Source organism: Hemitrygon akajei, chromosome 4, assembly GCF_048418815.1.
Source record: "Hemitrygon akajei chromosome 4, sHemAka1.3, whole genome shotgun sequence".
In the NCBI taxonomy this organism is placed as follows: Eukaryota; Metazoa; Chordata; class Chondrichthyes; order Myliobatiformes; family Dasyatidae; genus Hemitrygon; species Hemitrygon akajei.
Window position 1 is genome coordinate 118,395,956 of NC_133127.1, and position 144,179 is coordinate 118,540,134.

At 44.8% G+C, this 144,179-nt stretch overlaps 2 long non-coding RNA genes across 2 annotated transcripts; one reads left to right on the plus strand and one right to left on the minus strand.

Moving 5' to 3' along the window:
- The first annotated feature begins 7,882 nt into the window (after window positions 1-7,882).
- Window positions 7,883-36,895, plus strand: LOC140725950 (uncharacterized). The gene is made up of 3 exons (XR_012098542.1): window positions 7,883-7,997; window positions 36,102-36,217; window positions 36,803-36,895. It is a non-coding gene; the product is annotated as an uncharacterized lncRNA (long non-coding RNA).
- Window positions 21,652-102,354, minus strand: LOC140725949 (uncharacterized). The gene is made up of 4 exons (XR_012098541.1): window positions 102,226-102,354; window positions 101,897-101,950; window positions 22,918-23,012; window positions 21,652-21,893 (listed from the first exon to the last, which is right to left on the minus strand). It is a non-coding gene; the product is annotated as an uncharacterized lncRNA (long non-coding RNA).
- Window positions 102,355-144,179: the final 41,825 nt, after the last annotated feature.

Consider the following 144,179-nt stretch of genomic DNA (forward strand, 5'->3'; position numbering starts at 1 on the left):
ACGTCCTTCAGCTGAGGAGGAAAAACAAATTAGCAAGGGTTCCTGATCTCAATCACTGAGAGTGTCTAGGAGCCCCTAGAGTGAGGGATGACTTCATTCAGTCTGAACCTCATATCTGCATCGAGGCTGATGCAGTCATGGCAGAAGATTGAAATGAAATAGGGTGTCATATGACATAAAGAAAAAAAAGTCAGAAATTGTATTAATTTCATTCTTGTCATGCCTGTCTTGATTTATATATTGACTTGGTCCTGAAAAAAAATCTGACAAAATGTACTTTTCAGCACAAATGGGCAGCCATAATATCTCATTCATCATTATTTCATTTGAACCTTCGGAAAACAAAAATTGCAATCAAGATGCATTTTAACAGCCCTACAAATCACTGGCTGGTCATTGTTATATCAGATAATATCCTTCGCTGTATGTTCAAAACAACTCCTGCATTTTATCCTTTGTTAGATAGCAATCTGTTTGATTATCCTTTATAGTAAAATCTCGAATTAATAAATGCTTCGCGCAGAAAGGTAAGTCAGTAATAATGAAATTCTTTATTATGACATCTTCGTCCTGCAAACATATTCTTTGTGTCTAATCAATTACAAGCAGAAAGGAAGACTTCCATTTATATATAGTTTAGACATTGAGAATTATTGCTAACTGCGTACATATTTTAGTCAACCTTGAATCCACCTCTTGAGAGAAAATAAATCTGAAATCTTTATGCCTACCATTAGAAGGCTGTGCAGTTTTATTATCTGAGTGACTCATTCTTTTAATTTTGATCATTATTCCACTGGGATTGTAGTGAAAACAGAATCATGTTTATTCATCTTACTTCATCAGACGTAAACCCTACAGGAAACTTTTGAAGAGGGAGAAGGACTGTAATGTGTGGTATCTGTGATTTCCTGTGGACAGACACAATGCTCCCAACCAATCCAATATTCCTTTGATAACTAAAAGCTGCATGGTGGACAATAACAAGATTCCTGAGTATCTGGAATGAAAATAGGGAAGAAAAATAGTTCATTAGGAGCTGGATATTTTATTAGGGTTTTTATTGAAAGAGAAATTTAAAACAACATGCCCTGAAGTGTTTTAAACCAACAATTCCTAGAGCTGTTGGCATAAAAATAACTCTTCTTTTGTGAAATCAACTTATCTTGAGTTTATATAGCGCCTTTAGCATAATAAATCATAGCAAGGTACTTTACAGGAACAAAATCAAACCAAGAATGTTCTCCATTTCATCAATACCATAGGCACTTTATTAATGCAATTCTTTCTGGGTGTTGCAACTTATTCAGCAATTGGGCCAGAGGAAAAACAGTCTTCGTTAATTTTTTTCCAATTGTTTGTTTTCTTGATTTTTTACATTTTTAGTACGTTCAACTACCTCAGCTAATCCATCCACACCTGCATTCTGACTTTTGCTCTCTGGGTTCTCAGAAGGACCTGAGAATGGATTTCTCCTTGCCTGATATAGCGTATCAATATGTTCACCATTTTAAACTCTATAATCAGTTTTGATAGAACTCAAGCTGGCTCAGATAATTCACTTTGAAGAGCTGAGGCTGCTAAAAAAATGTTGGACAGAACTGCTCTAAGTTATCGTACAATTAAGGATTATTTTCCTGAACACCAGTGAGAACGACCCAGAGAAAAAGTCACACAAAATAAACTGTTCTGTTTCTTTTTCTTTATATGATTTTATTCATAAAATATTTCTAAAGGGGAGAGAAAGGCTAGTTAACTTGGCTGGCCATTGGATGATTGCTCCTCCTTTTACAATCTTTATTCCCTCCAGCCTGTGCAAACTAATATCCCCAAATCTATACAGTACCTCTGCCAAGTTCCATTTACTTCCTTTTGTTCCAGAATACCAAAATGACTGAATTTCATGATCGGTGCTTAAATCTCTCTGTATTGTGTTTATGAAGTTCCAGTTATCTGTAACTTCTGTATTACAAGAACCTTGGTTCACATTTTTTAATGGAAGTGTCTAACCCAGTAGTTGAACCTTTCATCTATAATCAGAGTTATCTGGACAATTTACACTCACGGACAACATTTAAATCTTTTTACCTCTGCCCACTCCCAAATCCAATAAGAATGATATGGTGGTATGTGGGTACACAGGGTAAAGTCATGAAAAGTTAAATTCAGGACTAACATGTCTGTACTTTGTTTATGGCCTTTTTATTATTCTTCCCACTCTCACATACATATCTGTGTTACATTATTTCTCCTTATTTACACATTGGCTGTCTTTCCACCAACCCTGATCCATAACATATTTATGTTTACAAGTTGGAACCTATACCCTGACCCAACACCTCCATCAAATATCACGCATTCATTCCCCATGTCTGTATTTTTATTTGGAAAAAACACAATTTAATGTTATTCTGGGACCAAATCCAACGGGATCATATATACATATCTTCTGGATTTAGTGAGAAAGCCTGTTCCATACCATTACAAAGCTGTCCCATAATGTTCATCATAACGAGTAGTGATAAGCACTGAGAACTGACAGGTGGAAAACAAACTGATATAGGAACCCAGTGGGTAAAGATCTTCTCAAAGTGTGATCTACAAGATTATCTCCAAGGTCATTTGCAAGGTCACTCAGTGTCACTACCCAACACTAACACACTAACAAGCATTCTATTCTCCACCCTCCAAGTGATTGTGATGTTATAATGGACATGATCTCACACTTACAATTCACCAAAATTCTGTGCAAATTTGTACTTGCAACAGTTGAATTCATGGAAAATCGCTGTATAAACAAGTGCAGCCTTTTTCATACTGGTTGCCCAGTGCAACTTTTTGCAGTGTACTTTCATGTTCCTGTTTTGTTCTTCAGGCTGACTTTGGAAGCAAGTGATAATTAACCTCTGGTTGTATTAAATTGACTAATGAATTGTTAAGGTGCATTTGTGATAGAAGGGGCAACAAAGTAAATTCTGGAAGCATTTCACACTTATAATTATGAGGAAACAAAGACAAACTTGAAGACGGGGTAATATTTCAAATGTCAGTGGGTTCTGAAGCAACCATAAAACCAAATGTCATTTGTCATTATTTATAGTGCAGGATCAGCTCATCAAAAGTTAAAATATCAATATTTTAGGTTTGCATATAACCCCTACAGTCTTATCCCAAAGTAGACATCAGCAAAGATCTGATTTGTAAACACTGTAGGTTCTCTCCTGCTAACAGTACCTACACTTTCTGTGATAGAGATCAGGGAATATTTGGTATCATTTATCCACATGTCTCCACCTGCTAAGGTTGCTAACTTTTACCAATTGTATAGTTAATTTAAGTCACAAAAACTTTTAGTGTATTGTTACAACAATATCCTAAGGCAACTTCTCAAGCTGCAAGTCAGCAGATACACCAAAAGAGCAAAGAAAATCCATAAATATTTTGGGATTCAGTGGGATGATAGAATATTGTGATACTGAATAATGAGCCTATAGTGTGGACCTGTAAGGACCCTGCAAAACCGAAAATGATTGACAAAATGGAGTGCATTTGTTCAAGAGAGTGCAAGCAAATAAACACCTGTATAAGGAAGAGATAAATTTGTGATCTATCAACCTTAATGGGTTATTTTGCTGAGGTGCATTTAAATCTTACCGACTATAAAACTACTTTAAAATTCTGGAGAAGCACTTGAATTTCCAATACATAGAAGGCTATAGAACAAGATCTGATCATTGGTGTAAATATGGATAGGTGTTTGATGACTGTCTCGGTTAAGAGGAGATAGCAGGGGATTGGGGGTGGTGGTGAAAGGCCCATTTCAGTGCTGTATGACTCTGTGACACACACCATGGCCTCACCATGTGACACACACTATAATGTCAAGTGCCACATGCAGATAGATAGATAGATACTTTATTGACCCCAAAGGAAATGACAGTGTCACAGTAACATTACAATTGCACAGATGTATAAATATTAGAAGAGAAGAAAGAAAAAATGTTATAACGTTAGCATTTTTCATATTTGGTGCATGTGGTTTCTGAAGGGCTGCACTCACTGAGAGACTCAAACGTTGATGGATCAGTCCCTTTAGTATTTAATTGTGCACACCTTTCCTTTCAAAAGGGAAACTAGGGACTGCATAACACTCAAGAGTGGGTGGAGTGGATTGTAGATGAATAGGAATGTGTATATACTATTCTCAGTGCTTCTTTAATATTCAAGAGCCTGGCCTGCTCCGATTTCACATAGTTAGCTGCGCATTTTTTCTGCCATTGTCTGAACAGAGCAAAAAATGATTATGTGAAACATTGATACTTTTTGGGAGACAATTGACATTGAACTTTTTCTTACTGCTGATCCACTTAAAGGTCTGAATAAAATAAAGGCAGTTTAATCAGACAAGCTCAGCAGCAAGGAAACTTTCTTTTGAAACGCTTCAATTTTTCAAGCTGTTTGAAGGATTGTCACAGATCCTGAGGGCATCTCTTTGAAAGCTGGGTCATAATTCAGCAGTAGGAGGCCAGCTTATCTTGCACTGCAGTGAGCTAACTGAATACAGGGGCTTGTTGTTCCACTAGGTGATAAAGAATGCACCTGTTCCCCACCCCCATCTCCACCACACACATACACGTCGATCACCACCCCACCCCCTCCACTACCACAGTCGGCCCATGTTGCAATAAACTCAGTTTGACTCTCAAAGGGGAAACGTACTGTGTATTCCGATGCTTCATCCAGTATTAAGGTGTCCATTAACCCCTTTGTTAAAGCAATTGCATGTAGATTCTATTGAAGCATGGGCCTCTGAGGATGTCTCACTTTGCTGGATATCTCAGTCGGGAAGTGAGATGGGGGAAGGGATTAAGGGACAGCTGGGAGGAGAAAGAAGCAGAAAGTGAATTGAAGTGAGAAAAGTAAACAAGAATGGCTCAGAGAAAAAGGAAAAAGCACTGATTTTTGTCTCACCATAATTAATTCAATGTTATTTTTTAAAATTGTTTCTGTCAGAGGCTTGCTAAATCTTGATATAATTAAAATTACATGATCTAGAATTACAGTATCTATTTCTTCACCAAGTGATTATAAACTTTTTATTCTGCTATTCTATTCTACTATTCCAACCTAAATATGAAGGACCAGCCATAAACCAGCAATGTTCATTCATAAAGCATCTTCAATGTAGGAGAGCTTCCATGGCATTTCACGGAGATGTAACGTGACAAAAGTGGAGGCTGGGCCATAAAATCAAGATATGTAGCTACAACCTTAGCTAAAAATGTTGAGTTTAATGAAAGTGAATGTTTTGAGAAGGAAATCTGAATGTGTGCAGCAGAGATCCAATGAACCTGGGGCTGAAATATTGCATACAGATCTCCAAAGGTTGCACATGTAGGGAAGTTCCATGAATGGGCAACACCAAGGAGATGAGGAGACAACAAATGAAAGAGATTTGGAATTAAAACAGACTCAAGAATTAGTGTCAATATAGGTTAGAACTGAGCAAAGATACATGACATAGGAATGGGATGGGCAGTGGACTCTTAATCAACTGGAGATTTTTGGAGAGTGGAGGATAGAAGATTGACCAGGAAGGCACCAGCAGATCAACCAATGCATAGATAATGATTTCAGTGGCTGACTATAAGGCAGAACCAGAAACAGGAACTGTCAAGGAACTGTAAGTTGCATGCACAGTGGAGAAGAGATTGAAAATTAACATCAAACTCAGAGGATGCAGAGGTTAGGTTCAGTCATAGCTAAGATCTGAAGAGGAGATTGAAATGGGTGACAGTAAAACATTCATAATGAAGATCAAAGGCAATGGTTAACTGGATTAAGTTATGAGCTGCCTTCCAAATGTGGAACTGGATGTTGTCAGAAAGCATGTGGAAGTTCATCCCATGTCAAGGGTTGACAATACGTAGGTCAGGACATGAAAGTACATAAGTAGTGGTGAAGTGACACAACAAGAAGCCAATTTCAGAGCTGTTCATGCTAGTGAAGTAAACCACTTCCACTCAGAGCGACAACGTAGAAGAGAAGCACAAGATGGTTTCCCTTTACCTCCGGAGATACCGCACGACTCGCTGAGTACTTCCAGCACTTTGATTTCTTGCTATGGTTTCAAACCGGGATTACACTTGTGGGTGAAAGTTAGTCCAACCTGCAGTTTTAGGCTCATAATTGACAGCATGCATGATGAATCTTGTAAAACAGGTCAGGGCGTTGTCACCACAACATACACTGGCAACCAAACATGGCTGAATCGGACACTGACTCAAGATTGTGTGAGAAGCATAAGGACTGTCATAAAGTATTACAAAAAAATTACACATGATATCATGCAGATACTGTAGAGTTTATGCTTCCTTGCGTTCTACTTCAGCTTATTCATTTTGGCACAGCCTGAAAGAGAGGGAGAATGGTCCAACATGAATAGGGTGAAGCTTCAGCATAATGTTAGCCAATCCCAATACAAGTCTTAAATGGACTAATTAGAAAACAAAAAGGCATTACATTTAAGTTAATATGTTTCTCCTTTGCTGAATAGTCTAATGAATTACAACAATAATTTTATTTATATAACATCTTTCATTCATTAAGATGCAAGTTCAAAATGCTTAACATAGATTGTAAAGATAAATATATATAGTCACAAAAATACAAGGCAAATTAAAAGTCATAAGACAAACATTATATAGAATAAACTGTAATAGAATATACAAAATTATATAAATTCAATCAACATCAACGGGCATTAAGTAGGGCAAAATAAAAAAGTAGTTTTTAGAGATGTTTTGACACATTCCACACTACTAACCTGGCATGTCTCAGTCTGTAGAGTATACCAGATTTTTGGTTCATTAGAGCAAAAGGCAGCAGCACCAGTTCTTATATGGTTGGCAAAGCAAACCAGTATTCCTGGACCTAAGGGATGAAAGAGGATTTACACTCCAAATTACACAGAGGTATATTTTGACTCCTAAAAGGTCAGATATTATAAAAACAAAATATTCCTGGTGTTAGAAATTTGAAATCAAAATAGAAAATGCCGGAAGTGTCTGTGCCAATTTCTGTGAAAGACAAAATATATATTTAATGTTTCAAGCTGACTATGATTCGAAAAGAAATCTAAAACAGAATGAGTGACCAGTCTTTATGATAATGATAGCAATAGGAATGTCGACCAGAGAACAATGCAACTCAGGTTAAGTTTTTGAAAAGAGTCAGTGAATCTCTGAATCAGCTGGGCAAATGGGATTATTTTAATATTTTGTCTGAGAATCAACAAATCTGAATTAATGTCAGTATCCAGCAATTAGCAGACATGTCAAACTGGATCCTGTGCTCTACACCCGCAGAGGGCAGGACCCTGAACACACAGACTTCCAAAACAGAAGCAAACGTCCTACCAACTCCACTACCTAAGTCAAGAGAGTGCTTTCAAACATGGTGCTATATCCATGAGCGACACTGTATACGGAATCAGAGTTATGTTGAGTGAATGGCTGCCTGCGATTCAATCTGTCTCTTTTTCACTAACATCTTCAGCAATGCATTTCAGACCCAATGTAAAAGTCCTACTGCTGTGATAGGGTTCAAGGTTATCTCTAAAGATGGAAGGAAATGGTGAGGAAGAGACTCAATTGTTTCAAATACACACCATCTTGTGTTAATAGTTTGTCATTATTAGGACTTTTCTAGCAAATATTTGGAAACAGGGTGTGTAGCACCATTCCAGCCCAACCATGACTATGCTCATTAATCACTCTCCAATCCAATAATCTTGTTTCTTTTGACTATAAGTTGTGCTCGTAGTAAAGAGAGAAATTACAATGCAATCAACCAGAAGTAATGAATAATACACTTTCTGAATGTGAGAACACTGAACAACTGCTTCCTTTGCTGTTGGGAAGTGAATTGCAATGCGTGGTGTGCACTGGCACGCAGGTGCTTGGTGGGGCTGGGAGCATGCTGCCTGGTTACGTGTGGTGAGTAGTTGCTTTTGGTATCTGCTACAGCTTTGTGATTCTGGGATTCAATCTGCTGATTCCTGCCTGAAATTCCATGTCCAGCAGTCCCAGCTTTAAAACAGCGGCGTGAGAAAATCCTTTAAAAAAAATGCAACGGTAACATTCAATGCTCTGGATTCTGAATCTTATTCCAAAACAAAACAAGAACAACATTCATGTGTATGATCCGGCAGAAAGCTCAGCAGCTGAAGCAACATTAACCACAAGAGCCTGAACTAAAATGAAAATAACTTCTTTGCTATTTTTCATCATGAGTTGCCTTTTTTTATAAGAAAACTGAATTCTGATATATCATAATACAAGAGCTAAACCCATGCATGCAAAGTAAGTATTGTAGTGTTGATGAGATTTGAGCCCAAAACAGTGAGTAATGAAGTGAACCACACCATAGAAGACTGGTTCCACTCTGAGGACTACCATCTCCAGAAATGGTTCAGCTGAACAAATTGTGAGAAACAACACATCACAATCTGAAGAGCTTATGGAGCAAAATGGCATCAGACGTTTCAAGTCAACTCCTCACCGCCCAGCAACGAAAAGGTTAGCTGAAAAGTTTGACCAAGAAGTCCACTAAAGCAATGGATAAGGAGGACATTTCCCTACAGCACAAGATGGACAACTTCCTTTTTGTGTATCGGAACTCTGTTTATGTGATGACAAATCAAACACTTGCAATGCTGTGCATAAACATGACTCCGAGATCTCGCATGGACCTCCTGAAACCAGATCTACTGAGGGAAGTGCAGAAAAAACAGTTCAACCAGTTACCAAGTGAATCAGCATGGAGCTTCGAGGTTGGACAGAAAGTCCTAGTGTGTACTTACCGAGAAGGCAAGTAGACACCTGGTAGGATAGCTACAGGACTGGACCACTGATGGACATAGTGGATGTTGGAGATCAGACATGGAGATGTCATGTGGACCAGCTACTGGATGCTCAACTGCGAACACACCTGAATCGACTGTGTCCAACAAGACGGACACATTACAGCCACTGGACTTACCCCTCAGTGAGGATCACATGACACCTACAACAGAGAAATTTTTTTGACAAGACACCTGCCAAACCTGATGCCACTCCATAGATCCAGAGGCACTATCCTGAAAGAATCAGAGCACCACCCAAAAGACTGAGTCTTGGAACTGTGAAGTTAGTTATGGACAGTTATTGTGAAAGCATTTTTATTGAATATAGTCTGTTAAAGGAAAATTGAATGTTTTGTTACATATACAGTTTTATGTTACATTAATCTAAAGGGGGAGGATGTGCAGTGTACAAATCTATTTCTTTTAGTGCAATGACTCCCTTTAGCACTAATTATTGACTGATATCTTACTCATGTACTTTGATTTGCTGCTGTCTCTGCAAAGTGAATATACACATTAACTTCACCTCCCAGTGTGTGCCTTGATTTATTTGATATGTAGTTGTACAGACACAAGTGTCCCTAACAAATATTTGGTAATAAAATACACTAGCTTAATACAGGAAGATATTAAATGTCAGAAGCAGATTTCACTTTGAGTATTCTGGAAAAAAGAAATATCAACAATTTTTGTTTCAGAAGCAAATTAATTTCAAGAAATATAATGAACAATGAAGCTAGGATCACTTCTGGTTATTATAAACAGGACCCACAAATGATTAAAGAGCACAAAGAAAAGCAGTTAAAAATATCAGCCACTTTGTTTCTTCAGTGCCCAAATGTTATTTTGTATTGACTTTTATTGAGACAAGTAACAAAGACAGAGTCATCAACAAAACATCCTTTATTGAAATTAGTCAACAATCCACCCGCAGTGACTACTACAACGATGATTCAAAAGTCACACAATCTATCATACATATATTCAGTGGTGCTTCACCTTCTAAAAAAACTAACAAATTGATGCAGACTAGTGTATATATGTACACACAGTGCATCTGTAATATTCACTCAGTAGCCACTTCATTAGCTACCTTACCAACCTAATAAAGTAGCCACTTAGTGTATCTTCTGCTGCTGAAGCCCATCCACTTCAAGTTTTGACATGCTGTCCATTCAGAGATGCTCTTCTGAACACCACTGTTGTAACACTTGATTATCTGAGTTACTCTCATCTTCCTGACAGCTTGAACCAGTCTGGCCATTCTCCTCTGGCCTCTCTCATTAACAAGACAACTTCACCTCCAGAACTGCCCTCACTAAATGTTTTTTTGTTTTATTGACCATGATCTGTAAACTCAAGGGGAGGGGTTTCCAACCTGAGGTCCTCGGACCCCTTGGTTAATGGTAAGGGTCCATGGCATAAAAGGGTTGGGAACTCTTACTCTAGAGACTGCTGTGCATGGAAATGCCAGGAGATCAGCAGTTTCTGAGATACTCAAACCACCCCATCTGGCACCAACAATCATTCCACAGTCAAAGTCACTTAGGTCACATTTCTTCCCCATTCTGATGTTACTGTTCCATAGCAACAGAAGATCCTGACGAAGGATCCCGGCCCGAAACGTTGACAGTGCTTCTCCCTATAGATGCTGCCTGGCCTGCTGTGTTCCACCAGCATTTTGTGTGTGTTGTTTGAATTTCCAGCATCTGCAGATTTCCTCGTGTTTGCTCTTGACCATGATTGCGTGTTTTATGCTTTGAGTCACTGCTACACGACTGGCTGATTAAATATTTGCATTAATGAGCAGGTGTACAGGTATACCTAGCAAACTGCCCATTGAGTGTAATGTAGATGTCAGGGATACCTTTAACTCCGGAGCTATAATCCTCTGGCATTATAGTTGAAGAATAAACTAATAAACTAATAAAATAATCTAAAGCCATGACATAACAGCTATGTTACTGTATATTGGGGCTGCTCTGTGTAATAAATCACAATAACAGTTAATGGCATAGTCATTTAAAATGACACAAGGAACTAAATATTTAAAAGCATATAACAGTTCTTAGGTTTAACTAAACATAAATTTACTAATTTTTAAAATTTTATCATCTACAGACACTTCTGCTCTCACATGCCATACCGTAACTGTAATCTTGACTCAGTATAAGCATAAACTTAGTGTATAACCCATTTGCTAAACACTCAACTTAACGTGTTAACCTCAACAGTTACAATTATACATTGTTTCCAGTCATGTCCCCAGACCATAAATTTGAAGTGAAATACACAAAATGCTGGAGGAACTCAGCAGGCCTGGCAGCATCTGTGGAAAAGAGTGCAGTCGATGTTTCAGGAGGGGACCCTTCATCACACTGCTGACTCCTTTTGTCAGATGCTGCCTGGTGTGTGTGTGTGTGTGTGTGTGTGTGTGTGTGTGTGTGTGTGTGTGTGTGTGTGTGTGTGTGTGTGTGTGTGTGTGTGTGTGTGTGTGTGTGTGTGTGTGTGTGTGTGTGTGTGTGTGTGTGTGTGTGTGTGTGTGTGTGCGTGTGTGAACTACTTGGATTTCCAGCACCTGCAGATTTTGCTGTAAATTCAATAATAGATTTTCTAACGTCAGCTCCTTTAGGTGCCCCATCCCCATTCCCTGCTTTCTCACACTGCCTCACACATTTTGTTCCACTTTAATTTCACAGGAACCCTGAACTCTGCTGTCTCTTTTAATGAAGAAAACTGTCACCTCTGACCTTCCCTCCCTATTATTTATAATGCTTGCACTATTTTTAGCTGTGTAAGTATCATTATCACAGATTTCGGCTGGTATCATTCAGTGTGTTCCACATTCCACCCAGTTATCCAGCTCAACCTGAGCGCCTATAGATACGGCCCTCCTGAGGTGGCACCTGCCACTGGATCCTTTATTGTAAGACAGCATGATTCATTTGTGGAAAAATAGCAACTATTTATTAAATCATTTTCAAACAAGACAAAGTAATTGATTCAGTTAACATGATTTTGACCAAGGTCAGGAATATTTGAGTGTGATATAAACAAAAATCCTGCTCTCTCTAAGCAAGTGGCGGATGCATTTCCGTAGATAAGTGACAGTGACTGAAATGACAGAACAAATTGTTAATCCCTATGATATAGGAAGAAAAATTATCAAAGACTTTCTATATTTTAGAGAAGAGACTAAATAAAGTGAACATGCTTACAGTGCAGTGCTTACTAATTATTGCTCATAAAACGCCATTTATTGCACACTGTATAACTTCTGTTGTGGTTAATGCCATGTACTCCAACTCCAACGTCACTTCAAAGAACCATCTTGGGCATTCAGAATGCATATATGTTTCTCCATACAAACATTCATCACAGGGGGAAGACTACCACAACACAGAGAGAATTCAAACCAGTGAAAATGAATACAGTGGTCAAAGGGATGACGTTAGGCTCAACACAAAATGCACTGGAATTCATAATGTTGTAGGAAGCAGCTGAACAAACCTGCAATATTCACAAACATCTAGCCAACGCCCAGAAAAATGCCGTAGAGGCAAGTAGGGCAGCAGACAAGCATGCACTTTGGACACAGACTCACTGAATTCACAGTCTGCCATTTACTGTTTCTTTCTGCATTGTGCTATCACCTAGAGCCAGTAGACGCAAGTTTTGCCTGTGAATTAAATGCAGCAGAGATTCATGTAATAACTTTGTACAGAACAATTTGCAGAAACTTAATATTAGATTACTAAACAGCATCTGGTATGGAATATACTGTCACATAGAATAGAAAAAAGCAGAAAAATATTTACTTTTTGAATCTTTGGAACAGAAATATGATTTATTACTGTATATAGAGCTGTAATAAATGAGGGTGATTGCCAGGAATGTTTATTCACTGATGTAAATTGGGTTTTGGAAATACTATTTGTTCCATCTGTACTGCAAAAGAATATTGAATTGCTAAATAGTTCAAAGTTCAAAGTAAAATTTATTATCAGAGTACACACATGTCACCACATAAAATGAGATTCATTTTCCTGCGGACATACTTGGCAAATCTATAGAACAGTAACTGTAAACAGGATCAATGAACAACAAACAAATTCTATACGTGTAAATGACAAATGGGATTGGCTGAGATAGGCATCTGTTTGACATGGACAAGATTTGGAGGTCTTGTTTCTGTGTGTATTACTCTATGAGTCATGTTCGATCTGTATTGACATAGTTCAATGTACAGTATAAAACGTATGTAAACATTGACATGCCCTTTCAAAGAGCTTCCAGTTCTAATTCTTGTCTCTCATGCTGGTGAAAAGCAAATCATTGTAATTCCTGAAGTCTCATCTGCTGAACACTTGCAAAATTCCTCTGTGATTGCTTAGGCCGTGAAAACACTATTTCAGCACATCAGGAATCTCTTCCGCCAGATTAAGGTAATATGGGTTTCATTGGGAGTGCTGTGCACTTGTCCGGAAGTCACCGGCTAAATCATGGGCAGAACTCCCATCCTTTACTTAACTATTGAGGCTCAAAACACAGCTCATACACCATTTAAGACAGCAGCCAGGTCCTCATGATTCAATGGCTTTGGTTACACTAGCAAGGGTTTAAGCATCACACAAAGTGGCAGGCAAAGAGGGGGGATCTCACTGAATAACTCTGAAAGTAGAGTGAACGTGGAGAGGATGAATCCTGTAGTGGGGAGAGTCTACGGCCAGAGGGCACAGCCTCAGAGTAGAAGGACTAGAGATGAGGTCTTTATCCAGAGGATGATGACTCTGCAGAATTCTTTGCCACAGACTGTTGTGGAGGCTGTCACAGAGCATATTTAAAGCAGAGGTTGGTAAGTTCTTGATTAATAAAGGACAGAGAGAAGGCAGAAGGCAGGAGAATGGGGCTGAGAGGGAAAACACAATAAATCAATGGGTTGAATGGTCTTATTCTGCTACCATGTCTTATGGTTACGTAGTCCACGTTCCACTCGACATGACAAAAGCCTGATGTAACCTGAATATTTTCTCTGCCTACTGGTCTCAGTGAAGAGACAATCAATGATCTCTATTGTACAGAAAGCAAGGTTCAAGGGTCATTTTGTTGTGCATGAACAATACAACTCCAGTATTTGTCTTCCCCAGATAGCCATGAAAAAAGTAAAAGAAGCAAAACTCACAGATCCCAGAATCCCTGACCTTCCTGCAGAAAAAAACAGGAACAATAACAACCCCTGATCCCCAGCCCTGTAGAAAAAAAGCAACAATAGCAATTCTGACCCCCTCTCCCACAGAAAATCCAGTAACAAAGACAATCCCCAACCTCCACCCCCACAGAAAAACTAGCAATGATAACAATCCCGACCCCCACCCCCACACAAAAAATCAGGAACAAAAACAATCCTGAACCCTCCTCCACAGAAAAATACAGCAACAATAACAATCCACAACCCCCACCCCCACAGAAAAACCAGCAACAATAACAATCCCGACCCCCACCCACACACAAAAAAACAGCAGCAATACAATCCCTGACTCCCTCCCCCACAGGAAAATAAGAAACGACAATACGATTCCTGAACCCCTCACTTGTAGAGAAAAAAGACCACGTCAATAGCAACATATTCCCAACCTCTCCCCCGCAGAAGAAAACGGCAACCCAACCCCCTCACTCATGAAAAGAACAGCAACAGTGGCATGAAAAACCCTTTATCCTCCCACCCACACCCAAAGCACTTAGGGATCACCCATTCGCCAGTCGGCCACAAGAAAGAAAAGGATAAAAAACGGTGGGAGACCACTGTGAAGTACAGTAAAGAATAAACTGCCATTTGTTGTCAGTACTTGCAGGTCCAGTCTGCAAAGATCCAAAAACACAAATTCTCAAGGTTACATTGGTGACCACTATAATGCTGTCTGCCCCATTCTGAGGCTGTGATGTGGCTACACAATGTACAACAATAACAGTCACACTGACCCAATCTCATCTCAAACTTTGCTCCAACAACACACACAAAATGCTGGTGGAACACAGCAGGCCAGGCAGCATCTATAGGGAAAAGCGCTGTCGACGTTTTGGGCCGAGACCCTTCGTCAGGACTAACCGAAAGGAAAGATAGTAAGAGATTTGAAAGTAGTGGGGGGAGGGGGGAATGCGAAATGATAGGAGAAGACCGGAGGGGGTGGGATGAAGCTAAGAGCTGGAAAGGTGATTGGCGAAAGTGATACAGAGCTGGAGAAGGGAAAGGATCATGGGACGGGAGGCCTCAGGAGAAAGAAAGGGGGGGGGGGGGGGAACACCAGAGGGAGATGGAGAACAGGCAAACAACTAAATATGTCAGGGACGGGGTAAGAAGGGGAGGAGGGGCATTAACGGAAGTTAGAGAAGTCAATGTTCATGCCATCAGGTTGGAGGCTACCCAGCCGGTATATAAGATGTTGTTCCTCCAACCTGAGTTTGGATTCATTTTGACAGTAGAGGAGGCCATGGATAGACATATCAGAATGGGAATGGGACGTGGAATTAAAATGTGTGGCCACTGGGAGATCCTGCTTTTTCTGGCGGACCGAGTGTAGGTGTTCAGCGAAACGGTCTCCCAGTCTGCTCCCCCCCACTTTCTTTCTGTGTGAGTGAGAACCCGGGTGGGCAGTGATCGGCCCTGGATCAGTGAGTTAGAACCCAGGTGGGCCTTGGGTCGAAGGTCACTAATCAGAGAAGGACTGAGTTTGTGCAACTGGTCCATTTGTGCGCAGATGAAAAGATGTTTCCTATATTCTGAGATTTACTTGATTATTGGACTGTACATTATATTGGTTTCATTCAGTTTTTTCAAGTTTTTCTTTCGTGTGGGCAATTGGCAGGTGGGTGATCCGTTAGTTTTTTATGTGCAAGAGGGGCGTTGGGGATTTGGCGCTACCGTCGCTGTTCTTTTCTGTGAGTGAGGGTGTCGGGATTGTTACGTGTGGACGATTGTTGATTGTTATTGTGGCTGTTTTTTTGCTGCAGGCGAGGAGGGAGCTTTGGGGTCTGTGAATTTTGTTTCTTTTCTTTTTTGGGCCTGGAGGAGGGAGTTGATATCTTTTCTTTCATCAGCCCCCATGGTCTTTCTGTATTTAATGACTATCTGGAGTAGACAGTTGTATTATACATCATGTTTCTGTCTCTTTCCCCTAATTTCTGGAGATTGAGCCTATCGTACCTACTTGCAGTTTTAACTTTAAAGCTCGTGTCCCATTCCAGTGAAGACACTGCACTGCCTTCAAGGCCATTAGAACTTTTATGAAGTCTGTTGTCCAAATCACTCCCAATATTCTGAGGTTTTCATTTGCTGCATCAGAACTTCTCCCCCTTGTAGTCTGTTCTGATCGAAATGCCTAATGACTATTTTAAGTACTTATAGCTTAATGACATCTGCACCAAGCTGTCTCTATGGATATCTTTTCATTATTTAGAACGTTGGTCCTAGGGGTGAGCACAGTGGGAACAGACAAGAAAGAGAGGGGGTTTGCCCAACAATCGTTAATCAGTTTAATTACATCATGTATATAAAGTGGGTTTATCATGTCCCACAGAAAGAATACAAATCTAAATTCCTGCGAGTAATACTGGTTGTAATTTTATGTCAAGAACTGTTTATGTTTCCACCTACACTGCTTAAAAAGCCACCTATCCTGGTGTCATTGAAGAAGTTTTGACGCAGGCCCCAGGCAACATCTTTGGAAAAGAGTAAACTGTCGACGATTCGGGCTGAGATCCTACAACAGCAGTGTTTAGTGTTTATTTTCATTCCATCTTCTGAACTACATTATACCTAACGGGTACAGATATGACCTCACTCAGCTTCAGTATTTCCAATTGGGGATTTAATAAATTCTGTGTAGACCTACTATCTAATCGGTTTAATGTTAAAAATTTTGTTTTAACTGGGTGTGATGAGAACAGAACTTGGGCCAACTGCATAACAATGTGAGTGATTTGTAAGGTGGTTTCTGTTGATGCCTGAATATACCCTGAGGAGTACAAATAAAGGTCAGAGGTAATCTTCAATATTACTCTCATGTCTCACAAGTTGCATATTGTCCCTTTGGTCATCATTTCAGTCACGGTCGCTTACCTGATCAAAATGCCTCTTCCTATCTTTCTTTCCCACTCTAATTAACTTGCGCTATGATAAAGTTGTTAACTGCAAGCGTAATTTCTGCCACGGCTCCTGTACGCTCAGACTGTCCTTAACTCCTCTAGCCTTATGTTTATAATGGCAGCTACACTGACAACAAAACCTCTCTGTGCTTTTCATTTCTACCAATGCTGAGAGGATAGTTTGAAATTTGTATTCACTAAATTCCATTTCTGCCTTTGGCATTTGAAGCTCTTTCTTTGAATGTGGGTGTAACTGGCAAAGCTGGCATTTATTGTTCACCCCTAACTTTGCCAAGGAAATGTAGGTTAGGCATTATACTCCTCTTTGTAGGCAGAGGCAATTCGATACCTCTGCGTAAGTAGCATTGTCAATCAATTAAAAGAATAATTAGTATCTGGACTGGAGTGACCATTAGTGGAATCCTCTCCGATCACCTGCCATTTTTCATTACTTTGGGTCAGCTTTCAAATTAATGCCCTTTAGAAAGGCTATTCTGTGCATTAATAAGCTTTTGCTTTCCCTCACATTTCACTGTGCATCATAGGTGCATTTTTGATTAGCCAAAATGTAGAGAGAACATCTGAGCAAATAATCCATGAATATTTTCCACTGGCAATATGCCAAATTTAGCTCATTCTTGCTATTTTGCCATTATTGTTGAAAAGAGGCAAATATGTTCCCAGGTGTGATTCCAGTAACCAGAAAAACTTTTTTTTCAAAGAAAAGAAAGCATTGCTTATGCTTTCATAATGAGTCCCTTAGAATAGTATATCAGCATTTCAAACCCTCTGTAAATTGCAAGAAGTGTTGTCACAAGTGTATTAAGTATGCTGTAACAAATGCATTAAATCTCTCTATGTTCAGCACCAGATCAAATTAAAAAGTAATCTGAGCAAAAATCCCAAATGATATAATTTGGAGTGCATTCAAACAAAAACTAGCCGTTCAGAACTCCAGATTCATGAAAATCTTGATTTACAAAGAATCTAGTGAAGTGTGATCCAAGAGAAGTTGACTGCTTGTTCAGAATTGTAAGTTCCAATCTAAACAATAGTAACCAGTGCACAAGAAATTATTACAATCAGGAAGTACACATTAAAGCAGCACTCCACAAGGCACCTACACTAATATTCCTCGAGGCCTTCCAGGCAACATATGAAGGCAAGCTATTATGCTTGTTAGTTTAGGCCTTGTGCAAGAAAACTCCTATAAATGCCATTCTTCTGTAATGTCCCTTCATTGCAAACGATAATAGGTTCAGAGAGGGGAGGCCAGGATGAGAGTTTAGTTATCATGAGAGTGAAGGAAGAATATTAGATGGAGATGGCAGAGGAAGAGGTCATGAGCAGAGTGTAATGTGACACCAAAATCTATTTTTCAGTCTCTATTTCCTTCCCCCTTTGAACTCTTTCAGCCTAAAATGGACCATCAGATGTTTAACCGCTGTTCCAGCTGAAACAAACTTGCATCATATCCATCACTGTCTTTGTCCATTTGTACAGTATAACTCATCCCTACTCCACCTTAGTCCCTCCAGTGCCAAGATTGTCAGATGTGGTTTATCAATTCTAATCTGGATTATTTCATTATCCCATCTTTTGCAATTACCATTTTATATGAAATGCAATCCTGAGCTCACCCCGTCCATTTACAGTACATCCAATGCTACAAAGTCTTCATCTTCTTTGTCCCTATGCACCTCCACTAGTTCCCTGCTTCAGAAGTGCCTCACTGTAACATTATATTCCACTCCTCCCTTTAGCTTTCAAACACTACATCTCTACTTCGATTCAACCCTCTGAAAATCTCTCTAAAAGTCCTTCATTTCCATTCGCTTTCAATTAAAATCTCAAGCCACATTCTCTTTCTATTAAAGGCTTTTGAAAGCACATCATGAATTTGCCTTTAAGTCACTCTGCCAGTATCTGATTCCATAAACTTTGAAAAATCTACATGAATGTAGAACTGGGGGATTGCTGCTCTGTCAGATGTACTGGCTTTGGAACTTCATGTCAAAGATCAGTTCTCTTGGGTAAACGTAAAATATCTTATGCAATATCTGTAAAGAAGATTTTTAAACCCATTTTAATTGACAATTGTCTCCTTGCTATCTGTAACAGCCTTGAGAGTACAAATTGGATATCAGGTTTCCTACATTTTGACAATGATTATGCTTCAAAATACTTCAGTGGATATAAAGATCTTTGGAGCGAATGTTAAAAATATTATAGAAATTCAAGTTTCTTTCTTTTCCTTCATCCTCTATTTAATGAAATGCCTACAGAGTCTTTTGTTTAAGGACATTAGTAACTGCTTTATTGGCTGGCCCTCATTGCAATAAGTTACTTTAGATTTTGAAACAGGCCAATTGGGGGGGTCTGATGGAGGTTGATATTCTTGTTGTGTTTTTGTAAGCTTATTTGTGGGGGGAGAGAGAGGTATTCTATGGCCAATGTTGATGTTACTTTTTGTGGGGGGGGGAGAAGGGTATTCGATGGCTGATGTGGTGTTTTGTGTGGGGAGAGAGGGGTATTCGATGGTCAAAGTAGTTGTTACATTTTGTGGGGGGGAGAAGGGTATTCGATGGCTGATGTTGTTGTGTTTTGTGTGGGGAGAGAGGGGTATTTGATGGTCAATGTAGTTGTTACATTTTGTGGGGGGAGAAGGGTATTCGATGGCTGATGTTGTTGTGTTTTGTGTGGGGAGAGAGGGGTATTCGATGGTCAATGTAGTTGTTACATTTTGTGTAGGGGAGAGACGGGTATTCGTTGGCTGATGTTGTTACGTTTTGTGTGGGGGAGAAGGGTATTCGATGGCTGATGATGTTGTTGTTACATTTTGTGTGGAGGGGAGAAGGGTATTCGATGGCCGATGTTGCTGTTACATTGTGTGCGGGTTGGGGGGTTGTTTGGGGATTAATGATCGTGGTGTTATTCCTTTTTGTGCAGGTGGGGTGAGTTTGCTGTTTCTCTCTGAACTGACTCCCATGGCTTTTCTTTGTTTCGTGGCTGTCTGGAGAAGCAAATCTCAGAATTGTAAGCTGCACACATATCTTAATAATGAATGAACCCTTGAACCTTGAAGTTCGATTTGGTAGGACAGCATAAGTATCTAACCAGCTGAATTCACTATGTATAAACTGAAGACTCTGTCTACAGGTTACTTTAGCGTGAAGCTTCTCTAAGCAACACAGGAAGAGTGCTTGCGAGTACTAGAATTTTATACTGTATATATGTACTGTACTGTATTTGAGCATCAGGCAGAGCTACTGGCCTTCTAACTCTGTTGGACGTGTGCATGAGCTGGACTGTATCAGGCATAATGTCTGCCAATGATGATTGACCTCTGATGCCACGTACAGGTGTGGCTTCAGCAAACAATCACCATTAAGGTTGGCTGAAGCTTTGTGGGAGCCAGAGCAGGGGCCAGTCTGAGCTACTGGAGAGCTCACAGTGTGTAGAGAAATGCTGCCACTGTTGGATAGGTGCCAATTATCAGACGTCTGAAAAGGCATTTCCAAGGCAACAGATTGACTGCAGAGATTGAGATACCGGGCTCCTTTCTGGGCTGGGTTTATGGTGATGCACCTCTGAATCGGAGGGACAGATTCTCATGGTGATACATGCTAGCAGCACATAATTCAGCAGGGGACCAAGTGCCAAGTTCATGCCAAAATCTGCAAATATTGACTTCTTCTTGGCACAAGAGCCTCGCCTGACACAATGGCAGAGGAGCATAGTGACGAATAAATAGTCCACAGTTGAAAACTTGAATGACATTCCTCCCTCTGAGCATGAACTCAGTAGGAAAGGAAAATACAATAGCAAATCTAGCTGAACGCAATCGTATTCATTTCCCTTACTAAACATAAACACAACCCCAAGCTAAAGGGGCTTCCCAAAGGCAGAGACTTTAAATACAAGAGTCAAAATGGCCTGCTGATTCCATGCCCCTTACCAACAGGCTGCAAACGTATCGGGCAGATTCCTACAAATATTAAGAAGCAACGCCACTTTTATTGGTGCACTGTTTCCCCAAAATCTGAGCTAACAGTCGGTGAAAAGCACTTTCCATCATATAAGGATTTCAAGCCTCAGAGCCAATAAAGATGGGGTTGATTAGAGGATTTTACAGCCGTGAAGAAGTCATGCAGCAGCTAGATTGGAAAGCTGAGGCAGGAAGCAGTAACTTTATGGCATCAAGGGGGTAAAAGGAAAGCATATGCAGAGATGGAAATGTGCGACAGAGACCCTCGCCAGCAGCTCTTTCACCTCATGACCACCACCACTTCTTCGCACAGTCTTCACTTGATATAAATCCTTCAACAACAAAAGAGAAGGTACACCTGGAAAGGCCTCCAAGAAAGATCAAACAGAGTGAATATTAACCGGAGTCATATTATTTTACACAGTCTGAAGCTGCCTGCAGTTCACTCCTGAGAGAGTTTTGTGGAGAGCATGAAATAAATGACAACAATTACCCTGGAATGTTGGGGGCTGCATTGTTTAATGGTTCTGTGGGTATTACACAATGAAGGCCTGAGAATTGTCTACTTCATGAAATAACCATTAATGAATGATCCAGTGGTGAGCACCAAGTTAATTATGAGTTTTTACTTGGAGTAGCTGTCTGCCTTTATGTCAGTGCCTAGGTCTTCAGATATTGAAGCACTTCACATTTTTCAGGGACAATTGCCTTTGAATGGAGAATGACAAAGCTCTGATCTTCTTTGGCCCTTACAACTCCCACTGTGTAATCCCTAGCAACACAGTCGCCAAGGTAACCCTGAGAGGGCGCGGCAAAGGGGGAAAGAGCATGAAATCTGATGTCATTCTTCACGGTCCTCTGCGGAGAAATAAAATAAATGAGTTCTGTGTTTAAAAGTATCGAGAAGTTTGCATCTTTTTTTCTTAATACTCATAATCTACATTCATCTATTTTGCCAATGTAAGTTATTGTGACAGATATGAAAAGACAATATTACTCTGTTCTGGTGTTGTAAAGTCCCTCTTAACTGTGATTGAAGCATAATGAAGGCAAAGATAATGACTGTGAAATTTTAGGTTGTACAAAGCACAATGTTTGAGAGACAGTTCTCCTAATGCACACTAGCTAGCGAGCAGCTTGTTACTTTCTTAAAAGATTTGAATTTCTCAGTAGGATATGATTTGAAGCTGATCAAACTGCTGCTCTGAGTGATTAGCTTTTGCCAAACTGTTGAGTTTATTGTTACCTTGCACGGCATTGCTAGCAGCTTGCTAACGTGATCTAAGAATCAGGATTGCTAAAATTAAGGTGTGCCGAGACCAGCACCGTCTTCCTGGACATATGGCTGCGGGAGCATCATCCTGCCTTGTTCTGAAAATATCTGATGTCCTTACTATAACAGAAAAATCAGTGTGAAGGAGTTCTGCTTTGCATTAGTGCCTCTTTTTCTTAATATACTTCTCAAGCTCACATCATGGCCTGGCCTGGCACCAGAAACAAGACACGGAAACATTTATGTTAACTTTCTCTTTTATTAATTATTTTATATTGTAAACCATACAGGAAAAATCTAAGTAACATAAACACTGGCTAATGTTGTTCTCAATACGTACACGGAATAGTTCAAAGTAAGAGTAGATAATAGTTGGGGGCATAAAATTAAATTAAGAAACAGAGATTAAAATGCTGTTAACTGTCTACAACTCCAGAAGAACAGAATGTAGAAAAGTAAAAATATTCTATCATTAACATTCAAGTGTAATCACATCTGACTGAATTGGATACATATCAGTACTTTCTTAATTTTCAGTAAGATTACTCTTCTTATGGTAAAGACTTCAAACCTACGTAATAAAAATTCAACATGAAATGAAAAGCAAACCTTTGAAATCTCCAGAAGTCACAGCGGCGGAAGTTTTATTTGCAAGGTGACTACGCATCGAATGATCAGCATAAATCTGGTTCAAGGTGTAGCATCTAGAACAAGTGCAAAGAAATACAGTTGCATTACTGAATAACTGATGCAACCGGGAGTAAACTAACAGCAAATGTACACTTTAAGATGCATTTCCATGTATCAGTGTAATCAGCAACAAGATTTAAGTTGATAAAAGAATGGAGAGCAAAATAAAGCTTAAATTCATATCAATTACTTTGTGATCCTGAAAACAGCAGAGGTGCACGAAATGAATCTTGGCATGTTTTTAGTCAAGATCTACATATCTATACCTTTCTTTATAAATGTTTACCAAAGCACAAGATTAAAAATGCCCTATGAACAATTTACGTTGGACAATTAGATTTTAACCAGCTGTGGGTGGTTAGGTATGAAGTGGGATTTCTGAATGAGCAGCATTAGAGTGGCTACAAGATTTGTTTAACATGCGGCATAATATGTAAATAATCTAATTTTGCTTCTATGTGTCAAGATAAGTCTCCAAGTAGTGGAATTGAATTGTTGCTTCCAAATGCCAATTAATAACATCACACATTTGTCCATTGCTGTCATTTAACTTGATAACTCCTTTGTTCAGAAACAGGCTTAACTTTTCTTAAGCTTTCTTTCTTTTTTAAAAATGTATTGTTCGGCACAGCTAGCTGGTGCTGCTGCCCACATGTCAGGTCGTGCAGGCTCTTAGCAGGCTTCTGTCGATGGTATCATTTCTGATGATCCCTCTGACCTGCCTTGTGGCCAGTAAGCATCTCCATTTTGCATGGGTTAGTTGTGCTTTGACACAAAGCTCTGCTTCAGTATTGCTGCACTCAAGCCAGGTCTTAGGCCAGCAAACAAAGACCTACACTGTGCACATAGTCTTCACGCAAACTGTGGGCGTTCTCAGGGCCCTTCAACAGGAAAGCGAAATCTATGCACCCAGGCTTAGTACAAATGCACGTTCAGATTTAACTTCTGATTTAAAATCAAATATTACAAAAGAAAAACAGCTGCAGATCCTGAGGCAATGGATTAAGGCACTTGTAACATGGGCTGAAATCATTCAGCCCCAGTACTATTGGCCTGGATATATTCGGCTATGTGTAGAAGGGTATGGATGAAATCAAGTTCAGTTTGCTGTATACAGCAGAAACACCTCAGCATTAAATACATATAATTTATCTTAGATATAACCTCTCATACGTCATTCTCTGCCACTACAAAATCAAGATTTAAATGTTCGATGAAGTCACTTATCAGCACGTCATAAACAACCAGAAATACTTTTATTGTCCTGATGGGATTTGGCATTCTATTATGAGAGTCTTCTTTAACCAAGGTTTCTGCTGTGCTTTCTGGAACAAAATTTATTTTGTTGAAAGACTTCAATACTGCATGAATTTATAGATAAAACTCAATAAGGAAAAAGAAGAAGAACTCAGTAAAATAATAACTGCACTCTGTGGCCACTTTATTAGATACCACATGTACCTGCTACGCTGAGTGTATATTTGTAGTACTATCTGCTTCAAGATTTGACGTGTTGCTCTCCCGCACATCACTGTTGGAACATGTGATTACTGTCACCTTCCTGTCAGCTTGAACCAGTCTGACCATTCTCCTCTGACCTAACTCATTAACAAGCCATTTTTACCCATAGAACTGATACTCACTGGATGCTTTTTGGTTTTAGTACCATTCTCTGTAAAATCTAGAGTTTGTTATGTGTAAATATCCCAGGAGATCAGCAGTTTCTGAGATAATAAAACCACCTTGTCTGGCACCAACAATCACTCCACAGTCAAAGTCACTTAGTTCACATTTCTTCCCCATTCTGATGTTTGGTCTGAACAACAACTGAACCTCTTGACCATGTCTGCATGCCTTTATGCATTGCGTTGCTGCCGCACGATTGGCTGATTAAATATTTGCATTAATGAGCAGCTGTATAGGTGTAGCTAATAAAGCGGGCCGTTGAGTGTATGTGGCAGCATTGTATGGTGTAGTGAAAAGCAGACCACTTAGTAATTGAAGGAACAGAAGCAGGCTCTTGGGGGATGTTAGTATGACTCATCTGTGAGTTTAAAAACACCCTCCTTGCTGTTAATGCTGAACACTCTAAAACCTTCTTATGACCTCCTTCCGATTTTCTATCACAGAAGGAAGTAACAAATAAACTAATTGGCTCTCATTTGAATGATGCATGGCAGAGATATTCTGACCGTTCGACGTTGGAAGAGTGCTTTCTCTCTTGGGGCCAGTACACAGAAGAGTCCTGAACTGTGTGGAACTGCTGCTGTTTGAAGTGACGTTCAAAGCAAAGCCCCCGCCTGGACAAACGTTTGGATATCACAATGAGAATGATTGGCAAAATCTAGCAGCAAAGATGATGGATGGGACAGATAGAAGGAGAGAAAGACGGCAATGGTTAAGGCAGAGAAGATAATTGTCCATGCTGAAATTGAAAGGAGGCATTACCTATTGCTTTCCTCTGAGGGGAAGGATCTTATATTTGTCTTAAGTTTTCTGCCTAAAAGGGAATTGCATTCTGCCAGATTAATTCAATCTCATCACCTGTAAATGTGTTTTCGTATTAAAGAGTTGTGCTGTCTGCAAGGCAGAGCAGTGCACTTCCTGAGCGAAGAGTAGTGAAAATGCTGAAATGGCTTGCAGCAGGTGCACAGGGCTCTCCACTAAAACAACATCAGATGGACACTAGACCTTCACAGTGATTCATTTCCTTGGCCTTTAGCACCCCGAGAGTAACACTGAAAGTATGTTTCAGACTGTGCCAGTACCCACTGCCAGATCAAAGCATTCACTGCTAGAGGCTGTCTGAAAATGGCCATATTATTTCGGAGAGTGACTATTGACAATAATCCATTAACGGCATCACAATGATTGTTGGTCCCCATAAGCAGCCTTTGTATCACTGATACCATCAATAATGCTACAGCCAATATAGCAACCTCCACCGTCAACCATGTCGAAGCAACAGACAGCACTCGCCAGTCAGTAAATTTGACCCCCTGTCATTTGGGGAATATGTTTACTATTAAGGGTTTGGTTTTCAGATCAGCTCTTAAATTTAATGTTACAAAATTAAAGGTTGCCAGACTTGGAAGTGGCAATATAATTCCAGTTAAGGTTTGATAAAATAATAACACGTGTGAGTTGGGGATCAAACTCAGGTTGTCAGCGAAGAAAGTCCCAGCAACATTAGGTTAATTTTATTAACCTGAATACTCCCAGAAATTCTAATGCACCAACTAGCTGTACAACATTATCCTGGCAGGGAAATTTCTGCTGTGATATAAAATTCATCAGTCCTCATATAAATTTCATCAGTGCCTGAGGACCGTGTCATCTTATGCCAGTGAAAATGTGCTCACACTGGATTTAGGCAACGGGACAGGTGTGGGGGAGAGGAACAGGCTGTGAGGGTCATTTCAGCAACAGAAATGACTGAGAGGGGAGCAGCAAACTTTGGAAAAAGACCACAGCTGGGAGCGGGGGCTCTGCAAGAAGAACTGTGGTCTAAAAGCAGGATCAGATCCCTGCCGAGAATAATAACCATGTTAAGAAGGCAGTGGAGGACCTGGGGGAGAGGAGATGAGAGGTCTTGGTTTCAGAGGTTTTTTAGATGGAATGGAAATAGTTGGTGAGGTGAAGTTTTGATGTGTGCAATGGAGCCTGAATCTTGGGAAAGTTGTCGGTGGGAGTGATATCTGTTAGGGAGTGATGGGGTGTCATCAGAACCTGGGCCTCAGTGATCTGGAGCATGAAAGTTGGAAAATTAGCATGGAACTAACCTTGTAAATGATCCAATCCAACTACTGGTATTGATATCTGGATGCCTAAAACTGGCCATTTCCAAGTCTTTCCCTGCAATGTTGTAAATGAACTTGCACTCTCAGTTTTCTGTAATGATACGAAATGACCAGGAAATAGTCATCATTTCCTTTCACACTGAATAAAGTCAGTTTTCAATTGTTCAGCGCTAAATTAAATACTGCAATGTAATCAAATTCTAGTACATTTCTAAGCATAACTCTTCTACCACATCATGAATAAAGAATGTTAGATAAGCAGGAACTCACAAAACCTCGATTTCTTCACTGCCACAAATATGAAAAAAGGCAAAAAAAACTTGATAAGACAGGGGAACTGAAAAATCCATCACTGCGTGGATAGTACATTTTAAAATATTCCTGATCAAAGGTCATTCAGCTGAGCAGTTTCCCTCAGCACTGAATGGCTGGAATGAGTGGAGTTGTTAACTGAGGTAGCCTGGCACTACTTGGCCTTTGGTAAACTTTGACCAAAACCTTTTCATTAGTTTTCATTTTTAGGAGAGATAAACCTTCTTTCCCCAGAAACAGCTAATGTTTGATGGCTGGCAGGAAAACAAATTTCAAAGTTGAAAAATAAAATACCTTTCATTATCAAAGTTATTCATAATAAAAAAATTACAGGAATAAACCATGCAATGGCTTTTCATTCTTTACATTCACAGAAAATGATCTGTGTGGTGTTCTGTTACATAAAATATTGAGTTCTTTTTAAAACCTGAGAACTGAAACGAGGCCTAATGCAAGCAAATGGCTGTAGCATAGATACCGGTCACAGTAAGCATGGACGACATGGGCTGAGCAGGCTCCCATTCTGCGCTGCACAACTCTACGATCAACTAAGTTCCTGAGTGGAGGATAAGAGTTGTGGAGAGTGTGGCGAGGGGTGGGGGCGGGGGGAACAATTATGAAAATATGCAAAAGGATGTACCATGAGCACCATTCATTCTCACTCCTACTCCTCAAGAAGGCAAATTCCTTTCATGGAGAGAGAGTGTAGGTAAAAGGAGCATTTAATAATTAGCAACATTCAATTTGAACCCATTTCTATTGGATCTGGTATTATATCTCAGAACGCCCAGTTTTCTGTCGATAAGCAAGCAGCAACTGGCATCATCAGGACTCACCTGCATCAACGATGTCTGCTATTGGTTCCAGAAGCAGCTGTACCATGTTTACTCACACTGCAGCCATTTTAAGTAACTGGTTCTCCAAAGTATTTAACTGCAGTATTTTAATTTATTGAGATAGAGCACAGAATTTTCCCTTCTAGCCCTTTGAGCCATGCTGCCCAGCAATGGCCAATTTACCCCTAGCCTCATTACAGGGCAATTTACAAGAACCAATTAACCTACTAACTGTATGCCTTTGAACTACGGCAGGAAACCTGAGCACATGGAGGAAATCCCTATGGCCATGGGGAAAACATACAAACTCCTTACAGGCACAGGTGGGAATTGAACCCAGGTCGCTGGGAATTTAAAATGTTGTGTTATGGTACCCCAAAAGCAGAATATAGTGGTCAAGTTACACAGACCTTGACTGGTATAGTCAGATATCAGATGGTGAAATCCCCATCTTAAATACGTGTGCATGCATAGAGATTTATTCACCCAGGACTGGGACAGACAGAAAGTATGGCAGGACCTTGAGAGACATTCGAGGATATTTGGCCAAATATGCAGGAAGAATAGTAGGGCTCGTTGAGACAACGGGCTGAGTTAATAGGAGACCAACCAATGCTTTGATCACCACATTGAAATCTGAGGCAGAAAGCCTTCATAAGGATCAGAGGAACCATCAATAAATGTCCTGAAAATAGTGTGAAACCTATTTTGGGCTGCTCATTGGCATATTCAAGAAAACTACTGCTTTTCTAAAATAACACCACAAAGCTGTGTTTCCCAGTATGGTGGCATCTGGTTTCAAGGAACGAACTTGGCCTGAAATTGATCATATCAGCCCCACCCCATTTTTCCATCTGAAAACATTGAGGAACAGCCATTGACCTTGACGGGTAAGTCTGGCAATTCCCTCCGGGAATGTCATTCTGGCAGGAAAATACCGTGAAATCTGGAGCAGAGTATAAATGAGCTGTACACGTTATCTATTAGTCTGAAAGGCAAATTATTTTGTAGAGTAACCTGCTGAATTCCCGAGCTCTTTTCTGACAGCAACAAATGAGGAGCATTAGGTTGAGAAATTTATATAGTTAGCTCCCAAGTTTCAACTTATATTATTGACTTCAATTTTTACACAGACCATTTATCAAGTATAGACAATATTGAGTTCAGTAATCTTGCCAGAGTAAGTAATAGGCTAGATCCTTGAGGCACCCTATATTCAAAACACTTGTACCTTACTTGTGTAAATAATTCTGCATTAAAACATAATTCGCTGTTTTAAATGAAGCACCCCATTTCAAGTACAATGACAGAAGATAAATAACTGCAATGTTCTGAAAGTTTTGGCCAGACATGTCAGGCAAACACAGTCATTCAGTTGTTTCCACAACTGTGAGAATATTTCAGGAAGACTGAAATGTCAGTTTCACAGTCAGAATACTGTACAACTTACATTGCATCTTTAACAGTAACATTTCTCCAGGCACTTTACAGGAGAACAATCAAACACAAATTGACAATCAGTTAAATAAAAATTGAGTTCAAAGCAGCAGGTTTCAAAGAGCATCTTGAGGGAGCAGAGAGGGATGAAAAAGAAATGCTTTAGGGAGAAATTATAGAGCATAAAGCTTAAGTTGGGCCTCTAATAGACGGGAGGCTCCTTTCCAGTGGGAACATCAATAAATTAGGTTTCATATTACAATCCAACACATTTTCTGTTTACTTAATCAGGTGATTTCTTAACTAGAAATATAATTCGTGGTGCTGGAATTCATTGTTTCAGGTTATTAAAATAAAATTCTGGATTAACTAATACTCTAGTGCATATATGTCAAACTCAAGGCCCGCGGGCCAAATCCGGTCCGCAGTGGAATTATCTTTGGCCCGCGAGATAATATCTAATTACTATTAAAGCTGGCCCCAGTAATCGGAGCGCCTATGGCGTATGATATGGCTAATGCTGAGTTTATTCAGGTACCAGGTTTTCAGGGTTTTTAGTGTTTATTCGGTAGTCTTGCTCGGCAGTCTTCTTCATAAGAAACGGAATTTGTAAAGTGAAACACTTTGTAGTTATAGCAGAGACTGAGACACATGAGAGCAGGCTGAAAAAACGGAGGCAACGAAAGCTGCGTTAGCATGCGTCCGGCTGATCCGACCCACATGAAGTTGCATTTTGCTCAATCCGGCCCGTGACCTAAAATGAGTTTGACACCCCTGCTCTAGTGTGATCAATGTTGACGGCCTAATCTGCTTTGGGAAGACTTGTTACTGAGAAACCACAAATACGTTGGTCCCCAAAGAGATGCTACAGCAATACATTTAAGAGAGAGTTTTTGAAAAGTGAGAGTAGAATATTAAGTGACATGGCAAAGGATGATAGTGGGTATCAACTATTTACATAACATTACAAGCAGGGAAGTTTGTGCTGTGAGCATTTTTAATTCAGTCTAATTTAAGATCAGTCAAAAGAATAAAAATTGTTTAACTGCAATATAATTTAGTTTCCTTATTCTGCCGAGGGATAAGAAACAAATTCTGGGGTCAAGAAATTCCCATTGCTATTTTTTTTCTGTGAACCATATAGTGAATTGTGATGCGTTTCTACTTGAATCGGAGCTTTGGGGTCTCTCATGGCCCTAATGATGTTGAACGGAGAAAACCATTGTAGGCTTTGATGAGATTCCAGTGTCTACATCCCTGTGGAGTGACCTGCTGGCCTTGGATAGGACTCGATATTTCACAACCATGCCTGAAGGGAAATGATGATGCCAGCTGGGTGTGGATGTCACTGCTGACAGCGCTCAAGCAGGAAGGCAGCACCTGAAGCAATATGAGGCCTTATTGACACTCTATACATTTGATAACCAATGATCTAAGTTCCATCTAAGAGTAAACTATCAGGCTTATTCAACATACTTCACCAGCAATTGTTCTTGTTTAGTTGCTAAAACCATTAACTATTTTAATGTACAGAGTTGAGAATAACTAACACAAATGTGAATATAGGTGGATATGGAATATTGTATTTCTTTTCCTTGACATGTATTTCCTGTATTCAGCAGCTAAAACATACTATAAGACAATAAGAATGTGAGATAGCAGCAAATTAGATCATTCAGCCCATCAAGACTGTTCTGTCATTCAATCATGACTGAATCCTGTTCTCCCGTCTTCTTTCCTACCCTTAAACCCCTTACCATTCAATAATCTACTCATCTCTGCCTTAACTACACCCAATAACTTGAACTCAACAACCCTCTTTGGCATCAAATTCCACAGATTTACTTCCCTCTGGCTGAAGAAATTCCTCCTCATCTTAGAATTAAAGGGATGTCCCTTCATTCAGAAGACATTGTCCTCAGATTCCAGATTCTCCTGCTATCTTTCATACATCCAACGTCTTCAGGCCTTTCAATATCCAGCAGGTTTCAGTGAGATTCCTTCAGACCCCCGCCATTCTTCTGCAACCCACTGAGTAAAAGCTCAGAGATATCAAATATTTTCAAATCAAATGATCACTCCCAGAATCCTTCTTGTAAACTCCAGGACCAGCATATCTATCTTCAGATATAAAGCCTGAACTTGCTCAGAATATTCAAAATGTTGTCTCACTAAATTGTTTTAAAACCTCAGGAGTACATCCTTTGTTTTATATTGATGCCCTCTCAAAATGAATGCCAGCTTTGCATTTGCCCTCCTTACAGGCACCTCAACCTGCAAGTTACCTTCAAGGGAATCCTGACCTAGGACTCCCAAGTACCTTTGTGCTTCCAATTTCCAGATTCTCTCCCCATTTGAAGAGCAAGAGGATAAGACGCAAGAGAATAGGACCAATCAAGTGTGACAGTGGAAAAGTGTGTATGGAACCAGAGGAAATAGCGGAGGTACTTAATGAATGCTTTGCTTCAGTATTCACTATGGAAAAGGATCTTGGTGATTGTAAGGATGACTTACAGTAGACTGAAAAGCTTGAGCATGTAGATATTAAGAAAGAGTAGCTTTTGGAAAACATCAAGCTGGCTAAGTCACCGGGACCAGACGAGATGTACCCCAGGCTACTGTGGGAGGTGAGGGAGGAGATTGCTGAGCCGCTGGCAATGATCTTTGCATCACCAATGGGAACGAGAGAGGTTCAGGAGGATTGGAGAGTTGCAGATGTTGTTCCCTTATTCAAGAAAGGGAGTAGAGATAGCCCAAGAAATTATAGACCAGTGAGTCTTACTTCAGTGGTTGGTAAGCTGATGGAGAAGATCCTGAGAGGCAGGATTTATGAACTTTTCGAGAGGTATAATATGATTAGGAGTAGTCAGTATAGCTTTGTCAAAGGTAGGTCGTGTCTTACGAGACTGGTTGAATTTTTTGAGGATGTGACTGAACACATTGATGAAGGAAGAGCAGTAGATGTAGTGTATATGGATTTCAGCAAGGCATTTGATAAGGTACCCCATGCAAGGCTTATTGAGATAGTAAGGAGGCATGGGATCCAAGGGGATATTGCTTTGTGGATCCAGAACTGGCTTGCCTACAGAAGGCAAAGAGTAGTTGTAGATGGGCCATATTCTGCATGGAGATCGGTGTCCAGTAGTGTGTCTCAGCGATCTGTTCTGGGACCCTTACTCTTCGTGATTTTTATAAGTGACCTGGATGAGGAAATGGAGAGATGGGTTAGTAAATTTGCTGATGACACAAAGGTTGGGGGTGTTGTGGATAGTGTGGAGGGCTGTCAGAGGTTACAGCGGGACATTGACAGGATGCAAAACTGGGCTGAGAAGTGGCAGATGGAGTTCAACTCAGATAAGTGTGAAGTGGTTCATTTTGGTAGGTCAAATATGATGGTAGAATATAATATTAATGGTAAGATTCTTGGCAGTGTGGAGGATCAGAAGGATCTTGGGGTCCGAGTCCATAGGACACTCAAAGCTGCTACGCAGGTTGACCTTGTGGTTAAGAAGGCATACAGTGTATTGGCCTTCATCACTCGTGGAATTGAGTTTAGGAGCCAAGCGGTAATGTTGCAGCTATATAGGACCCTGGTCAGATCCCACTTGGAGTACAGTGCTCAGTTCTGGTCACCTCACTACAGGAAAGATGTGGAAACCATAGAAAGGGTGCAGAGGAGATTTACAAGGATGTTGCCTGGATTGCGGAACATGCCTTATGAGAATAGACTGAGTGAACTCGGCCTTTTCTCTTTGGAGCGATGGAGAATGAGAGGTGACCTGATAGAGGTGTATTCGATGATGAGAGGCTTTGATCGTGTGGATAGTCAGAGGCTTTTTCCCAGGGCTGAAATGGCTAGCACGAGAGGGCACAGTTTTAAGGTGCTTGGAAATTGGTACAGAGGAGATGTCAAGGGTAAGTTTTTTTACGCAGGGAGTGGTGAGTGTGTGCAATGAGCTGCCGGCAACGGTGGTGGAGGCAAATACAATAGGGTCTTTTAAGAGACTCCTGGACAGGTACATGGAGCTCAGAAAAATAGAGGGCTATGGGTAACCCTAGGTAATTTCTAAGGTAAGGACATGTTTGGCACAGTTTTGTGGGTTGAAGGGCCTGTATTATGCTATAGGTTTTCTATGTTTTTATGTTTTTACTTTGAAAATCGTCTCCGCCTTCATTCTTCCTACCAAAGTGTATTACCCCACACTCTCCTACGCTGTATTCCATACCGTCACACTTCCCTACATTATACAACAATCAAAAATACATTTCTGCAGTATGTATTTCCATTAAGACTCCATATCTCATCAGCAACCATCAGCATCGCTAGCTTCATTAAGGATTGAAGAAGACATTAATCCGGGGGAACATCCTCTCGGAGTGAGTGTATAAGTTTGAGGTAATATGGAAATGCTAGCCCTCAACAATTTGATTCTATAACATGGCATCTTGGACCTTTCTCAGTAAACCGGGTTCTCAATGTATCAACCTTCAACAGTGAAAAGGCTGTAGATCCTAGTCATTTGAGGTATGAGTGCTTTCTCCTATCCTGCACAGTTAATTGAAGATTGCCCATTTCACTGAAGCATTGCATCTCTCAGCTGTAGCATAATTTACAATGATTCCACTTGGCCTCAAGAATAACCCTGGGAATATTCACTGTGAAGACCATTAAACGTCTGGTTTCAGCTGCCACTAGCAAAGATGTACAACAGCTCACTGGTGAATCATAAGACAAGAGATTTGACTAAAAAACATGGCTTATAACTTCTTTTCTGAAGCAAATTGAGGTGAGGAGGCAGGCAGAGGAGAGGGTGGGTCGGGGGATGAGCCATGTTGAGGCAATGCAAGGCACAACGTCTTCGGGCCGGAGTCACAGATGGAGTTCGTGGTGCTGCCGGAGATGGAGTGAACGATTTGGAGAGGAGTCAATGCAGAAGAGTTTCGATACCTGTCCACCTCACCTGGGTGCGAGGTTGGATCATTCCGTGCACTGAGCCGATTTGGTAGATCGAGAACAGCTTTGTGCAAGGTGGCCCAAGTGTATCGGGGCACTGGGATCCAAGTCCTAGAACGTGGCTCTACCTGGTGCTTGGGCTATTTAAACATTGGCCTGCATAGTCTGGGAACCCAAGTGTCAGGTTTGGAGCCAAGGCAGATTTTACTTGCTCTCCTGTGAGTGTTATACCTTTCTCTGCAGTGCTAAGGCTGTGAAATGATCCGGCTGCTGTGCATTTCTGCCCCGCTGATTTAATGACTGGGGACCAAGGCTTGGGCCTACTCTGGCTGCTCCAGGAGTGGATCAGAATCAGAATCAGGTTTATTATCACCGGCATGTGACAGGAAATTTGTTAACTTAGCAGCAGCAGTTCAATGCAATACATAATCTAGCAGAGAGAGAAAATAATAATAATAAATAAAATAAAACAATAATAAATAAACAAGTAAATCAATTACATATATTGAATCAATTTTAAAAATGTGCAAGAACAGAAATACTGTATATTTAAAAAAAGTGAGGTAGTGTCCAAAGCTTCAATGTCCATTTAGGAATCAGATGGCAGAGGGGAAGAAGCTGTTCCTGAATCATTGAGTGTGTGCCTTAAGGCTTCTGTACCTCCTACCTGATGGTAACAGTGAGTAAAGGGCATGCCCTGGGTGCTGGAAGTCCTTAATAATGGACGCTGCTTTTCTCAGATACCGCTCCCTAAAGATGTCCTGGGTACTTTATAGGCTAGTGCCCAAGATGGAGCTGCCTAGATTTACAACCCTCCGCAGCTTCTTTCGGGTCCTGTGCAGTAGCCCCTCCATAACCGGACAGTGATGCAGCCTGTCTAAATGCTCTCCATGGTACAATTGTAGACGTTTTTGAGTGTATTTGTTGACATGCCAAATCTCTTCAAACTCCTAATGAAGTACAGCTGCTGTCTTGCCTTCTTTATGAGTATATCGACATGTTGGGACCAGGTTAGGTCCTCAGAGATCTTGACACCCAGGAACTTGAAGCTGCTCACTCTCTCCGCTGGGACTCAGTCTGGTTCGGGATGCTGTTGGCTTGCTTCTGTCATTTGCATGATGTGTGGTGCTTCTTTCTCTTTCTCCTTCTCTGGGCGGTGGTTTTTTGGCCTTTTTTAAAATTGGGTTATCTGGGTTCCTTGCTTTGTGACTGCTTGTAAGCAGACAAATTTCAAGTTGTATAATTTATACATTCTTCGATAATAAGTGTGCTTGAATCTTTGTATATGGAATCTGTGCTCATCCTTATGTGAGAAACTCCCATCGGACTGATCTCAGAATTTTTACCAGTGGTTGTGACCCGGTAGTTCACTGGCATAGACTTCCAGTTTCTACACCCTCATATGATCCTGAATGACAACCAGTCATCATCACAATCTCAGATGACATTGGTCTGAAGGACACAGTCCCCTGAGCAGAGCGTTGTCACTCAGGAATGACGTTTTTCCAGAACCATAGCAGGGCTTACCACATTTCTAACCACAGCAATGGCTTGTGCAATGATATGGAGTTAAAAGATAAAAGATTAGCTCTATTTTTCACATGTACGTAGAAACATCAGAACTGACTGTCAAATATGGTGTTTGTGTCTAATCAGGTCATCGAGGATTGTACTGGGGAGAGCCTGCAATTGTCACCATACTTTCAGCATCCACAGAGCATGGTCACAATTTACTAACCCTGCCCGTATGTCATTGATATGCAGGAGGAAACCAAAGCACCTGGAGGAAATCAATCGATCATGGAGAGAAATTACAAATTGAACCCTGACTGGAGATTAAGTTCATGCTTAAAACTCTAACCTGTTGCTCCTGTATTCAGGTAAGACAGTAACTGATTTGTGCTGGGGTCTACCACAGCAGCCCATCAATTGTAGTGTTCAGCCCAGACTCAAATATGCTTAGACACCTCACCCACAGTTTACCTTATGCTGAGGGACAAGATAACACTATCTCCCTAACCCAAGGCACTGAACGTTACTGACTACACGTTGAGAAGCGTTGGGGTGTGGGCTGTTTTCTTTCTTCTGCATAAAGCAAAGGCAGACGAAATTGTGGAAATAGAATTAACATCCAACTACGCATCTCCCCAAGTCCTTTCTACCCTGTGATGTTGCTCAACTTTCCTTGGTGTTTATTAGTGTTTCTCGGGCAGGTATCAATCACATTAGCATCTACCACAACAGCCTGGACATTCCCCTTCTCCTCCCCCTCCCCGGGCAGAATATGTAAAACCTACCACAGGTGTGGACGCAGCTTCTGCAACACTGTTATAAGAATATTGAATGGTCCGTGACCTGACAATCTACCTTGTTGTTATCTTACCCCTTATTATCTCCCTCAGTCCATCAATATCCTTGTAGGTTCTCTCTGTACTGTTCCAAGCTTATTGACATCTTTCCTATAGGTCGGTAACACGAACTGCCTGAATACTCCAAACCCAGCCTCACCAATGACCTGTACAACTTCACCAGCACCTATGATGTTGCTTCAGATAAGTTTTTCATTGAATCTGTTTCTACATTTATTTGTGCAAGTGACAATAAACTCAGCTTAGATCTTGACCTTCTGCACGAACACATGCATATCTGACCAAGCAGGCAAATGGGACAAGCTGGGGTAGACAAGATGGTCCACAATTGAGAGGCCTGTTTCCATGCTGTCTAACTCTATGATATCTTACATTGCCTGCCTTTCCAGTGAAATTCCATATCTTAAAATAACCATCCTGTTTATCAACCTACAACGTGTACATATGTCATCAGGGAAAAGTTCCTACAAATAAACACAGATTAAATATATCACTCTATACGATTCTTAAAGAGCACTGAGTTTTAAAAAGATTTAGTGAAGAGCTGAGGGGAGCTTTCTGAGGAATGCTGACAATCCCAAGCTGAACTGTCAGCAATTTATAATGTACGTGGCACTGGTTCGGGATGCTCTTGGGAACGTGGAATCCCTGTTTGGTACTGTTCACTTACAGTTTATCTAAAGTGCTCCATAACAAAGGTCCATATGGAGTTTAGTGGCAGAGCATGTGGTTTCCAAGCAATTGCTCTGGGATTTCGTCTGACGAACACTACATTCAGTGTTGCTTGTACGAAACAGCTTGCTGAGGAGCTCCCTGGAAAATAAATCTTTCTGATAGGATAATTCATTGGCTATTGAGTTATGTGCAATCAATCAACCTAGCACAGAAGCAGGAAGTCTAGTTTTTCAATGGAGTACTTAGCTGTGGGCAAAAAGGCAAGTATTAGCATATTTACATTATTATGCATTGATTGAGCTTATGTTTGTAATTATTCTCAAGTGTTTTCGAGTGATTTAGTTGGTGATGTTTAACTTTTTTAACTTTTAGAATGGCTCATTGGTTTTTAATTGTTTTTGAAATTTGAATCTTTCTGAATATCAGGAGCATTCAGAAGCATTCTGAGTCCTCAGAAGATTTGACAGACTGCACAGCTGGTGGCTATGCCTTAGGCATCTGTCGGTTTTACTTGATTGCTTTGAGGGTGGAGCTTGCTCTGTCCTGCTCATCTTACAGTATTTATGTGCACCTCTCAGGTGCTTGGCATTTGGGGTCATGGGGACTACAGGTAGCAAGTCGACACCACGTCTAGTAAAGGTACAATAGTATTTTCCACACAGACCTGTCTCACGCATGAGTTTATTGCCACTGGCAGCAGGTTCTGGTCCATTAACTTTACGTAAATACTTGATCTTGTTTTCTCCCAGTTTTGTAAGTTGAACATGCATTTGGACATTGTAGTCAGTAGGGTTTTAATTATAATGACTGAACTTCGGTCCCATTAGCTTCTGTGAACAAATTTATACCGGACACCAAAACACATAAAAACTATTCTGGATCAGCAATTTCATGAAGTTCCTTTTGATAACTGGCAAGCAGAAATTGTGAGGGAAAATACCTACAGCATCCTGTCATGTATTTCATACACTGTGGTTTCAATAGGTCACTCCAAACATGCTAATTATGCCCTGAGTGATCTGCTAGTCTTGTTGCTGTATACATTCCAGACTTCTCTATCCTCCTAAATGACTTGATCTCTTCTGTCACTCGGAAAGATTACATAGTGTTAGATCAGCCAGCAGAGTAGACATGTATATTTCATCATGGTCTGAAACCACACAATATAGAAGGTGGGGTAGGCTGGACTTACCTGTTCTTTGCCATCTGAAATTTCAAAAGCTCCTCCATCACAGTATCATAAAAGCATAGCTCAAACTAGAAAATGCATGGGCCTAGAAGTTGTTACAAGCCTATACGGCAGCCATTTTGATCGCAGGTCCACTGCTGTAAGGTTGCAACTGAAATGAAGTGACATTGTTCATACCTAGGCTACAAAGGAAGGAAAGGAAGAGCCATATCAAATTCGAAGGCTGCAAATGCCAATTTTCTTAAACATGGGCTAACATGCAAACTGTTTCAAAGTTAACATTAAGGAAATGCTGTGTGATATTCACGATATAACAGCATACAGTATGCCTTCAGTCTAGACACCGAGTTTTGATGGCAAAGTCATCCTCCCAGTTATCTGTGGACTGGTATATAACTTGGAAGCAACAACCTGACATTCATGTACATAAAATCCTAAATTACAGACATCGTGCCAGCCTCCTGGACATAGCCTGTTCGATCAAATTAGCAATCCCACCAAAGCTAGTGGTATAGTAGCATACTGAAACCGAGTAGACGTCGGAGTCCCCAACAATGACTGCACATTGCATGAATTTTCATGGCATCAGATCTATAATGAGCAAGGAAAACATCCTCATCCGCCCTCAACAGCTAAATCAGAGCTCCTCCAGCAGAGTCTAGCAGCCACACAGATATACACGAAAGAACCATTGAAGGCCAACGAACATTCTTTGGTCAGGAACTTCAATGTCCTTCACCAAGAGTGGCTAGTTAGCACCACCACAGATTGAGCTGGCTGAACATTAACGGGAACTTGTTCAGGTTTTGCTCTCAAGCACGTAGTAAGTGAACAAAAGAAAAAGTTCAGCCCGCTTAAACTCCTTGTTGCCAATCTGTCTGCAGTGCTGCACTTGTCCATAATAGCACTGGTAGAAATGATCAGCAGACTGTGTTGGTCCATGATGCCACTGGCAGAAATGATCAGCAGACTGTGTTGGTCCATGATGCCACTGGCAGAAATGATCAGCAGACTGTGTTGGTCCATGATGGCACTGGCAGAAATGATCAGCAGACTGTGTTGGTCCATGACAGCATGGGCAGAAATGATCAGCAGACTGTATTTGTCCATGATGCCACTGGCAGAAATGATCAGCAGACTGTGTTTGTCTATGATAACATTGGCAGGAATGATCAGCAGACTGTGTTGGTCCATGATGGCACTGGCAGGAATGATCAGCAGACTGTGTTGGTCCTTGATGCCACTGGCAGAAATGATCAGCAGACTGTGTTTGTCCATGATGGCACTGGCAGAAATGATCAGCAGACTGTATTTGTCCATGATGGCACTGGCAGAAATGATCAGCAGACTGTGTTTGTCCATGATGGCACTGGCAGAAATGATCAGCAGACTGTGTTGGTCCATGATGGCACCGGCAGAAATGATCAGCAGACTGTGTTTGTCCATGATGGCACTGGCAGAAATGATCAGCAGACTGTGTTGGTCCATGATGGCACCGGCAGAAATGATCAGCAGACTGTGTTTGTCCATGATGGCACTGGCAGAAATGATCAGCAGACTGTGTTGGTCCATGATGGCACTGGCAGAAGTGATCAGCAGACTGTATTTGTCCATGATGGCACTGGCAGAAATGATCAGCAGACTGTATTTGTCCATGATGGCACTGGCAGAAATGATCAGCAGACTGTATTTGTCCATGATGGCACTGGCAGAAATGATCAGCAGACTGTATTTGTCCATGATGGCACTGGCAGAAATGATCAGCAGACTGTGTTGGTCCATGATTGCACTGGCAGAAATGATCAGCAGACTGTGTTTGTCCATGATGGCACTGGCAGAAATTTTCAGCAGACTGTGTTGGTCCATTACGGCACTGGCAGAAATGATCAGCAGACTGTGTTGGTCCATGATTGCACTGGCAGAAATGATCAGCAGACTGTATTTGTCCATGATAGCACTGGCAGAAATGATCAGCAGACTGTGTTTGTCCATGATAACATTGGCAGAAATGATCAGCAGACTATTTGTCCATGATGGCACTGGCAGAAATGATCAGCAGACTGTGTTGGTCCATGATGGCACTGGCAGAAATGATCAGCAGACTGTGTTGGTCCATGATGGCACTGGCAGAAATGATCAGCAGACTGTGTTGGTCCATGATGGCACCGGCAGAAATGATCAGCAGACTGTGTTTGTCCATGATGGCACTGGCAGAAATGATCAGCAGACTGTGTTGGTCCATGATGGCACCGGCAGAAATGATCAGCAGACTGTGTTTGTCCATGATGGCACTGGCAGAAATGATCAGCAGACTGTGTTGGTCCATGATGGCACTGGCAGAAGTGATCAGCAGACTGTATTTGTCCATGATGGCACTGGCAGAAATGATCAGCAGACTGTATTTGTCCATGATGGCACTGGCAGAAATGATCAGCAGACTGTATTTGTCCATGATGGCACTGGCAGAAATGATCAGCAGACTGTATTTGTCCATGATGGCACTGGCAGAAATGATCAGCAGACTGTGTTGGTCCATGATTGCACTGGCAGAAATGATCAGCAGACTGTGTTTGTCCATGATGGCACTGGCAGAAATTTTCAGCAGACTGTGTTGGTCCATTACGGCACTGGCAGAAATGATCAGCAGACTGTGTTGGTCCATGATTGCACTGGCAGAAATGATCAGCAGACTGTATTTGTCCATGATGGCACTGGCAGAAATGATCAGCAGACTGTGTTGGTCCATGATGGCACTGGCAGAAATGATCAGCAGACTGTGTTGGTCCATGATGGCACTGGCAGGAATGATCAGCAGACTGTATTTGTCCATGATGGCACTGGCAGAAATGATCAGCAGACTGTGTTTTTCCATGATAGCACGGGCAGAAATTATCAGCAGACTGTGTATGTCCATGATAACACTGGCAGAAATGATCAGCAGACTGTGTTTTTCCATGATAGCACGGGCAGAAATGATCAGCAGACTGTGTTGGTCCATGATGGCACTGGCAGAAATGATCAGCAGACTGTGTTGGTCCATGATGGCACTGGCAGGAATGATCAGCAGACTGTATTTGTCCATGATGGCACTGGCAGAAATGATCAGCAGACTGTGTTTGTCCATGATAACACTGGCAGAAATGATCAGCAGACTGTGTTGGGCCATGATAGCACTGGCAGAAATGATCAGCAGACTGTATTTGTCCATGAAGCACTGGCAGAAATGATCAGCAGACTGTGTTTGTCCATGATAACACTGGCAGAAATGATCAGCAGACTGTGTTGGGCCATGATAGCACTGGCAGAAATGATCAGCAGACTGTATTTGTCCATGAAGCACTGGGAGAAATGATCAGCAGACTGTATTTGTCCATGATGGCACTGGCAGAAATGATCAGCAGACTGTGTTGGTCCATGATGGCACTGGCAGAAATGATCAGCAGACTGTGTTGGTCCATGATGGCGCTGGCAGAAATGATCAGCAGACTGTGTTGGTCCATGATAGCACTGGCAGAAATGATCAGCAGACTGTGTTGGTCCATGATAACACTGGCAGAAATGATCAGCAGACTGTGTTGGTCCATGATGGCACTGGCAGAAATGATCAGCAGACTGTGTTGGTCCATGATGGCACTGGCAGAAATGATCAGCAGACTGTGTTGGTCCATGATGGCACGGGCAGAAATGATCAGCAGACGGTGTTGGTCCATGATGGCACTGGCAGAAATGATCAGCAGACTGTGTTGGTCCATGATGGCACTGGCAGAAATGATCAGCAGACTGTGTTGGTCCATGATGGCACTGGCAGAAATGATCAGCAGACTGTGTTGGTGCATGATGGCACTGGCAGGAATGATCAGCAGACTGTGTTGGTCCATGATAGCACTGGCAGAAATGATCAGCAGACTGTGTTTGTCCATAATAACATTGGCAGAAATGATCAGCAGAGTGTGTTGGTCCATGATGGCACTGGCAGGAATGATCAGCAGACTGTGTTGGTACATTATGGCACTGGCAGGAATGATCAGCAGACTGTGTTTGTCCATGATGGCACTGGCAGAAATGATCAGCAGACTGTGTTGGTCCATGATGGCACTGGCAGAAATGATCAGCAGACTGTATTTGTCCATGATGGCACTGGCAGAAATGATCAGCAGACTGTATTTGTCCATGATGGCACTGGCAGAAATGATCAGCAGACTGTATTTGTCCATGATAGCACTGGCAGAAATGATCAGCAGACTGTGTTTGTCCATGATAACATTGGCAGAAATGATCAGCAGACTATTTGTCCATGATGGCACTGGCAGAAATGATCAGCAGACTGTGTTGGTCCATGATGGCACTGGCTGAAATGATCAGCAGACTGTGTTGGTCCATGATGCCACTGGCAGAAATGATCAGCAGACTGTGTTGGTCCATGATGGCACTGGCAGGAATGATCAGCAGACTGTATTTGTCCATGATGGCACTGGCAGAAATGATCAGCAGACTGTGTTTTTCCATGATAGCACGGGCAGAAATTATCAGCAGACTGTGTATGTCCATGATAACACTGGCAAAAATGATCAGCAGACTGTGTTTTTCCATGATAGCACGGGCAGAAATTATCAGCAGACTGTGTTGGTCCATGATAGCACTGGCAGAAATTATCTGCAGACTGTATTTGTCCATGATGGCACTGGCAGAAATGATCAGCAGACTGTGTTGGTCCATGATGGCACTGGCAGAAATGATCAGCAGACTGTGTTGGTCCATGATGGCACTGGCAGAAATGATCAGCAGACTGTGTTGGTCCATGATGGCACGGGCAGAAATGATCTGCAGACGGTGTTGGTCCATGATGGCACTGGCAGAAATGATCAGCAGACTGTGTTGGTCCATGATGGCACTGGCAGAAATGATCAGCAGACTGTGTTGGTCCATGATGGCACTGGCAGAAATGATCAGCAGACTGTGTTGGTCCATGATGGCACTGGCAGAAATGATCAGCAGACTGTGTTGGTCCATGATGGCACTGGCAGAAATGATCAGCAGACTGTATTTGTCCATGATGGCACTGGCAGAAATGATCAGCAGACTGTGTTGGTCCATGATGGCACTGGCAGAAATGATCAGCAGACTGTGTTGGTCCATGATGGCACTGGCAGAAATGATCAGCAGACTGTGTTTGTCCATGATGGCACGGGCAGAAATGATCAGCAGGCGGTGTTGGTCCATTATGGCACTGGCAGAAATAATCAGCAGACTGTGTTTGTCCATGATGGCACTGGCAGAAATGATCAGCAGACTGTGTTTGTCCATGATGGCACTGGCAGAAATGATCAGCAGACTGTGTTTGTCCATGATGGCACTGGCAGAAATGATCAGCAGACTGTATTTGTCCATGATGGCACTGGCAGAAATGATCAGCAGACTGTGTTGGTCCATGATGGCACTGGCAGAAATGATCAGCAGACTGTGTTGGTCCATGATGGCACTGGCAGAAATGATCAGCAGACTGTGTTTGTCCATGATGGCACTGGCAGAAATGATCAGCAGACTGTGTTTGTCCATGATGGCACTGGCAGAAATGATCAGCAGACTGTATTTGTCCATGATGGCACTGGCAGAAATGATCAGCAGACTGTGTTGGTCCATGATGGCACTGGCAGAAATGATCAGCAGACTGTGTTGGTCCATGATGGCACTGGCAGAAATGATCAGCAGACTGTGTTGGTCCATGATGGCACTGGCAGAAATGATCAGCAGACTGTGTTGGTTCATGATGGCACTGGCAGAAATGATCAGCAGACTGTATTTGTCCATGATGGCACTGGCAGAAATGATCAGCAGACTGTGTTGGTCCATGATGGCACGGGCAGAAATGATCAGCAGACTGTGTTGGTCCATGATGGCACTGGCAGAAATAATCAGCAGACTGTGTTTGTCCATGATGGCACTGGCAGAAATGATCAGCAGACTGTATTTGTCCATGATAACACTGGCAGAAATGATCAGCAGACTGTGTTGGTCCATGATGGCACTGGCAGAAATGATCAGCAGACTGTGTTGGTCCATGATGGCACTGGCAGGAATGATCAGCAGACTGTGTTGTTCCATGATAGCACTGGCAGAAATTATCAGCAACTGTATTTGTCCATGATAGCACTGGCAGAAATGATCAGCAGACTGTATTTGTCCATGATGGCACTGCAGAAATTATCAGCAGACTGTGTTGGTCCATGATAACATTGGCAGAAATGATCAGCAGACTGTGTTTGTCCATGATAACACTGGGAGAAATGATCAGCAGACTGTGTTGGTCCATGATAACACTGGGAGAAATGATCAGCAGACTGTGTTGGTCCATGATGGCACTGGCAGAAATGATCAGCAGACTGTGTTTGTCCATGATGGCACTGGCAGAAATTTTCAGCAGACTGTGTTGGTCCATGATGGCACTGGCAGAAATGATCAGCAGACTGTGTTGGTCCATGATGGCACTGGCAGAAATGATCAGCAGACTGTGTTTGTCCATGATGGCACTGGCAGAAATGATCAGCAGACTGTGTTTGTCCATGATGGCACTGGCAGAAATGATCAGCAGACTGTATTTGTCCATGATGGCACTGGCAGAAATGATCAGCAGACTGTGTTGGTCCATGATGGCACTGGCAGAAATGATCAGCAGACTGTGTTGGTCCATGATGGCACTGGCAGAAATGATCAGCAGACTGTGTTGGTTCATGATGGCACTGGCAGAAATGATCAGCAGACTGTATTTGTCCATGATGGCACTGGCAGAAATGATCAGCAGACTGTGTTGGTCCATGATGGCACGGGCAGAAATGATCAGCAGACTGTGTTGGTCCATGATGGCACTGGCAGAAATAATCAGCAGACTGTGTTTGTCCATGATGGCACTGGCAGAAATGATCAGCAGACTGTATTTGTCCATGATGGCACTGGCAGAAATGATCAGCAGACTGTGTTGGTCCATGATGGCACTGGCAGGAATGATCAGCAGACTGTGTTGTTCCATGATAGCACTGGCAGAAATTATCAGCAACTGTATTTGTCCATGATAGCACTGGCAGAAATGATCAGCAGACTGTATTTGTCCATGATGGCACTGCAGAAATTATCAGCAGACTGTGTTGGTCCATGATAACATTGGCAGAAATGATCAGCAGACTGTGTTTGTCCATGATAACACTGGGAGAAATGATCAGCAGACTGTGTTGGTCCATGATAACACTGGGAGAAATGATCAGCAGACTGTGTTGGTCCATGATGGCACTGGCAGAAATGATCTGCAGACTGTGTTTGTCCATGATGGCACTGGCAGAAATTTTCAGCAGACTGTGTTGGTCCATGATGGCACTGGCAGAAATGATCAGCAGACTGTGTTGGTCCATGATGGCACTGGCAGAAATGATCAGCAGACTGTGTTGGTCCATGACGGCACTGGCAGAAATGATCAGCAGACTGTGTTTGTCCTTGATGCCACTGGCAGAAATGATCAGCAGACTGTGTTTGTCCTTGATGCCACTGGCAGAAATGATCAGCAGACTGTGTTGGTCCATGATAACACCGGCAGAAATGATCAGCAGACTGTGTTGGTCCATGATAACACTGGCAGAAATGATCAGCAGACTGTGTTTGTCCTTGATGCCACTGGCAGAAATGATCAGCAGACTTTGTTGGTCCATGATTGCACTGGCAGAAGTGATCAGCAGACTGTGTTTGTCCTTGATGGCACTGGCAGAAATGATCAGCAGACTGTGTTGGTGCATGATGGCACTGGCAGAAATGATCAGCAGACTGTATTTGTCCATGATGGCACTGGCAGAAATAATCAGCAGACTGTGTTGGTCCATGATGGCACTGGCAGAAATGATCAGCAGACTGTATTTCTCCATGATGGCAGTGGCAGAAATGATCAGCAGACTGTGTTGGTCCATGATGGCACTGGCAGAAATGATCAGCTGACTGTATTTGTCCATGATGGCAGTGGCAGAAATGATCAGCAGACTGTGTTGGTCCATGATGGCACTGGCAGGAATGATCAGCAGACTGTGTTGTTCCATGATGGCATTGGCAGAAATGATCAGCAGACTGTATTTGTCCATGATAGCACTGGCAGAAATGATCAGCAGACTGTATTTGTCCATGAAGCACTTGCAGAAATGATCAGCAGACTGTATTTGTCCATGATGGCACTGGCAGAAATGATCAGCAGACTGTGTTGGTCCATGATAGCACTGGCAGAAATAATCAGCAGACTGTATTTGTCCATGATAGCACTGGCAGAAATGATCAGCAGACTGTGTTTGTCCATGATGGCACTGGCAGAAATGATCAGCAGACTGTGTTGGTCCATGATGGCACTGGCAGAAATGATCAGCAGACTGTGTTGGTCCATGATAACACTGGCAGAAATGATCAGCAGACTGTGTTGGTCCATGATAACACTGGCAGAAATGATCAGCAGACTTTGTTGGTCCATGATAACACTGGCAGAAATGATCAGCAGACTGTGTTGGTCCATGATTGCACTGGCAGAAGTGATTAGCAGACTGTGTTGGTCCATGATGGCACTGGCAGAAATCATCAGCAGACTGTATTTGTCCATGATGGCACTGGCAGAAATGATCAGCAGACTGTGTTGGTCCATGATGGCACTGGCAGAAATGATCAGCAGACTGTGTTTGTCCATGATAACATTGGCAGAAATGATCAGCAGACTGTGTTGGTCCATGGTGGCACTGGCAGAAATGATCAGCTGACTGTATTTGTCCATGATGGCAGTGGCAGAAATGATCAGCAGACTGTGTTGGTCCATGATGGCACTGGCAGGAATGATCAGCAGACTGTGTTGTTACATGATGGCATTGGCAGAAATGATCAGCAGACTGTGTTTGTCCATGATAACACTGGCAGAAATGATCAGCAGACTGTATTTGTCCATGATAGCACTGGCAGAAATGATCAGCAGACTGTATTTTTCCATGAAGCACTGGCAGAAATGATCAGCAGACTGTATTTGTCCATGATGGCACTGGCAGAAATGATCAGCAGACTGTGTTGGTCCATGATAGCACTGGCAGAAATGATCAGCAGACTGTAATTGTCCATGATAGCACTGGCAGAAATGATCAGCAGACTGTGTTTGTCCATGATGGCACTGGCAGAAATGATCAGCAGACTGTGTTGGTCCATGATAGCACTGGCAGAAATGATCAGCAGACTGTGTTTGTCCATGATGGCACTGGCAGAAATGATCAGCAGACTGTGTTGATCCATGATGGCTCTGCAGAAATGATCAGCAGACTGTGTTGGTCCATGATAACATTGGCAGAAATGATCAGCAGACTGTGTTTGTCCATGATAACACTGGGAGAAATGATCAGCAGACTGTGTTGGTCCATGATAACACTGGGAGAAATGATCAGCAGACTGTGTTGGTCCATGATGGCACTGGCAGAAATGATCAGCAGACTGTGTTTGTCCATGATGGCACTGGCAGAAATTTTCAGCAGACTGTGTTGGTCCATGATGGCACTGGCAGAAATGATCAGCAGACTGTATTTGTCCATGATAGCACTGGCAGAAATGATCAGCAGACTGTGTTGGTCCATGATGGCACTGGCAGAAATGATCAGCAGACTGTATTTGTCCATGATAGCACTGGCAGAAATGATCAGCAGACTGTGTTGGTCCATTATGGCACTGGCAGAAGTGATCAGCAGACTGTGTTTGTCCATGATGGCACTCAGAAATTTTCAGCAGACTTTGTTGGTCCATGATAACACTGGCAGAAATGATCAGCAGACTTTGTTGGTCCATGATAACACTGGCAGAAATGATCAGCAGACTGTGTTGGTCCATGATTGCACTGGCAGAAGTGATTAGCAGACTGTGTTGGTCCATGATGGCACTGGCAGAAATCATCAGCAGACTGTATTTGTCCATGATGGCACTGGCAGAAATGATCAGCAGACTGTGTTGGTCCATGATGGCACTGGCAGAAATGATCAGCAGACTGTGTTTGTCCATGATAACATTGGCAGAAATGATCAGCAGACTGTGTTGGTCCATGGTGGCACTGGCAGAAATGATCAGCTGACTGTATTTGTCCATGATGGCAGTGGCAGAAATGATCAGCAGACTGTGTTGGTCCATGATGGCACTGGCAGAAATGATCAGCAGACTGTATTTGTCCATGATAGCACTGGCAGAAATGATCAGCAGACTGTATTTGTCCATGAAGCACTGGCAGAAATGATCAGCAGACTGTATTTGTCCATGATGGCACTGGCAGAAATGATCAGCAGACTGTGTTGGTCCATGATAGCACTGGCAGAAATGATCAGCAGACTGTAATTGTCCATGATAGCACTGGCAGAAATGATCAGCAGACTGTGTTTGTCCATGATGGCACTGGCAGAAATGATCAGCAGACTGTGTTGGTCCATGATAGCACTGGCAGAAATGATCAGCAGACTGTATTTGTCCATGATAGCACTGGCAGAAATGATCAGCAGACTGTGTTTGTCCATGATGGCACTGGCAGAAATGATCAGCAGACTGTGTTGATCCATGATGGCACTGCAGAAATGATCAGCAGACTGTGTTGGTCCATGATAACATTGGCAGAAATGATCAGCAGACTGTGTTTGTCCATGATAACACTGGGAGAAATGATCAGCAGACTGTGTTGGTCCCTGATAACACTGGGAGAAATGATCAGCAGACTGTGTTGGTCCATGATGGCACTGGCAGAAATGATCAGCAGACTGTGTTTGTCCATGATGGCACTGGCAGAAATTTTCAGCAGACAGTGTTGGTCCATGATGGCACTGGCAGAAATGATCAGCAGACTGTATTTGTCCATGATAGCACTGGCAGAAATGATCAGCAGACTGTGTTGGTCCATGATGGCACTGGCAGAAATGATCAGCAGACTGTGTTGGTCCATGATGGCACTGGCAGAAATGATCAGCAGACTGTATTTGTCCATGATGGCACTGCAGAAATTATCAGCAGACTGTGTTGGTCCATGATAACATTGGCAGAAATGATCAGCAGACTGTGTTTGTCCATGATAACACTGGGAGAAATGATCAGCAGACTGTGTTGGTCCATGATAACACTGGGAGAAATGATCAGCAGACTGTGGTGGTCCATGATGGCACTGGCAGAAATGATCAGCAGACTGTGTTTGTCCATGATGGCACTGGCAGAAATTTTCAGCAGACTGTGTTGGTCCATGATGGCACTGGCAGAAATGATCAGCAGACTGTGTTGGTCCATGATGGCACTGGCAGAAATGATCAGCAGACTGTGTTGGTCCATGACGGCACTGGCAGAAATGATCAGCAGACTGTGTTTGTCCTTGATGCCACTGGCAGAAATGATCAGCAGACTGTGTTTGTCCTTGATGCCACTGGCAGAAATGATCAGCAGACTGTGTTGGTCCATGATAACACCGGCAGAAATGATCAGCAGACTGTGTTGGTCCATGATAACACTGGCAGAAATGATCAGCAGACTGTGTTTGTCCTTGATGCCACTGGCAGAAATGATCAGCAGACTTTGTTGGTCCATGATTGCACTGGCAGAAGTGATCAGCAGACTGTGTTTGTCCTTGATGGCACTGGCAGAAATGATCAGCAGACTGTGTTGGTGCATGATGGCACTGGCAGAAATGATCAGCAGACTGTATTTGTCCATGATGGCACTGGCAGAAATAATCAGCAGACTGTGTTGGTCCATGATGGCACTGGCAGAAATGATCAGCAGACTGTATTTCTCCATGATGGCAGTGGCAGAAATGATCAGCAGACTGTGTTGGTCCATGATGGCACTGGCAGAAATGATCAGCTGACTGTATTTGTCCATGATGGCAGTGGCAGAAATGATCAGCAGACTGTGTTGGTCCATGATGGCACTGGCAGGAATGATCAGCAGACTGTGTTGTTCCATGATGGCATTGGCAGAAATGATCAGCAGACTGTGTTTGTCCATGATAACACTGGCAGAAATGATCAGCAGACTGTATTTGTCCATGATAGCACTGGCAGAAATGATCAGCAGACTGTATTTGTCCATGAAGCACTTGCAGAAATCATCAGCAGACTGTATTTGTCCATGATGGCACTGGCAGAAATGATCAGCAGACTGTGTTGGTCCATGATAGCACTGGCAGAAATAATCAGCAGACTGTATTTGTCCATGATAGCACTGGCAGAAATGATCAGCAGACTGTGTTTGTCCATGATGGCACTGGCAGAAATGATCAGCAGACTGTGTTGGTCCATGATGGCACTGGCAGAAATGATCAGCAGACTGTGTTGGTCCATGATAACACTGGCAGAAATGATCAGCAGACTGTGTTGGTCCATGATAACACTGGCAGAAATGATCAGCAGACTTTGTTGGTCCATGATAACACTGGCAGAAATGATCAGCAGACTGTGTTGGTCCATGATTGCACTGGCAGAAGTGATTAGCAGACTGTGTTGGTCCATGATGGCACTGGCAGAAATCATCAGCAGACTGTATTTGTCCATGATGGCACTGGCAGAAATGATCAGCAGACTGTGTTGGTCCATGATGGCACTGGCAGAAATGATCAGCAGACTGTGTTTGTCCATGATAACATTGGCAGAAATGATCAGCAGACTGTGTTGGTCCATGGTGGCACTGGCAGAAATGATCAGCTGACTGTATTTGTCCATGATGGCAGTGGCAGAAATGATCAGCAGACTGTGTTGGTCCATGATGGCACTGGCAGGAATGATCAGCAGACTGTGTTGTTACATGATGGCATTGGCAGAAATGATCAGCAGACTGTGTTTGTCCATGATAACACTGGCAGAAATGATCAGCAGACTGTATTTGTCCATGATAGCACTGGCAGAAATGATCAGCAGACTGTATTTTTCCATGAAGCACTGGCAGAAATGATCAGCAGACTGTATTTGTCCATGATGGCACTGGCAGAAATGATCAGCAGACTGTGTTGGTCCATGATAGCACTGGCAGAAATGATCAGCAGACTGTAATTGTCCATGATAGCACTGGCAGAAATGATCAGCAGACTGTGTTTGTCCATGATGGCACTGGCAGAAATGATCAGCAGACTGTGTTGGTCCATGATAGCACTGGCAGAAATGATCAGCAGACTGTGTTTGTCCATGATGGCACTGGCAGAAATGATCAGCAGACTGTGTTGATCCATGATGGCTCTGCAGAAATGATCAGCAGACTGTGTTGGTCCATGATAACATTGGCAGAAATGATCAGCAGACTGTGTTTGTCCATGATAACACTGGGAGAAATGATCAGCAGACTGTGTTGGTCCATGATAACACTGGGAGAAATGATCAGCAGACTGTGTTGGTCCATGATGGCACTGGCAGAAATGATCAGCAGACTGTGTTTGTCCATGATGGCACTGGCAGAAATTTTCAGCAGACTGTGTTGGTCCATGATGGCACTGGCAGAAATGATCAGCAGACTGTATTTGTCCATGATAGCACTGGCAGAAATGATCAGCAGACTGTGTTGGTCCATGATGGCACTGGCAGAAATGATCAGCAGACTGTGTTGGTCCATTATGGCACTGGCAGAAGTGATCAGCAGACTGTGTTTGTCCATGATGGCACTCAGAAATTTTCAGCAGACTTTGTTGGTCCATGATAACACTGGCAGAAATGATCAGCAGACTTTGTTGGTCCATGATAACACTGGCAGAAATGATCAGCAGACTGTGTTGGTCCATGATTGCACTGGCAGAAGTGATTAGCAGACTGTGTTGGTCCATGATGGCACTGGCAGAAATCATCAGCAGACTGTATTTGTCCATGATGGCACTGGCAGAAATGATCAGCAGACTGTGTTGGTCCATGATGGCACTGGCAGAAATGATCAGCAGACTGTGTTTGTCCATGATAACATTGGCAGAAATGATCAGCAGACTGTGTTGGTCCATGGTGGCACTGGCAGAAATGATCAGCTGACTGTATTTGTCCATGATGGCAGTGGCAGAAATGATCAGCAGACTGTGTTGGTCCATGATGGCACTGGCAGGAATGATCAGCAGACTGTGTTGTTCCATGATGGCATTGGCAGAAATGATCAGCAGACTGTGTTTGTCCATGATAACACTGGCAGAAATGATCAGCAGACTGTATTTGTCCATGATAGCACTGGCAGAAATGATCAGCAGACTGTATTTGTCCATGAAGCACTGGCAGAAATGATCAGCAGACTGTATTTGTCCATGATGGCACTGGCAGAAATGATCAGCAGACTGTGTTGGTCCATGATAGCACTGGCAGAAATGATCAGCAGACTGTAATTGTCCATGATAGCACTGGCAGAAATGATCAGCAGACTGTGTTTGTCCATGATGGCACTGGCAGAAATGATCAGCAGACTGTGTTGGTCCATGATAGCACTGGCAGAAATGATCAGCAGACTGTATTTGTCCATGATAGCACTGGCAGAAATGATCAGCAGACTGTGTTTGTCCATGATGGCACTGGCAGAAATGATCAGCAGACTGTGTTGATCCATGATGGCACTGCAGAAATGATCAGCAGACTGTGTTGGTCCATGATAACATTGGCAGAAATGATCAGCAGACTGTGTTTGTCCATGATAACACTGGGAGAAATAATCAGCAGACTGTGTTGGTCCATGATAACACTGGGAGAAATGATCAGCAGACTGTGTTGGTCCATGATGGCACTGGCAGAAATGATCAGCAGACTGTGTTTGTCCATGATGGCACTGGCAGAAATTTTCAGCAGACAGTGTTGGTCCATGATGGCACTGGCAGAAATGATCAGCAGACTGTATTTGTCCATGATAGCACTGGCAGAAATGATCAGCAGACTGTGTTGGTCCATGATGGCACTGGCAGAAATGATCAGCAGACTGTATTTGTCCTTGATAGCACTGGCAGAAATGATCAGCAGACTGTGTTGGTCCATTATGGCACTGGCAGAAGTGATCAGCAGACTGTGTTTGTCCATGATGGCACTGGCAGAAATGATCAGCAGACTGTGTTTGTCCATGATGGCACTGGCAGAAATGATCAGCAGACTGTATTTGTCCATGATAGCACTGGCAGAAATGATCAGCAGACTGTGTTTGTCCATGATGGCACTGGCAGAAATTTTCAGCAGACTGTGTTTGTCCATGATGGCACTGGCAGAAATGATCAGCAGACTGTGTTGGTCCATGATGCCACTGGCAGAAATGATCAGCAGACTGTGTTGGTCCATGATGGCACTGGCAGAAATGATCAGCAGACTGTGTTGGTCCATTACGGCACTGGCAGAAATGATCAGCAGACTGTGTTTGTCCTTGATGCCACTGGCAGAAATGATCAGCAGACTGTGTTGATCCATGATGACACTGGCAGAAATGATCAGCAGACTGTGTTGGTCCATGATGGCACTGGCAGAAATGATCAGCAGACTGTGTTGGTCCATGATGGCACTGGCAGGAATGATCAGCAGACTGTGTTGGTCCATGATGACACTGGCAGAAATGATCAGCAGACTGTGTTGGTCCATGATGGCACTGGCAGAAATGATCAGCAGACTGTGTTGGTCCATGATTGCACTGGCAGAAGTGATCAGCAGACTGTGTTTGTCCTTGATGCCACTGGCAGAAATGATCAGCAGACTGTGTTGGTCCATGATAACACTGGCAGAAATGATCAGCAGACTGTGTTTGTCCATGATGGCACTGGCAGAAATGATCAGCAGACTGTATTTGTCCATGATAGCACTGGCAGAAATGATCAGCAGACTGTGTTTGTCCATGATAACACTGGCAGAAATGATCAGCAGACTTTGTTGGTCCATGATAACACTGGCAGAAATGATCAGCAGACTGTGTTGGTCCATGATTGCACTGGCAGAAGTGATTAGCAGACTGTGTTGGTCCATGATGGCACTGGCAGAAATCATCAGCAGACTGTATTTGTCCATGATGGCACTGGCAGAAATGATCAGCAGACTGTGTTGGTCCATGATGGCACTGGCAGAAATGATCAGCAGACTGTGTTTGTCCATGATAACATTGGCAGAAATGATCAGCAGACTGTGTTGGTCCATGGTGGCACTGGCAGAAATGATCAGCTGACTGTATTTGTCCATGATGGCAGTGGCAGAAATGATCAGCAGACTGTGTTGGTCCATGATGGCACTGGCAGGAATGATCAGCAGACTGTGTTGTTCCATGATGGCATTGGCAGAAATGATCAGCAGACTGTGTTTGTCCATGATAACACTGGCAGAAATGATCAGCAGACTGTATTTGTCCATGATAGCACTGGCAGAAATGATCAGCAGACTGTATTTGTCCATGAAGCACTGGCAGAAATGATCAGCAGACTGTATTTGTCCATGATGGCACTGGCAGAAATGATCAGCAGACTGTGTTGGTCCATGATAGCACTGGCAGAAATGATCAGCAGACTGTAATTGTCCATGATAGCACTGGCAGAAATGATCAGCAGACTGTGTTTGTCCATGATGGCACTGGCAGAAATGATCAGCAGACTGTGTTGGTCCATGATAGCACTGGCAGAAATGATCAGCAGACTGTATTTGTCCATGATAGCACTGGCAGAAATGATCAGCAGACTGTGTTTGTCCATGATGGCACTGGCAGAAATGATCAGCAGACTGTGTTGATCCATGATGGCACTGCAGAAATGATCAGCAGACTGTGTTGGTCCATGATAACATTGGCAGAAATGATCAGCAGACTGTGTTTGTCCATGATAACACTGGGAGAAATAATCAGCAGACTGTGTTGGTCCATGATAACACTGGGAGAAATGATCAGCAGACTGTGTTGGTCCATGATGGCACTGGCAGAAATGATCAGCAGACTGTGTTTGTCCATGATGGCACTGGCAGAAATTTTCAGCAGACAGTGTTGGTCCATGATGGCACTGGCAGAAATGATCAGCAGACTGTATTTGTCCATGATAGCACTGGCAGAAATGATCAGCAGACTGTGTTGGTCCATGATGGCACTGGCAGAAATGATCAGCAGACTGTATTTGTCCTTGATAGCACTGGCAGAAATGATCAGCAGACTGTGTTGGTCCATTATGGCACTGGCAGAAGTGATCAGCAGACTGTGTTTGTCCATGATGGCACTGGCAGAAATGATCAGCAGACTGTGTTTGTCCATGATGGCACTGGCAGAAATGATCAGCAGACTGTATTTGTCCATGATAGCACTGGCAGAAATGATCAGCAGACTGTGTTTGTCCATGATGGCACTGGCAGAAATTTTCAGCAGACTGTGTTTGTCCATGATGGCACTGGCAGAAATGATCAGCAGACTGTGTTGGTCCATGATGCCACTGGCAGAAATGATCAGCAGACTGTGTTGGTCCATGATGGCACTGGCAGAAATGATCAGCAGACTGTGTTGGTCCATTACGGCACTGGCAGAAATGATCAGCAGACTGTGTTTGTCCTTGATGCCACTGGCAGAAATGATCAGCAGACTGTGTTGATCCATGATGACACTGGCAGAAATGATCAGCAGACTGTGTTGGTCCATGATGGCACTGGCAGAAATGATCAGCAGACTGTGTTGGTCCATGATGGCACTGGCAGGAATGATCAGCAGACTGTGTTGGTCCATGATGACACTGGCAGAAATGATCAGCAGACTGTGTTGGTCCATGATGGCACTGGCAGAAATGATCAGCAGACTGTGTTGGTCCATGATTGCACTGGCAGAAGTGATCAGCAGACTGTGTTTGTCCTTGATGCCACTGGCAGAAATGATCAGCAGACTGTGTTGGTCCATGATAACACTGGCAGAAATGATCAGCAGACTGTGTTTGTCCATGATGGCACTGGCAGAAATGATCAGCAGACTGTATTTGTCCATGATAGCACTGGCAGAAATGATCAGCAGACTGTGTTTGTCCATGATAACATTGGCAGAAATGATCAGCAGACTGTATTTGTCCATGATGGCACTGGCAGAAATGATCAGCAGATTGTGTTGGTCCATGATGGCACTGGCAGAAATGATCAGCAGACTGTGTTGGTCCATGATGGCACTGGCAGGAATGATCAGCAGACTGTGTTGGTCCATGATGACACTGGCAGAAATGATCAGCAGACTGTGTTGGTCCATGATGACACTGGCAGAAATGATCAGCAGACTGTGTTGGTCCATTACGGCACTGGCAGAAATGATCAGCAGACTGTGTTTGTCCTTGATGCCACTGGCAGAAATGATCAGCAGACTGTGTTGATCCATGATGACACTGGCAGAAATGATCAGCAGACTGTGTTGGTCCATGATGGCACTGGCAGAAATGATCAGCAGACTGTGTTGGTCCATGATGGCACTGGCAGGAATGATCAGCAGACTGTGTTGGTCCATGATGACACTGGCAGAAATGATCAGCAGACTGTGTTGGTCCATGATGGCACTGGCAGAAATGATCAGCAGACTGTGTTGGTCCATGATGGCACTTGCAGGAATGATCAGCAGACTGTGTTGGTCCATGATGACACTGGCAGAAATGATCAGCAGAGTGTGTTTGTCCATGATGGCACTGGCAGAAATGATCAGCAGACTGTATTTGTCCATGATAGCACTGGCAGAAATGATCAGCAGACTGTGTTTGTCCATGATAACATTGGCAGAAATGATCAGCAGACTGTATTTGTCCATGATGGCACCGGCAGAAATGATCAGCAGACTGCGTTTGTCCATGATAACATTGGCAGAAATGATCAGCAGACTGTATTTGTCGATGATGGCACTGGCAGAAATGATCAGCAGACTGTGTTTGTCCATGATAACATTGGCAGAAATGATCAGCAGACTGTGTTGGTCCATGATGACACTGGCAGCAATGATCAGCAGACTGTATTTGTCGATGATGGCACTGGCAGAAATGATCAGCAGACTGTATTGGTCCATGATGGCACGGGCAGAAATGATCAGCAGACTGTGTTTGTCCATGATAACATTGGCAGAAATGATCAGCAGACTGTGTTGGTCCATGATGACACTGGCAGCAATGATCAGCAGACTGTATTTGTCGATGATGGCACTGGCAGAAATGATCAGCAGACTGTGTTGGTCCATGATGGCACGGGCAGAAATGATCAGCAGACTGTGTTTGTCCATGATAACATTGGCAGAAATGATCAGCAGACTGTATTTGTCCATGATGGCACTGGCAGAAATGATCAGCAGACTGTGTTGGTCCATGATGGCACTGGCAGAAATGATCAGCAGACTGTGTTGGTCCATGATGGCACTGGCAGAAATGATCAGCAGACTGTGTTGGTCCATGATGGCACTGGCAGAAATGATCAGCAGACTGTGTTGGTCCATGATGGCACTGGCAGAAATGATCAGCAGACTGTGTTGGTCCATGATGGCACTGGCAGAAATGATCAGCAGACTGTGTTGGTCCATGATGGCACTGGCAGAAATGATCAGCAGACTGTGTTGGTCCATGATGGCACTGGCAGAAATGATCAGCAGACTGTGTTTGTCCATGATGGCACTGGCAGAAATTTTCAGCAGACTGTGTTTGTCCATGATGGCACTGGCAGAAATGATCAGCAGACTGTATTTGTCCATGATAGCACTGGCAGAAATGATCAGCAGACTGTGTTTGTCCATGATGGCACTGGCAGAAATGATCAGCAGACTGTGTTGGTCCATGATGGCACTGGCAGAAATGATCAGCTGACTGTGTTGGTCCATGATGGCACTGGCAGAAATGATCAGCTGACTGTGTTGGTCCATGATGGCACTGGCAGAAATGATCAGCAGACTGTGTTGGTCCATGATGGCACTGGCAGAAATGATCAGCTGACTGTATTTGTCCATGATGGCACTGGCAGAAATGATCAGCAGACTGTGTTGGTCCATGATGGCACTGGCAGAAATGATCAGCAGACTGTGTTGGTCCATGATGGCACTGGCAGAAATGATCAGCAGACTGTGTTGGTCCATGATGGCACTGGCAGAAATGATCAGCAGACTGTGTTTGTCCATGATGGCACTGGCAGAAATTTTCAGCAGACTGTGTTTGTCCATGATGGCACTGGCAGAAATGATCAGCAGACTGTATTTGTCCATGATAGCACTGGCAGAAATGATCAGCAGACTGTGTTTGTCCATGATGGCACTGGCAGAAATTTTCAGCAGACTGTGTTTGTCCATGATGGCACTGGCAGAAATGATCAGCAGACTGTATTTGTCCATGATGGCACTGGCAGAAATGATCAGCAGACTGTGTTGGTCCATGATGGCACTGGCAGAAATGATCAGCAGACTGTATTTGTCCATGATGGCACTGGCAGAAATGATCAGCAGACTGTGTTTGTCCATGATGGCACTGGCAGAAATTTTCAGCAGACTGTGTTTGTCCATGATGGCACTGGCGGAAATGATCAGCAGACTGTATTTGTCCATGATGGCACTGGCAGAAATGATCAGCAGACTGTGTTTGTCCATGATGGCACTGGCAGAAATGATCAGCAGACTGTATTTGTCCATGATGGCACTGGCAGAAATGATCAGCAGACTGTGTTGGTGCATGATGGCACTGGCAGAAATGATCAGCAGACTGTGTTGGTCCATGATGGCACTGGCAGAAATGATCAGCAGACTGTGTTGGTCCATTACGGCACTGTCAGAAATGATCAGCAGACTGTGTTTGTCCTTGATGCCACTGGCAGAAATGATCAGCAGACTGTGTTGGTCCTTGATGCCTCTGGCAGAAATGATCAGCAGACTGTGTTTGTCCTTGATGCCACTGGCAGAAATGATCAGCAGACTGTGTTGGTCCTTGATGCCTCTGGCTGAAATGATCAGCAGACTGTGTTGGTCCATGATGGCACTGGCAGAAATGATCAGCAGACTGTGTTGGTCCATGATGGCACTGGCAGGAATGATCAGCAGACTGTGTTGGTCCATGATGACACTGGCAGAAATGATCAGCAGACTGTGTTGGTCCATGATGGCACTGGCAGAAATGATCAGCAGACTGTGTTGGTCCATGATGGCACTGGCAGGAATGATCAGCAGACTGTGTTGGTCCATGATGACACTGGCAGAAATGATCAGCAGAGTGTGTTTGTCCATGATGGCACTGGCAGAAATGATCAGCAGACTGTATTTGTCCATGATAGCACTGGCAGAAATGATCAGCAGACTGTGTTTGTCCATGATAACATTGGCAGAAATGATCAGTAGACTGTATTTGTCTATGATGGCACTGGCAGAAATGATCAGCAGACTGTATTTGTCGATGATGGCACTGGCAGAAATGATCAGCAGACTGTGTTTGTCCATGATAACATTGGCAGAAATGATCAGCAGACTGTGTTGGTCCATGATGACACTGGCAGCAATGATCAGCAGACTGTATTTGTCGATGATGGCACTGGCAGAAATGATCAGCAGACTGTGTTGGTCCATGATGGCACTGGCAGAAATGATCAGCAGACTGTGTTGGTCCATGATGGCACGGGCAGAAATGATCAGCAGACTGTGTTTGTCCATGATGGCACTGGCAGAAATGATCAGCAGACTGTGTTTGTCCATGATGGCACTGGCAGAAATTTTCAGCAGACTGTGTTTGTCCATGATGGCACTGGCAGAAATGATCAGCAGACTGTATTTGTCCATGATGGCACTGGCAGAAATGATCAGCAGACTGTGTTGGTGCATGATGGCACTGGCAGAAATGATCAGCAGACTGTGTTGGTCCATGATGGCACTGGCAGAAATGATCAGCAGACTGTGTTGGTCCATTACGGCACTGTCAGAAATGATCAGCAGACTGTGTTTGTCCTTGATGCCACTGGCAGAAATGATCAGCAGACTGTGTTTGTCCTTGATGCCACTGGCAGAAATGATCAGCAGACTGTGTTGGTCCTTGATGCCTCTGGCAGAAATGATCAGCAGACTGTGTTTGTCCTTGATGCCACTGGCAGAAATGATCAGCAGACTGTGTTGGTCCTTGATGCCTCTGGCAGAAATGATCAGCAGACTGTGTTGGTCCATGATGGCACTGGCAGAAATGTTCAGCAGACTGTGTTGGTCCTTGATGCCACTGGCAGAAATGATCAGCAGACTGTGTTGGTCCATGATGGCACTGGCAGAAATGATCAGCAGACTGTGTTTGTCCTTGATGCCACTGGCAGAAATGATCAGCAGACTGTGTTGGTCCTTGATGCCTCTGGCAGAAATGATCAGCAGACTGTGTTGGTCCATGATGGCACTGGCAGAAATGATCAGCAGACTGTGTTGGTCCTTGATGCCACAGGCAGAAATGATCAGCAGACTGTGTTTGTCCTTGATGCCACTGGCAGAAATGATCAGCAGACTGTGTTGGTCCATGATGGCACTGGCAGAAATGATCAGCAGACTGTGTTTGTCCTTGATGCCACTGGCAGAAATGATCAACAGACTGTGTTGGTCCATGATGGCACTGGCAGAAATGATCAGCAGACTGTGTTGGTCCTTGATGCCACTGGCAGAAATGATCAGCAGACTGTGTTTGTCCTTGATGCCACTGGCAGAAATGATCAGCAGACTGTGTTGGTCCTTGATGCCTCTGGCAGAAATGATCAGCAGACTGTGTTGGTCCATGATAACACCAGCAGAAATGATCAGCAGACTGTGTTGGTCCATGATAACACTGGCAGAAATGATCAGCAGACTGTGTTTGTCCTTGATGCCACTGGCAGAAATGATCAGCAGACTGTGTTGGTCCATGATAACACTGGCAGAAATGATCAGCAGACTGTGTTTGTCCTTGATGCCACTGGCAGAAATGATCAGCAGACTGTGTTGGTCCATGATAACACTGGCAGAAATGATCAGCAGACTGTGTTGGTCCATGATGACACTGGCAGAAATGATCAGCAGACTGTGTTGGTCCATGATGGCACTGGCAGAAATGATCAGCAGACTGTGTTGGTCCATGATGGCACTGGCAGGAATGATCAGCAGACTGTGTTGGTCCATGATGACACTGGCAGAAATGATCAGCAGAGTGTGTTTGTCCATGATGGCACTGGCAGAAATGATCAGCAGACTGTATTTGTCCATGATAGCACTGGCAGAAATGATCAGCAGACTGTGTTTGTCCATGATAACATTGGCAGAAATGATCAGTAGACTGTATTTGTCTATGATGGCACTGGCAGAAATGATCAGCAGACTGTATTTGTCGATGATGGCACTGGCAGAAATGATCAGCAGACTGTGTTTGTCCATGATAACATTGGCAGAAATGATCAGCAGACTGTGTTGGTCCATGATGACACTGGCAGCAATGATCAGCAGACTGTATTTGTCGATGTTGGCACTGGCAGAAATGATCAGCAGACTGTATTGGTCCATGATGGCACGGGCAGAAATGATCAGCAGACTGTGTTTGTCCATGATAACATTGGCAGAAATGATCAGCAGACTGTGTTGGTCCATGATGACACTGGCAGCAATGATCAGCAGACTGTATTTGTCGATGATGGCACTGGCAGAAATGATCAGCAGACTGTGTTGGTCCATGATGGCACGGGCAGAAATGATCAGCAGACTGTGTTTGTCCATGATAACATTGGCAGAAATGATCAGCAGACTGTATTTGTCCATGATGGCACTGGCAGAAATGATCAGCAGACTGTGTTGGTCCATGATGGCACTGGCAGAAATGATCAGCAGACTGTGTTGGTCCATGATGGCACTGGCAGAAATGATCAGCAGACTGTGTTGGTCCATGATGGCACTGGCAGAAATGATCAGCAGACTGTGTTGGTCCATGATGGCACTGGCAGAAATGATCAGCAGACTGTGTTGGTCCATGATGGCACTGGCAGAAATGATCAGCAGACTGTGTTGGTCCATGATGGCACTGGCAGAAATGATCAGCAGACTGTGTTGGTCCATGATGGCACTGGCAGAAATGATCAGCAGACTGTGTTTGTCCATGATGGCACTGGCAGAACTTTTCAGCAGACTGTGTTTGTCCATGATGGCACTGGCAGAAATGATCAGCAGACTGTATTTGTCCATGATAGCACTGGCAGAAATGATCAGCAGACTGTGTTTGTCCATGATGGCACTGGCAGAAATGATCAGCAGACTGTGTTGGTCCATGATGGCACTGGCAGAAATGATCAGCTGACTGTGTTGGTCCATGATGGCACTGGCAGAAATGATCAGCTGACTGTGTTGGTCCATGATGGCACTGGCAGAAATGATCAGCAGACTGTGTTGGTCCATGATGGCACTGGCAGAAATGATCAGCTGACTGTATTTGTCCATGATGGCACTGGCAGAAATGATCAGCAGACTGTGTTGGTCCATGATGGCACTGGCAGAAATGATCAGCAGACTGTGTTGGTCCATGATGGCACTGGCAGAAATGATCAGCAGACTGTGTTGGTCCATGATGGCACTGGCAGAAATGATCAGCAGACTGTGTTTGTCCATGATGGCACTGGCAGAAATTTTCAGCAGACTGTGTTTGTCCATGATGGCACTGGCAGAAATGATCAGCAGACTGTATTTGTCCATGATAGCACTGGCAGAAATGATCAGCAGACTGTGTTTGTCCATGATGGCACTGGCAGAAATTTTCAGCAGACTGTGTTTGTCCATGATGGCACTGGCAGAAATGATCAGCAGACTGTATTTGTCCATGATGGCACTGGCAGAAATGATCAGCAGACTGTGTTGGTCCATGATGGCACTGGCAGAAATGATCAGCAGACTGTATTTGTCCATGATGGCACTGGCAGAAATGATCAGCAGACTGTGTTTGTCCATAATGGCACTGGCAGAAATTTTCAGCAGACTGTGTTTGTCCATGATGGCACTGGCGGAAATGATCAGCAGACTGTATTTGTCCATGATGGCACTGGCAGAAATGATCAGCAGACTGTGTTTGTCCATGATGGCACTGGCAGAAATGATCAGCAGACTGTATTTGTCCATGATGGCACTGGCAGAAATGATCAGCAGACTGTGTTGGTGCATGATGGCACTGGCAGAAATGATCAGCAGACTGTGTTGGTCCATGATGGCACTGGCAGAAATGATCAGCAGACTGTGTTGGTCCATTACGGCACTGTCAGAAATGATCAGCAGACTGTGTTTGTCCTTGATGCCACTGGCAGAAATGATCAGCAGACTGTGTTGGTCCTTGATGCCTCTGGCAGAAATGATCAGCAGACTGTGTTTGTCCTTGATGCCACTGGCAGAAATGATCAGCAGACTGTGTTGGTCCTTGATGCCTCTGGCTGAAATGATCAGCAGACTGTGTTGGTCCATGATGGCACTGGCAGAAATGATCAGCAGACTGTGTTGGTCCATGATGGCACTGGCAGGAATGATCAGCAGACTGTGTTGGTCCATGATGACACTGGCAGAAATGATCAGCAGACTGTGTTGGTCCATGATGGCACTGGCAGAAATGATCAGCAGACTGTGTTGGTCCATGATGGCACTGGCAGGAATGATCAGCAGACTGTGTTGGTCCATGATGACACTGGCAGAAATGATCAGCAGAGTGTGTTTGTCCATGATGGCACTGGCAGAAATGATCAGCAGACTGTATTTGTCCATGATAGCACTGGCAGAAATGATCAGCAGACTGTGTTTGTCCATGATAACATTGGCAGAAATGATCAGTAGACTGTATTTGTCTATGATGGCACTGGCAGAAATGATCAGTAGACTGTATTTGTCGATGATGGCACTGGCAGAAATGATCAGCAGACTGTGTTTGTCCATGATAACATTGGCAGAAATGATCAGCAGACTGTGTTGGTCCATGATGACACTGGCAGCAATGATCAGCAGACTGTATTTGTCGATGATGGCACTGGCAGAAATGATCAGCAGACTGTGTTGGTCCATGATGGCACTGGCAGAAATGATCAGCAGACTGTGTTGGTCCATGATGGCACGGGCAGAAATGATCAGCAGACTGTGTTTGTCCATGATGGCACTGGCAGAAATGATCAGCAGACTGTATTTGTCCATGATAGCACTGGCAGAAATGATCAGCAGACTGTGTTTGTCCATGATGGCACTGGCAGAAATTTTCAGCAGACTGTGTTTGTCCATGATGGCACTGGCAGAAATGATCAGCAGACTGTATTTGTCCATGATGGCACTGGCAGAAATGATCAGCAGACTGTGTTGGTGCATGATGGCACTGGCAGAAATGATCAGCAGACTGTGTTGGTCCATGATGGCACTGGCAGAAATGATCAGCAGACTGTGTTGGTCCATTACGGCACTGTCAGAAATGATCAGCAGACTGTGTTTGTCCTTGATGCCACTGGCAGAAATGATCAGCAGACTGTGTTTGTCCTTGATGCCACTGGCAGAAATGATCAGCAGACTGTGTTGGTCCTTGATGCCTCTGGCAGAAATGATCAGCAGACTGTGTTTGTCCTTGATGCCACTGGCAGAAATGATCAGCAGACTGTGTTGGTCCTTGATGCCTCTGGCAGAAATGATCAGCAGACTGTGTTGGTCCATGATGGCACTGGCAGAAATGTTCAGCAGACTGTGTTGGTCCTTGATGCCACTGGCAGAAATGATCAGCAGACTGTGTTGGTCCATGATGGCACTGGCAGAAATGATCAGCAGACTGTGTTTGTCCTTGATGCCACTGGCAGAAATGATCAGCAGACTGTGTTGGTCCTTGATGCCTCTGGCAGAAATGATCAGCAGACTGTGTTGGTCCATGATGGCACTGGCAGAAATGATCAGCAGACTGTGTTGGTCCTTGATGCCACAGGCAGAAATGATCAGCAGACTGTGTTTGTCCTTGATGCCACTGGCAGAAATGATCAGCAGACTGTGTTGGTCCATGATGGCACTGGCAGAAATGATCAGCAGACTGTGTTTGTCCTTGATGCCACTGGCAGAAATGATCAACAGACTGTGTTGGTCCATGATGGCACTGGCAGAAATGATCAGCAGACTGTGTTGGTCCTTGATGCCACTGGCAGAAATGATCAGCAGACTGTGTTTGTCCTTGATGCCACTGGCAGAAATGATCAGCAGACTGTGTTGGTCCTTGATGCCTCTGGCAGAAATGATCAGCAGACTGTGTTGGTCCATGATAACACCAGCAGAAATGATCAGCAGACTGTGTTGGTCCATGATAACACTGGCAGAAATGATCAGCAGACTGTGTTTGTCCTTGATGCCACTGGCAGAAATGATCAGCAGACTGTGTTGGTCCATGATAACACTGGCAGAAATGATCAGCAGACTGTGTTTGTCCTTGATGCCACTGGCAGAAATGATCAGCAGACTGTGTTGGTCCATGATAACACTGGCAGAAATGATCAGCAGACTGTGTTGGTCCATGATGACACTGGCAGAAATGATCAGCAGACTGTGTTGGTCCATGATGGCACTGGCAGAAATGATCAGCAGACTGTGTTGGTCCATGATGGCACTGGCAGGAATGATCAGCAGACTGTGTTGGTCCATGATGACACTGGCAGAAATGATCAGCAGAGTGTGTTTGTCCATGATGGCACTGGCAGAAATGATCAGCAGACTGTATTTGTCCATGATAGCACTGGCAGAAATGATCAGCAGACTGTGTTTGTCCATGATAACATTGGCAGAAATGATCAGTAGACTGTATTTGTCTATGATGGCACTGGCAGAAATGATCAGCAGACTGTATTTGTCGATGATGGCACTGGCAGAAATGATCAGCAGACTGTGTTTGTCCATGATAACATTGGCAGAAATGATCAGCAGACTGTGTTGGTCCATGATGACACTGGCAGCAATGATCAGCAGACTGTATTTGTCGATGATGGCACTGGCAGAAATGATCAGCAGACTGTGTTGGTCCATGATGGCACTGGCAGAAATGATCAGCAGACTGTGTTGGTCCATGATGGCACGGGCAGAAATGATCAGCAGACTGTGTTTGTCCATGATGGCACTGGCAGAAATGATCAGCAGACTGTATTTGTCCATGATAGCACTGGCAGAAATGATCAGCAGACTGTGTTTGTCCATGATGGCACTGGCAGAAATTTTCAGCAGACTGTGTTTGTCCATGATGGCACTGGCAGAAATGATCAGCAGACTGTATTTGTCCATGATGGCACTGGCAGAAATGATCAGCAGACTGTGTTGGTGCATGATGGCACTGGCAGAAATGATCAGCAGACTGTGTTGGTCCATGATGGCACTGGCAGAAATGATCAGCAGACTGTGTTGGTCCATTACGGCACTGTCAGAAATGATCAGCAGACTGTGTTTGTCCTTGATGCCACTGGCAGAAATGATCAGCAGACTGTGTTTGTCCTTGATGCCACTGGCAGAAATGATCAGCAGACTGTGTTGGTCCTTGATGCCTCTGGCAGAAATGATCAGCAGACTGTGTTTGTCCTTGATGCCACTGGCAGAAATGATCAGCAGACTGTGTTGGTCCTTGATGCCTCTGGCAGAAATGATCAGCAGACTGTGTTGGTCCATGATGGCACTGGCAGAAATGTTCAGCAGACTGTGTTGGTCCTTGATGCCACTGGCAGAAATGATCAGCAGACTGTGTTGGTCCATGATGGCACTGGCAGAAATGATCAGCAGACTGTGTTTGTCCTTGATGCCACTGGCAGAAATGATCAGCAGACTGTGTTGGTCCTTGATGCCTCTGGCAGAAATGATCAGCAGACTGTGTTGGTCCATGATGGCACTGGCAGAAATGATCAGCAGACTGTGTTGGTCCTTGATGCCACAGGCAGAAATGATCAGCAGACTGTGTTTGTCCTTGATGCCACTGGCAGAAATGATCAGCAGACTGTGTTGGTCCATGATGGCACTGGCAGAAATGATCAGCAGACTGTGTTTGTCCTTGATGCCACTGGCAGAAATGATCAACAGACTGTGTTGGTCCATGATGGCACTGGCAGAAATGATCAGCAGACTGTGTTGGTCCTTGATGCCACTGGCAGAAATGATCAGCAGACTGTGTTTGTCCTTGATGCCACTGGCAGAAATGATCAGCAGACTGTGTTGGTCCTTGATGCCTCTGGCAGAAATGATCAGCAGACTGTGTTGGTCCATGATAACACCAGCAGAAATGATCAGCAGACTGTGTTGGTCCATGATAACACTGGCAGAAATGATCAGCAGACTGTGTTTGTCCTTGATGCCACTGGCAGAAATGATCAGCAGACTGTGTTGGTCCATGATAACACTGGCAGAAATGATCAGCAGACTGTGTTTGTCCTTGATGCCACTGGCAGAAATGATCAGCAGACTGTGTTGGTCCATGATAACACTGGCAGAAATGATCAGCAGACTGTGTTGGTCCATGATGGCACTGGCAGAAATGATCAGCAGACTGTATTTGTCCATGATAGCACTGGCAGAAATGATCAGCAGACTGTGTTTGTCCATGATGGCACTGGCAGAAATGATCAGCAGACTGTGTTGGTCCATGATGGCACTGGCAGAAATGATCAGCAGACTGTATTTGTCCATGATAGCACTGGCAGAAATGATCAGCAGACTGTGTTGGTCCATGATGCCACTGGCAGAAATGATCAGCAGACTGTGTTGGTCCATGATGGCACTGGCAGAAATGATCAGCAGACTGTATTTGTCCATGATGGCACTGGCAGAAATGATCAGCAGACTGTGTTGGTCCATGACGGCACTGGCAGAAATGATCAGCAGACTGTGTTTGTCCCTGATGCCACTGGCAGAAATGATCAGCAGACTGTGTTTGTCCTTGATGCCACTGGCAGAAATGATCAGCAGACTGTGTTTGTCCTTGATGCCACTGGCAGAAATGATCAGCAGACTGTGTTTGTCCTTGATGCCACTGGCAGAAATGATCAGCAGACTGTGTTGGTCCATGATAACACCGGCAGAAATGATCAGCAGACTGTGTTGGTCCATGATAACACTGGCAGAAATGATCAGCAGACTGTGTTGGTCCATGATAACACTGGCAGAAATGATCAGCAGACTTTGTTGGTCCATGATAACACTGGCAGAAATGATCAGCAGACTGTGTTGGTCCATGATTGCACTGGCAGAAGTGATTAGCAGACTGTGTTGGTCCATGATGGCACTGGCAGAAATGATCAGCAGACTATTTGTCCATGATGGCACTGGCAGAAATCATCAGCAGACTGTATTTGTCCATGATGGCACTGGCAGAAATGATCAGCAGTCTGTGTTGGTCCATGATGGCACTGGCAGAAATGATCAGCAGACTGTGTTGGTCCATGATGGCACTGGCAGAAATGATCAGCAGACTGTGTTTGTCCATGATGGCACTGGCAGAAATGATCAGCTGACAGTATTTGTCCATGATGGCAGTGGCAGAAATGATCAGCAGACTGTGTTGGTCCATGATGGCACTGGCAGGAATGATCAGCAGACTGTGTTGTTCCATGACGGCATTGGCAGAAATGATCAGCAGACTGTGTTTGTCCATGATGGCACTGGCAGGAATGATCAGCAGACTGTGTTGGTCCATGATGGCACTGGCAGGAATGATCAGCAGACTGTGTTGTTCCATGACGGCATTGGCAGAAATTATCAGCAGACTGTGTTGTTCCATGACGGCATTGGCAGAAATGATCAGCAGACTGTGTTTGTCCATGATAACACTGGCAGAAATGATCAGCAGACTGTGTTGGTCCATGATGGCACTGGCAGGAATGATCAGCAGACTGTGTTGTTCCATGATGGCATTGGCAGAAATGATCAGCAGACTGTGTTGGTCCATGATGGCACTGGGAGGAATGATCAGCAGACTGTGTTGGTCCATGATTGCACTGGCAGAAGTGATTAGCAGACTGTGTTGGTCCATGATGGCACTGGCAGAAATGATCAGCAGACTGTGTTGGTGCATGATGGCACTGGCAGAAATGATCAGCAGACTGTGTTGGTCCATGATGGCACGGGCAGAAATGATCAGCAGACTGTGTTTGTCCATGATGGCACTGGCAGAAATGATCAGCAGACTGTATTTGTCCATGATAGCACTGGCAGAAATGATCAGCAGACTGTGTTTGTCCATGATGGCACTGGCAGAAATTTTCAGCAGACTGCGTTTGTCCATGATGGCACTGGCAGAAATGATCAGCAGACTGTATTTGTCCATGATGGCACTGGCAGAAATGATCAGCAGACTGTGTTGGTGCATGATGGCACTGGCAGAAATGATCAGCAGACTGTGTTGGTCCATGATGGCACTGTCAGAAATGATCAGCAGACTGTGTTGGTCCATTACGGCACTGGCAGAAATGATCAGCAGACTGTGTTTGTCCTTGATGCCACTGGCAGAAATGATCAGCAGACTGTGTTTGTCCTTGATGCCACTGGCAGAAATGATCAGCAGACTGTGTTGGTCCTTGATGCCTCTGGCAGAAATGATCAGCAGACTGTGTTTGTCCTTGATGCCACTGGCAGAAATGATCAGCAGACTGTGTTGGTCCTTGATGCCTCTGGCAGAAATGATCAGCAGACTGTGTTGGTCCATGATGGCACTGGCAGAAATGTTCAGCAGACTGTGTTGGTCCTTGATGCCACTGGCAGAAATGATCAGCAGACTGTGTTGGTCCATGATGGCACTGGCAGAAATGATCAGCAGACTGTGTTTGTCCTTGATGCCACTGGCAGAAATGATCAGCAGACTGTGTTGGTCCTTGATGCCTCTGGCAGAAATGATCAGCAGACTGTGTTGGTCCATGATGGCACTGGCAGAAATGATCAGCAGACTGTGTTGGTCCTTGATGCCACAGGCAGAAATGATCAGCAGACTGTGTTTGTCCTTGATGCCACTGGCAGAAATGATCAGCAGACTGTGTTGGTCCATGATGGCACTGGCAGAAATGATCAGCAGACTGTGTTTGTCCTTGATGCCACTGGCAGAAATGATCAACAGACTGTGTTGGTCCATGATGGCACTGGCAGAAATGATCAGCAGACTGTGTTGGTCCTTGATGCCACTGGCAGAAATGATGAGCAGACTGTGTTTGTCCTTGATGCCACTGGCAGAAATGATCAGCAGACTGTGTTGGTCCTTGATGCCTCTGGCAGAAATGATCAGCAGACTGTGTTGGTCCATGATAACACCAGCAGAAATGATCAGCAGACTGTGTTGGTCCATGATAACACTGGCAGAAATGATCAGCAGACTGTGTTTGTCCTTGATGCCACTGGCAGAAATGATCAGCAGACTGTGTTGGTCCATGATAACACTGTCAGAAATGATCAGCAGACTGTGTTTGTCCTTGATGCCACTGGCAGAAATGATCAGCAGACTGTGTTGGTCCATGATAACACTGGCAGAAATGATCAGCAGACTGTGTTGGTCCATGATGGCACTGGCAGAAATGATCAGCAGACTGTATTTGTCCATGATAGCACTGGCAGAAATGATCAGCAGACTGTGTTTGTCCATGATGGCACTGGCAGAAATGATCAGCAGACTGTGTTGGTCCATGATGGCACTGGCAGAAATGATCAGCAGACTGTATTTGTCCATGATGGCACTGGCAGAAATGATCAGCAGACTGTGTTGGTCCATGACGGCACTGGCAGAAATGATCAGCAGACTGTGTTTGTCCCTGATGCCACTGGCAGAAATGATCAGCAGACTGTGTTTGTCCTTGATGCCACTGGCAGAAATGATCAGCAGACTGTGTTTGTCCTTGATGCCACTGGCAGAAATGATCAGCAGACTGTGTTTGTCCTTGATGCCACTGGCAGAAATGATCAGCAGACTGTGTTGGTCCTTGATGCCTCTGGCAGAAATGATCAGCAGACTGTGTTGGTCCATGATAACACCAGCAGAAATGATCAGCAGACTGTGTTGGTCCATGATAACACTGGCAGAAATGATCAGCAGACTGTGTTTGTCCTTGATGCCACTGGCAGAAATGATCAGCAGACTGTGTTGGTCCATGATAACACTGTCAGAAATGATCAGCAGACTGTGTTTGTCCTTGATGCCACTGGCAGAAATGATCAGCAGACTGTGTTGGTCCATGATAACACTGGCAGAAATGATCAGCAGACTGTGTTGGTCCATGATGGCACTGGCAGAAATGATCAGCAGACTGTATTTGTCCATGATAGCACTGGCAGAAATGATCAGCAGACTGTGTTTGTCCATGATGGCACTGGCAGAAATGATCAGCAGACTGTGTTGGTCCATGATGGCACTGGCAGAAATGATCAGAAGACTGTATTTGTCCATGATGGCACTGGCAGAAATGATCAGCAGACTGTGTTGGTCCATGACGGCACTGGCAGAAATGATCAGCAGACTGTGTTTGTCCCTGATGCCACTGGCAGAAATGATCAGCAGACTGTGTTTGTCCTTGATGCCACTGGCAGAAATGATCAGCAGACTGTGTTTGTCCTTGATGCCACTGGCAGAAATGATCAGCAGACTGTGTTTGTCCTTGATGCCACTGGCAGAAATGATCAGCAGACTGTGTTGGTCCATGATAACACCGGCAGAAATGATCAGCAGACTGTGTTGGTCCATGATAACACTGGCAGAAATGATCAGCAGACTGTGTTGGTCCATGATAACACTGGCAGAAATGATCAGCAGACTTTGTTGGTCCATGATAACACTGGCAGAAATGATCAGCAGACTGTGTTGGTCCATGATTGCACTGGCAGAAGTGATTAGCAGACTGTGTTGGTCCATGATGGCACTGGCAGAAATGATCAGCAGACTATTTGTCCATGATGGCACTGGCAGAAATCATCAGCAGACTGTATTTGTCCATGATGGCACTGGCAGAAATGATCAGCAGACTGTGTTGGTCCATGATGGCACTGGCAGAAATGATCAGCAGACTGTGTTGGTCCATGATGGCACTGGCAGAAATGATCAGCAGACTGTGTTTGTCCATGATGGCACTGGCAGAAATGATCAGCTGACAGTATTTGTCCATGATGGCAGTGGCAGAAATGATCAGCAGACTGTGTTGGTCCATGATGGCACTGGCAGGAATGATCAGCAGACTGTGTTGTTCCATGATGGCATTGGCAGAAATGATCAGCAGACTGTGTTTGTCCATGATAACACTGGCAGAAATGATCAGCAGACTGTGTTGGTCCATGATGGCACTGGCAGGAATGATCAGCAGACTGTGTTGTTCCATGATGGCATTGGCAGAAATGATCAGCAGACTGTGTTTGTCCATGATAACACTGGCAGAAATGATCAGCAGACTGTGTTGGTCCATGATAGCACTGGCAGAAATGATCAGCAGACTGTATTTGTCCATGATGGCAGTGGCAGAAATGATCAGCAGACTGTGTTGGTCCATGATGGCACTGGGAGGAATGATCAGCAGACTGTGTTGTTCCATGATGGCATTGGCAGAAATGATCAGCAGACTGTGTTTGTCCATGTTAACACTGGCAGAAATGATCAGCAGACTGTATTTGTCCATGATAGCACTGGCAGAAATGATCAGCAGACTGTATTTGTCCATGAAGCACTGGCAGAAATGATCAGCAGACTGTATTTGTCCATGATGGCACTGGCAGAAATGATCAGCAGACTGTGTTGGTCCATGATAGCACTGGCAGAAATGATCAGCAGACTGTATTTGTCCATGATAGCACTGGCAGAAATGATCAGCAGACTGTTTTTGTCCATGATGGCACTGGCAGAAATTATCAGCAGACTGTGTTTGTCCATGATAACACTGGGAGAAATGATCAGCAGACTTTGTTGGTCCATGATGGCACTGGCAGAAATGATCAGCAGACTGTGTTGATCCATGATGGCACTGCAGAAATGATCAGCAGACTGTGTTGGTCCATGATAACATTGGCAGAAATGATCAGCAGACTGTGTTTGTCCATGATAACACTGGGAGAAATGATCAGCAGACTGTGTTGGTCCATGATAACACTGGGAGAAATGATCAGCAGACTGTGTTGGTCCATGATGGCACAGGCAGAAATGATCAGCAGACTGTGTTTGTCCATGATGGCACTGGCAGAAATTTTCAGCAGACTGTGTTTGTCCATGATGGCACTGGCAGAAATGATCAGCAGACTGTATTTGTCCATGATAGCACTGGCAGAAATGATCAGCAGACTGTGTTGGTCCATGATGGCACTGGCAGAAATGATCAGCAGACTGTATTTGTCCATGATAGCACTGGCAGAAATGATCAGCAGACTGTGTTGGTCCATTATGGCACTGGCAGAAGTGATCAGCAGACTGTGTTTGTCCATGATGGCACTGGCAGAAATTTTCAGCAGACTGTGTTTCTCCATGATGGCACTGGCAGAAATGATCAGCAGACTGTATTTGTCCATGATAGCACTGGCAGAAATGATCAGCAGACTGTGTTTGTCTATGATGGCACTGGCAGAAATTTTCAGCAGACTGTGTTTGTCCATGATGGCACTGGCAGAAATGATCAGCAGACTGTATTTGTCCATGATGGCACTGGCAGAAATGATCAGCAGACTGTGTTTGTCCTTGATGCCACTGGCAGAAATGATCAGCAGACTGTGTTTGTCCTTGATGCCACTGGCAGAAATGATCAGCAGACTGTGTTTGTCCTTGATGCCACTGGCAGAAATGATCAGCAGACTGTGTTGGTCCATGATGGCACTGGCAGAAATGATCAGCAGACTGTGTTGGTCCATTACGGCACTGGCAGAAATGATCAGCAGACTGTGTTTGTCCTTGATGCCACTGGCAGAAATGATCAGCAGACTGTGTTGGTCCTTGATGCCTCTGGCAGAAATGATCAGCAGACTGTGTTTGTCCTTGATGCCACTGGCAGAAATGATCAGCAGACTGTGTTGGTCCTTGATGCCTCTGGCAGAAATGATCAGCAGACTGTGTTTGTCCTTGATGCCACTGGCAGAAATGATCAGCAGACTGTGTTGGTCCTTGATGCCTCTGGCAGAAATGATCAGCAGACTGTGTTGGTCCATGATGGCACTGGCAGAAATGATCAGCAGACTGTGTTGGTCCTTGATGCCACTGGCAGAAATGATCAGCAGACTGTGTTGGTCCATGATGGCACTGGCAGAAATGATCAGCAGACTGTGTTTGTCCTTGATGCCCCTGGCAGAAATGATCAGCAGACTGTGTTGGTCCTTGATGCCTCTGGCAGAAATGATCAGCAGACCGTGTTGGTCCTTGATGCCACTGGCAGAAATGATCAGCAGACTGTGTTGGTCCTTGATGCCACTGGCAGAAATGATCAGCAGACTGTGTTTGTCCTTGATGCCACTGGCAGAAATGATCAGCAGACTGTGTTGGTCCATGATGGCACTGGCAGAAATGATCAGCAGACTGTGTTTGTCCTTGATGCCACTGGCAGAAATGATCAACAGACTGTGTTGGTCCATGATGGCACTGGCAGAAATGATCAGCAGACTGTGTTGGTCCTTGATGCCACTGGCAGAAATGATCAGCAGACTGTGTTTGTCCTTAATGCCACTGGCAGAAATGATCAGCAAACTGTGTTGGTCCTTGATGCCTCTGGCAGAAATGATCAGCAGACTGTGTTGGTCCATGATAACACCGGCAGAAATGATCAGCAGACTGTGTTGGTCCATGATAACACTGGCAGAAATGATCAGCAGACTGTGTTTGTCCTTGATGCCACTGGCAGAAATGATCAGCAGACTGTGTTGGTCCATGATGGCACTGGCAGAAATGATCAGCAGACTGTGTTGGTCCATGATAGCACTGGCAGAAATGATCAGCAGACTGTATTTGTCCATGATGGCAGTGGCAGAAATGATCAGCAGACTGTGTTGGTCCATGATGGCACTGGGAGGAATGATCAGCAGACTGTGTTTGTCCATGATGGCACTGGCAGAAATGATCAGCTGACAGTATTTGTCCATGATGGCAGTGGCAGAAATGATCAGCAGACTGTGTTGGTCCATGATGGCACTGACAGGAATGATCAGCAGACTGTGTTGTTCCATGATGGCATTGGCAGAAATGATCAGCAGACTGTGTTTGTCCATGATAACACTGGCAGAAATGATCAGCAGACTGTGTTGGTCCATGATGGCACTGGCAGGAATGATCAGCAGACTGTGTTGTTCCATGATGGCATTGGCAGAAATGATCAGCAGACTGTGTTTGTCCATGATAACACTGGCAGAAATGATCAGCAGACTGTGTTGGTCCATGATAGCACTGGCAGAAATGATCAGCAGACTGTATTTGTCCATGATGGCAGTGGCAGAAATGATCAGCAGACTGTGTTGGTCCATGATGGCACTGGGAGGAATGATCAGCAGACTGTGTTGTTCCATGATGGCATTGGCAGAAATGATCAGCAGACTGTGTTTGTCCATGTTAACACTGGCAGAAATGATCAGCAGACTGTATTTGTCCATGATAGCACTGGCAGAAATGATCAGCAGACTGTATTTGTCCATGAAGCACTGGCAGAAATGATCAGCAGACTGTATTTGTCCATGATGGCACTGGCAGAAATGATCAGCAGACTGTGTTGGTCCATGATAGCACTGGCAGAAATGATCAGCAGACTGTATTTGTCCATGATAGCACTGGCAGAAATGATCAGCAGACTGTGTTTGTCCATGATGGCACTGGCAGAAATTATCAGCAGACTGTGTTTGTCCATGATAACACTGGGAGAAATGATCAGCAGACTTTGTTGGTCCATGATGGCACTGGCAGAAATGATCAGCAGACTGTGTTTGTCCTTGATGCCACTGGCAGAAATGATCAGCAGACTGTGTTGGTCCATGATGGCACTGGCAGAAATGATCAGCAGACTGTGTTTGTCCTTGATGCCACTGGCAGAAATGATCAACAGACTGTGTTGGTCCATGATGGCACTGGCAGAAATGATCAGCAGACTGTGTTGGTCCTTGATGCCACTGGCAGAAATGATCAGCAGACTGTGTTTGTCCTTAATGCCACTGGCAGAAATGATCAGCAAACTGTGTTGGTCCTTGATGCCTCTGGCAGAAATGATCAGCAGACTGTGTTGGTCCATGATAACACCGGCAGAAATGATCAGCAGACTGTGTTGGTCCATGATAACACTGGCAGAAATGATCAGCAGACTGTGTTTGTCCTTGATGCCACTGGCAGAAATGATCAGCAGACTGTGTTGGTCCATGATGGCACTGGCAGAAATGATCAGCAGACTGTGTTGGTCCATGATAGCACTGGCAGAAATGATCAGCAGACTGTATTTGTCCATGATGGCAGTGGCAGAAATGATCAGCAGACTGTGTTGGTCCATGATGGCACTGGGAGGAATGATCAGCAGACTGTGTTTGTCCATGATGGCACTGGCAGAAATGATCAGCTGACAGTATTTGTCCATGATGGCAGTGGCAGAAATGATCAGCAGACTGTGTTGGTCCATGATGGCACTGGCAGGAATGATCAGCAGACTGTGTTGTTCCATGATGGCATTGGCAGAAATGATCAGCAGACTGTGTTTGTCCATGATAACACTGGCAGAAATGATCAGCAGACTGTGTTGGTCCATGATGGCACTGGCAGGAATGATCAGCAGACTGTGTTGTTCCATGATGGCATTGGCAGAAATGATCAGCAGACTGTGTTTGTCCATGATAACACTGGCAGAAATGATCAGCAGACTGTGTTGGTCCATGATAGCACTGGCAGAAATGATCAGCAGACTGTATTTGTCCATGATGGCAGTGGCAGAAATGATCAGCAGACTGTGTTGGTCCATGATGGCACTGGGAGGAATGATCAGCAGACTGTGTTGTTCCATGATGGCATTGGCAGAAATGATCAGCAGACTGTGTTTGTCCATGTTAACACTGGCAGAAATGATCAGCAGACTGTATTTGTCCATGATAGCACTGGCAGAAATGATCAGCAGACTGTATTTGTCCATGAAGCACTGGCAGAAATGATCAGCAGACTGTATTTGTCCATGATGGCACTGGCAGAAATGATCAGCAGACTGTGTTGGTCCATGATAGCACTGGCAGAAATGATCAGCAGACTGTATTTGTCCATGATAGCACTGGCAGAAATGATCAGCAGACTGTGTTTGTCCATGATGGCACTGGCAGAAATTATCAGCAGACTGTGTTTGTCCATGATAACACTGGGAGAAATGATCAGCAGACTTTGTTGGTCCATGATGGCACTGGCAGAAATGATCAGCAGACTGTGTTGATCCATGATGGCACTGCAGAAATGATCAGCAGACTGTGTTGGTCCATGATAACATTGGCAGAAATGATCAGCAGACTGTGTTTGTCCATGATAACACTGGGAGAAATGATCAGCAGACTGTGTTGGTCCATGATAACACTGGGAGAAATGATCAGCAGACTGTGTTGGTCCATGATGGCACAGGCAGAAATGATCAGCAGACTGTGTTTGTCCATGATGGCACTGGCAGAAATTTTCAGCAGACTGTGTTTGTCCATGATGGCACTGGCAGAAATGATCAGCAGACTGTATTTGTCCATGATAGCACTGGCAGAAATGATCAGCAGACTGTGTTGGTCCATGATGGCACTGGCAGAAATGATCAGCAGACTGTATTTGTCCATGATAGCACTGGCAGAAATGATCAGCAGACTGTGTTGGTCCATTATGGCACTGGCAGAAGTGATCAGCAGACTGTGTTTGTCCATGATGGCACTGGCAGAAATTTTCAGCAGACTGTGTTTGTCCATGATGGCACTGGCAGAAATGATCAGCAGACTGTATTTGTCCATGATAGCACTGGCAGAAATGATCAGCAGACTGTGTTTGTCCATGATGGCACTGGCAGAAATGATCAGCAGACTGTATTTGTCCATGATGGCACTGGCAGAAATGATCAGCAGACTGTGTTTGTCCTTGATGCCACTGGCAGAAATGATCAGCAGACTGTGTTTGTCCTTGATGCCACTGGCAGAAATGATCAGCAGACTGTGTTTGTCCTTGATGCCACTGGCAGAAATGATCAGCAGACTGTGTTGGTCCATGATGGCACTGGCAGAAATGATCAGCAGACTGTGTTGGTCCATTACGGCACTGGCAGAAATGATCAGCAGACTGTGTTTGTCCTTGATGCCACTGGCAGAAATGATCAGCAGACTGTGTTGGTCCTTGATGCCTCTGGCAGAAATGATCAGCAGACTGTGTTTGTCCTTGATGCCACTGGCAGAAATGATCAGCAGACTGTGTTGGTCCTTGATGCCTCTGGCAGAAATGATCAGCAGACTGTGTTTGTCCTTGATGCCACTGGCAGAAATGATCAGCAGACTGTGTTGGTCCTTGATGCCTCTGGCAGAAATGATCAGCAGACTGTGTTGGTCCATGATGGCACTGGCAGAAATGATCAGCAGACTGTGTTGGTCCTTGATGCCACTGGCAGAAATGATCAGCAGACTGTGTTGGTCCATGATGGCACTGGCAGAAATGATCAGCAGACTGTGTTTGTCCTTGATGCCCCTGGCAGAAATGATCAGCAGACTGTGTTGGTCCTTGATGCCTCTGGCAGAAATGATCAGCAGACTGTGTTGGTCCTTGATGCCACTGGCAGAAATGATCAGCAGACTGTGTTGGTCCTTGATGCCACTGGCAGAAATGATCAGCAGACTGTGTTTGTCCTTGATGCCACTGGCAGAAATGATCAGCAGACTGTGTTGGTCCATGATGGCACTGGCAGAAATGATCAGCAGACTGTGTTTGTCCTTGATGCCACTGGCAGAAATGATCAACAGACTGTGTTGGTCCATGATGGCACTGGCAGAAATGATCAGCAGACTGTGTTGGTCCTTGATGCCACTGGCAGAAATGATCAGCAGACTGTGTTTGTCCTTAATGCCACTGGCAGAAATGATCAGCAAACTGTGTTGGTCCTTGATGCCTCTGGCAGAAATGATCAGCAGACTGTGTTGGTCCATGATAACACCGGCAGAAATGATCAGCAGACTGTGTTGTTCCATGATAACACTGGCAGAAATGATCAGCAGACTGTGTTTGTCCTTGATGCCACTGGCAGAAATGATCAGCAGACTGTGTTGGTCCATGATAACACTGGCAGAAATGATCAGCAGACTGTGTTTGTCCTTGATGCCACTGGCAGAAATGATCAGCAGACTGTGTTGGTCCATGATAACACTGGCAGAAATGATCAGCAGACTGTGTTGGTCCATGATGACACTGGCAGAAATGATCAGCAGACTGTATTTGTCCATGATGGCACTGGCAGAAATGATCAGCAGACTGTGTTTGTCCATGATGGCACTGGCAGAAATGATCAGCAGACTGTGTTGGTCCATGATGACACTGGCAGAAATGATCAGCAGACTGTATTTGTCCATGATAGCACTGGCAGAAATGATCAGCAGACTGTGTTGGTCCATGATGGCACTGGCAGAAATGATCAGCAGACTGTGTTGGTCCATGATGGCACTGGCAGAAATGATCAGCAGACTGCTGTTGGTCCATGATTGCACTGGCAGAAATGATCAGCAGACTGTGTTGGTCCATGATGGCACTGGCAGAAATGATCAGCAGACTGTATTTGTCCATGATAACACTGGCAGAAGTGATCAGCAGACTGTGTTGGTCCATGATGGCACTGGCAGGAATGATCAGCAGACTGTGTTGATCCATGATGACACTGGCAGAAATGATCAGCAGACTGTGTTGGTCCATGATGGCACTGGCAGAAATGATCAGCAGACTGTGTTGGTCCATGATGGCACTGGCAGAAATGATCAGCAGAGTGTGTTGGTCCATGATGGCACTGGCAGAAATGATCAGCAGACTGTGTTGGTCCATGATGGCACTGGCAGGAATGATCAGCAGACTGTGTTGGTCCATGATGACACTGGCAGAAATGATCAGCAGACTGTGTTTGTCCATGATGGCACTGGCAGAAATGATCAGCAGACTGTATTTGTCCATGATAGCACTGGCAGAAATGATCAGCAGACTGTGTTTGTCCATGATAACATTGGCAGAAATGATCAGCAGACTGTATTTGTCCATGATGGCACTGGCAGAAATGATCAGGAGACTGTGTTTGTCCATGATGGCACTGGCAGAAATGATCAGCAGACTGTGTTTGTCCATGATAACACTGGCAGAAATGATCAGCAGACTGTATTTGTCCATGATGGCACTGGCAGAAATGATCAGCAGACTGTGTTGGTCCATGATGGCACTGGCAGAAATGATCAGCAGACTGTATTTGTCCATGATGGCACTGGCAGAAATGATCAGCAGACTGTATTTGATCGTATACAACAGGGCTAAAGCTGTCATGTACCACATAAAAGCTTTGTACTATAGAATAAAAATTCCCAGTCACTGTTTTTCAAGTCAGCTGAGCCACATATTGAAAGTTTTAACTTTAAAGCATATGAGAGCCATAATTCTGTTGAGGGGTTTTGCTAATTTACAGTTCAGAGGAATCCAGCTGCAACATTGTAGTGTGACTCTCTGGAAACTAATTCTGCAAGAATTTTGTTCAGTGTTTTAGATTTATCAATTTTAACGTTTTAACATTAAAAGAAGAAATTGGTTCTGGTGCAGTATACCAATTGACTCTCAACCCCCAGGTCTTCCTAAGCCAGCAACTATTACTTCTTTGAATTGTGATTGGATAGGATTTCAGTAACAGGAAGGAACATCACCCATTGTCAGCCACAATGACTGCAGCTTTCTGCACCTGACAAAACTAAATGGTAATGTTATACTACTGTACATTTTATAGTAAACTTCTCCTGGTTTAAGTCCAAAAATCTAGAAGCTTCAAAAATGGAAGATATTTGAATGTATGTTCAGCAGCTAAGTACTGTTTTTCTGATTTATGTGCTGTTAGGGCACATCCATATCAAAATGATTATCTTAAGAATAATGTCATAAGCTATATCAAAACTATTACAGTAAGTCAGCCCTGTGAGAAGAAAGGAAAATAACAAATTAATACATTTGGTCTTTCACTTTCAGGTTATACAAATGAATGGATCCGAATACAAATGGATTTCTGTCAGCTATGCTGCTTTGGTAGTTCTCTCTTTTTAAATCAAGATGCTTAGGGTGAAAGACATAGAATAGAGCAATGATATTCACAGTGTGACTTTGTAGATTGAAAATCGCCATTAAACAGAATTTTAACTCACAATTGTATATCCAGTGCACCTCCCTACCAAGCACACAGTCTATTTAATATTAAATGCTATAGCTAAATCTTCAAAGAGTTTCATAAAATAAATTGCAATAAAGACTAATTTTATCGAACTTATTTCTTGCATGAATTTAAACACCTGGCTGTTGGTTTGATATATGGTTATTCCTCTGATACATAAGCTTCAGGAAGTTTGTTCAGTGCTTGAGGAGACAACTTAAAGGAATCATTTTGAGTTTCATTTATCACCCCTCAACCATCAGGCTCATGAACCAGAGGAGATAACTTCACTCGCCCATCACTGAACTGTTTCCACAACCTATGGACCTTCAGAGACTCTTCACCTCATGTTCACAATATTTATTCAAAGGCTTCAAAGGTACATTTAATGTCAGAGAAATGGATACAATATACATCCTGAAATGCTTTTTCTTCACAAACATCCATGAAAACAGAGGAGTGCCCCAAAGAATGAATGACAGTTAAATGTTAAAACCCCAAAGTCTCCCCACAATACTGCTAATTTGTAAGCAAATTATATTGAGTATTAAGCAAATAATACTGCTAATTTATCATTATTAATTCTTTATTTCTCTTTCTCTTTGTATGTGCACAGTTTGTTGTTTTTTGGGGTTTTTTGTACATTGATTATTTGTCCGTCCTGTTGTGTGTGGTCTTTCACTGATTCTATTGTGTTTCTTGTATTTACTGTGATTGCCCAGAAGAAGATGAATCTCAGGTTTGTATCTGGTGACATAAATGCACTTTGATAATAAATATACTTTGAACTTTGATCTTTTTTGTGTGTTGTAGACCAAGTTGATTTCACTGAATTGGGCAATCAAATTGTCATATTTTAAGCAGACTTGATTACTTCCATTACTGGATACAAAGAAGAAATTACAATTTCCAAAAGATCTGAATTTGCTTTCATACCCTTGCTTCCATCCCCACACAAGAAAATATGAAAACCTGATGGAGGAATACTTGTAATTGTTCAAAGAATTCAACGTGTTTTACAAATAAAGTCCTGGTGTTCACAATGTGGAATAGAAATGAGGTATAAATGTGGTACTCAAGCCCAGTAAAGTAACATTTCATATTCTAATGCAGAAATTAAAAGTCTTGCAGAACTGTATTCTGCACATATGCCTCGTGAGTTGTGCTCTGACTATATCTGCTCCAAGGACTTCAGAAGATGAGAAACACATTCTTGAGAATGCGCTATTCTATCTACAGCAGTAAGAAGAAAGACTTCTATTTATATAGCAAGCTTCATTATTTTAAAGAATCCTTATGAACTTCACATGAAATCAAGTATTCACTGAAAGAAAAGAAATGCAGCATTCAGTTTGTCTACTTTGAGCTCTGGCAAATAATAATGTGAAAAATCTGTTTTAAAGATATTAACTGATGGATAGGTTTAGATATCTCTTCTGTTTTTACTTCCGCCATGGCATTCCTTACGTTAGTATAAAAACATTCTATTCAGTCCTGTATAAATTTCAAGCAATAACAAATTTACCTTAAGTTGACTGTAAGGGTAATTGGCTGCTGATAATGGTGCACTTTTTATACAATACAGTAGCAATGGAATTGGACAATACACTATCTAGCACGAGACGTAGGTGGAAACTTGCTTTGCAGTCATTCACATAACTCATGATCCACAACTGATTAGATGGTCTGAAAAGCCATGAATTGGTGACATCAAAGCCTGTATAAAACTAATCTGATATCAGTCCCAACAAATTGGCCTGACCTTCTGAATCCATATCAGATCAGGTTTATCATCACTGACTTATAGGATGGGAATTCTGTTGCCTTGCAGCAGCAATACAGTGCAAAAGCAAAAAGTTACAGTAAATTTCAAAACAAATAAATACTGCAAAAATGAAATATAATGAGGTTAATGGGTCGATCCATAAATCTAATAGTGGAGGGGGAAAATCTGTTCCTAAATAGTTGTGTGTGGTTATTCGACTGATTATTGAAGTGCCTAGACCAGAATACACTGCAGAATAATCCTCTCACTTCATCTGTGCTTATGACATTCTTTTATCTTTGCAGCGCAGCCCTTTCCACATATCAGCAAAAAGAAAAGGAGGATGAGTTTGAGGAAGCACAGAAGTCGAGAGTAGAGACTCCCTCTTGGTGTGTTGAGAAAAGTCAAGGGTAGAGGTGTCAATGGCAGACTCCCTCTTGATGTGTTCAGTAAAGTCGAGAGTAGAGGTGTCAATAGGAGACTCCCTCCTGGTGTGTTGAGAAAAGTCAAGGGTAGAGGTGTCAATGGCAGACTCCCTCTTGGTGTGTTGAGAAAAGTCAAGGGTAGAGGTGTCAATGGCAGACTCCCTCCTGGTGTGTTGAGAAAAGTCAAGGGTAGAGGTGTCAATAGGAGACTCCCTCTTGGTGTGTTGAGAAAAGTCAAGGGTAGAGGTGTCAATGGCAGACTCCCTCTTGGTGTGTTGAGAAAAGTCAAGGGTAGAGGTGTCAATGGGAGACTCCCTCTTGGTGTGTTGAGAAAAGTCAAGGGTAGAGGTGTCAATGGCAGACTCCCTCTTGGTGTGTTGAGAAAAGTCAAGGGTAGAGGTGTCAATGGCAGACTCCCTCTTGGTGTGTTGAGAAAAGTCAAGGGTAGAGGTGTCAATGGCAGACTCCCTCTTGGTGTGTTGAGAAAAGTCAAGGGTAGAGATGTCAATGGCAGACTCCCTCCTGGTGTGTTGAGAAAAGTCAAGGGTAGAGGTGTCAATGGCAGACTCCCTCCTGGTGTGTTGAGAAAAGTCAAGGGTAGAGGTGTCAATGGCTGACTCCCTCTTGGTGTGTTGAGAAAAGTCAAGGGTAGAGGTGTCAATGGCAGACTCCCTCTTGGTGTGTTGAGAAAAGTCAAGGGTAGAGGTGTCAATGGCAGACTCCCTCTTGGTGTGTTGAGAAAAGTCAAGGGTAGAGGTGTCAATGGGAGACTCCCTCTTGGTGTGTTGAGAAAAGTCAAGGGTAGAGGTGTCAATGGGAGACTCCCTCTTGGTGTGTTGAGAAAAGTCAAGGGTAGAGGTGTCAATGGGAGACTCCCTCTTGGTGTGTTGAGAAAAGTCAAGGGTAGAGGTGTCAATGGCAGACTCCCTCTTGGTGTGTTGAGAAAAGTCAAGGGTAGAGGTGTCAATGGCAGACTCCCTCTTGGTGTGTTGAGAAAAGTCAAGGGTAGAGGTGTCAATGGGAGACTCCCTCTTGGTGTGTTGAGAAAAGTCAAGGGTAGAGGTGTCAATAGCAGACTCCCTCCTGCTGTGTTAAACAGACCTCATTCCCAGAATAGAGCTTGAGCAGCATCACTCAATGTCAGGTAGCTTGTCCTCTTTGTAGCCAGACTGGGCTAACATTAAGCCTTCTGCTGACTATTTGCAGAATCATACTTGCACCAGAGATATAACTTGTGTACTTGAATTTAAGCAGCTTGGCAAGGAATTTCCTGATTCACCAAAGGTTTTTCACTGTCTACAAGGTACTAGTCATAAACACAATCATCTTAACCAGATGAATTGAGCTCCAGTTGTACTGGAGAATATTTTTCTCCATTATGGGTATATACAAATTCAACAAATGTGTAAAGGTTAGATAATATCCAAGACAGAGCAACTTCCTTATTGACTCTCTTTTAAACTAAGTTTAATATTCCATCACTCCACCACTTTTCTTCTATGTTTTCTTTACAATGCCCAACAGCAGTTTTCTAAAATTCCTTTAACAAATCCTGGAAAATCCACAAGCTCTGCTGCAACTACATGGGCATGGGCATGGGCATGGGCATACCAACACCACCAGTGGCACATTGGCCTTCCTGACTTGGAAAAGTATCTGAATGTCTCTTTAAAGAACTACAACATCTTGCCAAACAGCACTTTAGGAGTATTTCTGTCAAAAGCACTATCAAAAGTGAAAGATCATTAGGGATGGTCTGAAAATATACATCCTAAAGTTTACATTGTATTTGCCACTGTTTCTTGTGGTTTCAATATCTGACTGGCCACTGCTCTTCAATGCAAAACCCAACCAAATCAGCAAACCACATTATGATTATTTACATTCAAATGAGACAAAAGAACATTAACTGATCAATCTTCTGCACTCCCTTGATCTTATCTTGACTGTCCAAATATTATTACATGGACCACACTCATGTTGGTGGGGAACTGTTGATTTGCATTGGAGCAGGCAGCAAATAGCCTTGAAGTATGACCTTGAGCAACCCAGAATGTGTGGGTAGTAGCCAGCATCATCTGCTCAATGAACAATGGCCTTGGTCTTACTCTGAGAAATGTTTGTTGTCTGTCGGAGGAGGAGTTGCTGGACTGCTCTGACACCCCCAAAGCCCTTTTCAGCATTTGCGTCCAGAGCCACGATTGCTGCTGACTGAACCTTCCTGCTGGAAGTTTGATCCCCAACTGCAGTACTTATACGTTGGGTAGATTCCACTGAAGCGGCAGCTGCAACATTGCCCATCAGAGGCTTCATGAATCCTGGTCTGCAGATCTGGAAACAACTGGCACCACCTCTATGCTCCAGATTCCACACAAACACTAGAGTATAAGTTCCAGGTTGCTGGATATTTTACACAGGACAGCCAATGACTCAAGCTTTATGGTCTGGGGTGATTGGCCTTCTACTGAATTCACTTCTGAGTCTCCCAGGGCAGAATGCATGGATGACTAAACCCTCTGAGGAGCTGCTACATGAACTCTCCATCCTGCCTCACTTGGTTACAAGTCACTCGTTCGTGGTGATTCACCGCAGGCACAGCCTGCAGTTAAACCCCCTTCACTGGTAAGTGAATTGCCAATGTCTGAGCCAGTGGCCACATCTGCCAAATCCAGAGACAGAGTAGTTTCTGCTGGGGCTGCTGTCAGCACCTCACTCAGTACTTGGAATGAAGGAAAGGTAAAGTGTGGACATCATGGGGAGGACGTAAAGTGAGAGATGGTTGTTGCACCACCTGCATCTGATAGTGTGAGATAAAGGTAAGTCAGAAGTTAGAATGGAGATCATGTAGAGAAATAACCTCTCATTAATCACTGTAAAAACACTACATTGTCTGCTATACTTGGGGTCAGGACTCTCTCCCTTTGCAGTCGTCAGTCTGTGGTCGCTGGCAAAGATTGTCACACACTAAAGTGAGAAAAGTACATTAATCAGGGTGCTGCAATGCGTGCAAGTTTTGCTTGTGTCATGGTTGAAAAGCTGGAGCTTCTATACTGTGAGAAGTGCATGTGTGAGCTGGTTGAACAACGTAGTAACATGGTTTGGCCCTGCATGCTAGCCAGGTTAGTTGTGATTGATAGAGATTGTTGCTAGGTCAGTGATAGCATAGAAATATAGAAAAGCTACAGCATAATACAGGCCCTTTGGCCCACAAAGCTGTGCCGAACGTGCCCCCACCTTAGAACTACCTCGGCTTTACCCACAGACCTCTATCTTTTGAAGCTCCATGTGGCTATCCGGGTGTCTCTTAAAAGACCCTATCGTTTCCACCTCCACCACCCCTGCCGGCAGCCTATTCCACGCACTCACCACTCTCTGCATTAAAAAAAATTACCCCTGACCTACTCTTCTGTACCTTCTTCCAAGCACCTTAAAACTATGCCCTCTCATGCTAGCCATTTCAGCCCTGGGGAAAAGCCACTGACTATCCACACAATCAATGCCTCTCATCATCTTATACACCTCTATCAGGTCACTACTCATTCTCCGTTGCTCCAAAGAGAAAAGGCCATGTTCACTCAATCTATTCTCATAAGGCATGCTCCCCAATCCAGGCAACATCCTTGTAAATCTCCTCTGTACCCTTTCTATGGCCTCCACATCCTTCCTGTAGTGAGTCGACCAGAACTGAGCACAGTACTCCAAGTAGGGTCTGACCAGGGTCCTATATAGCTGCAACATTACCTCTCAGCTCTTAAACTCAATCCCACGATTGATGAAGGCCAATACACTGTATGCCTTCTTAACTACAGAGTCAACCTGCATAGCAGCTTTGAGTGTCCTATGGACTCGGACCCCAAGATCCCTCTGATCCTCCACACTGCCAAGAGTCTTACCATTAATGCTATATTCTGCCATCATATTTGACCTATCAAAATGAACCACTTCACACTTATCTGGGTTGAACTCCATCTGCCACTTCTCAGCCCAGTTTTGTATCCTATCAATGTCCCGCTGTAACCTCTGACAGCCCTCCACACTATCCACAACACCCCCAACCTTTGTGTCATCAGCAATTTGACTAACCTATCCCTCCACTTCCTCATCCAGGTCATTTATAAAAATCATGAAGAGTAAGGGTCCCAGGACAGATCACTGAGGCACACCACTGGTCACCAACTCCATGCAGAATATGACCCATTTACAATCACACTTTGCCTTCTGCAGGCAAGCCAGTTCTGGATCCACAAAGCAATGTCCCCTTGGATCCCATGCCTCCTTACTCTCTGAATAAGCCTTGCATGGTGTACCTTATCAAACGCCTTGCTAAAATCCATATACACTACATCTACAGCTCTACCTTCATCAATGTGTTTAGTCACATCCTCAAAAAAATTATTCAGGCTCGTAAGACACGACCTGCCCTTGACAAAGTCATGCTGACTATTCCTAATCATATTATAACTCTCCAAATATTCATAAATCCTGCCTCTCAGGATCTTCTCCATCAACTTACCAACCACTGAAGTAAGACTCACTGGTCTATAATTTTCTGGGCTATCTCTACTCCCTTTCTTGAATAAAGGAACAATACCCACAGCCCTCCAATCCTCTGGAACCTCTCCCGTCCCCATTGAAGATGCAAAAATCATTACCAGAGGCTCAGCAATCTCCTCCCTCACTTCCCACAGTAGCCTGGGGTACATCTCATCCGGTCCCAGTGACTTATCCAACTTCATGCTTTCCAAAGCTCCAGCACATCCTTTTCTTTGCTCAAGCTTTTCAGTCCACTGCAAGTCATCCCTACAATTGCCAAGATCCCTTTCCATAGTGAATACTGAAGCAAAGTACTCATTAAGTACCTCTGCTATTTCCTCGATATATTTGTGAATGTATAATGAGTGATGGGGATACAGTACTTACAGGCAGTGAGATAGTTATGAAAAGAGAGGCTGCGATGATGCTTATATTAACCAAGGGCACACTCATGAGATTGTTAAACTACCTTCGCCCTGCTTTGAAACCCCAGGTGCTCGACTCCTGCTGTTGATCTTGTCATTGACTTCCTACCACTGATCTTCCAGAATGAACCTGCTTCAGTTTCTGGCCATATGAGGGAAAATGATCTTTCTTCTCCTTTTCACCACACGTACTAAGAAAACTGAATGGCCACCCTCTGCCCTAATCTACCATTTCTGTCCTTTGATTGACTTCCACTGGCAGGTGAGGGCAATGAGACCTGGCTGTGTACAAATTGCAGGCATGGCTTCAATCAGCATTAGGCAGCTAGCCATTCAAACGCTGAAACCTAAGGACATATGCACAGGCAATAGACATCATGGTCAGTTCATGAATAATTAAACCTGCACTGGGAGAAGCAAGTTTAGGTGATTTGCGTATTGCAACGCCTGCTTCATTTTCCAGCACCAATCAATTTCTCCATGACTGAATCAGTGAAGGAATGAACAGTTCAGTTTAAAATGAAATTAGTTAAATGGAAATTCAGTCTGCTACAATGTGCCAGGAATTTGTCAGGTTAAAAGTATCCATTTAAACCTTTCTAAGAGTTCACCATTACAATTTATGTCTTTTTTTAATCTTGTTCTTCTGATATCTTTGAAGGTTAGCTTTTAAAAAACTGGGAACACGTCACATTATTCTGAAAGCCGTTTCCTTTACATGAAATAACTTAGCATAATGAAGAATTTGTCCTGAGACCAGCACAAAGAAGGCAGTGCCTTCACTTTCTTAGAAGTTTGCGTAGATTTGGCATGTCACTGAAAACTTTCACAAACTTCGATAGATGCACAGTAGAGAGTATCCTAACTGATTGAGTCTTGGCCTGGTATGGAAACACCAATGCCCAGGAACAGAAAAGGCTACAGAAAGTGCTGGATACAGCTCCGTCCAGGTAAGGCCCTCACTACCATTGAGTACATTTACATGGAGCACTGTCATGAGAAAGCAGCATCCATCATCAAAGGCCCAAACCGTCCATCATCAGAGACCCAAACCATCCATCATCAGAGACCCAAACCATACATCATCCAAGGCCCAAACCATCCATCATCAGAGACCCAAACCATCCATCATCAAAGGTCCAAACCATCCATCATCAGAGACCCAAACCATCCATCATCTAAGGCCCAAACTATCCATCATCAGAGACCCAAACCATCCATCATCAAAGGCCCAAACCATCCATCATCAGAGACCCAAACCATCGAAGATATGCCCTCATTTTAACTACGATCATTGGGCAGGAGGTACAGAAGCTTTAGGTCCCACACCACCAGATTCAGGAGCAGTTATTACCCTTCAACCATCAGGCTCCTGAACCAGTCTGGATAATTTCAATTGACTAACTTTGAAGGGATGAGGTAGGAACTAGCAAGAGTAAATTGGAAACAGATGTTCAAAGGGGAAAGCACAGAAGTAATGTGGGAGAAGTTTAGAGACTACTTGAGCTGGGTTCAGGATAGGTTTGTCCCACTGAGGCAAGGAAAAATGGTAGGAAAAGGGAACCGTGGCTGACGAAACATGTGAGGCAACTTGTCAAGAGGAAAAAGGAAGCATATGTTAGATATAAGAAGCAGGAAGTAGGAGGGAGTTATGAGAAATACAGGGTAGCCAGGAAGGAGCTAAAGAAAGGATTTAGGAGAGCTCGAAGGAGGCATGAGAAGGCCTTGGCATGTAAGATTAAGGGGAACCCCAAGGCATTCTATGAGTATGTGAAGAATAGGAGGATGACGAAAACGAAGGTGGGACTGCTAAAGGATAAAGAGGGCAACATGTGCCTGGAAGCGGAGGAGGTTGGGGAGGTCCTAAATGAATACTTTGCTTCAGTATTCACAAGTGAAAAGGATCTTGATCAGGATGAGGTCAAAGTAGAGCAGACCTGTATGCTGGACAATGTGGAGATTAAGGAAGAAGTGCTGGATCTTCTTAAAAACATTAAGATTGATAAATCCCCAGGGCCGGTTATGATACACCCCAGGTTGTTGTGGGAATTGAGAGAAGAGATCGCAGGAGCATTAGCTATGATCTTTGAATCCTCTTTGGCTGCAGGGAAAGTGCTGGAGGACTGGAGAATGGCAAATGTAGTTCCCTTGTTTAAAAAAGGTAATAGGGAGAAACCTAGGAACTATAGACCAGTGAGTCTTACGTCGGTGGTCTACAAACTACTGGAAAGGATTCTTAAGGATATATGAATTTGGAGAAGTACAGTCTACTCATGGATAGTCAACATGGCTTTGTGAAGGGAAGATCGTGCCTCACAAGCCTGATTGAGTTTTTTGAAGAGGTAACAAAATAAATTGATGAGGGTAGGGCAGTGGATGTGGTCTACATGGACTTTAGCAAAGCATTTGACAAGGTCCCTCATGAGGCATGGGATAAGTGGAACCTTGGCTGTTTGGATAAAAAATTGGCTTAAAGGAAGAAAGCAGAGGGTAGTTGTGGAAGGAAAGTATTTTGCCTAGAGGTCGGTGACTAGTGGAGTGTTGCAGGGATCTATCCTGGGACCCCTGCTATTTGTGATTTTTATAAATGACCTGGATGTAGAGGTGGAAGGATGGGTGTGTAAGTTTGTGGTTGTCACAAAGATTGGAGGAGTTGTGGATGGAGCTGTATGTTGTTGAAGGTTACAAGAGGATATAGACAGGCTGCAGAGTTGGACAGAAAAATGGCAGATGGAGTTCAATCGGGACAAGTGTGAGGTGATGCATTTTGGAAGGACAAACCAGAAGACTGAGTACAGGATTAATGGTCAGTTACTTAAGAGTGTGGATGAACAAAGGGATCTTGGAGTTCAAATCCATTCATCCCTCAAGGTCGCTGCACAGGTTGATAGGGTAGTTAAGAAAGCCTATGGGATGCTAGGCTTCATTAACAGGGGAATTGAGTTCAAGAGTAAAGAGGTCATGTTGCAACTCTACAAATGTCTGGTGAGACCACACTTAAGAATTTAAGAGTATTGTGTTCAATTCTGGTCACCTCATTATAGGAAGGATGTGGAAGCTATGGAGGGGGTGCAGAGGAGATTTGCCAGGATGTTGCCTGGTTTGGAGAACAAGTCATATGAGGCAAGGTTAGCAGAGTTGGGACTTTTCTCTTTGGAGCGTAGAAGAATGAGAGGGGACTTGATAGAGGTCTACAAGATTATGAGAGGCATAGATAGGGTGGATAGTCAGTACCTGTTTCCCAGGGCACCAATACCAAACACCAGAGGGCATATGTACAAAATTAAGGGAGGGAAGTTTAGGGAGACATCAGGGGTAAGTTTTTTACACAGAGGGTTGTGAGTGCCTGGAATGACTTGCCAGGGATGGTGGTGGAGGCTAAAACATTAGGGGTATTTAAGAGACTCTTGGACAGGCACATGGATGAAAGTAAAATAGAGGGTTATGGGGTAGTGTGGGTTTAGTACTTTGTTTTTTAAGGATTATATGGGTCGGCACAACATGGAGGGCTGAAGGGCCTGTACTGTGCTGTAGTGTTCTATGGTTCTATGGCAACTACTTTGATTCTAGGACCTACGGACTAACTTTCAGGGACTCATTACAATTCTTGTTCTCAGTGTTATTTTGTTTATTTGCACAGTTTGTTCTCTTGTTTGTCAGTCTTTGTTCATTTATAATTTTTCATGAAATTCTGCTGTATTTCTTTTTTCTGTAAATGCCTGCAGGAAAATGAATCTCAGAGTAACAAGTGGTAACTTATGTATTTTGATAATAAATTTACTTTGAAGTTTGAAATTTGAAATTGAATTGGTAAAATTTCCATTTGCTGAAATTAGCCATTGCCATGACAAACTGAAAGGGTTGTTTTGCAAATATAAAACAATTATTAAAACTTCTCATACCACTTCTGCTTAATTACAACAAAGCCTTTGAGGACAACCTTCTTCTTAAGGTAGCAGCAGCAGCAGGCTGGAAGCAGTCCAAGAGGCTATTCCTCATTATTTCAGTCAATGAACGTCATCACAATTGAACCACGTCCACTTGTACATCTACACATCAGCCACCTATCAGGATGGGCCAATGGAAGGAAAGCAGTAAAGGAAATTCAGATGAATTCCCCAACCATTCTCCATTCAGACATGTCAATTAGACATCAGTGGGGCAGCCAGCCTGATACCAGTTGACAAATATAGGCCTAATACATGAAATTCCTTATCAAGTGATAAAGTGGTTTATCAAATGTCAGTAGGTTAACTTTCATCATGGAATAATGCAAATTCAGTTCTATGAAACTGGACATAATTGGGATGACATCTCTAAAATTAATGGTGAAAGCCATTAGATTATTGTAAAAATCCAATTTTCTAGAAGTGGTTTTCATTATTAATCTTGATTAATATCCAATTCAACCAGCACTTTATGACTCCAGTCTATGTGCCTGATTTCCAGTACCTGCTGAAGTGAACTGACTAGTCACTCAATGATAAAGAAATTAACCATCGCAGTGAAGGCCATGCACTCTCTCTGCATCCATCACTGTGAGGCTAGGCACAGCTCAAATGCCATTAATAAATGTTCTGATGACACAACTAATGTTGGAAGAATTTCATATGGTGACAAGAAGAAGTACAGGAGCAAGTTATACCAGCTAGTGGAGTGGTGTTGTAGCAGCAACCTTGCACTCAACGTCAGTAAGACCAAAGAACTGATTGTGGACTTCAGAAAGGGTAAGACAAGGGAACACACACCAGTCCTCATAGAGGGATCAGAAGTAGAAAGACTGAGCAGTTTCAGATTCCTGGGTGTCAATATCTCTGAGGGTCTAACCTGGACCTAACGTATCGGCGCAGCTCCAAAGAAGGCACGACAGTGGCTATAGTTCATTAGGAGTTTGAGAAGATTTGTTCCCAAGGACACTCACAAATTTCTCCAGATTCCTACAGCTGTACTGTGGAGAGCATTCTAACTGGCTGCATCACTGCCTGGTATGATTGTGGGGGGTGGGGGGGGGGCACTGCACAGGATTGAAATTGTAAGCTTAGTCATCTCCATCATGGGCACTAGCATCCGTAATAGCCAGGATATCTTCAAGGAGCGATACCCAAGAAGGCAGCATCCAGCATGAAGGACCCCCATCACCTAGATCCCAGGTCATGCCCTGTTCTCATTGCTACCATAAGGAAGGAGGTGCAGAAGCCTCAAAGATTCGAGAACAGCTTCTTACCCTCTGCCGTCTGATTTCTGAATGGACATTGAACCCGTGAACATACTACCTCACTACTTCTTTATTTCTATGTTTGCACTACTTAGTTAACTATTTAATATATATATATATTTACTGTAATTCATGTTTCTTTTGTATTATTATACATTGTATTGTACCGCGGCCACAAAGACAACAAATTTCAAGACATACGCTGGTGATATTAAACCTGATTCTGATGACTTCCTTGCAGCCACCAAGAATGGGTGTTAAAAAGGGCCTTACTTAGAGCAAATTTTCATAATATTAATCTAGAAACACTTCAACAAGTTAACTATTTAAAATAAAGAATAAAAATGTTAAATTCACTTGGAATCTTCAATATGTTGAAGCAATCCAGGAAGTTTTCTTGCTGTTTGGTCTCTGAGGTAATACAAATTGTACTCAGCTGGGTCCCACCGATGATGACATGATAATGGCTGAGGGATAAGAGAAATTTGGTGTGTGTGTGTGTGTGTGTGTGTGTGTGTGTGTGTGTGTGTGTGTGTGTGTGTGTGTGTGTGTGTGTGTGTGTGTGTGTGTGTGTGTGTGTGTGTGTGTGTGTGTGTTCCACAAGTTCAAACTTCAATAAACTGCTTGTCCCAGCTTTTTTTATGACATTGGTATCACTGTATTTTGAGCAGATTAGTAATGCTGTCAGTTCATTTTTGAAATGGACTGTGTTTCTGATATGCCAGTAACATCATTAGGTCACATTACATGAACATCCCATCTATGCAGGTTTAAATAATGCAGTCTGAGTGGAAAATCAATGTCTCAAATTGTCCACTGAAGCAAAACCTTTAAAACGATTAAATGTTGAAACATATTTTCAATATCTTTGTTGCTGAAGGGAGAAAGAAAATAAGAGGAGCACACATATCGTTGTCAGTATACTCTGTCTTGCATGCAATATAATAACATTTCTGGTAGCTGATCACATGACGCAGAATTTTCCTCAGGGAAGATTGTTTCAGACATATTGCACTACATTTCAAACATTAGAGGAAAGTGAAAAAAACCTAGTCCACCAGAACCTTCTAGATGCTGGTTTAATTTGTGTATCCCATATACTGTGCTGATTCCAAATGGTAGTGAATAACCACAAAGTGATGAGAATTGACGTGATCTAGTTTGAACCAAATGAAAATCAATCTTTGTTCAGGCAGCAAAATGGGATAATATTAGTGCCTAGATATTCACCCACAATTTCTAGAAATTAAACGGAATAGATAAACTTTATGTACATAAGAGAACGGGGAATTATACATAAATTAACTGGGCTGAGCAGTTCCACAATAAATGCAGATTGTGACACATACATCCAGAAATTAATCAAAATGTAATACCCTAACACAATATTTAAAAATCTCTGCAAGTGTGCAGTGTGTAAAAGGAAAGAGACAGGAGGGAGTTGGCATGAATTTGCTGAAATTTAACCATTCCCTTCCTTGTCAAACACCCTGTTTATCTACAGGACACATTACATTACAGTAACAGCCTCCGTTCTGAAAAATCGGCATTCATTTCCAAAAAATTTGAAAATAATGATTGTCATATTATTTTTGAGATGAACCCCATTAATCAGCTCTTCAGAAATGCAAACAAACCCAAAGCTACTCCAATCAATGCAGTACCGTGAGGCAAGGAAGAGTTTGTTTATAGAATGACATTTCATCAGTAATATTAAGATGATTAATTCAGGCTAATTCCACAAGCAATGAAATAGGGATAATAAGGAAAACTAAATAAAATGGAGAAAATAGGGAGCTTGTATTTTCTCAATTGCAGTGTAACTTATGACTGCGACATATATTGAAACTGCATTTTCACACTTAAAATATAACTCAGTTGTGACAATAAATATATTGAAATTGTATAAAAATAACACAATTATGATAGAAGCTTTCACACAGAGCTGGTTGTGAGGCGAGTGTGTAGCTTGGGCTGAATTCCTGTTTGCCCTTGCCAATGTTGTAGCTCAAACCTTGGTAAATGATCAAAGAGGAAACTGCAATCTCAGTTGTAACCATTAAATGGATGTTTTTAAAGATAAGATCTCTCAGATAAGCACTGCCATCACTAAGGGTGATCTAGTTACTCATTCCAAGTGGTACCTAGAATAGTCAGATTGTCCTATCGGCCAAGATTATATCCTCCAGTATTTATGAGGGAGAGAGCTGACTTGATTGAAACACTGGGGCAGAGAGAGGTTGTGAAGAGACCCTGGAAATAGGAATCACTTCTAACAAATAAGGAGCTCATGCACTTAAGACAGAAATGATGCGATTTTGTTTCTCTCAGAGAATTATGAGTCTCATCTTGAAGGACAACCGAAGCTGTGTGGACACGAAAATACAAATTCAGGTCCGGAGGGAGTTATTCAGCACCACATCTACCATTTAATAAGACCACAGCTGATATTATTGTAACAACTGAATACTTTTAACCTTTGAATATTTTAAAGACATAACTTGACAGATTAGTGACAACAAGGTTATCATGAGTAGGCAGGAATGCAGAACTGAAATCATAATCAGATCAGCCAGGCTTTCATGGACAATAGGTCCTGCTCGAGGGACCTGGTGCCCTACTCCTGTTCCTATTTCTTACTTTCTCATGTACCAGGTAGTCAGTTAGTAGCCCTTTTAGAATGTCATGCATTGATCATTTCAGTTCATAACCAAGGGTGCTAGAGGGAGAGACTAGATGATGAATTTTTATTCATTTCTTGAATCTGGGAATCATTAATAAGGCCAGCATTTATTACCCATCTCCAAAGGCCCTTGAGAAAGTGACATGAGCCACTTTCCTGAATCACTACAGTGCTGCCAGAGAGGGAGTTTCAGGACTTAATCTCGGTAATGCTGAAGAATCAGGGATGTAAGTTTCCATGTCTGGACTGTGTGCAAGCTGAAGTGGAGTCCACCAGAGGTGATTTTCCCATGCACCTGCTGCCCTTGTCCATCCTGGCGGTAGAGGATGCAGCTTAGAAGGCGCTAACAGAGTAGTCACTGCAGGTCATTCGTCCATGACACCGCATTGTTCCAGTGATGGAGAGGGTCAATGCTTCGCCTTGTGAATGAGGTGTTTCTCAAGAAGGCTACTTTGTCCTTGATCATGTCGAGCTTCTTCAGAGTTATCAGCACTGGAAGCATTCAGGCAAGTGTCCCAGCACCTCCTGATTTGTGATACACAATAAATTCTGCAGATGCTGGACGAACTCAGGCATCATCCACAGAAAAGAGTAATCAGTGGACGCTTCAGGCTCAGACCCTTCATTGGGACTGGAAGAGAAAGATGAGAAGTCAAAGTAAGAAGGTGGGGGAAGGGGAGGAAGAAGTACAAGATGCTAGGTGATAGGTGAAACCGGAGGAGGGGAGGAGGGGTGAAGTAAAGAGCTGGGAGGTTGATTGGTGAAAGAGATAAAACGCTGGAGAAGGGGCATCTGACAGGAGAGCACAGACCATAGAAGAAAGGGAAGGGGGAGGAGCACCAGAGGGAGGTCATGGACAGGAAAGGAGATAAGGTGAGAGAGGGAAGTGGGAATGGGAGACTGGTGATGGGGCTGCGGGGTGTAGAATTTGTCGATGCAGTCTGGTGGAGTCCACCAGTGGTGATACTCCCATGTGCCTGTTACCCTTGTCCTTCCTTGTGGTAGATGATGCAGCTTAGAAGGTGAAATCCTGAAACTCCCTCTCTGATGGCACTGTAGTGGTTCAAGAAGATGGTTCAATCCACAGTCTCAAGGACTTTTGGAGATGGGTAATAAATTGAATACTGGGCTTACTGACAATGTCCAGATTCAAAAAGTGAATAAAAAATCATCACCTAGCTTCTCTCTCTAGCTCTCTTCATTTTGAGCTAAAATTTGTCTATGCACACTGAACCTCCTGATTTGTTATTTGTAGATACTAGAAATTCTTCAGGGTAACGGAAACACTGAGGGCCCAACCCATGATCTGGTGCTACAGCCATCTTGTTTATGTGATCGGGTTAGCTGAGTCTTTGGCCAGTAGCGATCTCCACCCAGGATGTCAATAGTGAAGAACTAGAATATGGTACATCAACGATGAGTGATTAGAATCTGTCTTTTTGGAGATGGTTGTTGCCTGGCATTTCTGTGGCACAAATATTACACACTGTGTATCAGCCCTTGCCTGAATGAATGAATGGTTAATTTGCTGAGGAATGTCAATGGAGTTAAGCATTGTACAGAGATCAGAAGACACTGCATTTCTGACTGTAGGATGTAAGGAGGAATATCGATGCATCAGCTGAAAATGTCTTGACTAGAAAGATGCCCTGATGTGCCCCTACAGTGACGTACAGGGACAATGAGATCAGACTTCTGACTGTCACAGCCATCTTCCTACATGCCAGGTATCACTCGAAGCATTTGACTTAAGTCCAGAGTGATTCAGCTGTTTTTTTCATGTTTGCACCATCCAGTTATGAGGTCTGGATCCAAATGACCCTATTCCGAGCAAAATGCAATTCAAAGTCAGTGTGTATGCTATTGGTGAGTAAATACTGTTCAATTGCACCTTTGACAACCACTTCCATCACGAAGTCATTTCATAGTGACTGTGATGTCTCAAACTAGTGTAGGGGAAGATCATCACAAGGTGAGGAATTCATTAAAAGTCTTGGTCAGCCCTATATAACAATCGCAACCCATTGTAGAGTGCAGGTCTTCAGAGGAGAACATTTATCCAATATTATTATTATCAGTGTTTTATTTTGCCTCTAAAACCCATTCCATTGACTTTGATGTGAATATTGAGTTTCAAAGGCCGTGTACACAAGCACTGGCTCCACAATATGATGTAGTTCGTACTGCTCATGAGGAAAGTGTTTCTAAGCAGATCGTTACACCAATGTTATCATCTACATTAATGGCAGAATGGGTGGTAACTTCAGAATATGGATTCCAAATAACTGGCAAACGAAACTGATTGACTTTGAATGCACTGCCCAAAAAGATATTGGAAACAGATGCATTGGTAACTTTCAGAAGGGAATTGGATATTTAACCGGAAGTGATAGCCTATGGGAAGAGCAGGAATTTAAATTAACTTTACAACTCTTTTAATGAATTATCAGAAACACTAATAGATTAATGGCTCTTTCTGTGCTATAATGTCTTGTAATACAATGTCAGAGGAAAAGCATTTAACTGCTAAAACATTCCAGAACTTGGAATTGCCTGGCAATGAAGATAAGAGAAAATAAACGTTTATGAAACCATGTTGAAGAATGACTGGAAAATATATCCAAGAATAATTAGAGTTAATGCATGCGAGCAGTTTTCCACCAACTTAGTAGCAAAGAGGACAAAGTCAGAAGAAAGATGAGCAGGAAGGTATGTCCAGGAATGTCTAATAAAGGTATGCTTCTGGTCTCCTTAAAATTTAAATGTTTTAATTCATTGTTTTTGTACTCACGAAGGCCCTTGAGCTGAATAGTTTACAGACAGTCCCTGGATTCAGAGCTAAGTGCTGTCACAGAGTAAAAGGTGGGGTATGCCTGCACACAGGTCCGGACTGGCCATCTGGCAGTTCTGGCAAGCACCCAGTGGTCAGTAGGCTGCTCTTCATGAAAATATTAAAACAACAAACATTCCAGTCACTCCTGGTTATCATTTGCTCTGATCTGTGAGTGTTATTTAGAACACTGTGTGCTAAATCATACAAAGCCTTTCAATGAAAATCCACCTGTAATTTTCATTCAAAAGCCTAATTGACTTTGCAATCGTGGAAAAGTGGCATAAACTTAAAGTGGCTAATCCTGAGCACTCTGTCATTAGTATGGACAATAAACCACATCAAAAATAGGGAGGGGCACGGGGAAATCAGAACAATAACATAAATAAAACTTCGGATAGCACAGGGAGACAGAGGGCACTAGTGGAAGGATGTTACTTGATTGGAAGTGTGTGACCAATAATGTATCACAGGGACCTTTTCTATTTGTGATATACATTTACAACTTAGAGGTAGATGTAAGGAGAGTGACTAGAGAGTTTGAGGATGACAAGGCAACAAGTGGAGATGTGGAATGCGAGGAAGGATGTCTAAGGCTACAACACGATATTTGTCAGATGGAAATTTGGGGTAGCGTTGGCAGGTGGAATTCAATTCTAACAAGTGTGAGGTAATGAATTTGGGGAACAGGTAGGGGTAGAGCATGTCACAATGGAATGTCGATAAACAGAGTGACCTTGGCATTCAAGTCCATAGTTCCCTGAAAGTGGCAGCAAAGGTTGTGAAGGTGACGAAGAAGGCATAAGGTTGCTTATCTTTAAAGGTCAGAGCATAGGTTGGGATGTGTGGTGAACTACATATACCTGTCTGGACACACCCCCGCTGACTGCTCCTGTGGCTCCTCCCACAGACCCCGGTATAAAGGCTATTGGAGGCACTGCTCCTCCCTCAGTCTCCAGGATGTTGTGTGATGGTCTCTTGCTGCTGACAGTGCTTTCTTCCAGCTAATAAAAGCCTATCTCTCGCCTCACGTCTCCGAGAGTTATTGATGGTGCATCAGGATGTTATGTTGTAACTTAACAAAACATTAGTTAGACTGCTGTTAAAGTGCTTGGTGTTATTTTGGTGTTTCCAGGATGTGGTTATGCTGGAGAAAGCTCCCAGAACTTTCACTAGGATGTTAACTGAATTGGGGACTAGTTATAAGAAGAAATTGGATAGTGAAGGAGGTTGAGTGGTAACCAGATAGAAGTATATAACATAAAAAAGGCATAGATATGATCGAGAGTCGGAATCTTTTCCCATGGTGGGGAGCATCAAAAGCAAAAAGGGCATCCATTTAAAGTGAGAGGAAGGAATTTTAACGCAGCAACTATCTGCTGGAGGAACTCTGTGGCTGACCAGCATCTGTGGGGAAATGGACTGTTGATTGTCCTCCAGCAATTGTTGCTGCAGAATCCAGCATCTGCAGTCTCTTATGTCAGGAGTTTTCAAGAGGATTTGAAGGAAAGGTATTTTACACTGAGTGGTTGATGACTGGACCTTGCTGTCGGAGGAGATGGTGGGATCAGATACAATCACTATGTTAAAGGACATTTATATCAACACTTACATAGGCAAAGCATACGTCTAACGCAGGTAAGTGGAATTAGTGTAGACGAGCAAAATGGATAATTCAGAAAACAAGAATCAATTTAAAGGCAGAGGCCACAGAACTTACGTTAGTGAATATGGCAATTTTGCTCACTAAAAGCAAGAGAAAAAACAATCAGCAGTGAATGAAGGACAGTTACCTGCAAGCTATTCAGTTGCAGAATTCTGGTCACCAGAAATAAAACCAGGAAATCTAAAGCAGTTTGAACATCTCAGTTTCATTTTATTTTCTATGTAGATGCTGACTGACCCACTAAGAATTTCCAGGCATTCTATCTTTTTGCAATTTTTGATTTCTAGTCTATGCATTCTTTTTAATTACTCTGGTTACCAGATTTGGCAGACAGGGGAAACACCCAATCATCTCCAATATAGTCAAGGACAATATAGGATAATCATTGTTAATCTACTGGCAATAGCATTTCCTTCACCTCAGGAAGTAAGCCAGTGTGGGATTCTGGAAAAATATGACCTGGAATCTGCAGTATGAATTGCATACTAGTGATCTCATGGAGTGCCTTGTGCTCAGCCCAGCACACCTCCCACATTCAGATGCTGTAACTTATACGTTTTCCATGTCCATGCCTACCTTCCGCAGCTCTGTAATACAAATGAACGTCATACCCAGGCCCCTGTAGCTGTCCTGTGAGACAGAGAGAGCAGAGGAAAGTGACAAAGCCCAAGCCAACAGAAGCTGAGACCCTGCCCTGGGATTTTCAATAGATAGCCAAAGATATCTAAAAATTATTCAACTCAATAGTTTTAAACAATTACCTAAAATATAAAAATGAATGATAAAAATCAGCTACACATCAATGACATACTTTAAACAGCCAGAAATACATGAATAATGAAATTAATAATAAAAAAGGTGAAGTAAAATAAAGAAGAATAAATATACTTCTTGCCTGCATTTACCTTTTTAACTGAGGGTAATGAGCCCGTTAATGTGCTCTGGGAACTGCATTCTCATTTCAGGTTGCTTGTGTGCAAAGTCCAGGGATAGAGATGAAGGTCAAGTGTCAGCACATCTGACCTCCGGCTCATCCTGAATATCTATGCTACACTGCAAATGTCAGAGATAAGCTGATTGGTAAAGATATACTTGGTAGTTTTCCACTGAAATATCAGCCCAGTGCATCAGGACATCAATACGTGGGCTGTGGTTGAGTTAAGCTTCACTTTAAATAGCTCCAGATTTTACAAGCTGCCTGACGCTGCTCTGCAGTTGAACAAAACGGTCCATCTGAGAGAATTGCCAGCTTCTTCCTAATTCTGTTTTTCGAATTTTAAATATTCTGCTTGAAATGAAGAATGAAATCGAGCTCGAATGGCAGCTTTCACAATCTCAGGATATTCCAAGAACCCTAGCACAGAAATAAGGCTTTGTCACCACTAAGTTAGCTGCACTTAAATCCCACAAATAAAATCAAGGTAATTGTCTAGAAAGTTAGAACTAGTGCATGGGTTGAGGAATAAATTTTGCAACCTCCCTCCCTATTCTTGTTCTTTTGAGTGTTTTACATTAGTTGAAAGAAGCAAATTGTCTTCGTTTTAGTGATCAATCCAATGAATAGCACCTACTGTGTTGCAACACTCCCACAGAACACCATTGGTGGTATCGCTTGTTGTAGGCTTAAGGATGTTATAGCCAAGGTTGGTAACCAGGAGAAGTTCCCATTACCTATTAAATGCTCCCAGTGCCGTGCGTCTCAAATGACTCTGACAACTAGGTCTAGCTCCTGGCCTTCATGTGTGTCTTAGCTACTAAGCCCCCCAGAACCATTTCTACTGATGGGAGAAGGGGCAAAGGTGGGTTATTGGTGCCTTAAAACCTATCTGTTCAGGCAAGTGGGGCTGATCGACCATGGTTGGCAGTTCATCTAGGTTAAGAAAAATTCTGATTTCAAAGCTCTGCTGCCTTGAAATGTTCCCACTACCTACGGACTCAATTTCAAGGATTCTTCATCTCATGTTCTCGATACTTATTGCTAATTTATTTATTAATTTATTCCTTTCTTTTTGTATTTGCAGTTTGCTGTTTTGCATGCTGATTGAACGCCCAAATTGGTGTGATCTTTCTTACCGTTAATCTATTCTTGATTAATTAAGTATGCCTGCAAGAAAATGAATCTCAGGGTCCTGTATGGTGACATATATGTAGTTTGATAATAAAATTACTTTGAACTGTGAACATTGGTAGGCTTTGGGAGTAAGCACCGAGGAAAAATCTGGAGCTGGAGTCCCTAAAGCAGTCCAATGTTGAGTTCAACACTTATTGGCAACCCCTGCAAATTCATCTGATATTCTTAAATTCATTCCCCCAAAATAAAGCCTGATACTTCTCAACTATAAATGTCACACAGATAGGTTGGCTATTCCCCAAAGCATCACTGTGACCTTTTTAAATAATTGTGATCACATCTAGTATTTAGTAATCATGTAGTACCATCCTACTCTCCAGTAACATGAAACCTTTTTTCATCAACCATAGCTCGTTAATGCTACACGAAGTACTGCACCTGGTTCCATGTAAGTTATTGCCATGCAGCACTACAAGATGACTGCATTTGATGGCATATAAAATAATTTTCAGGAGGCAGTTATTAAGATGCCATGCAAAAGATTTTCTGTACAGATTAGTATTGAAGAGAGCATTGCACCATACCTAGCAGAATGCCCCTTGCCTAGCAGAATGCTCCAGGCCTGGCAGAATGCCCCTTGCCTGGCAGAATGCCCCTTGCCTAGCAGAATGACCCTTGTCTGGCAGGATGCCCCTTGTCTGGCAGAATGCCCCTTGTCTAGCAGAATGCCCCTTGCCTGGCAGAATGTTCCTTGCCTAGCAGAATGCCCCTTGTCTAGCAGAATGCCCCTTGCCTGGTAGAATGTTCCTTGCCTAGCAGAATGCCTCTTGTCTAGCAGAATAGCCCTTGTCTGGCAGAATGCCCCTTGCCTAGCAGAATGCCCCTTGTCTAGCAGAATGCCCCAGGCCTGGCAGAATGCTCCTTGCCTAGCAGTGGCAGAATGCCCCAGGCCTGGCAGAATGCCCCTTGCCTAGCAGAATGCCCCTTGTCTAGCAGAATGCCCCAGGCCTGGCAGAATGCTCCTTGCCTAGCAGTGGCAGAATGCCCCAGGCCTGCCAGAATGCTCCTTGCCTAGCAGAATGCCCCTTGTCTGGCAGAATGCCCCAGGCCTGGCAGAATGCCCCTTGCCTAGCAGAATGCCCCTTGTCTAGCAGAATGCCCCAGGCCTGGCAGAATGCTCCTTGCCTAGCAGTGGCAGAATGCCCCAGGCCTGGCAGAATGCTCCTTGCTAGCAGAATGCCCCAGGCCTGGCAGAATGCCCCTTGCCTGGCAGAATGCTCCAGGCCTGGCAGAATGCTCCTTGCTAGCAGAATGCCCCAGGCCTGGCAGAATGCCCCTTGCCTGGCAGAATGCCCCAGGCCTGGCAGAATGCTCCTTGCCTAGCAGTGGCAGAATGCCCCAGGCCTGGCAGAATGCTGGTGACAGAGGCAGAATGTAGGACTGAACGTGTATATTAAAGATGTGTGGATTGTGTGCAAAAATGAACCTCAGAAGCCCATGCTGTGATTCTTTCTGTTTTCAATTTATATTAATGATTTGTAGATAGGCACAAATTATTTATTACAGGAACAGTGTTAAAGATTGTTGATGTCATCAAAAAAGTAACTCCCTCCCTTTTCCCTCCCCTGTCTCTCCATTCCTCATTTTGGTTACTCTCTCACCCCTTCTTTTCTCTTCCCCTGCCCACCACCTCCTTCCCTTTATTCCATGGCCCACTGTGTTCTCTTATTAGATTCCTTCATCTCCAGCCCTTTACATTTTCCATCTACCACCTCTCAGCTTCTTATACCATCCGCACCCCCTCCCCGCATCTTCCCCTCTCACTTGGTCTCACCTATCACCTCTCAGCTTGTACACCTCCCCATCCCCCATCTTCCCCTCTCACTCAGTCTCACCTACTCCCTTTCAGCTTATACACCTCCCCTCCCCGAACTTCCCCCTCACAGTCTCAACTATCACCTCTCAGTTTCTACCCCTCCCAGTCCCCCAGCTTCCCCTGTCACAGTCTCACCTATCACCTCTCAGTTTATACCGCTCCCAGTCCCCTATATTCCCCTCTCCATCTCAGTCTCACCTACCCCCTTTCAGCTTATACACCTCCCCTCCCCATCTTACCCTCTCACACTCACCTATCACCACCCTCCCATCTTCCCCCTCACTCAGTCTCAGCTTATACCCCTCCCCTCCCCCCAGCCTGTGTACCTGGGGTAATAGTAACACACAGACCCACATGGACATAGATCAGTGACTGCATACCTGGGGTAATAGTAACACACAGACCCACATGGACATAGATCAGTGACTGCATACCTGGGGTAATAGTAACACACAGACCCACATGGACATAGATCAGTGACTGCATACCTGGGGTAATAGTAACACACAGACCCACATGGACATAGATCAGTGACTGCATACCTGGGGTAATAGTAACACACAGACCCACATGGACATAGATCAGTGACTGCATACCTGGGGTAATACTAACACACAGACCCACATGGACATAGATCAGTGACTGCATACCTGGGGTAATAGTAACACACAGACCCACATGGACATAGATCAGTGACTGCATACCTGGGGTAATAGTAACACACAGACCCACATGGACATAGATCAGTGACTGCATACCTGGGGTAATAGTAACACACAGACCCACATGGACATAGATCAGTGACTGCATACCTGGGGTAATAGTAACACACAGACCCACATGGACATAGATCAGTGACTGCATACCTGGGGTAATAGTAACACACCGACCCACATGGACATAGATCAGTGACTGCATACCTGGGGTAATAGTAACACACCGACCCACATGGACATAGATCAGTGACTGCATACCTGGGGTAATAGTAACACACCGACCCACATGGACATAGATCAGTGACTGCATACCTGGGGTAATAGTAACACACCAACCCACATGGACATAGATCAGTGACTGCATACCTGGGGTAATAGTAACACACAGACCCACATGGACATAGATCAGTGACTGCATACCTGGGGTAATACTAACACACTGACCCACATGGACATAGATCAGTGACTGCATACCTGGGGTAATAGTAACACACAGACCCACATGGACATAGATCAGTGACTGCATACCTGGGGTAATAGTAACACACAGACCCACATGGACATAGATCAGTGACTGCATACCTGGGGTAATAGTAACACACAGACCCACATGGACATAGATCAGTGACTGCATACCTGGGGTAATAGTAACACACAGACCCACATGGACATAGATCAGTGACTGCATACCTGGGGTAATAGTAACACACAGACCCACATGGACATAGATCAGTGACTGCATACCTGGGGTAATAGTAACACACAGACCCACATGGACATAGATCAGTGACTGCATACCTGGGGTAATAGTAACACACAGACCCACATGGACATAGATCAGTGACTGCATACCTGGGGTAATAGTAACACATAGACCCACATGGACATAGATCAGTGACTGCATACCTGGGGTTATACTAACACACCGACCCACATGGACATAGATCAGTGACTGCATACCTGGGGTAATAGTAACACACAGACCCACATGGACATAGATCAGTGACTGCATACCTGGGGTAATACTAACACACAGACCCACATGGACATAGATCAGTGACTGCATACCTGGAGTAATAGTAACACACAGACCCACATGGACATAGATCAATTGCAAGGATCCATCTTTAACTGGTCACTGCACCAACCTGGAAAGAATATTAACTTATTTAGCACACCTCAGTTCAATTAGACATCTCAAAGTAGCTCTGAGGCAGATAAATACTTCTGAGTTGCTGCATTGTAAGAAACAGGGCAAACATTTGGCTTAAAACAAGGAAACAACACAGCAAAACGATCATGGCAGCAAGATGTCACTCGGGCTTGCTGGATTAAGCAATTCTGGATTCCTTTGTTCTGTTTCCATATATATCAAAACAATAACCATAATTAAGTTTCCTTATTGGTAACTTATTGATAGGGTTGTCAACATATCTATAAGGAGAGCTGACTGCCCAGTATGACACTGGAACAGGGTCTCAATTTTTTCTGAGAAAAACACAACCAACTCTGAGGGCAGATCCTAGAATCCCCAGCACAACCACAACTCTGTGAATCTATTAAAAATGACATCATTACCCAATTTATCCTAAGGACCTGGAGGGTGCAGTTGAAGACTCAGGCTGAGAACTTGATGCCCTTTTATTTGACCAATTGCTGATGTCCAGCTGATGCCAAGCCAAGATCACAGGAGCCTGCCCGGGGGCTAGGTGAAGCTTTCACTGGCACTCCTGCAATTCTGAAGAGCTATTTCAAAGAGCTGTTACAGGCATGATGCACATTGCAAACACTATCCCAGCTTCCGTCCCGGATTTCACTTAGGCAAATACATTCATGTGGAAAAATTCCTAACTAAAATTCACATTGCAAGGACAATGCTTACAACAACACATAGCACTAAAACTACACTTGGTTTTCATATACATTTTCTGACTTGCCCGATTTTAATGGTCGGATTTCAGGAAGCAAATTGACAGATGCTATTACCTTTTCTTTCTCCTCTTCCATTAATTTAGTGTAATCTTGTACAATATTCATGGCTTCATGAACAATTTGACACATTGAGACAGTGCTGTCTGAAGAATTTTGTATATTGGGGCTTCTTATGGTCCCATTCAGAACCGGTTGCATATTATTGGAATACAATTTTGGCAACTTCATTTGAAGGTCAAACTAAGATAAACATCAAAACAATGCTGTCGGTTTTAACTTTGTTTATAAGCCTCAAGCTGAGTTGCTAATGCAGTGGCAGGTGACAGGAAACCTGTAGCCCTCCCCAGGGCAATCAAGGCTGTCAAGAGCTTCTATGCAATTGGGTAAAATAAAATAGGTTTGTATAGGATTAGTGTAAAGGGGTCATTGTGATGACTGGTGTGGACTTTGTGGCTGAAGGGCTAATTTCTGTGCTTTATCTCTCCATGACTCTAATTCAATAATTCCAAAATCACTGGTAGTGGAAGCTGTCCACCAACACAAGAGCTGGAACACTGACACACTGGAGAGAGGGTCACCACCGAGGAGCCCTCAGTGACATTGAACACACAGCTGGGAATCTGACAAAGGGGCTTCATCCTGAAGTGTAAGTTTTATTAATTGAGATGCACCCTAGTCTAATCACAAGACAGTTTAAAATGAACAATTAACCTACCAAACGTCTTTAGACTGAGCACCCGGAGGAAACCCACATGGTCACGGGGAGACCATACAAACTCCTTACAGGCAGTGGTGGGAATTGAACCCGGGTCACTGGTACTGTAAACCGCTGTGACCCTACGCTGTGACACTACGCTACCATGCTGCCCCACAAGTGCTGTCTGCCCTGCTAGGTGTTTCCATCTTTCTCTGCTTTTATCACAGTAGGGACCATACAAACATTAATGAGACAGTAAGCAAATGGCACCTGTGTTTTGATACAAAGTGCCAGCAGTATGGAGCTCAGTACTAAAGTTGTGAGCTGTTTGGTTCTTGCTCTTTTAATCAAGGCCCAGTGCAGACAGGAACCTCCATGCTGATCTTGCTGGGAACCCTCTACGGCTGATCTCCACAGGGAAATAACCATGTCTGCCATCCTTTGCCCCTGAACTCCTGGACAAAGGACTTCAAGGTCTTCCTCGTGTGAGTCTCCTCACATCCTTCCTCCCATGGTACTGTGAGCTCCATCAGGATGATTTTCTTGTTTTCGGTGGACCACAGTACGATGTCTGGTCTAAGTGTGATTTGCATCACCTTCGGGAACTGCAGCTTCCTCCCCACATCGACCCTCATCTCCCATGATCTGGCAGTTTGCAGCAGATTGGATTTAGGCTTCTCTGATATGACTGGCGTGGCCATCTCCTTGATGAGAATGACTGCTCTGTTTGCCTCTCTGCCAAGTGGTGTCTGTTTACACCTCTCCCACTCCAGTGTGTCAGTAAGGGCACACGTGTACCATCCCTGTGTTGAAGCTGTTTTGCATCCTGTTTTGTGTGCCAGTGAACCCAGCTGACCACAAAGCTTGCAGTTAGGGTCCTCTCTCAGCTCCCATATGTGATGGTGTAGGGAGTGTCATACACGGACTGCAGGAGGAAAGAAATGTGAAAGGACTCCAGTCTCCAAAGCTCTGTCCAAGTGATCTTGCACTTGGGAAAATCCCATTTTGTTTAGGTGCCCTGTGACCTCCAACTCCACTGCCTTCAATACCCGCCTTTCATCCTCACGGTTCCGTACCTGTGCCTGGACCATGCACTTGCACTCCCCCATTGATGGGAGTGTGTAGAGCCAAGGCCTTGCCGTCCCAGCAATGATGTCTCTCAAATGCAGGGAGCTCACTGCCTGGTTTATGGCTGAGTTGGCAGCCCAGTTGCAGCCCGATCTTGGTGTGACTGCTGCTTGGTTTATTAGCTGGTCATTGGAGCTTCTCAGTGTTAATCCAACTCTACACTTTTTCACCTTGAACAGATGACAGGTGACAATGGGAGCTGTAGCTGGCCTGATCTTATGTAGACCCCCACTGAAAGAAAACTTGGGGGGTTCCTCAGCCACTCCCACAGGTGCTTGTTGACTTTCCTCTTGATGCCTTCTACAGAGGTCATGGGGAACTCATACACCATGAAAAGCCAGAGCAGTCTAGGTAGAAGACCATGTTTGTACAGCCATGTCTTAAATTTACCAGGGAGTCCGTTTTTGTCAATACACTCGGCCCTCCTTATCCGTGAATTCCGTATGTGCGGATTCAACCAACCGCTGATTGGGGAAACCCGGAAGTTCTCTCTCCAGCACTCGTTGTTTGAGCATGTACAGACTATATTTTCTTGTCATTATTCCCTAAACAATACAGTATAACAACTATTTGCATAGCATTTACATTGTATTAGGTATTATAAGTAATCTAGAAATGACTTAAAAGTACAGGCAGTCCCCGGGTTATAAATGAGTTCCATTCCTGAGTCGGTCTTTAAGTCAGATTTGAAGTCGGAACAGGTACATCCAGTATTATTTAGCGTCAGTTACTCAAACGTTTTTCTTAGTATATAGTACATATTTTACCTTTCTATGCATATAAAACACTTAAGAAACATACATATTTCAATAATTAAACCACTACATTGTTTAGTAATAATTGTAACTTTCATCAGGGCAGGGCCTTTCAAACGCTCCATTAAAATTGTTCCAATCATTGACCGACTGTAGCCTAACGCTTTTCCAATGACCGATGGCATTTCACCTCTTTCTGATCGCTTTATTACTTCCACTTTATTTTCAATCGTGATCGTGATTATTTTCATGAACAGAAACACTGCGGATTCAGAGCTTCGCCGCCGGGTCCTAATGTCCACCACACTGAGACATGGTAAGTAAAGTCCGGGGTTCCGCTGGGTCCTAAAGTCCACCGTGCTGAGACATGTTAAATAAAGTCCCAAGTTCCGCTGAGTCCTAAAGACCACCGCACTGGAACAGCTTAAATAAGGGACTTGAGCATCTGTGTTTTTTGGTATCCGCGGGGGGTCTCAGAACCAATCCCCCACAGATAAGGAGGGCCGACTGTATTCTTCAGCCACTCTTCAATCTGCTTTACAGTGTCGGTGATGTTGGCACTGTCCATCATTGCTGCATTAAACCACTTCCTAAGATACTTTACTGTGTTGTCCGCTATGGATGCAATGATAAGAGACTACTAGACAGGTATATGGAGGAATTTAAGGTGGAGGGTTATATGGGAGGCCGGGTTTAAGGGTCGGCATAACATTGTGGGCTGAATGGCCTGTACTGTGCTGTATTGTTCTATGTTCTATTTCTCCGTGTACTTGAAGACTGAACTTGCTAATAACCTTGCCCTTTGTAATCACCAGGCATCTGGATTTCCTGGCCTTGAAGGTCATCCTAGCCCAGGTAGCTACATTGGCCAGGGTTTCCAACACCCATCTTGCTTGGACATGGGTTACAGTGGTTACTGTGATGCTGCGCTCTGACTCAGGTCCTCAGGTTACGCCTGTTGCTGCTGATATGAGGGGGTTCATACCCATGACAAACGAGATGGGGGAGATGGTACAGCCGGTTGGAATCCCTTTTTGGAGGTTTTGCCACTAGGTTGTAAAGTGCGCTGAAGTGAAGCGTATCTTGTTTCCTCTCAGGTAGCTGGTGATCATGTCTTGCGTTACTGGTGGGATATGGTAGTGATCCAGAACAGCCTGGACCAGGATGGGTGGAATTGATCCCTAAGCGTTGGCTAGGTCTAACCAGATGACTGTTAGGTCACCTTTCTTCTGCGTGGCCTCACGGATCACTTGGCTGATTATTGAGATTTTTCAAGGCACCCAGAAACACTTGCGCTCCACTCTAAGGGGGAAGATTGTCCTAAACTGAGTAGAGGAATCTTCCTCCTTGGGAACAAAACACCCTTCAGCCATTTTCCGGCTTAGTGGGATAGTGCCTTTGGTCCAAATCTTCCTCATTATCTTCCACAACCTCCGGAGGAGTTCTGGGCATTTCCTATATACCTTGTCTTATGACGACAGATGATTTTGCTCTCTTGATGATATCCTGGACCTCCTGCCATATGGGTTCTGCCACACTCAGCTCAGTTGCTGGAATTCCTGGTTGGCGGACTTTTGGATTGGATTCCGGTTCCTAGTCCCTACAGGAATCATTGTGTGATTAGGTTTGTTTAATTACATTTAGGAAATTCTTAGCTGCGTCTTTATGGAAACACCAAACAAAGCTCTCTGTAAATGAGTAGTCTGTCTGAGTTTATGCAGTTACTTTATATTACTTTAAAGGAAAGGCCATTGTTGTGTTTTAATATTCCAGTAATAGTTGCGTAATAATGTAAATATATTGTTTGATTAAGCATCCTTTGTTGATTACATAATGCATTGTGGGTTATACTGTACGTATAAGTATATAAGTGGCATGCGTTATTACACTGCCACTTCATAAGTGCATGTCACACTAAAGTAAAGAAATAAACTAAACACATTATCTCCGGGATCCCACATTTTCTTTCAATTAGTTTTTATGTTTTGGAGTTACAAAACCTAACAGTCATGGCAAATGGATGAATGAAAAATGGAGGGCTACGTGGGAGGGAAGGGTTAGATTGACCTTGAAGCAGGTTGAAAGGTCGGCACAATGTTCTATGTAATGTCATGACCTCAGCCCCCTCCTTCAAGAGAATCGCTATTAATTCGGGTCTTGGACCCAGGAAATGAGAGACAATGCCACGGAGTTGACCATTGTTCTAAGAGGCACCTGTGTGAATTGCAACTCTATAGTACATGCCAGATATCAGGGACATGGACACCCTCGGGCAATGTGGTGTGGGGATGGCCTCATCCTACCTTGATTGACATTTACAAATCTTGCCAGCCATGATAAAAAGGAGACTGCTGGAGGCGGTACTCCAGCGACGCACTAGACGGACACCATCGCTCATTCCTCTCGTAATAACGGGAAGCTGCTCGGAAGCCACGTGTGATTCGGATCCCCTAGCTAGGGAATCGAGTGGCTAATAACCCCGAAAAGGAGTTCGGACTGACAACGAGGAACTCCCGTTCTCGATCTCACGCTTTGAGTCCAGAAGGCTGGCAAGTTTATTCTCTCTCTCCAACCCGTGAACACGCAGCGGTCCCTCAAGCGGCAAAAAGCCTCCATGAACTGGAGAGACTTTTATATTTCAATTGGACAAATCGTTTAACCCCTAGACAACGATAGAGCTCATTTTTGATTGATTATTACTACACCTATGCTTTAAATTGAGTTTTGACGATGTATATGATCTGAATGTTTTGTATTAACCATACGTTTGTGCCCCTTTCTAAATAAAACGTTTGAAAATAGTAGCACCAGGCTCAGCGGACCCATCTATCTTTGGTGGTCAATTACCCGGTTACTGGGGAACGTAACAGTAATCTCTCATTATTGTATGTATATACTGTACATGTTTTTTGTTAAAGAGGGAATGGGGTATGGTGGCAGGAATGCTGAATGTGACTGTCGAGAAAGTAACTTGCACTTCACCAAGCCCCCTGAGCAGAGAAAGAGGTAAAAAAAACTCACCACATGCATCAGACAAACAATAGGAGCACTTGACAGCTTTCCAAACCAGTTTGTTCCCTGGAGCAGCTGAGTAGGCCTGAGCCATGATCTCAGTTCATTAGCAGAGCAAAACAGCCGCAAATCTGACAGAGACGACAGCAGCCAGAGCAGTTCACAGCTTCGACACCGCAGAGAGAGGAACGGGCATCATGGGAGAGCGAGCAATATCAGCCTGACCCTTTGGTCCTGACACTCGGGCTTTCCAGTCTCTCCAGACCGGCGTTTAAATTGTCCAACCACCGGGCAGTGCCCCGCTCTAGGACCCAGATCCCACCAAAACGGCACGCCCAGGCCGCACAGCCCAAAGCCGTTGTTGATCTCACCGAATCAGCTCAGCAATCCAACCTCTCACGGAGGCTAGGGGGCTGGGCAACAAAACTCTTCGGCATCAACTTCTCTCCGAATTGTTCACTCCAACGGTGACAGCGATACCAACTCCGTCCGGGATATGATGCACCTCGGCTATGTGATACAGCGGCACTGCTCATCCTCCTGATCAGCTTCACCTCCTTACTTCTTCATTGTTCGTGGTGATAGTTAACCACAACTGACTTCAGAGTAGGTTGCTGCAGGTTATGAATTGCATGTTTAGAACAGTTCCACACATGCTCACTGCAGTTTCATGTGATTGAAGAAATAGTCAGAGATGGGCTTGCATTTGGAAGTGCAGACTCAAGGGTGCAAGAAAGATTGCTTCGGGAAACGAACTTGACCTCAGAAAAAACAGATGAGATTTGTCATGTAGCGAAAACCATAGAGGTTCAACTTAAAGTAATTAGCAAGTCAACAGAACATAATGTCAGTGCAGTAACTAGGCCCAAGGAAATCCCTGGGGTGACATGAAAAAACTACAAGCCAAGGTAGAGCAATCCCAGGATATAGAATTGTTGGAATTATGAGAACAGATCTGAGCTTTAATAAGAGAATTGCAAACTGGTTTTAGAAATTTTTTTTAACAAATGCAGGAATTATTTTGCAAAGGCCAACTGTGGAGAAGAATCAGCTGAACACAAACAGACCATCAGAACAATGATGATAAACTAAGAATAACAGTATTTGTTGTTAATGAGGTCACCGTCTCTGTTTAGGATGATAAGGAGTGTGTTATATTTAAATTTAGAATCAAGCAACTATCTGGAATCTCAGATCGATACAGGAGCCCAATGTAATGTAATCCTATTTCATTTATAGAAGAAAGCAAGGGCAGAATCACTTAAAACTCTGATTAAATTTAGCCCAGGTAAGTTTATCTTCTTTTCAGAGATTAGGGTTGACTGTTGGTTCAGCATGACAATTATAAATGTAGGTTAAATTTTAAATTTGTAGTTATCAGGATATAGGACCACTTCTTGACAAAAAAACTGCATGTTTTGTCCAAGACGTTATCAACTAGAATGACACTGGTGCAATTAATAGACAGCATCTTCTGAACTTCTAATGAGTCTTCAGCTGTTTCTCCTTCCACAGATGCTGCCTCCTCCATTGTATATCTCCTGCCTTGCGAAGTAATCTGTCCCAGCAAAGGAGTTTTAAGATGCCTTGTCAGTTGTACTTATGTACAGGTTTGCCCCACTATCCAAAGTTAGAGCGTTCCTATGAAACCGTTTGTAAGCCGAGATGTCGTAAAGTGAAGAAGCAATTACCATTAATTTATATGGGAAAAATTTTTGAGTGTTCCCAGACCCAGAAAATAACCTACCAAATTATACCAAGTAACACATAAAACTTAAAATAACACTAACATATAGTAAAAGCAGGCATTATATGATAAATATACAGCCTATATAAAGTAGAAATATTGTATGTATGGTGTAGTTTCACTTATCAAAATCTGGAAGACAGCTAGCCAAAATCAATTTGGAGAAAAAAAATCGGCACGTACACGCATGTGCACACAACTGCCCGCACAAGGCTTCACGGTCATGGTAGTCTTTCTCGGGGTAATAGAATAGGTATCCATTAGTCTCATGAGACCATGGATTTGCACCTTGGAAGGTTTCCAGGGTTCAGGCCTGGGCAGGGTTGTATTGGAGACCGGCAGTTACCCAGCCTTCCCCTCTCCACGCCACCGATGTTGTCCAAGGGAAGGGCACTAGGACCCAAGCAGCTTGGCACCAGTGTCGTTGCAGAGCAATGTGTGGTTAAGTGCCTTGCTCAAGGACACCACACGCTGCCTCAGCTGAGGCTCGAACCAGTGACCTTCAGATCACTGGACCAATGCCTTATCCACTGGGCCACGCGCCAACACGGGGTAAGCACATGTATAAGCTGGGTGTCTTTTTTTTCGTAAAAGTGAAAATCCTCTTTGGTTAGCGAAAACAGGTATTAATGTAGGTCTTTCATAACAGCGAGCTGTCGTAAAGCAAACGTTCGAAAAACGGGGGTCACCTGTAATTCAATGACACTCTTCATCTGTTTTCAAAATGTTGATATGAACTTTGTAATTGTATTCAATCACAAGCTGGTAGCTTTGTTCATAAGAGTATAAAAGCTTGATTTATTTAGATTTCAGGGATTTCCTCTCGAATCTCCGAGAGAATGCTCCTTCTAGAATACCTACATGTCACTTTGAATGAAGAACTTTTACATCTCATGCTCCAATCTGCATGCAGTGCATACAGTCACAGCATGGATTTTGCATGTTTTCCCTGTAACCATTTCAGTTGCAAAAGTTTTCATGGTTGTGTTGTAGATACTGAAATAAATTTTAGAACGTGGGCTGAGCTGAATACCCATCATAAGCAACTACTTGGAAAACACTAATGGAAGAATATGCTATAACTCTGCAACATGATATGGTGAAAAATTTAGGGAATAGAACATAATTGCTGACGATTTGGTGGCTGTAAATTTTGCAGAAGAACATTAGAAGCATATCAAAAGCATGATAAACATCCAGAGACATTTCTTTGAAGATGCAGTGAGGGGGGAATAGGCAGAGTAAAGAAAGTGAAGTGATCAATCTCAAAAATGGCAGCACCTGAAGACCTGGCAGGATGTAACATCTGTTGAGGCTTGCTCAACATCCCAGTAAGTTATTCGCACATCTATTAGCCATGGAAAAGCCTCACGGATTTAACATATACAGGATGGTACTGGAGAAAATAAAGGTGATGGCTACCAGCATATGTTCTTAAAAAAGGAGTAACCTTACAGTGTGGTACGAATGTGAACAGACGGTGATGTGAAATGCTTCAGGTCACCGGTTTATTGGCGGGGAGCTGTGTGGCCTCAGCCATAATGAGGATTAGGCCTCAAGCCACAGTGACTCCTGCTTGCAGCCTCGGTGCCGGAGGTGGTATGTTGCGGCATCCAGGCTGGTGTTAACTTGGTTATTGTGTTAGACTGTGGATTGCTGCAACATTCATGGACTCAGGGACTCGGACTTCCTTTGAGTGTCTGTATGTTTACAGTTATCTTATGTGTGCTATATGTATGTTGTGTTGAGTGTGGCTGTTGGTTCTGTGGTTTGCACCTTGGCCCCGCTGTCTCCTTTGGGAGACTTGTATGTTTGAATGACAATTAAATTTGAACTTGAACTTGAAATGCAGAACCAATTGCCTATGTATCAGGGACATTAACAGGACAAAAGATAAAGATGAGCTTTACTTGTCACATGTACATTGAAACATCAAAACATAGAGTGAAGTGTATCATTTGTGTTAACAATCAACACAGTCTGAGAATGTGCTGGGGCAGTCTGCAAGTGTTTCATGCTTCTAGCGCCAACGCAAGATGCCCAACATAAAATGCCCAGCTAACCATAATCTGTAAGTCTTAGAATGTGGGAGGAAACACACTTGGTCACAGGGAGAATGTACAAACTCCTTATAGCCAGCAGTGGGAATTGAACACAGATCAGTGATTGCTGGCATTGTAAAATGTTGCTCTGACTGCTACACTACCGCGCCGCTGAGCTTTATATGAATTGAGATGAAGCTTTGAGCAATTCTGTTCACCTGTGACAATCAGAAACTTACATCCGTGAATGCTGAAGCAGAACATGAGTTACTCTGTGAGCACCACCTCGTCTGCCTTTGAAGCATGCTGCTGGGATTATAGAAATCTCATTGAAAAGGAAGAAAAGCTGGCATTGGCAGGCACCTTCAGCAGAGCATACCCGCCAAAGGTTAGTACTTAGGTCAGCTTAAGAAATCAATCAATGCAAACAATACTTCCACACATTGAACAGTTTAATAAAATGGATACAAATGGCCCAGTTCAGAAGCATGAAGGTGCTTGGGTCAAGTCACAGCTACCTGAAAATCTCCATCCATACTTTGATTTTCTAAAGGAATTAAATGAAGAATGAAAGTTAATGCTCAAAGGAGAAGATTTTGTGGTGGCATTGTATAAAAAGATAATATCAATTGTTTATTCAGCTCATCGAAAGTTCCGGTGGCAGAAACTGAGATGAACTCTATTGGCATAGATGACATCTGAGTTTAAACATCACATTACAAAGTGTGATGTTTAGATCATATCTCATACTGCATGGTGTTGTCATTTGGATACCACTGTCAGGCATTTTAGAAATGTGTTTGGTAACAGCTGCCTTCCACTATTGATAGTGATGACACTCTACGGCAGGGATCAGGGCTGGTTATAGAGTGCGTCAGCTCATCATGTCCTCATCTAAGGTAATCTTATTTACTAGCACTTGATCTACATCCTTCTACGTCCTGTAAATCCAAGTATTGATGCAAATATTAAAATAAAGTGAGGGTACCTGCACCTACCGCCTTAGCAGGCAGTGCAACAATAAATACCCCAGGACCCTCCTAGTCCCATCTTGAATCTGTACAGTCTGATTTTACGTGTTTCTATTCTGGGAAAAGGTCTTCCTAATTTGCTCTATCTGTGCTTTCTCATAACTTTGTATACCTCTGTCAGATTAGCCCATCCCCGCTGCCCTTGGTATCTGTAGTTCCCAGGAAAACGGATCCAACCAATTCAGTCTCTACTGTTTTAACTGAAATGTTCCAGTATATTTCATTTACAACCTCCCCAGTGCCCTCCATGCCCTGACTAATAACAACAGCACCCAAAACACTTTCTTCACCACCTTGCCACCTTGAAGGATTTATGGACCTGTATATCAACGTCTCTCTGCTTCTTTGCACTTCACAGTTCCCTGGAATTCGTGGCATGTGTCATGGCCTGCCTAGATCACTGTCATCACCTCTCTATTGACAGCATTCAGTTTAATTTGCCTTTGATCTGTCCAGCTGATAAGTATAGTTTTGTAGTCTGTCTACCTATCCCACTGTGACCAACACCACCAGTTTTTATGCCATCCACCCAGTTAAAATTTATTTGGCATGGCAAAGCTTGCCACACAGCGTCTGGGCTGCAGGATGATTTTTGTTATTTGCGGTCTTTGTGGCTATATTCTACACAACGGTTGTGATTATCACTGCAACTTTATTGAAGTGGCTGCACTTAAACTACTACTTACAGAACTCAAATAATGTTTGATTTAGAATAATAGATATTCAAGTAACAGATAATGAGCCACATTTAGACTCAAAAAATCTGCAACATTTGCCTAGACATGGAGCTGTAGATATCTGACATCACCTCCTCTACATCTGTAGCGAGCTAAAAATGCTGTCAAAACTGTCAGGAAATTTCTTCTCAGAATGAAAGCAGTCCAGTAAATCTGAATTTTTACCTTTGATAGATTGGCACAATGTACCGAATGAAGGAAAAGGAAAGAGATTCATACACTGAGACTAATAGATCAAGGGTATAAGTCCTACTGCAAATAGTCCACTGCAACCACAATATTTTACTAAGGTTGATATTCATATACTGATGAACATGAAGACACATCAGAGTAGCACTATAATAAGAATGTTAAATAACTTCAGGAAATCAGCCTGATAGTATCATAAGGATAAGATTCCCTGCCTGGAATGCTTGAAGAGCAGGAACTTGTTTAGAATTTAGAATTTATTTAAATCTGACATCTATCCCACAAGGCGAGGGAATAAAAATCTTGTGTTATGGCGCTGTTGCAATGTATAGACGTAAATTTAAAAGTCTAATGGCTTGTATGAGTATGGTGAGTCTGAGATGTTATTTTGTTAGAGTTGGAAACTAGTAACATTGAAAAAAATCTATGAGTGGTGCGGACAACCCAGCAAATCTATAGATGTGAACTTCCCACTATTCATGAGATTTTCAAAGAAAGGTGTGTAAAAAGGGCCCGAAGAATCACTGGGGACCCGAGTCACCCCAACCACAAATTGTTGCAGCTGATACCATCCAGGAAATGGTACCGCAGCATAAAAGCCAGGACAAACAGGCTTCTTCCACCAGGCCATCAGATTGATTAATTAACGCTGATACAATTGTTTTTCTATGTTATATTGACTATCCTGTTGTACATACTATTCATTATAAATTACTATAATTTGCACATTGCACATTTAGACAAAGATGTAGCGTAAATTTTTTACTCCCCATGTATGTGAAGGATGTAACAAATAAAGTCAATTCAATTCAGTTCAATTGTGTTGATGCAATGGAAAAATCGTTAGTTGAGAAATGTTCCATGGCGCAATAAATTAAAGTAACCAGTCAAATGTTTGTGACTAGTTGTAGATCTGGATGCTGTGGCAATTGAAGAACTTCGTGCTTTTATACTGAATGCTGTGCTTGTGATTGTGGGTGTTTCCAATAAACTGAACTTTTTTAGGTTTTTAGGACTAAAAGATAAGGAGTCAAATGACCTTGAGTAAATACAGATGCTGTGCTCAGCAAGATATCATGACTAGGTTAGTCATTTAGACATGTTAGAGAACTCTGGAATGTGCATCTGTAAAAGTCACAAAGAAAACTATCTGTAAGCTGTTTGCCTTTCTGAGTTCAGCAGTATACCTTAAACAAAACAATGTCTTTTTGTAACAAACCTCAGCATGCTGATTTTTAGACTATGATTATCACTGCAAAGAAAGAGAAGTGCTGCTAAGACACTGTCAATGAAGGTGACCTGGTGGACACAGTATATTTTTACTTTGAACAAAAAATGTTGATAAGTTGCAGCAAAGTAGATTATTGTTCAGAATTAATGTACATAGATCATAAATCGGTATGCAATCATGAATGATTAACGGTAAGGAAACTGAAAGGAGGAATGAATGCATCCCTTTGGGAATATAACCCATTACTAGTGAGGCACAACAGGGACCAAAGCTGGAGCCTTTGCTATGCATTTATATCAACAGGGAGGAGTCATTGTAATTGATCCAGATTTAGACATGATACACAGCTAGTTACCCGTGAGTGGGGTGTAAAAGTATGCGGGCAATGTTTGGACAAAAATTAGTCAGTGGGAATACAATGTGCTGATGTGTGAAATTAGTGACCGAAAAATGTTTCAGCATTATCTGCGACCATCAAAGGTAGGTCCGTCTGACCTTTACTTGCCATCCCACCAGTCCTCACTGAGCTACTTCTAACGGCTGTCTCTAACTGCCCCAGCACAGTTCCAACTCATCAACACCAGTAGACTGACACATCAGGAGATGCAGATAGACTGTTAGGCCATGCCTTTAGAGCCACCAGAAACAGAGAACAGGCCTTCCTACTGCCAAACCTTGGGGCCCTCTCTATGGCATGCCCCAATGCCTCCGGACCTACAATACTGGGCCTCAAACCTGAGAACCATTTTAATAGCAGGTCCCACTGCCAAACCTTGGGGCCATCTCCATGGCATGCCCCAATGTCTAAGGCGCTACCAATACTGGGCCTCAAGCCTGAGAACCATTCTAATAGCAGGTCCCAATGCCAAACTTTGGGGCCCTCTCTATGGCATGTCCGAATGCCTCAGGACCTACAATACTAGGCTTCAAGCCTGAAAACCATTTTAATAGCTGGTGCCAATGCCAAACTTTGGGTTACTCTCAACACCATGTGTCAGAACTTCCTGGCACTGGGCCTTCGGCCCTCTCAGAACCAGACCTTGAGGTCCTACCAATGCCAGACATAAGAGTGAACATTACACCAGGAGTCATACCAATAACCTGATTGGGCCTGAGGTGAGGGACCAGAGACAAATTCCCAGGAGCAGACCAAACAACTCAAGTTGCCCAATCTCATCTTTAGGTTTAAAAAGATCCAGCTGTTCAGGACTGTTGTGCTGTAACCAGTTACCATAGAATGAGGGAATATTGGTTAAGTCTGTGAATATATAGTACTGTTGGACACAAGCAAGGCACTTTCCAAAACCAGATATTCACATTAGAGTTCACAGTTAAAGACACAGTGTGCTCCCTCACCATCTCCCACACCTCCCACCTCACTGCCCTCCATTCCAATCCAATCTCCTTACTCCACACTCACGGTCACTCATCCAACCCAATCTCCCTACTCCACACTCACTGTCACTCATCCAACCCAATCTCCCTACTCCACACTCACTGTCACTGCCCAACCCAATCTCCCTACTCCACACTCACTGTCACTGTCCAACCCAATCTCCCTACTCCACACTCATTGTCACTCATCCAACCCAATCTCCCTACTCCACACTCACTGTCACTGCCCAACCCAATCTCCCTACTCCACACTCACTGTCACTGCCCAACCCAATCTCCCTACTCCACACTCACTGTCACTGTCCAACCCAATCTCCCTACTCCACACTCACTGTCACTGTCCAACCCAATCTCCCTACTCCACACTCACTGTCACTCAGTCCAACCCAATCTCCCTACTCCACACTCACTGTCACTGCCCAACCCAATCTCCCTACTCCACACTCACTGTCACTGCCCAACCCAATCTCCCTACTCCACACTCACAGTCACTGCCCAACCCAATCTCCCTACTCCACACTCACTGTCACTCAGTCCAACCCAATCTCCCTACTCCACACTTACTGTCACTCAGTCCAACCCAATCTCCCTACTCCACACTCACTGTCACTGCCCAACCCAATCTCCCTACTCCACACTCACTGTCACTGCCCAACCCAATCTCCCTGCTCCACACTTACTGTCACTCAGTCCAATCCAATCTGCCTACTCCACACTCACTGTCACTCAGTCCAACCCAATCTCCCTACTCCACACTCACTGTCACTGTCCAACCCAATCTCCCTACTCCACACTCACTGTCACTGCCCAACCCAATCTCCCTACTCCACACTCACTGTCACTGCCCAACCCAATCTGCCTACTCCACACTCACTGTCACTCAGTCCAACCCAATCTCCCTACTCCACACTCACTGTCACTGCCCAACCCAATCTCCCTACACCACACTCACTGTCACTGCCCAACCCAATCTCCCTACTCCACACTCACTGTCACTATCCAACCCAATCTCCCTACTCCACACTTACTGTCACTCAGTCCAATCCAATCTCCCTACTCCACACTCACTGTCACTGCCCAACCCAATCTCCCTACTCCACACTCACTGTCACTATCCAACCCAATCTCCCTACTCCACACTTACTGTCACTCAGTCCAATCCAATCTCCCTACTCCACACTCACTGTCACTGCCCAACACAATCTCCCTACTCCACACTCACTGTCACTATCCAACCCAATCTCCCTACTCCACACTCACTGTCACTGCCCAACCCAATCTCCCTACTCCACACTCACTGTCACTCAGTCCAACCCAATCTCCCTACTCCACACTCACTGTCACTGCCCAACCCAATCTCCCTACTCCACACTCACTGTCACTGTCCAACCCAATCTCCCTACTCCACACTCACTGTCACTGTCCAACCCAATCTCCCTACTCCACACTCACTGTCACTCAGTCCAATCCAATCTCCCTACTCCACACTCACTGTCACTATCCAATCCAATCTCCCTACTCCACACTCACTGTCACTGCCAACCCAATCTCCCTACTCCACACTCACTGTCACTCAGTCCAATCCAATCTCCCTACTCCACACTCACTGTCACTGCCCAACACAATCTCCCTACTCCACACTCACTGTCACTGCCCAACCCAATCTCACTACTCCACACTTACTGTCACTGTCCAACCCAATCTCCCTACTCCACACTCACTGTCACTGCCCAACCCAATCTCCCTACTCCACACTCACTGTCACTCAGTCCAACCCAATCTCCCTACTCTTCACTTACTGTCACTGTCCAACCCAATCTCCCTACTCCACACTCACTGTCACTGTCCAACCCAATCTCCCTACTCCACACTCATTGTCACTCATCCAACCCAATCTCCCTACGCCACACTCACTGTCACTGCCCAACACAATCTCCCTACTCCACACTCACTGTCACTGTCCAACCCAATCTCCCTACTCCACACTCATTGTCACTCATCCAACCCAATCTCCCTACGTCACACTCACTGTCACTGCCCAACACAATCTCCCTACTCCACACTCACTGTCACTGCCCAACCCAATCTCCCTACTCCACACTCATTGTCACTCATCCAACCCAATCTCCCTACGCCACACTCACTGTCACTGCCCAACACAATCTCCCTACTCCACACTCACTGTCACTGCCCAACCCAATCTCCCTACTCCACACTCACTGACACTGTCCAACCCAATCTCCCTACTCCACACTTACTGTCACTGCCCAACACAATCTCCCTACTCCACACTCACTGTCACTGCCCAACCCAATCTCCCTACTCCACACTTACTGTCACTGTCCAACACAATCTCCCTACTCCACACTCACTGTCACTGTCCAACCCAATCTCCCTACTCCACACTCATTGTCACTCATCCAACCCAATCTCCCTACGCCACACTCACTGTCACTGCCCAACCCAATCTCCCTACTCCACACTCACTGTCACTGTCCAACCCAATCTCCCTACTCCACACGCATTGTCACTCATCCAACCCAATCTCCCTACGCCACACTCACTGTCACTGCCCAACACAATCTCCCTACTCCACCCTCACTGTCACTGCCCAACCCAATATCCCTACTCCACACTCACTGTCACTGTCCAACCCAATCTCCCTACTCCACACTTACTGTCACTGCCCAACACAATCTCCCTACTCCACACTCACTGTCACTGCCCAACCCAATCTCCCTACTCCACACTCACTGTCACTGTCCAACCCAATCTCCCTACTCCACACTCACTGTCACTGCCCAACCCAATCTCCCTACTCCACACTCACTGTCACTGCCCAACCCAATCTGCCTACTCCACACTCACTGTCACTCAGTCCAACCCAATCTCCCTACTCCACACTCACTGTCACTGCCCAACCCAATCTCCCTACACCACACTCACTGTCACTGCCCAACCAAATCTCCCTACTCCACACTCACTGTCACTGCCCAACCCAATCTCCCTACTCCACACTCACTGTCACTCAGTCCAACCCAATCTCCCTACTCCACACTCACTGTCACTGCCCAACCCAATCTCCCTACTCCACACTCACTGTCACTATCCAACCCAATCTCCCTACTCCACACTCACTGTCACTGCCCAACCCAATCTCCCTACTCCACACTCACTGTCACTGTCCAACCCTATCTCCCTACTCCACACTCACTGTCACTGTCCAACCCAATCTCCCTACTCCACACTCACTGTCACTCAGTCCAATCCAATCTCCCTACTCCACACTCACTGTCATTATCCAATCCAATCTCCCTACTCAACACTCACTGTCACTGCCAACCCAATCTCCCTACTCCACACTCACTGTCACTCAGTCCAATCCAATCTCCCTACTCCACACTCACTGTCACTGTCCAACCCAATCTCCCTACTCCACACTCACTGTCACTGCCCAACCCAATCTCCCTACTCCACACTTACTGTCACTCAGTCCAATCCAATCTGCCTACTCCACACTCACTGTCACTGCCCAACACAATCTCCCTACTCCACACTCACTGTCACTGCCCAACCCAATCTCACTACTCCACACTTACTGTCACTGTCCAACCCAATCTCCCTACTCCACACTCACTGTCACTGCCCAACCCAATCTCCCTACTCCACACTCACTGTCACTCAGTCCAACCCAATCTCCCTACTCTTCACTTACTGTCACTGTCCAACCCAATCTCCCTACTCCACACTCACTGTCACTGTCCAACCCAATCTCCCTACTCCACACTCATTGTCACTCATCCAACCCAATCTCCCTACGCCACACTCACTGTCACTGCCCAACACAATCTCCCTACTCCACACTCACTGTCACTGTCCAACCCAATCTCCCTACTCCACACTCATTGTCACTCATCCAACCCAATCTCCCTACGCCACACTCACTGTCACTGCCCAACACAATCTCCCTACTCCACACTCACTGTCACTGCCCAACCCAATCTCCCTACTCCACACTCATTGTCACTCATCCAACCCAATCTCCCTACGCCACACTCACTGTCACTGCCCAACACAATCTCCCTACTCCACACTCACTGTCACTGCCCAACCCAATCTCCCTACTCCACACTCACTGACACTGTCCAACCCAATCTCCCTACTCCACACTTACTGTCACTGCCCAACACAATCTCCCTACTCCACACTCACTGTCACTGCCCAACCCAATCTCCCTACTCCACACTTACTGTCACTGTCCAACACAATCTCCCTACTCCACACTCACTGTCACTGTCCAACCCAATCTCCCTACTCCACACTCATTGTCACTCATCCAACCCAATCTCCCTACGCCACACTCACTGTCACTGCCCAACCCAATCTCCCTACTCCACACTCACTGTCACTGTCCAACCCAATCTCCCTACTCCACACGCATTGTCACTCATCCAACCCAATCTCCCTACGCCACACTCACTGTCACTGCCCAACACAATCTCCCTACTCCACCCTCACTGTCACTGCCCAACCCAATATCCCTACTCCACACTCACTGTCACTGTCCAACCCAATCTCCCTACTCCACACTTACTGTCACTGCCCAACACAATCTCCCTACTCCACACTCACTGTCACTGCCCAACCCAATCTCCCTACTCCACACTCACTGTCACTGTCCAACCCAATCTCCCTACTCCACACTCACTGTCACTGCCCAACCCAATCTCCCTACTCCACACTCACTGTCACTGTCCAACCCAATCTCCCTACTCCACACTCACTGTCACTGCCCAACCCAATCTCCCTACTCCACACTCACTGTCACTGCCCAACCCAATCTGCCTACTCCACACTCACTGTCACTCAGTCCAACCCAATCTCCCTACTCCACACTCACTGTCACTGCCCAACCCAATCTCCCTACACCACACTCACTGTCACTGCCCAACCCAATCTCCCTACTCCACACTCACTGTCACTGCCCAACCCAATCTCCCTACTCCACACTCACTGTCACTCAGTCCAACCCAATCTCCCTACTCCACACTCACTGTCACTGCCCAACCCAATCTCCCTACACCACACTCACTGTCACTATCCAACCCAATCTCCCTACTCCACACTCACTGTCACTGCCCAACCCAATCTCCCTACTCCACACTCACTGTCACTGTCCAACCCTATCTCCCTACTCCACACTCACTGTCACTGTCCAATCCAATCTCCCTACTCCACACTCACTGTCACTATCCAATCCAATCTCCCTACTCCACACTCACTGTCACTGCCAACCCAATCTCCCTACTACACACTCACTGTCACTCAGTCCAATCCAATCTCCCTACTCCACACTCACTGTCACTGTCCAACCCAATCTCCCTACTCCACACTCACTGTCACTGCCCAACCCAATCTCCCTACTCCACACTTACTGTCACTCAGTCCAATCCAATCTGCGTACTCCACACTCACTGTCACTGCCCAACACAATCTCCCTACTCCACACTCACTGTCACTGCCCAACCCAATCTCACTACTCCACACTTACTGTCACTGTCCAACCCAATCTCCCTACTCCACACTCACTGTCACTGCCCAACCCAATCTCCCTACTCCACACTCACTGTCACTCAGTCCAACCCAATCTCCCTACTCTTCACTTACTGTCACTGTCCAACCCAATCTCCCTACTCCACACTCACTGTCACTGTCCAACCCAATCTCCCTACTCCACACTCATTGTCACTCATCCAACCCAATTTCCCTACGCCACACTCACTGTCACTGCCCAACACAATCTCCCTACTCCACACTCACTGTCACTGTCCAACACAATCTCCCTACTCCACACTCATTGTCACTCATCCAACCCAATCTCCCTACGCCACACTCACTGTCACTGCCCAACACAATCTCCCTACTCCACACTCACTGTCACTGCCCAACCCAATCTCCCTACTCCACACTCATTGTCACTCATCCAACCCAATCTCCCTACGCCACACTCACTGTCACTGCCCAACACAATCTCCCTACTCCACACTCACTGTCACTGCCCAACCCAATCTCCCTACTCCACACTCACTGTCACTGTCCAACCCAATCTCCCTACTCCACACTTACTGTCACTGCCCAACACAATCTCCCTACTCCACACTCACTGTCACTGCCCAACCCAATCTCCCTACTCCACACTTACTGTCACTGTCCAACACAATCTCCCTACTCCACACTCACTGTCACTGTCCAACCCAATCTCCCTACTCCACACTCATTGTCACTCATCCAACCCAATCTCCCTACGCCACACTCACTGTCACTGCCCAACCCAATCTCCCTACTCCACACTCACTGTCACTGTCCAACACAATCTCCCTACTCCACACTCACTGTCACTGTCCAACCCAATCTCCCTACTCCACACTCATTGTCACTCATCCAACCCAATCTCCCTACGCCACACTCACTGTCACTGCCCAACCCAATCTCCCTACTCCACACTCACTGTCACTGTCCAACCCAATCTCCCTACGCCACACTCACTGTCACTGCCCAACACAATCTCCCTACTCCACCCTCACTGTCACTGCCCAACCCAATCTCCCTACTCCACACTCACTGTCACTGCCCAACCCAATCTCCCTACTCCACACTCACTGTCACTGTCCAACCCAATCTCCCTACTCCACACACACTGTCACTGCCCAACCCAATCTCCCTACTCCACACTCACTGTCACTTTCCAACCCAATCTCCCTACTCCACACTCACTGTCACTCAGTCCAACCCAATCTCCCTACTCCACACTCACTGTCACTGCCCAACCCAATCTCCCTACTCCACACTCACTGTCACTGCCCAACCCAATCTCCCTACTCCACACTCACAGTCACTGCCCAACCCAATCTCCCTACTCCACACTCACTGTCACTCAGTCCAACCCAATCTCCCTACTCCACACTTACTGTCACTCAGTCCAACCCAATCTCCCTACTCCACACTCACTGTCACTGCCCAACCCAATCTCCCTACTCCACACTCACTGTCACTGCCCAACCCAATCTCCCTGCTCCACACTTACTGTCACTCAGTCCAATCCAATCTGCCTACTCCACACTCACTGTCACTCAGTCCAACCCAATCTCCCTACTCCACACTCACTGTCACTGTCCAACCCAATCTCCCTACTCCACACTCACTGTCACTGCCCAACCCAATCTCCCTACTCCACACTCACTGTCACTGCCCAACCCAATCTGCCTACTCCACACTCACTGTCACTCAGTCCAACCCAATCTCCCTACTCCACACTCACTGTCACCTCCCAACCCAATCTCCCTACACCACACTCACTGTCACTGCCCAACCCAATCTCCCTACTCCACACTCACTGTCACTATCCAACCCAATCTCCCTACTCCACACTTACTGTCACACAGTCCAATCCAATCTCCCTACTCCACACTCACTGTCACTGCCCAACCCAATCTCCCTACTCCACACTCACTGTCACTATCCAACCCAATCTCCCTACTCCACACTCACTGTCACTGCCCAACCCAATCTCCCTACTCCACACTCACTGTCACTCAGTCCAACCCAATCTCCCTACTCCACACTCACTGTCACTGCCCAACCCAATCTCCCTACTCCACACTCACTGTCACTGTCCAACCCAATCTCCCTACTCCACACTCACTGTCACTGTCCAACCCAATCTCCCTACTCCACACTCACTGTCACTCAGTCCATTCCAATCTCCCTACTCCACACTCACTGTCACTATCCAATCCAATCTCCCTACTCCACACTCACTGTCACTGCCAAACAAATCTCCCTACTCCACACTCACTGTCACTCAGTCCAATCCAATCTCCCTACTCCACACTCACTGTCACTGTCCAACCCAATCTCCCTACTCCACACTCACTGTCACTGCCCAACCCAATCTCCCTACTCCACACTTACTGTCACTCAGTCCAATCCAATCTGCCTACTCCACACTCACTGTCACTGCCCAACACAATCTCCCTACTCCACACTCACTGTCACTGCCCAACCCAATCTCACTACTCCACACTTACTGTCACTGTCCAACCCAATCTCCCTACTCCACACTCACTGTCACTGCCCAACCCAATCTCCCTACTCCACACTCACTGTCACTCAGTCCAACCCAATCTCCCTACTCTTCACTTACTGTCACTGTCCAACCCAATCTCCCTACTCCACACTCACTGTCACTGTCCAACCCAATCTCCCTACTCCACACTCATTGTCACTCATCCAACCCAATCTCCCTACGCCACACTCACTGTCACTGCCCAACACAATCTCCCTACTCCACACTCACTGTCACTGTCCAACCCAATCTCCCTACTCCACACTCATTGTCACTCATCCAACCCAATCTCCCTACGCCACACTCACTGTCACTGCCCAACACAATCCACAATCTCCCTACTCCACACTCACTGTCACTGCCCAACCCAATCTCCCTACTCCACACTCATTGTCACTCATCCAACCCAATCTCCCTACGCCACACTCACTGTCACTGCCCAACACAATCTCCCTACTCCACACTCACTGTCACTGCCCAACCCAATCTCCCTACTCCACACTCACTGTCACTGTCCAACCCAATCTCCCTACTCCACACTTACTGTCACTGCCCAACACAATCTCCCTACTCCACACTCACTGTCACTGCCCAACCCAATCTCCCTACTCCACACTTACTGTCACTGTCCAACACAATCTCCCTACTCCACACTCACTGTCACTGTCCAACCCAATCTCCCTACTCCACACTCATTGTCACTCATCCAACCCAATCTCCCTACGCCACACTCACTGTCACTGACCAACCCAATCTCCCTACTCCACACTCACTGTCACTGTCCAACCCAATCTCCCTACTCCACACTCATTGTCACTCATCCAACCCAATCTCCCTACGCCACACTCACTGTCACTGCCCAACACAATCTCCCTACTCCACCCTCACTGTCACTGCCCAACCCAATCTCCCTACTCCACACTCACTGTCACTGTCCAACCCAATCTCCCTACTCCACACTTACTGTCACTGCCCAACACAATCTCCCTATTCCACACTCACTGTCACTGCCCAACCCAATCTCCCTACTCCACACTCACTGTCACTGTCCAACCCAATCTCCCTACTCCACACTCACTGTCACTGCCCAACCCAATCTCCCTACTCCACACTCACTGTCACTGCCCAACCCAATCTGCCTACTCCACACTCACTGTCACTCAGTCCAACCCAATCTCCCTACTCCACACTCACTGTCACTGCCCAACCCAATCTCCCTACACCACCCTCACTGTCACTGCCCAACCCAATCTCCCTACTCCACACTCACTGTCACTGCCCAACCCAATCTCCCTACTCCACACTCACTGTCACTCAGTCCAACCCAATCTCCCTACTCCACACTCACTGTCACTGCCCAACCCAATCTCCCTACTCCACACTCACTGTCACTATCCAACCCAATCTCCCTACTCCACACTCACTGTCACTGTCCAACCCAATCTCCCTACTCCACACTCACTGTCACTCAGTCCAATCCAATCTCCCTACTCCACACTCACTGTCACTATCCAATCCAATCTCCCTACTCCACACTCACTGTCACTGCCAACCCAATCTCCCTACTCCACACTCACTGTCACTCAGTCCAATCCAATCTCCCTACTCCACACTCACTGTCACTGTCCAACCCAATCTCCCTACTCCACACTCACTGTCACTGCCCAACCCAATCTCCCTACTCCACACTTACTGTCACTCAGTCCAATCCAATCTGCGTACTCCACACTCACTGTCACTGCCCAACACAATCTCCCTACTCCACACTCACTGTCACTGCCCAACCCAATCTCACTACTCCACACTTACTGTCACTGTCCAACCCAATCTCCCTACTCCACACTCACTGTCACTGCCCAACCCAATCTCCCTACTCCACACTCACTGTCACTCAGTCCAACCCAATCTCCCTACTCTTCACTTACTGTCACTGTCCAACCCAATCTCCATACTCCACACTCACTGTCACTGTCCAACCCAATCTCCCTACTCCACACTCATTGTCACTCATCCAACCCAATCTCCCTACGCCACACTCACTGTCACTGCCCAACACAATCTCCCTACTCCACACTCACTGTCACTGTCCAACCCAATCTCCCTACTCCACACTCATTGTCACTCATCCAACCCAATCTCCCTACGCCACACTCACTGTCACTGCCCAACACAATCTCCCTACTCCACACTCACTGTCACTGCCCAACCCAATCTCCCTACTCCACACTCATTGTCACTCATCCAACCCAATCTCCCTACGCCACACTCACGGTCACTGCCCAACACAATCTCCCTACTCCACACTCACTGTCACTGCCCAACCCAATCTCCCTACTCCACACTCACTGTCACTGTCCAACCCAATCTCCCTACTCCACACTCACTGTCACTGTCCAACACAATCTCCCTACTCCACACTCACTGTCACTGTCCAACCCAATCTCCCTACTCCACACTTACTGTCACTGCCCAACACAATCTCCCTACTCCACACTCACTGTCACTGCCCAACCCAATCTCCCTACTCCACACTTACTGTCACTGTCCAACACAATCTCCCTACTCCACACTCACTGTCACTGTCCAACCCAATCTCCCTACTCCACACTCATTGTCACTCATCCAACCCAATCTCCCTACGCCACACTCACTGTCACTGCCCAACCCAATCTCCCTACTCCACACTCACTGTCACTGTCCAACCCAATCTCCCTACTCCACACTCATTGTCACTCATCCAACCCAATCTCCCTACGCCACACTCACTGTCACTGCCCAACACAATCTCCCTACTCCACCCTCACTGTCACTGCCCAACCCAATCTCCCTACTCCACACTCACTGTCACTGTCCAACCCAATCTCCCTACTCCACACTTACTGTCACTGCCCAACACAATCTCCCTACTCCACACTCACTGTCACTGCCCAACCCAATCTCCCTACTCCACACTTACTGTCACTGTCCAACCCAATCTCCCTACTCCACACTCACTGTCACTGCCCAAGCCAATCTCCCTACTCCACACTCACTGTCACTGCCCAACCCAATCTCCCTACTCTTCACTTACTGTCACTGTCCAACCCAATCTCCCTACTCCACACTCACTGTCACTGTCCAACCCAATCTCCCTACTCCACACTTACTGTCACTATCCAATCCAATCTCCCTACTCCACACTCACTGTCACTCAGTCCAATCCAATCTCCCTACTCCACACTCACTGTCACTCAGTCCAACCCAATCTCCCTACTCCACACTCACTGTCACTATCCAACCCAATCTCCCTACTCCACACTCACTGTCACTGCCCAACCCAATCTCCCTACTCCACACTCACTGTCACTGTCCAACCCAATCTCCCTACTCCACACTCACTGTCACTGTCCAACCCAATCTCCCTACTCCACACTCACTGTCACTGCCCAATCCAATCTCCCTACTCCACACTCACTGTCACTATCCAATCCAATCTCCCTACTCCACACTCACTGTCACTGTCCAACCCAATCTCCCTACTCCACACTCACTGTCACTGTCCAACCCAATCTCCCTACTCCACACTCACTGTCACAATCCAATCCAATCTCCCTACTCCACACTCACTGTCACTGTCCAACCCAATCTCCCTACTCCACACTTACTGTCACTATCCAATCCAATCTCCCTACTCCACACTCACTGTCACTGTCCAACCGAATCCCCCTACTCCACACTTACTGTCAATATCCAATCCAATCTCCCTACTCCACACTCACTGTCACTCAGTCCAACCCAATCTCCCTACTCCACACTCACTGTCACTGCCCAACCCAATCTCCCTACTCCACACTCACTGTCACTGCCCAACCCAATCTCCCTACTCCACACTTACTGTCACTGTCCAACCCAATCTCCCTACTCCACACTCACTGTCACTGCCCAACCCAATCTCCCTACTCCACACTTACTGTCACTGTCCAACCCAATCTCCCTACTCCACACTCACTGTCACTCAGTCCAACCCAATCTCCCTACTCCACACTCACTGTCACTGTCCAACCCAATTTCCCTACTCCACACTCACTGTCACTATCCAACCCAATCTCCCTACTCGACACTTACTGTCACTGTCCAACCCAATCTCCCTACTCCACACTCACTGTCACTGCCCAACCCAATCTCCCTACTCCACACTCACTGTCACTCAGTCCAATCCAATCTCCCTACTCCACACTCACTGTCACTGCCCAACACAATCTCCCTACTCCACACTCACTGTCACTCAGTCCAACCCAATCTCCCTACTCCACACTCACTGTCACTGCCCAACCCAATCTCCCTACTCCACACTCACTGTCACTATTCAACCCAATCTCCCTACTCCACACTCACTGTCACTGCCCAACCCAATCTCCCTACTCCACACTCACTGTCACTGTCCAACCCAATCTCCCTACTCCACACTCACTGTCACTGTCCAACCCAATCTCCCTACTCCACACTCACTGTCACTCAGTCCAATCCAATCTCCCTACTCCACACTCACTGTCACTATCCAATCCAATCTCCCTACTCCACACTCACTGTCACTGCCAACCCAATCTCCCTACTCCACACTCACTGTCACTCAGTCCAATCCAATCTCCCTACTCCACACTCACTGTCACTGTCCAACCCAATCTCCCTACTCCACACTCACTGTCACTGCCCAACCCAATCTCCCTACTCCACACTTACTGTCACTCAGTCCAATCCAATCTGCGTACTCCACACTCACTGTCACTGCCCAACACAATCTCCCTACTCCACACTCACTGTCACTGCCCAACCCAATCTCACTACTCCACACTTACTGTCACTGTCCAACCCAATCTCCCTACTCCACACTCACTGTCACTGCCCAACCCAATCTCCCTACTCCACACTCACTGTCACTCAGTCCAACCCAATCTCCCTACTCTTCACTTACTGTCACTGTCCAACCCAATCTCCCTACTCCACACTCACTGTCACTGTCCAACCCAATCTCCCTACTCCACACTCATTGTCACACATCCAACCCAATCTCCCTACGCCACACTCACTGTCACTGCCCAACACAATCTCCCTACTCCACACTCACTGTCACTGTCCAACCCAATCTCCCTACTCCACACTCATTGTCACTCATCCAACCCAATCTCCCTACGCCACACTCACTGTCACTGCCCAACACAATCTCCCTACTCCACACTCACTGTCACTGCCCAACCCAATCTCCCTACTCCACACTCATTGTCACTCATCCAACCCAATCTCCCTACGCCACACTCACTGTCACTGCCCAACACAATCTCCCTACTCCACACTCACTGTCACTGCCCATCCCAATCTCCCTACTCCACACTCACTGTCACTGTCCAACCCAATCTCCCTACTCCACACTCACTGTCACTGTCCAACACAATCTCCCTACTCCACACTCACTGTCACTGTCCAACCCAATCTCCCTACTCCACACTTACTGTCACTGCCCAACCCAATCTCCCTACTCCACACTCACTGTCACTGTCCAACCCAATCTCCCTACTCCACACTCACTGTCACTGCCCAACCCAATCTCCCTACTCCACACTCACTGTCACTGCCCAACCCAATCTGCCTACTCCACACTCACTGTCACTCAGTCCAACCCAATCTCCCTACTCCACACTCACTGTCACTGCCCAACCCAATCTCCCTACACCACCCTCACTGTCACTGCCCAACCCAATCTCCCTACTCCACACTCACTGTCACTGCCCAACCCAATCTCCCTACTCCACACTCACTGTCACTCAGTCCAACCCAATCTCCCTACTCCACACTCACTGTCACTGCCCAACCCAATCTCCCTACTCCACACTCACTGTCACTATCCAACCCAATCTCCCTACTCCACACTCACTGTCACTGTCCAACCCAATCTCCCTACTCCACACTCACTGTCACTCAGTCCAATCCAATCTCCCTACTCCACACTCACTGTCACTATCCAATCCAATCTCCCTACTCCACACTCACTGTCACTGCCAACCCAATCTCCCTACTCCACACTCACTGTCACTCAGTCCAATCCAATCTCCCTACTCCACACTCACTGTCACTGTCCAACCCAATCTCCCTACTCCACACTCACTGTCACTGCCCAACCCAATCTCCCTACTCCACACTTACTGTCACTCAGTCCAATCCAATCTGCGTACTCCACACTCACTGTCACTGCCCAACACAATCTCCCTACTCCACACTCACTGTCACTGCCCAACCCAATCTCACTACTCCACACTTACTGTCACTGTCCAACCCAATCTCCCTACTCCACACTCACTGTCACTGCCCAACCCAATCTCCCTACTCCACACTCACTGTCACTCAGTCCAACCCAATCTCCCTACTCTTCACTTACTGTCACTGTCCAACCCAATCTCCATACTCCACACTCACTGTCACTGTCCAACCCAATCTCCCTACTCCACACTCATTGTCACTCATCCAACCCAATCTCCCTACGCCACACTCACTGTCACTGCCCAACACAATCTCCCTACTCCACACTCACTGTCACTGTCCAACCCAATCTCCCTACTCCACACTCATTGTCACTCATCCAACCCAATCTCCCTACGCCACACTCACTGTCACTGCCCAACACAATCTCCCTACTCCACACTCACTGTCACTGCCCAACCCAATCTCCCTACTCCACACTCATTGTCACTCATCCAACCCAATCTCCCTACGCCACACTCACGGTCACTGCCCAACACAATCTCCCTACTCCACACTCACTGTCACTGCCCAACCCAATCTCCCTACTCCACACTCACTGTCACTGTCCAACCCAATCTCCCTACTCCACACTCACTGTCACTGTCCAACCCAATCTCCCTACTCCACACTTACTGTCACTGCCCAACACAATCTCCCTACTCCACACTCACTGTCACTGCCCAACCCAATCTCCCTACTCCACACTTACTGTCACTGTCCAACACAATCTCCCTACTCCACACTCACTGTCACTGTCCAACCCAATCTCCCTACTCCACACTCATTGTCACTCATCCAACCCAATCTCCCTACGCCACACTCACTGTCACTGCCCAACCCAATCTCCCTACTCCACACTCACTGTCACTGTCCAACCCAATCTCCCTACTCCACACTCATTGTCACTCATCCAACCCAATCTCCCTACGCCACACTCACTGTCACTGCCCAACACAATCTCCCTACTCCACCCTCACTGTCACTGCCCAACCCAATCTCCCTACTCCACACTCACTGTCACTGTCCAACCCAATCTCCCTACTCCACACTTACTGTCACTGCCCAACACAATCTCCCTACTCCACACTCACTGTCACTGCCCAACCCAATCTCCCTACTCCACACTTACTGTCACTGTCCAACCCAATCTCCCTACTCCACACTCACTGTCACTGCCCAACCCAATCTCCCTACTCCACACTCACTGTCACTGCCCAACCCAATCTCCCTACTCTTCACTTACTGTCACTGTCCAACCCAATCTCCCTACTCCACACTCACTGTCACTGTCCAACCCAATCTCCCTACTCCACACTTACTGTCACTATCCAATCCAATCTCCCTACTCCACACTCACTGTCACTCAGTCCAATCCAATCTCCCTACTCCACACTCACTGTCACTCAGTCCAACCCAATCTCCCTACTCCACACTCACTGTCACTATCCAACCCAATCTCCCTACTCCACACTCACTGTCACTGCCCAACCCAATCTCCCTACTCCACACTCACTGTCACTGTCCAACCCAATCTCCCTACTCCACACTCACTGTCACTGTCCAACCCAATCTCCCTACTCCACACTCACTGTCACTGCCCAATCCAATCTCCCTACTCCACACTCACTGTCACTATCCAATCCAATCTCCCTACTCCACACTCACTGTCACTGTCCAACCCAATCTCCCTACTCCACACTCACTGTCACTGTCCAACCCAATCTCCCTACTCCACACTCACTGTCACAATCCAATCCAATCTCCCTACTCCACACTCACTGTCACTGTCCAACCCAATCTCCCTACTCCACACTTACTGTCACTATCCAATCCAATCTCCCTACTCCACACTCACTGTCACTGTCCAACCGAATCCCCCTACTCCACACTTACTGTCAATATCCAATCCAATCTCCCTACTCCACACTCACTGTCACTCAGTCCAACCCAATCTCCCTACTCCACACTCACTGTCACTGCCCAACCCAATCTCCCTACTCCACACTCACTGTCACTGCCCAACCCAATCTCCCTACTCCACACTTACTGTCACTGTCCAACCCAATCTCCCTACTCCACACTCACTGTCACTGCCCAACCCAATCTCCCTACTCCACACTTACTGTCACTGTCCAACCCAATCTCCCTACTCCACACTCACTGTCACTCAGTCCAACCCAATCTCCCTACTCCACACTCACTGTCACTGTCCAACCCAATTTCCCTACTCCACACTCACTGTCACTGTCCAACCCAATCTCCCTACTCCACACTTACTGTCACTGTCCAACCCAATCTCCCTACTCCACACTCACTGTCACTGCCCAACCCAATCTCCCTACTCCACACTCACTGTCACTCAGTCCAATCCAATCTCCCTACTCCACACTCACTGTCACTGCCCAACACAATCTCCCTACTCCACACTCACTGTCACTCAGTCCAACCCAATCTCCCTACTCCACACTCACTGTCACTGCCCAACCCAATCTCCCTACTCCACACTCACTGTCACTATCCAACCCAATCTCCCTACTCCACACTCACTGTCACTGCCCAACCCAATCTCCCTACTCCACACTCACTGTCACTGTCCAACCCAATCTCCCTACTCCACACTCACTGTCACTGTCCAACCCAATCTCCCTACTCCACACTCACTGTCACTCAGTCCAATCCAATCTCCCTACTCCACACTCACTGTCACTATCCAATCCAATCTCCCTACTCCACACTCACTGTCACTGCCAACCCAATCTCCCTACTCCACACTCACTGTCACTCAGTCCAATCCAATCTCCCTACTCCACACTCACTGTCACTGTCCAACCCAATCTCCCTACTCCACACTCACTGTCACTGCCCAACCCAATCTCCCTACTCCACACTTACTGTCACTCAGTCCAATCCAATCTGCGTACTCCACACTCACTGTCACTGCCCAACACAATCTCCCTACTCCACACTCACTGTCACTGCCCAACCCAATCTCACTACTCCACACTTACTGTCACTGTCCAACCCAATCTCCCTACTCCACACTCACTGTCACTGCCCAACCCAATCTCCCTACTCCACACTCACTGTCACTCAGTCCAACCCAATCTCCCTACTCTTCACTTACTGTCACTGTCCAACCCAATCTCCCTACTCCACACTCACTGTCACTGTCCAACCCAATCTCCCTACTCCACACTCATTGTCACTCATCCAACCCAATCTCCCTACGCCACACTCACTGTCACTGCCCAACACAATCTCCCTACTCCACACTCACTGTCACTGCCCAACCCAATCTCCCTACTCCACACTCATTGTCACTCATCCAACCCAATCTCCCTACGCCACACTCACTGTCACTGCCCAACACAATCTCCCTACTCCACACTCACTGTCACTGCCCATCCCAATCTCCCTACTCCACACTCACTGTCACTGTCCAACCCAATCACTGTCACTGCCCAAACCAATCTCCCTACTCCACACTTACTGTCACTCAGTCCAATCCAATCTCCCTACTCCACACTCACTGTCACTGTCCAACCCAATCTCCCTACTCCACACTCACTGTCACTATCCAACCCAATCTCCCTACTCCACACTCACTGTCACTATCCAATCCAATCTCCCTACTCCACACTCACTGTCACTGCCCAACCCAATCTCCCTACTCCACACTCACTGTCACTGTCCAACCCAATCTCCCTACTCCACACTTACTGTCACTCAGTCCAATCCAATCTCCCTACTCCACACTCACTGTCACTGTCCAACCCAATCTCCCTACTCCACACTCACTGTCACTGTCCAACCCAATCTCCCTACTCCACACTCACTGTCACTGCCCAACCCAATCTCCCTACTCCACACTTACTGTCACTCAGTCCAACCCAATCTCCCTACTCCACACTCACTGTCACTGCCCAACCCAATCTCCCTACTCCACACTCACTGTCACTGCCCAACCCAATCTCCCTACTCCACACTCACTGTCACTGTCCAACCCAATCTCCCTACTCCACACTCACTGTCACTGTCCAACCCAATCTCCCTACTCCACACTCACTGTCACTCAGTCCAATCCAATCTCCCTACTCCACACTCACTGTCACTATCCAACCCAATCTCCCTACTCCACACTCACTGTCACTCAGTCCAATCCAATCTCCCTACTCCACACTCACTGTCACTGTCCAGCCCAATCTCCCTACTCCACACTCACTGTCACTGCCCAACCCAATCTCCCTACTCCACACTCACTGTCACTCAGTCCAATCCAATCTCCCTACTCCACACTCACTGTCACTCAGTCCAATCCAATCTCCCTACTCCACACTCACTGTCACTGTCCAACCCAATCTCCCTACTCCGCACTCACTGTCACTGCCCAACCCAATCTCCCTACTCCACACTCACTGTCACTCAGTCCAATCCAATCTCCCTACTCCACACTCACTGTCACTCAGTCCAATCCAATCTCCCTACTCCACACTCACTGTCACTGTCCAACCCAATCTCCCTACTCCACACTCACTGTCACTCAGTCCAATCCAATCTCCCTACTCCACACTCACTGTCACTCAGTCCAATCCAATCTCCCTACTCCACACTCACTGTCACTGTCCAACCCAATCTCCCTACTCCACACTCACTGTCACTGCCCAACCCAATCTCCCTACTCCACACTCACTGTCACTCAGTCCAATCCAATCTCCCTACTCCACACTCACTGTCACTCAGTCCAATCCAATCTCCCTACTCCACACTCACTGTCACTGTCCAACCCAATCTCCCTACTCCGCACTCACTGTCACTGCCCAACCCAATCTCCCTACTCCACACTCACTGTCACTCAGTCCAATCCAATCTCCCTACTCCACACTCACTGTCACTCAGTCCAATCCAATCTCCCTACTCCACACTCACTGTCACTGTCCAACCCAATCTCCCTACTCCACACTCACTGTGACTGCCCAACCCAATCTCCCTACTCCACACTCACTGTCACTCAGTCCAATCCAATCTCCCTACTCCACACTCACTGTCACTCAGTCCAATCCAATCTCCCTACTCCACACTCACTGTCACTGTCCAACCCAATCTCCCTACTCCACACTCACTGTCACTGTCCAACCCAATCTCCCTACTCCACACTCACTGTCACTGCCCAACCCAATCTCCCTACTCCACACTCACTGTCACTGCCCAACCCAATCTCCCTACTCCACACTCACTGTCACTGCCCAACCCAATCTCCCTACTCCACACTCACTGTCACTGTCCAACCCAATCTCCCTACTCCACACTCACTGTCACTGTCCAACCCAATCTCCCTACTCCACACTCACTGTCACTCAGTCCAATCCAATCTCCCTACTCCACACTCACTGTCACTATCCAACCCAATCTCCCTACTCCACACTCACTGGCACTATCCAATCCAATCTCCCTACTCCACACTCACTGTCACTCAGTCCAATCCAATCTCCCTACTCCACACTCACTGTCACTATCCAACCCAATCTCCCTACTCCACACTCACTGTCACTATCCAATCCAATCTCCCTACTCCACACTCACTGTCACTGCCCAACCCAATCTCCCTACTCCACACTTACTGTCACTCAGTCCAATCCAATCTCCCTACTCCACACTCACTGTCACTGTCCAACCCAATCTCCCTACTCCACACTCACTGTCACTATCCAACCCAATCTCCCTACTCCACACTCACTGTCACTATCCAATCCAATCTCCCTACTCCACACTCACTGTCACTGCCCAACCCAATCTCCCTACTCCACACTCACTGTCACTGTCCAACCCAATCTCCCTACTCCACACTTACTGTCACTCAGTCCAATCCAATCTCCCTACTCCACACTCACTGTCACTGTCCAACCCAATCTCCCTACTCCACACTCACTGTCACTGTCCAACCCAATCTCCCTACTCCACACTCACTGTCACTGCCCAACCCAATCTCCCTACTCCACACTTACTGTCACTCAGTCCAACCCAATCTCCCTACTCCACACTCACTGTCACTGCCCAACCCAATCTCCCTACTCCACACTCACTGTCACTGCCCAACCCAATCTCCCTACTCCACACTCACTGTCACTGTCCAACCCAATCTCCCTACTCCACACTCACTGTCACTGTCCAACCCAATCTCCCTACTCCACACTCACTGTCACTCAGTCCAATCCAATCTCCCTACTCCACACTCACTGTCACTATCCAACCCAATCTCCCTACTCCACACTCACTGTCACTATCCAATCCAATCTCCCTACTCCACACTCACTGTCACTGCCCAACCCAATCTCACTACTCCACACTTACTGTCACTCAGTCCAATCCAATCTCCCTACTCCACACTCACTGTCACTGTCCAACCCAATCTCCCTACTCCACACTCACTGTCACTATCCAACCCAATCTCCCTACTCCACACTCACTGTCACTGCCCAACCCAATCTCCCTACTCCACACTCACTGTCACTGCCCAACCCAATCTCCCTACTCCACACTCACTGTCACTGTCCAACCCAATCTCCCTACTCCACACTTACTGTCACTCAGTCCAATCCAATCTCCCTACTCCACACTCACTGTCACTGTCCAACCCAATCTCCCTACTCCACACTCACTGTCACTATCCAACCCAATCTCCCTACTCCACACTCACTGTCACTGCCCAACCCAATCTCCCTACTCCACACTCACTGTCACTGCCCAACCCAATCTCCCTACTCCACACTCACTGTCACTGTCCAACCCAATCTCCCTACTCCACACTCACTGTCACTGTCCAACCCAACCTCCCTACTCCACACTCACTGTCACTCAGTCCAATCCAATCTCCCTACTCCACACTCACTGTCACTATCCAACCCAATCTCCCTACTCCACACTCACTGTCACTATCCAATCCAATCTCCCTACTCCACACTCACTGTCACTGCCCAACCCAATCTCCCTACTCCACACTCACTGTCACTGCCCAACCCAATCTCCCTACTCCACACTCACTGTCACTGTCCAACCCAATCTCCCTACTCCACACTTACTGTCACTCAGTCCAACCCAATCTCCCTACTCCACACTCACTGTCACTATCCAACCCAATCTCCCTACTCCACACTCACTGTCACTATCCAATCCAATCTCCCTACTCCACACTCACTGTCACTGCCCAACCCAATCTCCCTACTCCACACTCACTGTCACTGCCCAACCCAATCTCCCTACTCCACACTCACTGTCACTGTCCAACCCAATCTCCCTACTCCACACTTACTGTCACTCAGTCCAATCCAATCTCCCTACTCCACACTCACTGTCACTGTCCAATCCAATCTCCCTACTCCACACTCACTGTCACTGCCCAACCCAATCTCCCTACTCCACACTCACTGTCACTGCCCAACCCAATCTCCCTACTCCACACTCACTGTCACTGCCCAACCCAATCTCCCTACTCCACACTCACTGTCACTGTCCAACCCAATCTCCCTGCTCCACACTCACTGTCACTGTCCAACCCAATCTCCCTACTCCACACTCACTGTCACTCAGTCCAATCCAATCTCCCTACTCCACACTCACTGTCACTATCCAACCCAATCTCCCTACTCCACACTCACTGTCACTATCCAATCCAATCTCCCTACTCCACACTCACTGTCACTGCCCAACCCAATCTCCCTACTCCACACTCACTGTCACTGCCCAACCCAATCTCCCTACTCCACACTCACTGTCACTGCCCAACCCAATCTCCCTACTCCACACTTACTGTCACTCAGTCCAATCCAATCTCCCTACTCCACACTCACTGTCACTATCCAACCCAATCTCCCTACTCCACACTCACTGTCACTATCCAATACAATC